Genomic DNA, 144,179 nt, shown 5'->3' with positions numbered 1-144,179 from the left:
ACATTCTGCGTAAATATTTCAGTAGGCCAAATCTGAAAAAGAAATTGTTATTGTATATAGACACTCATTCTTTTCCTTCTGCTCAAATTGATCCTTTCCCGTTATTAATTTACTTCTTATAAAATACAACACATGCATTCTTGTATGTTATATGTATCCTAGAAGGTTCCATACACTTTAAGTGAAGTCAGAAAGTGGAATGGTTTGCATAAGAAACCCAATGTTTGCATTAAAAAAAGGCTACTGGACATGTTTTATATCCAGATCTGTAACAGTTTTTTTAAGTACACTTGTTACAACATATGGCATAACAATGCATAATCTAAAGAGACCTCTACTAGTAGTTTATAGCCAGCTAACAAATCAAATTTAATTCTTCTATCAGTAAATAAAACAATCAGGAAAACAAAAAGGGATAACATTTCTGTGGCCTCAACAAACTTAAATATATAAGTGTATTGAGGCAACAATATTATGAACAAAGACCATTTATGAAAATCAGTGATACTGTTATGTTTATTTGCAATAGTAACTTAAAATGATTAATATGGTAATCCCTTTAAATTGGCCTGGGTCTATATGTAAGTTATAGGATAAAGTATAAATGTGGTATTTTGCCATATTTTCTTCCTTCAATCAGAGAACCAGAAGGAATGTTGCAGTGATACCATGAAGTTGCTGGAGTTGCTAAAATTTACAAACCAGTTTATAGTTTATTGTAGGTTTTAAGAAATGAATGGATTTGTCCCTACTGTTAACTATCTTTTGGGGGCATTTTAAAATATTGTTTTTAAAACTTTGTCATCTATTGAGCTAATGTGTTTGGAGATTCTCAGTCATCCAGGTCATGGTTGACCCAAATGTGCTTTTTCAAGAGGCAACTGGACTTTCTAGTTTTTCTTTGAAGACTTTGAGCTAATGCTTTATTGCAAGAGGGAGAGTGGAGACACACACAGAGAGATGGGAGGAGGGAGGGGGAGAGAGGAAGAGAGATCCAATTTGCAGGAGACTTGCAATTTAGAACTGAAATACAGTATATTTTGATTTAATCTTTCAACTAGAATGGGGAATTAAGGATTATTGGTCCACTTAACTCATTAGGATTAGGAGTAGCAGGCAACTGTGGAGAACTTCAAAGGGGCACTTTGATTCAAAATCAGTTGTTGATCAATATTTTCTAAGTGAAGAACCAAATAGAAACAGTACTATCCTTCAAAGCATTGGAGTGACCATTGTGCTTCAATTCACATGATTACAAGTGTTTCTGTACATTATTTCCATAAAAAAGGACACTACCTAGAAGAGATGATAGCATATAGGAGAGTTAATCATTTCTAAGGAAGTGGGAATGGTTGTTCTCATTGTGTTCCCTTGCAATATTACCAACTCAGAGAATAAAACTTAGATTTCCTCTTCTGTCTAGTCTTCATAGTGTCCATTGATGATAGATGCATTTTCTATATACCTGGTCTCCTGCTCAGAAATGTTTACTAAGTTAGACAGGAATTTTCTAACCAATGACTGGCCTCTGACAGACTGGATCTGGGGGCACTCTTTATTAGTAGTTCTGTTCATAATTTCTGTGGAGTCATCCAGATTTTAGTGCTAAGTAACTTGTTAAGATTATTGTTTGGTACTTGAGTTATGGACTTACACCATTTGCTACTTGACCAAAGCTGCCACTACATTTGCAGCAGGTGGCCCTGATAAGTTATATGATAAAGAGTATCCATAGTGCAAGGCACAAGGATATGTTTAAAAAGATGTACATTTACTCCCAATGCCTACCAGTCACGATTTAAAGTATAAAAAAAATTAGAACTTGGATACCTGAGGAACCATCTTCAGTTACTGAATCTACTCCACCTATTTAGTTCAACAGTAAAAAGCTTTTGAAGAAGCCCCTATAATCAGAACTCTAAATATTTGTTACATGGAGACAGTTTTCTTCTGGATGGTTTGCAGTCTATACACATATTCCCTAGGGATATGTGTTTGGGTTCCATCCAGGGGAGGGATTCAAATTTTTAACAACCGGTTCTATGGCCGTGGCTTAGGTGGTGGGTGTGGCTTGGTGGTCATGTGACTGGGTGGACGTGGCTTGGTGGTCATGTTATTGGCTGGGCATAGCCAACTCAATATCACTCACATCGAGGCATGCATCTCCTCGCCTGGCCTCTCCTGACTGTGGGGATGCTGCAACAGTCGTAAGTGTGAAAAATGGTCATACATCACTTTTTTTCAGTGCCATTGTAATTTTAAATGGTCACTCCACACAAGCAAAGTACCAGCAAAGGAGGTGAAAAAAACTCCAGAGATGTTCCTGAGACAGGAAGTTTAGTCCTGCCAAGAATGTGTCTGTAAGCAACACTAGAATGTTTCCTTCCTGGCTTCCTTACAGAATTAGGCCAGTAATTTCTTCTAACAACCTGTTCTCCAAACTGCTTAGAATGTTAACAATAGCGAATAGGTGTGAACTGGTAGAATCCCACCCCTGGGAACTTGACAGACTTGAACCTTGGGGTGCTGTTTAACAAAATGAAATTCAATGGTGAAAAAAGAAGGCAATTTAGGCAAGAAAAATTAAATGCACAGGTACAGTATATGTGTTACCTTGCTCAATAGTAGTAACTGTGAGAGGGATCTCGGAGTCTTAGTGGACAACCATTGAAATATGAGCCAGCATTGTGCAGCAGCTACCAAAAAAGCCAACATAGTTCTAGGCTGCATTAAACAAAGGGATAGAATCAAGATCACATGATGTGTTAATACCACTTTATGCCTTGGTAAGGCCACCCTTGGAATACTGTATCCAGTTTTGGTCACCATGATGTAAAAAAGATGTTGAGACTCTAGAAAGAGTACAGAGAAGTGCAACAAAGATGATTAGGGGACTGGAGGCTAAAACATGAAGAACGGTTGCAGGAATTGGGTATGTCTAGTTTAATGAAAAGAAAGACTAGGGGAGACATGATAGCAGTGTTCCAATATCTCAGGGGCTGCCACAAAGAACTGGGAGTCAAGCTATTCTCCAAAGCACCTGAGGGCAGGACAAGAAGGAATGGATGGAAACTAATCAAGGAAAGAAGCAGCTTAGAACTAAGGAGAAATGTCCTGACAGTGAGAATAATTAACCAGTGGAACAACTTGCCTCCATAAGTTGTAAATGTCCAACATTGGAAGTTTTTAAAAAGATGTTGGATAACCATTTGTCTGAAGTGGTGTAGGGTTTCCTGTCTAAGCAGGGGGTTGTACTAAAGACCTCCAAAGTCCCTTCCAACTCTGTTATTATATTCTAAATATATTCTATTCTAATCTAAATAAAATTGCCTAATTACATAAACAGAAAAGTGAGATGATGATGATGATGATGATGATGATGATGATGATGATAATGATGATGACGATGATTCCATTATCTTGTGAAATCTCAATTCTTACACTACTTGACAATTTTCATCCTGGCAAAATATAGTTTATTTGAATAATTCTATAACATGCCTGAGATAAGTGAATCTGCTTCTTTCATTTTCTATAGATATCTTTTTTTTCCCAATCCAAAGTTTATTGTGTGCTGTTTCAGCACAAGATGACTAGTTGTTTTAATCTGCATAAAATTTCAGATGCATGTTATACACTGTTTCCCTAATATACACACAAGGGAAAGCTTTTTGTGTACAGTTTCCCAAACCCTTGTATTTCGGTGTTCATTTTTATTCAGAGAAGTGCAAAAAATAAAAGCTAATAGCATTCTGCTTTGTCCCTTGGTTGTAAAGGGAGACTTAAGTCAGTTTATTCAAATGAAAGCTGAATTAATATCATCCCCATATCTAGACTTTTTTTCTATGTAATTTCTACAACTAGATTAGGACAGTAGAAGACCCATCTGTTCTCTTCTATCACTAGAGCTGTTAAGATAAGAACTCCCTGTGGACAGGCAATTCATCATGTCATGGCTACTAAACCAAGCATGTATTTGACATATAGTCTGGATGAATTCCCTCTTTCCTGCTGCTTATTAGAAAGCTTAATGTACAGGGAGTATTGTACATTAAGCTTCTTGAAGCCACTATTCCCACCACCATGCCCATAACAATCACAACAATAAAAATTTTGTGAACAAAGAAAAAAAACACTAATAAATATTTATTTTGGCCGTGATTAATGGTTCAGCACTACAGGGATTGTCTCCTTTCATTTAAAAAAAAAATGTTTTAAATGTTTAAAAGAACAAAGAGATGGCTGATGATAGTACTCTTAATTTTGTACCCTATACGACAAAAAAGAGTGTATTGGTCTTTGACATATATATTTGATTAATTGATTGATTATGTGCCATCAAGTCACATAATCTTGGCAGCTACATAAATAGATTTTCTCCAGGATGAAATGATATCGTCAACTTGGTCCTTCAGGTCTTCCAATGGTGGTAATTTAGTCCATCCAATTATGCCCTTCCTTCCTTCCTTCCTTCCTTCCTTCCTTCCTTCCTTCCTTCCTTCCTTCCTTCCTTCCTTCCTTCCTTCCTTCCTTCCCCCTCCCTCCCTCCCTCTTTCTGGCTGAAAATTGCTGAAAAGTTAATTATTTTGTACAATGTATTCAAAATATTATTATTTAAATATGGTCATGCATGCCTTGAGAGAGAACTATGCATTTATTTGTTATATGCTCCATTTGTTTGCTTGGCTATCTACTGTATGGCATTCTAAGAAGTCTTTTTTAATATCCCAATTCAAAAGTGTGTATATACTTTTTATCCTACTTCTTCAAAGTTACATTTTTACTTCTATAAAGTGTCAAAAGGAAAACCACTTCCCTATAGGTGGTATTCAGCAAGTTCTGACCATTTCTGGAGAACTGGTAGGATAAATTTTGAGTAGTTTGGAGAACCGGCAAATATCACCTCTGACTGGAGATTTTACAGTATCCTTCCCCTGCTACGCCCACCAAGCCATGCCCACAGAACCGGGAGTAAAAAAAAATTGAATCCCACTACTGTACTTCCCACATGATTCTGATATTTATACATATATATTTGGTATGGCACCAGTGGTGGAATCCAAATGTTCCCACCACTGGTTCTATGGGCATGGCTTGTTGGGCGTGGCTTCAGGGGTGGGATCGCGTGCCACACACATGCTTTGTGCACACATTAAACAGTAAAAACTACGCTACTGTGCCTCTCAGCTGTTTAGCACAGCAATCCACTCTGCCACACCAAACAGCTGAAAGGTGAAAAAGGACCTAGGGGCAGGTGGCTGGGCCCAACTGCAGAACATCGGAGAGACTCAGAGCAAACTGGTTCTCTGCCAGCTGATCTTTGGCACTACCGGTACGCCAGAACTGGGACGAACCAGTAGAATACCACCACTGGTGTGGCACATTAATATATTTTCCAAGGTTTTCATTGCTGGTCTACCAAGTTCTAATTTGTGATATATTGCTTGATTACTAGTTCTCTTATTGTTAAGTTAATCTAAAAAGACAGAACTTATCCCTATTTCTTTTAAGACGAGTTGTAGTTATTTTCTTTGGAATGCTCTTTAATCTAAGTCTCATTATTTCATTCTGATGTTTTCCATGTCCCTTATCAATAATAAAATCCATTTCTGAATATTCTATCCTAGTGATTTCCTTGTACATAGGTGTCAAGATGATGTTAACAATGAGAAAATAATTTGATTGGTGTAAATTGATAACTTATTCTTCTCATTCATTTCTGTTTCTTAGGACATACAGTCTAACATTTTCCCCGGTCTTTAATGTTTCCAATTTTGGCATGTCAGTCTCTGGTTTCCATGTTCTATCAACTTTATATTGAGTTTGATCATGAAACTCATCTACATTTTCTTCTTTTGCATCAGTGGTTAGAATATAAACATGGGTAATTATTATATTAAGAGATTTACTCTTAATATAATATTATAATCTAATATTATTTTATCATTGATTGTAAGTCTTTGGTATACCCTACCTATGAACACAATGTCCCTTCTTTATGTTTTCATGTCTCCATAGTAAACAGACTGATCTTTTGACTGAAATTGTCCCAATTCCACTCCACTTCAATTCACCAATGCTCAAGATGTTGATGTAATCTTTTCGTTTCATCGTTCACTGTGTTGAATTTTTTCATGTTCTTTCTTCTGGTGTTCCATTATATCGTTGCAGCTTCAGATATTCTTTTTTACCCCTCCATGGCAACTTTAAAACACCAATGTCACTTTATCTTGTTTATCCATGTGGTACTCCTGGTAAAATACAACAATGATTTAACATTGCTTTTCCAACACATTATGAAATGATGCCTTTGCCTTTGCTGTCATGACTAAAGTGATCATCTGCCTTCAGCATCTTCCTATATCACTGTTGCCAGATATTGGCACCTGCCGAGCTTAACTGGAGAGCTGGAATGATCTTCATACATTTGGTGACCTTGCTGAGATGATATATCATTTGCTCATGCCTCCTAGGAAAATCTCCACCAACACAACCATGATCAGACAGCACACGAGTGCTTGAGGGGGTGAAACTATTTGATACAACTCTATTTCGTCATCATTTAATACATTCTTTTAAAAATAAATAAGACATACCATTCCACTTCAATCTGCTGCCTCCAGATATGCCTGGAACTCCCAAACATCATGATATGTTCGCTTAAAATTTTATGAGAAGATTCACAGATCACATTAAATTGGCCACAAAGTTTGCATGGTGCATTAAAAACTATAAATCCAAATATTAGAAATAAGATGATATAAGTTGACATTATTTAGTCTTATAAGTTGTCCAGAGTTGTATATCTGATATGGGTGATTGTATAAATTAATGAAGTTAATAAATTCAATTGAAAATTACTAACCCAAGTTAACTAATCAAATTACCTGTGTTGCATGCAGGCACCCATTAAATTGATATCTGATCTGTCTAAACATGTTAGATGAACACAGTTGGACAGAAGAGGGAGAGGACTAGTCTGAAAAAGCTGCATAGGCATTACTTACCGTATATACTTGAGTATAAGCTGAGTTTTTCAGCCCATTTTTTGTGCTGAAAAAATCCCCCTCGGCTTATACTCGAGTCAGATTCCCCTCTGAAAAAAAATGGTGTGGAGCTCCAGAGCTGGGCAGGCGCTTCCCTGCTTCCGTGTTTCCTTTGCAACTTTTAAGCATGGGGGTAATCGGAAGCAGAAAAGTTCTTGCATGAGGATATATTTTTTCTTTTTTTAACTGTTTTTAGGGGGGGAAAAGACCCACCGTCATGTGAGAATGCTCAGACACGAAATCTATCCGCCTGAAAATAAGTGTGTGTGTGTGTGGGGGGGGGATTTTAACAGAGGGAAGATGTAGGGAGAAGGCAAAAGCGACGGAAGATCCTTCAGGGGAAACTGAGGGGGAGACTCACCCTTGGTCCAGATGAGCCCCTTCCCGCCCCTAAGGAAGCAGAGGCAGCCAGCAAGGGCAGGCAAGCCCCGCTTCACAGACTCCATCCGTCCTCACTCCCACCCACCCAAAGCCACGAAGTCCCCAATCGCGCAGCCCAGAATCGCCCTCCCTCAGGGGGCAGCAACGATGCCCGGTTTTTCCCGAGACAAGAAGCTCCGCCGTGCAATGAAAGTGCCCTGGCTCTAGGCTCAGAAAAAAACGCGAGCCGAGGTCGCTTTGGGTCCGCTCGGCTTCTCCAACATCCGGCACCACCCTGTTCTATGTGCCGGGCCCGGCAAGTCCGAGCAGCCAGCGCGTGGAGCAGGACGGCGCCGGACATCGTTGGCTGCCTCTTTTGCAGCACGGAGGCTCTCTCCCCGCTGGCCAGCTGCTCTCCTCCTTCTCTGCCTGTTTGTTCTGTGAGACCGAGGAGGAGGAGACCGGCCGGCTGGTTGGGGGAGGCTTTCTGTGCCGAGGAGGTGGCTGCTGGTGTCCGGCTTTTGCTCCGCTTCTCCGATGGTCCGGCACGCCCTGTTCTTTAGCTTGGCGCAGCCGGGCGGCGGCAACAGGCAGTTCCGCCTGGCTTTAGGGGGCTTGGGCACCCACGGCGGCAAGGAGGCAAGTTCCTTCCGGCTCCCGCTCAGGTGTCTGGCTGGGGCTGTCGGGAGTTGCTGCCACTGGTGCGTGCCCCAGTCCCGCCGGAAGCCTCGCTTTTGCCTTTCCCTTCCCGAGGCGATGCGGGACTGGGGCGCACCGGCGGCAGCAACTCCCGACAGCCCCACCGGAAGCGGAAAGGCAAAAGCACTTTGCCTGTTGCCTTCCCGAGGCGGCGGGACGCCGGCCGCCCAAGTAAAGAACAGGGCAGCACCCCATCGCCCAGAAGCGGGAGGGAAAGGACACCAGCAGCCGCCTTCTGCACAGAAACCTCCCCAACCAGCCGACTGGCTCCTCCTCCTCGGTCACACCCAACACAGGCAAGAAGGAGAGAGCAGAGGCCAGCTGGGGAGGCCTCCTGTTGCCGCCGCCAACAATCTCCAGCGCCATCCTGCCCAAGAACACGCTGGCTGCTCGGACCATTGCGGAGGCCGGACATAGAACAGGGCGGTGCCGGATGTTGGAGAAGCTCGAGCCAGGGATCAGTTCCGCCTCTTTGCAGCACAGAAGCCTCCCCAGGCAGAGAAGGAGGAGAGCAGCTGGCCAGCCGGGAGGCCTCCCGTGCTGCGAAAGAGGCAGCCAACGATGTTGGCGCCGTCCTGCTCCACGCGCTGGCTGCTCGGACTTGCCGGGCCCAGCACATAGAACAGGCGGTGCCGGATGTTGGAGAAGCTGAGCGGAGCCGAAGCCACCTTGGCTCGCGTTGTTTTCTGAGCCCGCGAGCCTAGAGCCAGGGCGCTTTCATTGCACTGTGGAGCTTCTTGTCTTGGGAAAAACCGGGCATCGTTGCTGCCCCCTGAGGGGAGGGCGATTCTGGGCTGTGTGATTGGGGGACTTCGTGGCTTTGGGTGGGTGGGAGTGAGGACGGATGGAGTCTGTGAAGCGGGCTTGCCTGCCCTTGCAGCCTGCCTCTGCTTCCTTAGGGGGGGAAGGGGCTCATCTGGACCAAGGGTGAGTCTCCCCTCAGTTTCCCCTGAAGGATCTTCCGTCGCTTTTGCCTTCTCCCCACATCTCTGCTCAGGTGTCCGGCTGGGCCCAGCTGTCGGGAGTTGCTGCCGCCAGTGCAGCGCCGGTCCCGCATTGCCTTGGGAAGGTGGGGCAAAACCAGGAGCCGCTGAGCCTGAGCCTCCGGTGCCGCTGCTGCTGTTGAAAGCGCTGCCACGGCTCTTCCTTTTTGCCTTTCCCTTCCCGAGGCGACGCGGGACTGGGGCCGCGCTGGCGGTAGCGACTCCTGACTCACGGGGCCTCCGAGGGAGGGGAAGAGAGTGACTCCTGCCTCCCGCTGTCATCATCATCTTCTTTTTTTGGGTTAGTGAATCAATTAAACCTTTCATGATAGTGAGATCGTTTCCCAAATTAATTATTTTTATTTTTGAAATTTACCAGTAGCTGCTGCATTTCCCACCCTCAGCTTATACTCGAGTCAATAAGTTTTCTCAGTTTTTTTGTGTAAAATTAGGTGCCTCGGCTTATATTCGAGTCGACTTATACTCGAGTATATACGGTAATTAAAGTAAGAGTATACTGGATTTATATTCACAAATAAATAAGTATACATTAATGAAAGGAAGAGTTTATGAAATCTGTTTCTGACAAGAAATACTGCAGTTTCAACAATACTTTGAGCCTTCTAAATTGAACTTAAGTGTAAAATTATTAAAATGAATTAAAAAACAAACAGAACAAACATAGGAATCTTCAGTTTTCAAGTTACTTTTCTTTGTGGAAAACCATTTTTCTTTGACAGAAAGTAAACAATATTTTGGGAAAAGGAGTTATTTGGAATTTTAAATTTGAATGATATCCCCTTCACAAAATGTAAGAAGGAGATCATGGGGATGATTCTCTCTTTTTTTTTTCAAAATGGCTGTCGTAGTGATTGGCAAATAAGTTTTGCAGATTCTTTCTTCCATCTCAGATGGACTTATAGGCTCAGAAACATTGGCCGTAATAAGCAGCTGAACTTTTTTTTTACAGCATGTCAGTTTCAATTTCCGTTTAAATTAATAAACCTTTTAAAGATATCAGTGTGTTAATAGTATCATTACTGGAATTACTGGGGTGTGGTGCTAATTCACCTCCTCATGGTGCACTCTGGATAGCACAGTAGTGTGAACCAAACAACTAGCAACAATTGGTAGCCAAACTACATTGAACAATTGGCAGTTAATGACAGTTGGCAGTCAGACACTTTTGTAGAACTCCTGGCTCTCTAAATACATGGCAATGGATAAACAAAATGGGCCTTTTCAAGCCCAAAGAACAAGACAGATTGGGGAAAGGTGCCAGGTTTTGACCTTCCATGCCATCATTGGTCAACTCTGAACAGGATCCATACCCAACATGGCGTCTGCCAGCACTCATTGTTTAAGTGAGATCTTGTGTCTACCCCTCAGTGTGACTGTGGTGCTCCTCAACAAAATATCCATCACATTTTGTCCGAATGTCCATCAAGAGCTTACACTGGCCAATGTCTGGTTTTCTCAACATAGACCACCTTGTCCTTGAATGGCTGGGTGGATTGGACATTAACATTTAAACCACTATAAGTCCATGCATTTGCCATACACTAAATAAATAAATAAACTGGAATTGCTGGTGTCTGCATTATGCTTATAGATATCGTGTTGATTATTTTTTCTTTAAGTTATTTGACATCATGATCAAACTCATTTTATATATTTGCTTTATAAATAATGCATCAGAGGTTCATACTATAGTGAGTTCATGAGATGGTTTTAAATTTTAAATCATGACATGGGCCAATGTTGTTCTTTATCTGTCATGTGAAGAAAGTTTTGAATGGACCTTATAACTTAAAAAAAAACACTTGATTAACTCAGGAAAATAGTGAACAACTCTGCATTGAATTGCCAGTAATAACGGTGTTGAATTGCAGCCATTATACAAATATTTAATCAATTTTAGTCACAACTAACTTGTCTTATTATTTTTAATGGAGTGTAACAGTGACTGACACAGGAATTGTAGTCAGGAAACTGACTGACTCAGCAGTATGACATGACTGCAATAAAGTCAAATAATAATTTTAGGCTGCATCAATAGAACAATATTTTCCAAACCAACAAATGCCTTTGTTTATTTACTTGGAAGAGATCCTTCAGATCTACAACCAGAGGTTCAGCTTGTTGTGAAGTTTTGATGGCAAAGAACTGGTGCTGCCCTTCTCCCTCACAGATAGTTGTCAGTCACATCTTAAGCAATGAAAGAGATTGCTTGTCTACCATGTCCACTTCTCAAAATTAGTCTTTAAGAAGTCAGACTAGCTCAAAGCATGTCCAATGAATATTTTATTTATTTATTTATTTATTTATTTATTTATTTATTTATTTATTTATTTATTTATTTGTCAAGCATGTATTAGATAATAGATATAAGTATAAACATGAGTCTATCATCTACACCTCTATAACTGTCTGGTTTTGTGCAGGACAGACACAGACTTCAGAGGATAGTTAGGACTGCAGAAAAAACAATTACTACCTACCTGCTTTCCATCAAAGACCTGTATTCTACACGAGTCAAAAAGAGGGCTGTGAAAATATTTTCAGACTCCCTCACATCATGGACATAAACTGTTTCAAGTCCTACTCTCAAAACAATGCTATAGAGCACTGCACACCAGAACAACTAGACACAAGAACAATTTTTTTTCCTGAAAGCCATCACTCTGCTAAACAAATAATCCCCTCAACACTGTTCAACTATTTACAAAGTCTGCACTACTATTTCTGTTAATCTTCTCATCACTCCTAATCACCCATCCTCTCCCACTTGTGATTGTAGGACTGTAACTTTGTCGCTTGTATCCTTACGATTTATATTGACTGTTTCCTAGTATGATTTGATTGTTGATTGTACCCTATGACTATCATTAAGTGTTGTACGTTATGATTCTTGATTCTTAATGAATGTATCTTTTCTTTATGTATACTGAGAGTATTTACATCAAGACAAATTCCCCGTGTGTCCAATCACACTTGGCCAATAAAGTATTCTATTCTATTCTATTCTATTCTATTCTATTCTGTTCTGTTCTATTCTGTTCTGTTCTATTCTATTCTATTCTATTCTATTCTATTCTATTCTAATCTATTCTAATCTAATCTAATCTAATCTAATCTAATCTAATCTAATTATTAATAGATGAAATGGATAAGAATAAAAGGAAACATTAGGACAGCGATGGTAGGCACATTGGTGCACTTATGCATGCCCCTCTTAGAAATGGGGTGAGGTAGACAGTCTAAGGTTGGAGTTTTTGGGGTTTTGGGAAGAAACCACAGAGTCAGGTAGAGTTTTCCAGGCATTGACCACTCTGTTGCTGAAGTTGTATTTCCTGCAATCAAGTTTGGTGCAGTTTACCTTGAGTTTATATCTATTATGTGCTCGTGTATTGTTGTGGTTGAAGTTGAAGTAGTCATTGATGGGTGGCACATTGCAATGGATAATTTTGTGCACTACGCTTAGGTCGTTCTGAAGTTGGCATAGTTCTAAGTTGTCTAAGCCTAAAATTTAATGTCTAGTGGCATAAGGTATTCTGTTACAAGAATATCTCTGGACTTTCTTGATTATGTTAATGTCTGATATGCAATGTGGGTTTCAGACAGATGAGCTGTATTTGAGAATTGGTCTAGGAAATGTTTTGTATGCTCTAGTACAATATTACCAAAGGAAAAGCTATGTAGGATTAGGTTTACAACTCTTAATGCCTTTTTGGCTATGTTGTTACAGTGAGCTCTAGCATTTAGATCATTAGAGATGAGTAGTCCAAGGTCCTTGACAGAATGGGGGTCATCTACAAGGTCATGTCCATTCAGCTTGTATTTTATTTTCTGATTTTTTGCCAATATGTAAGACAGAGCATTTGTTTGTTGAGATTTGTAGTTACCACTTGTTTGACCATTCTGACCCATAGTCAAGGTCTTTTAGTAGGGTAGTCGTATTGTTTTTAAATTTTAAATCATCAGCGAAAAGAACACAGTTGCTTATAATATGATCACAAAGGTCATTTATATAAAGTATAAAGAGAGTTGGTCCTAGAATGCTGCCTTGGAGGACACCACTGTTGACAGGTACGGGATTTGATAGGGAGCTCCCTATTTTGACTATTTGTTGCCTGTTTGACAGAATGCAGCTATCCAATTATACCGGTGTCTGGAGATGCCATAAGATTTTAATTTTAGCAGTAGTTTGTCATGTACCACTGAATCAAAGGTTTTAGAGAAGTAGTGTCTATTGCTTTTCCCTGATTGAGTTGTGTAGTCTATATGTTTTTGCAGTGTAGGTATTGTAGATTACAGGATGTTTTTTTCTGAAACCAAATTGTTTGTTAGAGATAGGTTGTTTGTCTCTAAGTGGAGGGTAATGGATTGGTTAATAATTGATTCTGTGACCTTGCAGGTGATGCAACATAAAGAGATTGGTCTGTATAGCAACAAAGATAATCAGAGAACTGGAAACTAGATGGAAAGATTGACAAAGATAGATATTTTCAACACTGGGAAGGCAGTTCGTAGGAGAGCTAATAGCAATTCTCAACAAAATAGTATTTACAGCAGAAAGTCACAACATGTTCTCATTTATACATTAAAGTACAATGTTTTAGCCAATGGAAGGCAACATTATGATTTGTTCAACAATGGATCCAATCTGAGATGGTGGGTTCTTTGTTGATAAATATATTCAAACAAATATTTGACAGTTATTTGGCAGGACTGCTTTCATTTTGGATTTCTGATTTGAGCAGAGAAAAAGTTTTAAATGCCTTTTAAGTTATTTATTTGATGAAGAAACAACAGCTAATGATTGCAAGTGGATTTTGTCACAGGTATAAAGTTTGACTAAATTATAGAGTGCACAAGTATAGTATTGTCTCATGTAAAAATAAAAAGAATAATGTTATAGTTTGCTGGATGAAATAGCTACTGATCATGTATCAAAAAGCTAGAATGTGTTATTAGCACATAAATAAAGTTCATCTCACTTAAAAGACTTTGACAGTAATGTCATTAAATCAATATAATATTTTATACAACTGTGTCCTTTTCCTGAAGTATAATCTATACTCCTAACAGTCACAATCTTTTATTTCATCTCTTTCTGGCCTTCCAGGTAATGTTGCCTATTATCTTCCTGTGCTAGTTCTGAGATAATGATAGAAATATCTCACACACAAACATCTGCAGACAAAAATGGTTTTAGAACTCTTGGTGGAATGAAAGGCTTTGTTGCTTGTTGGTTGCTTGTTTTAAAAACATTGTCCAGTACAATGTTGTGCCTATAACTTCTGAAAAACACACAGAGTTAAAAAATAATCAAGGTGTCTATGTAATACAAAGTAAGGACTAGTTAGGATTCAGGTTTATCAATATAGAATTTTCTACTCCTATGTGCACAAATCTGTTTTTTGCTGCTTCTGTTGTTGTCCTGGCCTCATTTGCTACATATAAAATTATCGAGGATTAACATTAATTTTCTAGGTAAATGGAATACAGTTTTTGTACAGTTAATAATTGAAAACATGTTGTCTGGCTAAAGAACTTCAAAAACCATCAAGCATATATATTCAGCACTGTGCTGTCTCTGCATTCCAAATTCCATTTATTTATATTGATTATGGTTAATAAAACTAATAAATTCATCTCCCAAGAATATTTTAATCTCTTTTTCAATGTCACTTAAACTCATGGATTGTGTTGTAATCAAAAGGGCTGATGTAACAAGAAAGATAAAATGAACCAAAAATTCAGCCTATATAGCCTTTTGATATTGTCTACCAAATTTATGGGTGCATAAAGAGGGTGATTTCATGAATTTCTCCTACTGATGAAAATAACAGAAGCCATGGTGGCACAATGGTTAGAATGCAGTATTGCACTCTAACTCTGCTCGTAGCCAGGAGTTTGATCCTTATCAAGTCAAGGTTGACTCAGCCTTCCATCCTTCTAAGGTTGGTAAAATGAGGAGCCAGATTATTGGGGGTTGGCATTTTTATTGATGCTGGCATTTGTAAACATCTCAGAGAGTGCAATAAAGCACTATGGGATAGTATATAAGTCAAAGTGCTGTTGCTATATTTATAAATAGGTCCTTAAGGACATAATTCCATTTTAATGGTGATATTAGAACCATTACTTAAAAATCCTTGCTCAACTGAATCATGGGAAGTCAGAGAAAATAAACTGCTAGAGAAATATTATGCAATGGAAAACTGGATATTTATATACAACTCTTAATTACCTCATCAAGAATAAGTGCAAGAACTCAACTGTCCATTGAGTAGCATTTCTCTGAAATTTTATTCTCTTTAAAAGCAAACTTATTTCATCTATTTTCTATTTTTCTAAAACAAATTATCTTTTATCACATTGGATAAATATATAAGAAATATATTGCCTCTAGATCAAAGAGAGAAGTGGGCATGAAGACAAAGTTGCATTTCCTACATAGTTATTGAGTTCTCTCAACTAGAGAGGTTGACTTCTCTAAGAATCAACCACAGCAGGAAGACAGTAACATATGTCAAAGATGAAATGGAGGCACATGACAATAACAAACAGGTTCATGTTTATCTTTTCCTTACTTAGTTTGACAGAATATGGTTTGGATAGCATAGGCCTACTAGCTCTAGAGTGCTAAATTTAGAAGAATGAATATGTGAATGAGAAGATAATAACACTAAAGATAAGATTCTCACATACATATATACTACATACATACATACATACATACATACATACATACATACATACATACATACATACACCATATGTATGTGTGTTTGAGTGAGAGAGAGAGAGATTTGCATAAGTTTCTTAAAGTAAGATGGCATTTTCAATAAGTACATACTGTATATTAATTTCCAGAAATAATTGTTTACATGTATGAATGTTTTATTTGTATATCTTTAAAAATATAGATGTATGTTGCAATTTCTCAGTCATCTATAATCTTAAAACATTACAAAATGCTATGAGTTTATACTCTTTTCTCATTAAAACATTCTTATTAGAAGAAGCATTTTCAGCTCTTCAGATTAATCCATTTATATTTTTGTTCTCATCATGTAGCAGCATATCCTCTCTTCAAGTTAAGAGTGAGGTTAAGAACAATCCTTTTTCTATTGAGATTTTCTATAGATGATAGTATCCAGAAAATTCAAAAGTATTTCTCTTCATAGTCTTTTAGACATAAGAACTCTTGACCCTAAACAATAGAATCTATTCAAGCATCCTATGAAATTTTCAAAAGATTTTAGCAATACTCCAGAGCTGCTCACTTTATTCAGAGAAATAATGGACTGTTTCTACTCTTCTAGTGTTTCTCAATAATGGGTGGGGGGAATGAAATTCTCTCCAAGTACATTTCTAGGAGAAATCCTCTTTGAAGTGAGAACATTAGATATCTCTTCTACTTATATTGAAAAATAAGGTGGAAGTACCTCACAATCAAGCTAACTAGACTTCATTTCTAGTAGTGGTTTCTATAATGCTGTTACTATCCTTACATTATCCATGCATGTGGTAGTGTGAATGGATTGTTTGTATGAACCTAAATTTTTTTTCCAGAAAAGGTGTTTCAATTGTTCCAGCACCTAATGTTCATATAAGACATCTTGCCCAGTCTTTTTATTCACTGCCAAAATGACCAAGAGTAGTCTATTGGCATATCAACAAACAGGAAACGTTGGCTAAATGCTACAAATAGCTATCTATTTTGCATGTAAAATATGTGCTATCTATTTTTACTTGAAAATGATTGTATTTCAAACAGATGTCTTTCTTAATTTTGAACATCGAAAATAATCTATCATAGTCATCATCATCATCATCATTGTCATCATCATCGTCATCATCATCAATCATCATCATCGCCAACTTCATCATCAGGTATTAGTATACATTGACATCTTCTCCAACCCATAAAGACTTCAACATTCTTTATTTCAGAACTAAGATGTAAACGAGATTTTCTTCAAGGAAAACCTGTAGTGACATTCACTGTAATCCTATTCATAATACTACTACAAAGCCATACTATACTTGAACAAAATCTTGGAAAGTGTAATTGTACACATGTGTGATATACAAAGGGAAGAGAAAAAGAAAACCTCAGTTGCTAAAAATAAACAATATAATATACACTTATAATAAATTCTCTCTCTCTATCTACCTCCCTCCTTCCCTCCCTCCCTCCCTATCTCATCTAGCTAGCTATCATCTATCTTTCCTTTGGTGAATAGGCCAGCCAAACTAAAGAGCTTTAAGCCTCATTTATTTCAGCAGTGTTAAGCATACCCAGCATTTTCCTCTTTACAATAATTTTCTATCCATCTTACTAGTTGTTACCACTGATCGTTTCATATGGAATATGCTTACTTGGAATAAATGGATTATTGCTGTTCAGTGGTCTAGAAAATATGAAGAGCTTTTAGACACTTACTGATAGGACAAATGGGTGGGTGGAGAGGGGGTTAATGCCCTGAAGACTTAAGCATTTATATTTTCTACCCTCAGAATCTGTAGCAATTTCAAAGACATGGAGTTTTAATGCTTTGCATGCAGCCCTTATCTAATGATTGCAATCAACAAAACGGTTGCCTATGCAAAAATAGTTTAATGTATGGAAGAAATCTAGAACACATCTGGATGTATTCCATAGCAGGTTATTTACCCACATCATTGTCTATGTTTATAATTAATGATTCTGAGCAATTTGTCTTTTTTAAAAGGCTGAAATCCAATGCTTAGTGGAAGAATACCCATTTGGTTTTGGTAAAACAGTAAGAGACCACAGTGGTGACAAAATGTCCACATTGTCGTTGTGGTGCCTAAATGCTGGCATTAATTATGTGTATATCTATATCTTGCACAAGTGTGCCACAACTGTGGCATTCACATGATGATATCACATTCATTCAGACATTTCCCATACAAAGAAGACACAAAAAGCTTTTACCTTTTTGCTTTCTCTTAAATGGGTGATGATTTTTTTTAAAATTGATAATAGGTTTGGACTTTCTCATATTAGCTACATTAGTCATGCTATGAGATGTATCTTTCAAATTTTTTCAATCTTTCAAATTCTAAATGTTCATACCCAAGGAAATATTCTGCTTTGGCCACACTGTGTAAAATATAATAACCCAATTTATAAAACATGGGCTTATAGTATTGCCAGATTTATTCTTTTAACTCCCATATAATCCAAGAAATGTGGTTTAATCCACTTTCTTAAGGACTGCCATATCTTCTGGGGGCAAAAATAAAAGGCAGAAAGGAGATGAATAATTCTAGAAATGTTAGTGGTTATCTAGTGGTCAATTGAATTTACAAGCTTTGGGTCTGAATGAGTAAAAATGAGGTCTGAATGATAAATTGCATCTCTTAAATCATCAGGAATGAGATGGAAGGACACAGTTACTTCAACAGGCAAAAAATTACCCAACTGCACCCTCTGACCTTCCAGTGAAAGAAAGGGTGCCTTACCTGGATTGGCCAGGATGTACTGTCAGTCTGCCATAACTTCCAACCACCACAACCATGAAGATGCATTTTCAAATGAACAAATAATCCAAGGCCTCCCTCCCATTAGTTCTGGAGATTAGTGGTAGTATTCTACCAGTTCAGCCCAGTTCAGGCAAATCGGTATTAAAAAAAATGCTACAGTTCGGCCAAACCGGTAGTAGAAAAACAGCTACCGATTTGGCCAAACCGGTATTTCTTTTCCCCCCCCTCCTGATGATCAGCTGCTCCAATGATTAGCTGTGCTGGGATCCTCCTTGCTGTCTTACCGGTTCACCCAGGAGGCTTCCCTCAGGCCCAGGAGGTAAAAGGGGGCATGCAGGGGAGTGCTGCGCAGCCCTCCCATGCTCCATTTTTTGCCTTCTGGGCCTCAGGGAAGCCTCCAGGGAGCACAAATGGCCTCCCAGGAGGCTTCTCTGAGGCCAGGAGACAAAAAAAAATGTAGCGCGGGGGTGCTGCAAAAAAAGAAGAAGCCATGCCCACCCAGTCACATGGCCATGCCCACCTAGCAATGCCCAGAGAACCAATAGTAAAAAATTTGCATCTCACCCCTGCTGGAGATGTATTATTCTATGGAGACCAGTAACAGTGACCAAGGAGAACAAGTATGGCAAATAGGCTTTATTCACTACAGTTAAGTTAATTCCAAGGTTCATCGCATCTGCTTTATTTGGGGGGAGGGGGGAGCAGTCAATCATTTTCTCCAAAGGCGATGGTTGGCCATAACCACAGTATTGCTAATCACACTGTCCTGGCTAGATAGCACTGTTGAATATTTGTGTTATGTATTCCTACTCAGCCAGAACTTGTTGTAACTATTTTTCCAGTGACAAGAAAGAGGTCAACCCTTTAAGGTAGTCCAGACAAAAAAACCATGAATACTAATGCTAAATTTATTGTAAGGTTAGAGTAACAGAGTATTGCAAGTTTTAAAGTAGTTCTCCCCTTCTCTGCCTTTACTTTCCAGAGAAATAAGGAGGGGCCCTTCCAGGGTGTTTTCACTACCCCCATTCCTTCTGTGGGCTAACATAGCTCTTCTCCAACCATTGACTGGGCTGTTGCTCTTCCTTCTATCTCCCAAGGTTATTCTTATATCCCATTACAAAGGGGATCTTCATTTATTTAATTCCATTTCCCAGATGGTTTTCTTTCCTTTCTTCCTCTTACCCACTGGCATTTAATATATTTTTGTAAATACCACTAGAAGAAAGAGACGAAACAACGTTCCCGTCATGACCATAATTATTCCTTTTTGAAATTCACAACTCCTGCCAACTAGATAACTTTGGGTTCAGGAGGCTAAGCATTGGCACAACAGTTAAGTTCATTAGGGAGAATATTTTTAATACAGCTGATCCTGTGTTGCCAGTTCAAATCCAGATCAAACCAAAGAATAAACAATAAACAAGGTCTTGCCTTCAAAAGTTATGGGTGCTCCATCATTGGAGACATTTCAGAACAGACCGGACAGCCATTTGTCTGAAATGATATAGGATCTCCTGCTTGAGCAGTGGGTTGGACTAGAAGATCTCCAAGGTTCCTTCCAACTTTGTTACTCTGTTTAAGGCCATCCATAAAAACAATTAATATATAGCTGTAAAAAAATATGGAACAATTTGAGAAGAATTTCTCCTACTTTTCTAGAAACAGAAGTCATAATCAGAATGGTAGTCCTTAAATGATTTTGCATTGACTTTCAAAAAATAAAAAAGCAAAACATAGCATTTTTTTTTTAAAAAAAAAAACCTACCTTCTGTGACACTATTACAATGCCTGAAAGAGATATCCTGTGAAGAGAAAAGATAGCCTTGGAGCTCAACTCATTTTGCTTCTCTATTAGAGAAAAAAGAAGACAAATGCTAATGCATCTGTTAATGCAGTAGTAAACATTTACATTCTGAGCCATCAAAAACTACCAGGCTAATCAGTGGGCTGGAGAATTAAAGAGCAAGTCTAATCAATCTTACTTTCTCCAAACAATTAACCTATTTGACATCCACCACTGCCCCCAATAATAAAGTTAAGGCTTACGAAGATTGCCCAAAGAAATTCAAAAGAAATTCTCAAGCATCTTGAGATGAAGGTAACCAACAAACACAGATGGCTCTTTGGTGGGCCAGATAACTTTGAGAAAATGCAAGGCTGATTTCAGCAGGAATCCCTTTCAAGATCCTTGTTTGAAAAGGATTAGAAAGTTTCATTCAGCTTTTGTCCTAAAGGTCACCACTTTTGCACTGAATTAAACACATTAAATATGAAATACATCAAAATCCCTTGAATGATTAAAAGGGTTTCACTCTGTCTTTCTCTAAGAAAGATTTTTTTAGATTTATTTCTCTAAGATTTCTCTCCCTAAGGAAATCAACAAGCTCAGGTGGGGACTTGTAATCTTTTTGGAAGATACTTTGTTTGTTTTGTATTCGGAATCTAGTGGTTCCATCCCTCTCATTCCTTATTTTAATATTGTGTTATTCTTTTAGCTTCATTATGACTTTTAGCCCTCTTCCTTTTATTTTCAAGGATTCAACTACATACTACGATGCTTTCAGATTCACAGCATGGATGCGACTTCATCAGAATTTATACCTGGTTCAGGTCTTGCAGAAATGGAAAATGATAAAAATGATGGACTATATCCACTATTGTACAAAGGCCTTCCCTTTTCCTTTTACTGTGCACTGACATTTGACAACATTACATTTGAGAATTTTCTCATGTTCGTTTTATATATACAGAGAGAATTTTTACTGAAAGTTGACAGGAATAATAGGAACTAATACAAACTAAAATAGAATAGAGAAAATGAAAAGAGATAAATGAAAAGAAAAGAGTTAAATAAAAAAGCTAAAAATGCAATAACAAAAAAATAGAAAGATATAAACATTTCCCAACAGTTATAAGAATATTTATATACTGCTCAAAAAAATAAAGGGAACACAAAAATAAGACATCCTAGATCTGAATGAATGAAATATTCTTATTAAATATTTTGTTCATTACATAGTTGAATGTGCTGACAACAAACACACAAAAATTAGCAATGGAAATCAAATTTAGCACCCCATGGAGGTCTTGATTTGGAGTTACACTCAAAATTAAAGTGAAAAAAAAAAAAACATTACAGGCTGATCCAACTTTGATGTAATGTCCTTAAAACAAGTCAAAATGAGGCTCAGTAGTGTGTGTGGCCTCCACATGCCTGTATGACCTCCCTACAATGGGCATGCTCCTGATGAGATGGCAGATGGTCTCCTAAGGGATCTCCTCCCACACCTGGACTAAAGCATCCCCCAACTCCTGGACAGTCTGTGGTGCAATGTGGTGTTGGTGGATGGAGCGAGACATGATGTCCCAGATGTGCTCAATTGGATTCAGGTCTGGGGAACGGGAGGGCAAGTCCATAGCATCAATGCCTTCATTTTGCAGGAACTGCTGACACACTCCAGCCACATGAGGTCTAGCATTGTCTTGCATTAGGAGGAACCCAGGGCCAACCACACCAGCATATGGTCTCACAAGGGGTCTGAGGATCTCATCTCGGTACCTAATGGCAGTCAGGCTATCTCTGGCGAGTACATGGAAGGCTGTGTGGCCCCTTAAAGAAATGCCACCCCACACCATTACTGACCCACTGCCAAGCCGGTCATGCTAGAGGATGGTGCAGGCAGCAGAACGTTCTCCACGGCATCTCCAGACCCTGTCACGTCGGTCACATGTGCTCAGTGTGAACCTGCTTTCATCTGTGAAGAGCACAGGGCACCAGTGGCGAATTTGCCAATCTTGGTGTTCTCTGGCAAATGCCAAACATCCTGCAAAGTGCTGGGCCATAAGCACAACCCCCACCTGTGGACGTCGGGCCCTCATACCACCCTCATGGAGTCTGTCTCTGACCGTTTGAGCAGCCACATGCACATTTGTGGCCCGCTGGAGGTCATTTTGCAGGGCTCTGGCAGTGCTTCTCCTGTCCCTCCTTGCACAAAGGCGGAGGTAGTTGGCCTGATGCTGGGTTGTTGCCCTCCTATGGCCTCTTCCATGTCTCCTGATGTACTGGCCTGTCTCCTGGTAGTGCCTCCATGCTCTGGACACTACGCTGACAGACACAGCAAACCTTCTTGCCACAGCTCGCATTGATGTGCCCTACTGGATGAGCTGTACTACCTGAGCCACTTTTGTGGGTTGTAGACTCTGTCTCATGCTCCCACTAGAGTGAAAGCACCGCCAGCATTCAAAAGTGACCAAACCATCAGCCAGAAAGCATAGGAACTGAGAAGTGGTCTGTGGTCACCACCTGCAAAACCACTCCTTTACTGGGGATGTCTTGCTAATTGCCTATGCTTTCCACCTGTTGTCTGTTCCATTTGCACAACAGCATGTGAAATTGATTGTCAATCAGTGTTACTACCTAAGTGGACAGTTTGATTTCACAGAAATGTGATTGACTTGGAGTTACATTGTGTTCTTTAAGTGTTCCCTTTATTTTTTTGAGCAGTGTATTTTACTTATCCCTCTAAAGTTGCATCATGATTCTCTTTTTGGTAATCTATTCTGTTTAATCAAGATAATGAATCACACTTTCTTTTTTAATTTTAAGCCAAAAGTCCATAAGGGTTTTCATTCAGTCACTAATCAAGTAGAAATTGTCTTTTCTCTAATAAATAAATAAATAAAACAGTTTCTCCATTTAAACAAGTTCTGTCAATTTTACCAACTATTCTTTCATAGAGGGCAATACCAAATATTTCCATTTTTGTACATATAATAGTCTTTCCATAGTATTCATATATTGAAACAATCTTCTATGGCTTTTTGTTATTGTTTATCCATCAATTATAAACATACAGAATAAGGAAAAGTGCTGGCTTCAATTAAATATTAATCTTTAAAGTCCTCTGTATCAATGTACGTATTTGAATTCAATTTTTTAGCTTTTTTACATGTCAATGAAATATGATAAAAGTTTTTTCATATTGTTCACATTTCAATATTCTTTGGAAATGGCTGAATACATTCCAAATAATTTATCTGGCATCATGCATCAATGTTACATTATCTTATTTAAAATTTTCTCCTTCAGATAATGTAATTTTCAACCCTTCAGGCATATATTTTCCCATTGTTCCATCTATATATTACAACCAAAATGTTTGGCACATTTTATCATATGTTCTTTAACCTGTTCTTCTTCTGTTTTAAATTTCACCAAAAAAAAAATAATTTTAGCAACTACGAGTTCGTCATTGTAAAATTGTAATAGTTGTACTATCTGGCATTGATCTATATGATAAATATTTTCATCTATGTATCCATATGACCATCATCATGGCTGAAGACTGTTTGATAAAATTTCAGCTGAACTGGCCTCCTGCCTCTTGCATTCGTATTCATTCATTCACTGAACCTATATCCCGTATTTCTATAAAAATGATCCTCAAAGGGTCTAATGAGAATAAAAATAAATCACAAATAGGATAAATCAAATTAATTAAAATCCCTAGGCAAACTTATCTAAAATCTCTTTTAGATTTTAGAATGAGGTATGCTTTAAATAATAACAAAATAATTAAAACCCCGTTATAAATAATCAATAAAAGAAGAGATGTCACCTATGTAATTAAAGTATACTAAGCAGTTTCTAAACCTTCTGCCTGAAAAAAAACACGTGTTTGCCTTCTCACAGGATGAGCAAGAAAGTAGTCTCTTGAAGACTCGAAATAAGGAGCTTCAAATTTTAGGAGGAGATGTTGGAAAGGGTCCCAGCTGAAATTTCTCAAAGTTAAAGTGGACAGTATTTTCTTAAAACTAGGTAGTGTTAGAAAATGCTGATTCCAATCTGGTCTCAGGCCAACTTTTGACCTGATTTACACACAGAAATGAACAGCGGCATTCAACCTTGAAATGAGAAACAGTTTTCTAGAGTATGCTGTTGAATTATTTAGCTGGAGCAGCTCATCCAGATAAATCTGTGTTAAGGTAATTTTAATCAATCTTTTTTTTTTTTTAAGACAGTATCCTGAGACTTCTTTCTGGCCCAAAAATTTTGATATCAAATTCCATTTTGTTCTCCTTTGATTTTTCAAATAGAATTTTGAGACATGGGATTTATAATATTTTTTTTTAATCATACTCATCTAAGAAAATCTGTGTATACATTCTGTGTATGAAAGCAACTTCTGAAATAAAATGATGTATGTTTTATAAAATGATGTATATTATATATAAAATGATGTATATACATATGCATACACAAACACAGACACACACACACATCATTTTTATTTTTTCTGAGATGGATAAATTTCCTTTCAGTAAGAAAAGTTCTAAAAATAATTATTTATCCACTCCAGTTATGCATAGCGAGTCTGTTTCTTCATTTAATCTATTTTATTATTTTTAAAAAGAGTGATATCTTTTTAATAGCATCCCACAAGTATAATAAAACTAGACCATCTGTTACTCACACGTAAATGAAATTAATCCTAAAATAGAATCCTAAAAACATTCTGGATGTTTCTTTTTCTTTTTGTGATTACCGATTATTAGTAGTATTCTTAGAATTTTCATAATATATCATAATAGACCATTCTACATTTCCCAGCAGTTGGAAAAGAGATTAAATGTATCTAAATGTTGGCACAAATATTTGGTTCATCCTGCAGTTCATTCCACTCCCATTTTTCCAATTTAAGGAAATATTCTCATAAATTATCATTGTGTAGAGTCAATGGAATCCTTAAGCATGAATAAGCAGATACTATAAATCTTCCTTTTCTTTACTGCTTGCTTTAGAACAGATATTTTAATAATTTAAAAAATCCCCTGAGAATTAGTTATATCCTTTAATCTGAATATTAATAAAATGACATAGTATATATTTATTTCCTTCAAAGATTTTGATAAGAGAGAACTATCTTTTCCAGTTTTGTTTAACTTCTATAGAGTCCAGCACGTCTACAGGCCTAGGCATAATTAATATATCTACAACATACAAGTAATTAATTAGATCAAACCAAGCATGGAAATGGCTGGATGGCTCTAATATCCAGTAGGTATTGGATGGCCTGTTCCATTAGTTTCCTATGGGAAGCCTCCTTGGAAATGGTACATAAAATCTGGAGGGTTGTGACCTAAATTCTAGGAAAAGGCCATGTTTAATGGTCTTTAAGACCCAAGTGTAGGATGAAGTAGCCTCCCATTGGGCCACAAATTTGGATAAACTACCCCCAATGGGAAAACTACTGCTGAATTTAGTAGGAGCGCCAGAAAAAATGACTTCATCCGCCACGAAAGGGCTGCTTTCCTGAAAATTGAGGCCTATCTCTGGCCACTCTTTCCTGGGGGTGTTCCTGGTGGTTGAAAAACTACTTCTGAGGCCCTTGAGCCCCAGTGCTGCCCTCAGCTCTGAAAGATGACCTCACCCCATTCCTAAGAAGTCTGTAAGGGTTGTGCAAAAGTGCACAACCATGCCTACCGTCCTTCTCCTTTTGTCCCCATTTATTTGTATCTATTTCCTGTATTCTTACTCATGTTTATACTTATACCTATTATCTTGTAAGCGATTGACAAATCAAATAAATAAATAAATGTACCAGGCAGCTTTTTCACATCAATGCCAATGTATCCCACTATTATTGTTGTTTACAAGCATAACTGTCATATCAGTCACACTTTTCTTACTTAACATTGGTACATTTTGCTGGGTTTGGGTTTGCAAAAATATGCCAAACAATGGCACAGTGGTTCAGAGTGCAGTACTGCATGCTACTTCTGCTGACTGCTGTCCGCCTGAAATTTGGTAGTTCAAATCTCACCAAGCTCAAAGTTAACTCAGCCTTCCATCCTTCCAACGTGGGTAAAATGAAGACCCAAATTGTTTAGAGCAATATACTAGCTCTGTAAAACTGCTTAGAGAGGGTTATAAAGCACTGTAACGCAGTATATAAATCTAAGTGCTATTGCTATTCTCCCCACCTCATCTCACTAAGTTACTTTTTAAATATTTCATATACATTCTGGAAATCTTGCTGCATGACATTAACACTACACTGTCCAAGCAGAAGGAATCAAATCAATCATGTTCCATCTTCTTGTAAGCCCTGTTCTTCCCTTCTGCTATATGTGGAGATAAATAATCATTCTTCTTTCTACCATACTATATTGGCAAAGGTGCACAGAAGGACATTCAAATTATTCCCAGGCTTGTCTTCTTTGAAGATAAAAGGATGTAACTCAGGTTTGTTTAGTTTTATTAATACCAAAACCAAATTTATTTATCTGTATTTATTTACTTATCCAATTTATATAGCTGTCCATCTCACAAGCAAGTGACTCTGGGCAATTACAGATATTTAACAAACTATAACAAAGATGAAATGTTGAAACAATGCATTAAAAGTTCAAATCTATACTGTAATGAAATTAACAAGTCTACTCTGCTATTTACTGTCAAACAGTAGTAGTAGTTCATCAGAATTTTACTACCCTTCTGGTGATTACAGGTGACCTGTCATCTAAGGGAGAAAGAACATTTTCATTCTCTGGGTTGCATATCTATAAGAAGAGTATTATTCGATTAACTTACCAAGCTGCATTAAAAGGGCAGTGGTAAAGCACATGAGAAACAGTCTTTATCTTCCCCAGTGGACAGCACGGAAACGTTACTAAATCTTCCTTCTAGCAGCAAATACAGCAAACTTTAAATCAAAAGGTTGTAAAGGTTCTCCTGTGTGAACCATACCAAGAATATTAACTAGATACTTGGCATAGGAGTACAAATCTAGGTACTGTGAGGGTTGCAGTTTGAATTTTATTGTCAAGTCCCATGGCTTCAGTTCTAAGTAACCTATCTCAGGGTCAAGTGAGGAAAAATATTGAGCTGATAAGCCATAACATTTTAAATCTAGATCAATACCTACCTTCTATGATATCCCATAAGGTCAAGGAAAGTACCAGTGAACATTAATTTGAAGCAAATTTTCAGAAGGCAAAGCCACATTTGAGTTTCAACAGAAATTAGATCAGATTCTATTTACAGCAGACAATTAGATACACATCATGGAACTCACAACAGGGTTCTTAAAATTCAAATTGGAAAGCTTCAATAAAACTGAAATGATAATAGCAAATTTGGACATTGTACCTCTGATGGACAATGACTTTTTCTCTAAATGTTTTATTGCAACTAAGACATAATTATCATTTCTGCAATTTGTGTATCACAGAATAACATTCAAGATTTTGTGTACTCAGGTAATGGATAGCCTTTTGTTCTATTAACCAAGGATTGAAAAGAAACATTAACTTTAATTTCATCAATATAAAAATGGATGATTTTTAGGAGTGGCAATAGATAACAAGATTTTTATCATGGTTAATCATTGGACTTTTCTTGTAGAAGGCAAAAGTGCAGAGATGCCATCACAGGGTTATTTGAACCAAAGACAGAAACAGATTTTGGCTGACAAAATTTAGGTATATTGAAGGCTTGTATTAAAGAATTAATGTAAAAAGTTTAAGAGGGGAAGTGTCAACATGTATCTTAAAATAGTACCCTGACTGACCATTCTGTATGAAGGAGGAACTTGACTAAGTAAATAATAAGTGATTAAGTGATTATTAATTAAATTAATCAATAAATGTAACAGGAGAACAAAAATTCTAAATCCAGTTTAAACATCTGAGTCTGTGACCAACCATAGTAATAATACATGGCAGTATTTGGAGATAGCACAATAGAAGATGAAGAACTGGAGAAGATAACAAAATACAAAGACCTGCAAATAGAAATAGAACAACTGTGGTAAAAGACAACGGAAGTAGTACATAGGTACTTTGGGTGCAGAACAGTAATAGGTACTTTGAGTGCAATACCAAAACAACATCACTTGAAAACCATCAGCGTTGACACATAGACCACAGTCAATTGCAAAAGGTAGATTTACTCAGAACAGCTTACATCCTATGACAATACAGCTAATATAATCAAGCATCAAAATCTGCTTATCACAAATCTTTGCTAAAAACTCAATAGGTAAATAACAATGCCAAATCCAGTCTAAACATCTCTGCCGCAAACTACAATAACCATAATAAATGGTATATTTACATTGTGCAATGAACCACAATAGCTATAATAGTATATTTATATGCAACCATAATAAATAGTACATTATATACTATTTATACTAAAATAGTATATAAATATACTGTAATAGTATACATTATTCTAGTTTAGTTGTATATTTTACAACCAGTTAGATTAGACCCCTTGCTTATATAGTCATTATTCAGGCTCTTTACATGGATTCCTTGACCCTCAGTAGACCCCATGTTTCACTTTATATTTTTTTTAAAAAATATTTTAAACTAATATAGCCTTACTCATATTATTTATATAGCTCACAGGCTGTAAAGATTTGACAAGAACTCAACATATCTTCAAGAACACCCCATGAGCCTGAAAAAGTGTTCCCTAGGTCCCTAGTAGATATTCTACTCCCATGTTATAAACTGAAATGATACAGGGCATCTTCCAAGGTTACAGGGGATGGGAAAAACATTTTATTCTACTAAACAGTTCTTAATGTAGTTAGTCATGCTTCCTTATAGGCATTTTATGTAATGCTTGTTTGTATTCTACCTTGGGGTTGCTTTCAATGAAAAGTAACTGAAAGCAATAAATAATTTGTAAATTTGAACTTGGCAACTGATTTAAAAATGTACAAAAACCAAAACGGAATAGCAAACAAAATTTTTAAAAAATGTTTAGGGCACTTAGTGCCAAGATATTCAAATTTCATTCTGTAAGTCCCATTTAGTTCAATAGGACTAACAGTAAGCACCACTGAGTTCTCAAAATTTTATTGCCAGCTAAGGATTAATAGGATTTCAGCGTAAAAGGAATGACCAGACTCTAGGATTTTGGCTAGGAAGAAGTAAGTAAAATGCAAACCAAATAACAGTTGTTTTTGTTATTTCCAGTTATTTTGTCCAATTGGCTACTAGAAATCTTTTATTTTTAAGGTCACTATACTTACAGAGGAATGATTGAATCTGTCATCTGCACCTCTATAACTGTCTGGTTTGGTTCTGCAACCCAACAAGACAGACACAGACTTCAGAGAGTAATTAGGACTGCAGAAAAAAACAATTACTACCAACCTGCCTTCCATTGAGGACCACCTGTATACTGCATGAGTCAAAAAAAGGGCTGTGAAAATATTTACAGACCCCCTCACATCCTGGACATAAACTGTTTCAACTCCTTCTTTCAAAACGACACTAAAGAGCACTGCACACCAGAACAACTAGACACAATAGCATTTTTTTCCTGAATGCCATCACTCTGCTAAATGAATAATTCCCTCAATACTGTCCAACTATCTACTAACTCTTCATTACTATTACTATTAATCCTTCCATCCTTCCTCTCACCCATCTCCTCCCACTTATGACTGTATGACTGTAACCTTGTTGCTTGTATCTTAATGAATTTAATTGACTGATTTGATCACTTATTGTACCCTATGACTATTATTAAGTGTTGTACCTTATGATTCTTGACTCTTGACGAATGTATCTTTTATGTATACTGAGAGTATTTGCACCAAGACAAATGCATTGTGTGTCCAATCACACTTGGCCAATAAAGAATTCTGTTCATACTATTCATCTTCATAATGCTTTCTTAAAAGAATGCTTACCAAAGGTTTACATTTAAAAAGTGTCAATTGAACCTACCAATTAAACCTATCAGTAAGGACAAAGGGGAAAAAAAAGTAAACTCTTATGACATGAATGAATTAGATTTTCTATGTTTACAGTTGGATCCTTGGAATGTATTTATTTGTCCAGGCATAGAATAAATTCCTCTTAAAATGTAGTGGCAACCCATGCAATAAACACACAAGCTCAAAGACATATTCAACATGACTGAAGATACTTAACTGTTCAAAGATTTTACAGTTTTAAATTTTCTTACATGGCTTCTTAGCAATCTGCATCCAACTTAATGATTACTATAACTCTATTTCTTTTTTAAAAAAGGAAATTGCTGATACCTTCTGAAATACAAATCTCTGATACATAAATGTTCAGTTTGGTCTCAGAAAGCTCCCTACTTTAACTTTGAAAAAAAATCAAACTAAAAAGCTTTGCCTATTTTCAAGAGCTACCTTTCCCATATATCAAACCCCCTTTAAAAATTGTATTTTTTTTCCTGTTTGTTTTCATTCAATATATTGAAAGAAAATTTACTTTCAAATCTCCTTTCAAAGGAGATGACCTGAGGTTTTATTAATGGATGCAATATAGTATTCTTTCACTTGTTATTAAATAAGACAAGAATGTGTGTGTGCAAGAGAAATGGCCTTTAACAATATGAGAAACTCTCCGGTGATATGCAACACATATCACTTCCCAAATTATATGAAAGATCAAGAGATGTCATCATGAAAGAACTCTTTCCATAGAGCATTTCTTGACTGAAAGGTAGAAAGCCTGGTGGTCTTCAGACTCAGATGTGGCAGAATGCAATTCCAACAATACTCCACTGTTTTCTCCAGTAATAAGTACATCGAAAATATATCTATAACAGATTGAAAAGGCCCTCTATACTTTAGCTGGCTTCTTCTACAGTCATTCAATCATCCGTGTATTGTTCCTTTGACTTTAATCATTTTTTTTAATATATATATTTTGTGATTTTTTTTCTAGTTATTATGATCAGATGGATAGCTATATGATTTATTTTGATAATGAGATGTAAATGAAGTGGTACCTTGGTCCTTGTCAATAATTCATTCTGGAAGATTCATGTATTCAGCCTCATCAAGGTCCCAGAGAAACACAAGAGGGAATTCAAGAAACAGAAGGACACCCCTTCAGTATTTTCCTGTCTGGAGCTCTTTCAAATTCGGAAACAATTATGCCAGACATCCCAGAAAGAACATTGCAAAAAACAAATGAGAGATGAACCCAGGCAAGTATCTGCAGACTTATGTTATGTTCTTGTGGCAGGCATTTTGCTACAACTTCAAAAGAATGTTGAAGTTAACTAGCTAGCACAGTGGTCGCCAACCAATTTTGGTGATCCGCAGAGAAATGTCACCCCCACAGCACTCCCCAAAGCAATTAATCCAGGCTGTATGGGAACACAAGGCTGTGCCCCCCACATGGCCCACGGGAACCTTCCCCGCCCACTCATACCTTACATGGCAAACTTGCCTGCTAAATTGCTATTTTTCCTTTTTTTAAAATTAGACTGTTCTGCTGTTCTGCTGTGCTGGGAGATTTAGATTACCTAGAAAGCCGGAAACCATTGGATTTATTTCTTTCTAGCTAATCTTTAGATCTTTGGCTCTGCTTTTAAACAGAGCCAAACCTTCCTTAGGACTGAAGCTTCTATTATTCAGTGCAGGTAGCTGATGGCAGAATCATAGATCTCTAAATGAATCTGTGATTCTGTGAGCAACTCAATTTGCCTGCCTGCTTTGCCTGATTTTGGGTAAAAGTTGCTCTTTTTTAATAAAAAATTCAATATTTACATACATAGTTGTTGTGAGTTAATTTTGTGAGTTTGCTTGCAAGCAAATTTTATGTGACAGACTCAGCTAGCCAATGGCAGAAACACAGATCTCTGAATGAATCTGTGATTCTGTGAGCAACTCAATCTTCCTGCTTGCTTTGCCTGATTTTGGGTGAAAGTTGCTCTGATGGTATCCTTTTCTCCTTCCAAAGTAGTGCATATGAAATCCTTGCAGCTGTTAGTATATGTAATATAATGTACCTATCTTTTTACTATATTTTTGTGTTATTATACCTAATAAAAAATCTGGATTAAATTTAATTTTCTGATTTATGATTTTAGAACTTTCTAATGAAGTCCTCGCAGTATTCTGAAACATCAGAATCACCTTGATTTAAATGTATACTGTTCTTTTCCCATAAATAAAGTTTCCAGATCCAATTTTTAATGAATCTTAAATGTATCCTGCAATAAGAACTTTGGGAATGAATGGATGAATTTAAAACAAGTTTTAATTTGAAATCCAATGATTATAGCAGAGTTCTAAATTTTCTGCTACTTTTAAAATATTCATTTAAATTCAAAACTAAGGTGTGATATAGGGTCAGATTTTCAGAATTTTCAGAATATGTCCATTCTGCTGCTGTACTAAAATAAGATACAAATTTGATTGATGAATAAATAAAATCTATTATGTTCACCCAATCATTTCCATTAAACTTGATCAAAGAAATTTGCTTTGATTTTATTTCCAAAGAGAGAGTTGAAGTTGAAATGATCAGGTAGGAAGAATAGGATTCTTGAATGTTCTTAATTATGGTGTGGTAAATTAGACTAGGGTATTCATATATTAATGGAACAACTCTCTATCCATTCTGTCTTCCAATTCTTTCTGTGAAATCTCAAAGATAGACATTTTGATGAAAATCTTTTCATTAAGCTTAAAAAAAAAAACTTCTGGAAGTCTGGCAACCATAGACAACTGCAGAGTAATGAAGAAATATGAACAACAGCAAACTCTCTTATCTCTCAATCCCAAAGTAAGCTTGTAATGTTTCAGTGAAAAGAAATTCTGAAAAAAATTCCCAAGTATTCTGGGTTTGAAGTTGAAAATTGGACACCTTTTTTTCACAGCAGAGGAAAACTTTCAGAAAACTGAAATACAGATTTTGGCACTGTACTACTTTAAATAATGACCTCCAACCTTTATTTTTTGATTTGCTTATAAGCCTTATCCATTTGCATTTCCACGCATCACTTCAATGCTTGAGAAGACTTTCTGTTTAATCTCTGCTTCACACCTCTTTAAGAAGAGTTCTGTGAGGCACTTCCTGCTAAAAGAAGTTCACCCTATTAAACATTTCACTTTACTTACTTGGTCTTACTTCTTATGTTTAAAGAGGCAGGCCATCACACTTTTATCAGGAAGGCTCAACATCTATTAAATGACAATGAAGAGTACTCTTGAAATTGCTAGATTTCCCATTCCTCACTATGTCTCAATCTAAATGCTAATTTCTACACCCATCCAACTTCCATATCTCTTGGGTGAGCATATCTTTATAAAAAAAAATTCCATTGCAGGACACTTTCGCTGGGTCTCCTTGAAAGGGATATCATTTTAAAGAGATTTAAAATGTTCACTCTTAACTTTTTTCTATTTATATGGAGGATGTCAGTGTCAAATAAAGTTTCTGGTAAAATGAAAATATATAGCTATCTTTCCATGATCTAGAGAGTTTTTGATACCTACGGTGCATCACAATCAGTTTTATCGCTTAATAGCATGCATGGTAAAAATAAACTATATTTTTATATCCAAGCATGCAAAACAAGATTGAGTAAAGCAAAGAGTGACTTAATTCTCATTTCTTTCTGTTTTTCTTTCTCCTTGCTAGTTTTTATCAAACCTTAGCAGTTTGCTTTTCAGTGTAGGAAATATATATTAAGGCAATTTTAATAAGCAACAAGTTATTTATATGTGTATGTGTCTGTGTATCATACTTTAAAACAACCTATGGCAGTCTCCAACTGTCAAACATCTTTTTTGGAAATGCACACAGTGACAACAGCATCTATTACATGTTCCATAAAACAGGAATTTGTTATGCAGATTTGACAGAAAAAAATAATATGCTGGCTAAAAAGGTGGTTTCAATATTCAAAAGAAAACATTTATGTCAAGGGCTGAGAAATATTAGCAATGTTAGATGAGTTACATCCTTTAAATAAAATTATACATAAATATATTGGCCTGAACCGCCCTTAAATAAAGCAGATAGGCTTTATGTGATTAAATAGACATTTTCTAAATAAAATGTAAATAAGAGATAAAATTATTTCTTGTTTTTTTTCCTAAAGCATTATTACGCTAATCTTTAGTAAAACTGACAGTGGTTTCTAAAGAACACTATGATAGTTGTTGCAATCAGACATACCATCTAAAACACATAATATGCAAGTTAGTGGTGCTGTAAATTAGAAAGTTAAACAAAGCACCAAATACAAAATACATTTGATTTTAAAGGGAATGCATGTGAACTGGACTCAACTAGAAAGATCATTTATTTAAGACCTGAAATATTATTAGTGATAAATAGGATATCCATTCATACACAATTTCTTTTGAAGGATAATGCTCTCTAGGCAAGGCAAAGATGTATTAATTACAAGTATTAGAATATGGAAAATATTTCTGGTAACTGAGCAGTATTCCCATTGTTCTGGTCAGAATTTAATCCTTTGATTACAAACCAGTCAAGAGTGCCTGGAATCAATTGGTACACCAACGGAATATGGGAATACTAATACTTGTGAGGTTTTTTTTGTTGACAGTTCATAAAACATTTTAAACCCAGGTTTACAAAACACAGCTGCTATGTTCACATAACATAAAATAGCCAAAGAAACTATAAGGTTTAATCTGATGGTCTTCTTTATGTAACGTGTTAAAAATCATCTAGCCTATAGCCCAGATATATTGTGCAAAACCAGACATTTGAAGTCATTGGGTATCTTCAAATAGCTTTATGAATTTTCTAAAATATACAAAATTGGATGAAAGTTCCCACAAAGAACCACAATGAGATAAAAACAGTCTTCCTTCCTTCCTTCCTCCCTCCCTCCCTCCCTCACTCACTCACTCACTCACTCACTTACTTACTTACTTACTTACTTACTTACTTAATGTAAAATTGAAAGAATGGTTATCAATTACTAAGAAATTGGACAAGTGGGGACATTTTAGAGGCAACATTATCTAGTCTAAATGGATCAAATCTTACAAATAAATATGATTAGGTTCATTTTCTGTACGAAACAAAATGTTACTGTTTCTTCCTCGGAGTTAAAAAAAATTATGTAAAACATGAAAATAGCTTGACATAACAAATCTGAAAAACATCAGAGCAGATGCCTCATTCCCATCTGAAGATGGAATAAAATTTGGAGGGAGCAGGGATGGAGGACAATAAAAAAAGCTGCTAAAATGAAAATAAGCACAGCTTCTTGGGCATTATGATAAATGAAACAATTTATGTCCTTTTGTTTTGTGTAACACTAAAAGTCATAGGAAGTCTGATAAGAAAAAGGTACACTGGGAATGTAGCATTTATTCTTTTGTCTTATCATAACTTACTGCTATGAACCCTCACAGCAAATGGATGTTTTCTCTCAACTTATCACCTCAACTTCAACCTTGAGACACATGGGTGTGTTTGTGAGAGAGAGAGAAATAACAACTGGATCAAACTCAACCAGTCAGTTCTATGGTAACATGGGATGCATTGGTTGCAGCGTAATAGTTTTTTTAAATAATACACTACACTGAATTTCAGGGACAGAACTAAAAAGACTTATACATCCAGCATTCTCTAAGCAAACATATAATGTTATATCTATGGAGATTCTCAGTATCTAGATCATGGTTGTCCCAAAGTTGCTTTTTCAAGAGACAACTGGACATCCTTTGTTTTTCCTGGAAAACATTTCACTTCTCATCCAAGAAGTTCCTTCAGTTCTGAAAAAGCTGAAGTCAGAACTGAAGAAGCTTCTTGGATGAGAAGCAAAATGTCTTCAAGGAAAAACAAAGAAAGTCCAGTTGCCTTTTGAAAAGCACCTTTGGGACACCAAATGTTATAAGATTCTGGATACCTGCAGATTCCATTGAACATATTTAAAGGTGCCTGTTTATGAATACGAATTTTGAAGCTGCAGTTTTCAGATGATTTTACTTAACCATGGCTCTAAGATTAGAGATCCCTCATAAAATGATTGTTGTTATTAGTTAGAAATGGATGCATTTCCTCTTCCTACCTGCTTTTTCCCTCTATATATTTCCTTGTATAGTATACTTAAGGAGGTGTTTTTTTTTTGCAGATAATTGTCTGTGTTTGAAAGAAGCTTACAATCACTTTTGAACTATGAAATTCAGATTCAAATTTAGTCCATATCACTTGGCCTTTGCATCTTTCTGATTCTAACCAGTTTAGTTTGGGAATTTGGCTAAGCCCAAAACACAAAATTATCAGTCACTGATAAAAATGGAATATTTCTACAATAGAACATGCAAGCACTTATCAGCTGCCTAAAGCACTATGAAGACCTCTCATTGTCATAACCTGGATCTTTTATTTACCATGAAAACATTTCCTACCACTAAATGTTAACATTCACAAAAGGAAAAAGCGTTTTTCTGTAATCTTAAAGCAATAATGTTGATCTTTATTAAAATCAGCAATGCAGCAAGATATTCTTTCCGATGCAGACTAAGAGTTTGCTAGAAAAACTCAACGTTTCTGCAACATACACCCACAGAAAGAAAATTGTACATTATTAGTGCTTAAGCACATCTTTTTACAGTGTGAAATTAAAATTTCTCTGAGGTTTCTCCCTCGGCAATTTCAATTTATTTTGCTATCTTTTGCCAACAAATTCCTGGTTGGCATGTTTGTATTGCTCATATAAAAATTAATTTCAAAAGGTTTCAGACTGTCCAGTGAAGCCCTCTATTTTTCCATCTCAAAGGTTCTGATTAATTATTTGGAAAGAAGTTGAGGCAGGAGGGACAATATTAGCAGCAAAGGTTCATATGCACTTATTTGATAAGTGGTTAAACTTAACAGACCTTTAACAATAACAAAAAATACTTGTTAAGAATGAAAACAGCCTAAACTTCTGAGAAGCCAGGCAATTGGAAGAAAATGACACACAGATAGCAATATTTTCATTTCATTCAGTGGTTATTGTGTAGAGCCAACTAGTCAGCTAGACTTTGAATTTCGGTTGCCTTGCCTTAAGCCTGAATTAGAAACCAATCCAAAAAATGAAGGTAAGGTCATGTGCCCTACTAATCATAGATCAAACCTATGCATTCTTTTTTCCCTTTTCCCCTTGTCTTGATGGTTGATCACAACCATTAACAATAGGGACAGTTTAGAATTTACTGTCAGTACTTTTGGAACCTGCAGAATCTTGGAATGCTGCATTGGTATTTATTCTGACTTTCACATAAATACCATTAAAACTGTCCATTTAGCTATGTTCCACAACATCAGAAAGATTTTTAGACTTTTCCCAGCTTGGTAGGAAAGAAGATCCTTTGACTGCATTTGCAGTGAAAGATATACTTTTACTGAAGCCAAGTGATTACAAGATAGAAAAAGTCAGATTTGAGTTTTGTGGTAAAAACTGCCTACTTAGCTGAGCCCTCCCCCCCTCCCTGGTGGGGATTCAAACAAATTGTTTTGGTAACAGTTCTGATGCTTGGCGAGCTCTGAAATGGTCCCTATTTCATTCCCATGCTTATGGCCTTGGAGTGAACTGGCTGATGTTTCTGGCAGGCTCAGAATGGCTCTGGTTTCTGCTCTTCTACCCTCCCCAGGGTTCATAGCAGTGTGACACTAGTGAAGCAGTGATGGGGCAAAGCAGGAGGGCACCTTTGATAAATTCCCAGATAGTCCAGCTGATGTTTGGAGGAATTGGAACAAGAACAATTACAGAATTGAGGATGGAGGCAGATAAAGGAAGAGTGACTGTCCTAGAAAACTAGAGAAGGAGGGCCAGCTAATTAAACTGTTGTTAAGATAGAAAGAGACCAGGGACATGGTGGCTCAGTGGCTAAGACAGTGAGCTTGTTGATCAAAATGTCGGCAGTTCAGCAGTTCAAATTCCTAGCGCCACATAATGGGGTGAGCTCTCATTACTGGTCCCAGCTTCTGCCAACCTACCAGTTTGAAAGCATGTAAAAATGCAAGTAGAAAAATAGGGACCACTTTGGTGGGAAGGTAACAGCATTCCGTGTGCTTTTGGCATTTAGTCATGCTAGCCAGATGACCACGGAGACGTCTTCAGACAGTGTTGGCTCTTCAGTTTTGAAACAGAGATGAGCACCGCGCACCCTTAGAGCCGGAAACAACTAGCATGTATGTGTGAGGGAAACCTTTACCTTTAAGATAGAAAGAGGATGGAGTGGCCATTATTGTATAATTGAAGAGGGAATTAAAAAGCCCAGTATGACTATAGATAGCAATCATATAGTCTAGCAGTAGAAACATCAAGAAAATTAATGAGATTTTTATTTTTAAAAGGATCCTCAAACTTTATGTGAGGCATCAGCATGGATTCACCAATTGATTCCCCAGATTGGGTAGCATTGCCATGAACAGGTGTGTGAATAGGATTATGCTTCTTAGGGTCAGTATGAGTTAGCACTGACCTGAGAAGATACTGACAACCACCTTTGTGTAGATCAGGAGAGTGATACTTTGTAAGGGAAGCAGGGTTCACAGTAACTGGGCTTAAAGTAGACTTGAGAGCAACTTTCAGGTGTCACATTTGGGGGCTTACTTTTGTGTAAGAGGTAGTGCTGTTTTGTGTATCAAAGTTGTTGCTTGTGCCAGGTCTTCTGTTTTTTTAAGAGAATGTTTAGCTTCTTGTCTTGGTCCTGAAGGAATGAATCAGCTCAAAACTATTGGCAGTAGATTCATTAAAGCATGTGAAATATTCAACTATACTCCCTGTTGTCAAGGATGAAGGTGAGGTGGACAGTTCTTGACAGTCAACAATGTCAGGCTCAGTCTTGCTCTGTGGGTATGCAGTTTCAGCATTAAGCAAAATATCCTTTCTGTTGAGATCACTAAATACTCAAAAGCTGAAAGAAAAGTTCTTATTCTCTGAAGCAATGAAGTGCTGAAAAAAGATGATTTTTTTTCTGATCATGATGGCCTGGAACTTGTTCATGACACTTGTTCATAAATGCATGGCATTTATAGGAGAACAAACATATCAGGACTAGATTCAGCAGTCCATCTGCATTTAAAAGACACAGGTCACTCTTTTAAAGACAGCAAAGTCTACATTTTAGACAGAGACAACTGCTGGTTTGAAAGAGGGGTCAAAGAGGCCATCTATGTCAAAACTGAACAGTGTTCTCTCAACAGAGGGGAAGGAATAGGGTATCATCTATCTCCAGTCTACTACATAGTCCTTTCAACAGTTCCAGTAAGGCTCCACACTCATTTGCACCACTCAGGAGACACACTAAAGGTCTAGGTGACCTTAATGACCCACTAGAAGAATGCAAATGACAAGCTGTCTGCAAGGAGTATCAGTCCTTCCATTTCCCACCCTCCAGTGAGAGCTGAAGAAGTTTCTTGGATGGGAAGTTAATGAAAAATGTCTTCAAAGAAAAAAGACAAAACCCAGTTCCTCTTGAAAAAGCACCTTTGGAATTTTGTCTGGGAAAAAATAAACCTAACAAATAAAAAGGCACCCTTTTTCCTCCCTTTTAGTTATGAGTTTAATTAGTGTTGAAACCAAGTTAATCTTTACTGAATCTTCTACTCCCAATTTGATCAGACCCCAAACAATCCCATCTAAACAAAATAACAGAAATCTTATTGCCTCACAGTATAGACCACTGACAACCTACAGAAGCCAACATTTTACTCTCATTCCATCTCCTTCAGCTGTGGGATTCCTCAGCAATGAAAAGTATCATTTTAACACATATCACTTTAACAATGATATCATGCAAAGTGTACTGACAAGGATATTGCCACCTTTCTCAAATTGGTCAGAAAATCAGGGCCCTAAAATTTCTTTCATTCTACTCTCTTATATAAAAATATTTGCTTTGTTCTGGCATAATGGGTTTCCTGTAAAGCAGGAATCCAACAATTATTTCAAAACAACTTTGTTCTTATCAAGATTGTGATCTATGACACTTGATAAGTCTTCCAATTGTATCTGACAGCCAAGAATTTTACATAAGGAGTAGCAACCAAAACTCTTAGAAGCCATCTTCTATCTAGAAAATGGATTCTAGGGGTTCTGATTACTGTAAACTTAGTGCTGTTAGCTAGGACTATTACATTAATTTCTCCAATTATCTAAAAATAATTTTAATATTTTATAAACAAAGAGAAAACCCTCTTTTTACAAAAGGGACATCAGAGTAAACATCTTTTTTTCAGATTGTGCCTTAGAGGACTGATGGCTTGAGTAAAAATGCAGTGTTTTGACAGTGAAATAAAGAACATCTGTAATATTTCCCTCCACTCCTCAATTTTAGTAGAGATATGTTCCAGTTGGTCAAGTAAGGCTATCACAGGTGATAAATGGCAGTATTATGCAAAAAAAAAAAAATGCTTTACATTCAACTGACTTCACATTCAAATAATTGGCTAATGAACTGAATGTGAAAAGAGTTGAATGCAAAGCAATGTAAATAAAAATATAGTAAATATAGTGTATTGGCTAATCAGTCAGTTGAACATAAAGCAATTTTAATATAGTGTATTAGCTTATACACTATACAAAATAGAAAGATATTGTCATGCCCCCATCGGTGTCTGGCAGGGAAGATGAGATTGAACCAGAACTGACAGAGAGCGAGAGGGCGGCTCTGTTGACCTTGGAAGAAACTGGGGAAGGGCAGAGTCAATCCAGCCAAGGCTTTTCAGAATTAGTTAGGCCTATAGGCAGGGAGGACTAGAGCTAAGACAAGGGGCAAGAACCACCCTCTACTGATGCAAGGGCTTGGAGAGTGCAGAAAAGGTGGGGTCAGCTAAGATGGAGCAGGCCACTCACAAGGAGTGTGCTGTACCCACCTGGGGATATAAGACTTAAGGAGACGCTGTGGGAAGGGGCCTTTGTTGGGAACAAATGCTGAGTTCTGGTAATGTTGTGCGCTGGTATTTGAATGTGCCAAGAATCCTTGCATTCCTGTGTGGCGTTCTGAACTGATTATCTGGATATTTTGCTCCCCAAATTCTTTGCTTTGCTCTTGTTTTACCAAATACATTTGGGATTTATTGCCATGCAGCCTTGGTGCAGGCAGTGTTAGGCTGAACTAATTGCAACCAGAGGCTGTTGAGGTTTGTGTGAGGGTTTATTATCACCCTGTTCAGGGACTTGTCAGCAACAGTGGGAGTGTTTGGGGAGAACTTGGAACACAAAACTGCCAGTTTGAACTGCCAGCTGTTCGTTATCTCTGTGACGTGCCCGTCATCAGAGATCTAATGTCATCAGTCCAGTAACATGTAAGAGAGTTTGCTAGTCAAAGTAAGTCCCTGGGAATCACTGTGCTCTTAAGATCCATCAGAGATCTCCCCCCAACTGTTTAGTGAAAGTTACAAGAGCAATTGTATCTGCTGGATTTGAACTGTGGTATCTGCTGATTTCTGAATGAAGTTGTCTCCTTACATATGACTTCAGAGCAGTTGTCTCCTTTGTAAATTCAGATGGGGTTTTTCTTTACTATATAATCATTTTTATATGCTTAGCCAATTTGCACAAATACTTGCAGAATTCTTTATTGCCATACCATCTAGATTGCATTTAAAGCAAGAAACTATATATATATATCAAAGTATGACAATAGTGACTACCTACAAGTCACCATAATTACATGACATTTCATAGTAAGACAGTAGCTTTAATTTATGTTTATTTTTTTTAAGTTGCTTTCTAGCTTGTAGCATGAGCCATTAGACCAATTGACTCTCAGCAAACTAGTTCAATTCATTTCTCAATGTTATAATACAACCTTTTGCCATTGTTAAAATGGGCATCTAACAACTCGTTCATTTGTTGCCTTCTCTGGCATAGGTTTAGCAAACAAATCCCACATCTTATGTTTATAGACCTTATGCCCTCATCCCCTGCTTCCCTTGATAGAAGATTCAAAGATTGTGGTTCCATACAATATTTCTGATTACATTAATAGAGAATAAATTCATACTTACCATTTCCTTTCTGAAAGAATTTTATCCTAAGAAATACAGTGCTGTGAATTTGTGACACAGGAGCCTCTGTGGCAAATCTAATTGCTATTGAAATTATCAAATTTTGAACATCCTGGCTGAATTATCTCTGCTACACAAGAGTTCTTTCATTAGCCAGGTGGAGTGGAATCAGCCAAACAAACATATTGAGAACCACCTGAATTTCACATGCAGCTATTAACTACAAACAGCTGGGGAGTTTATAGAAGTAATTACCATTCAGTAGAATCAACAGACAAGTTGTATAGCAAATAATGCAAAGCCATTCTTCATTCAAAGGAGCAGCATTCAGATCCCCCCTCCAGAAAATTGAGCATTGCGAAGGAAAAGATTCTTGAATACAAGGACCTTTTCTGTTTGCACCTGACAATGTTTAAGAAGGGAATGAAGATATCTATTAGCTGGCATTGTCAGACATTGTTGGCTTCACTTTCCAAGATCAGCATGTGACTTGTACATTTAAGTTTTAGTGAAAGTGAATTACATCACAGATTGGCTACAATGGGATTGGATTTCTGAGAAGATTCTTTCCCAGCTTTATGTTGAGATGCCCACGAATGAATCTGGCATTTTATAAGTGCAAAATGTAGAGCCCCAATTTATGGTAATTATAACCACATCTCCTCCTGATAAATGTCCTATCACTTATCTCAGTTCCCATTCTTCCAAATTAGGTTTTTTTTTTCCCCTCCTTCCTTTTTTGCTTCAGTGACAGATGAAAGTCTATAGATGTCTAACTTTTCATTGGAGAGAGGATATCTATCAATTTCTCAATTGAATGAGATAAGGAATTAATTTAGATTAGATTATATTCCTAGAAAAATCTAGAAATGTTGATTCACTGGGATGAAGTCCTTGCTGATTTTGGTGCTATAAGTAATTTATCCTGTCAAGAAAGCTCATCTGATGCTGACCCAGTGAATAACTTCTCAATGGATTTGCTGAGTAGTTTTCAAAACAATCCTCCTTGAAAGTTTTTGCAAAACTGCCACATAAATATACATAAAATAAATGACTGGTTGCTATGTGGATTGGAGGAAGATTAGAGAAGCTTAATTATTTCTGTGAAGGTATCATCTGTTTACTCATGGAAACTTGAAAGGGTAAATATGATTGGAAAAATTTGAGGTAGAGCATCAAATTTCTTCTAGATCAGGGGGGGTCAAACTCACGTTGTCACAGCAGCGTCACATGATGTATTGGGACTGTCTTCCCCTTTTCTAAACTGCCCATGGGTGTGGCCAGTGCATGATGCATCCAGCCCATGGGCCAGCAGTTTTACACCCCTGTTCTAGACTGATATTGAAACTCAGTCTAGCAGGCAGAGATTCATGATCATAGCTCTTTATAAAGCAGTTTTATTACAGACATTAGAAAAAAGCTCAAAGGAAGAAATCCAGCAACTAGATTTAAATTGCAAGTTTCAAATGTTATGTCTCTTTCTCCTATCCATGTGGCATAGCTTCATCCACTTTTGTGGAAATAGCAGTTGACACTTTGCATTGTTATTGTAATGGACCCCTCTGGGTTCTGACTTTGATCTGAGCTTCTTCAATCAGAGAAAGTAAAAACTGATTAGTTCACACTTTCTGTACTTGATAAGCAGAAAAAAGAATTGCCTGAAGGTGCACACTGCCAGACAACTTTAAGAGGTGTGGACTCCAACAATTCCCAGAATTCCCTAGCCAATGAGGTTTGCTACAGTCATATATAAGGAGACAAGTTCATGCAGAAAGAGTTTCAAATCTATAAAAAGTGATATTGCAGCAGGGAAAATGTGCATTGAGGAAAAAAAGATCTACCAGAGAATTATTTGGAAATCAGACAAATAAAATGTGCTCCACTGCTGAGCTATGGACAGTTCCCTTAATAATAACTTGCACAGATTTCTGAAGATGAAAACCGTGAAGATTATTGGAACAGAGGGAGTTGTCACTTAAATAGAGAAGAAAAGAATACGAGATGACTTGCAGATGCAGTCCAATTGCATTATAATCCTGTCTTACTCCACTTCTAAACTTCTTTTTCACACAATTTAAAATATCTAAGTAAAACAACAAACAAATATTAAGAGCAGCACAACTAGAGTTTTTTTTTTAATTTAAAAAAACAACAACTTTGTTTTATGCCTAAAAGCGGGGGGGGGACGGGACACATTGCTCAGAAGACCTTCTAAAATGAATTTCCTTAGTCTTTCACCTTGTTTCAAGTTATCTGAGCACAAATATTTAAATGATATAGCTATAAATCCTGAGCCTACTGCTTAGCTATATTTTGTATGCATTAATCCTTGGGGAAATAGTGGAAGCTAAAGAAAGATTAAGTCGTCTTTTAGGCAATTTTTAGTGAAAAGATATTCAAAAATCATCAAAGCACTGCGATAGGTAGATAGATAGACAAATATGTGATTAAATATAGGATTAACAGCTGAATTAAACATGACACCAATTGCTGATAACAAAAAAATACTTGCATTTTATTTTATTATTTTTAAATGTTTTGTGGTCAGAGTTTCCATTTTAGATGGGATCTTTGTAAGACAGCAATCTTTCCTTCTGTTGCCATGGTTCCTAATCCAACTCAGGGCTCTCACTTGAATATTTTAAGTCTAAATATTAAACTTAAATCTAAGTGTGTTTCCTCAAAACAGAGGTATACTTTTATTAAGCTATCATCATGCCCAAGATATCTGTTTGAGCCAGGCTTGAAGCATAGAATGTGCCATGATCTAAGAAGCATAATATAATGTAAGCATCTGACTTTTGTAGCTTAGGTTGATTAATATCACATTCCATGTCTTAGGAATCCATGGGGCGACAAGTGGCATCTTCAAGATAGAATGGGTTGACATATAGCATCTGTTGTACATTTAATGTACTTAACACCACTCATGAGATTCCAACTGCTAAACTTGTGACCATGAACAGTCTTCTAAGGAGAACAGATAACTTTTCCATAGTTTTCTTTTTATCTTTTAGATCACAGACGAACACAATACAGAAGCCTGATGATGGCAGATGAGATTCTTCCGAAACGTTGCTACAACTGGTTTTCTCCCACGTAAAATTGGAAGTATTTTGGCAACGTTTCGATGAAATCTCATTCGTCATCTTCAGGCTTGTGTCTTCGGCTTTGTTTTTCTTGGAGTAATGTGAGCTTGCAGCTGCTTCTTCCTTTTAACTGCCAGTGGGAGTGCGACTTGACTGGGTGGGGGCTTGGCTGTGTTCTGATTGGGTGGGGCTGTGTTCTCATTGGTTGGGGGCCTGGTTGTGATCTTATTGATTGGGGGATTGGCTGTGTTTTGATTGGCTGGGGGTGTGTTCTGTTCAGGTGGGAGTTTGGCTGTGCTCAGGTTAGTCTTAGTTGTCAGGGGATTTGAGCTGGTTAGCTGTGATCCTATTGTTTGGCTTTGCATTCATGGTCGTGCCACATCTTCATGTTGGGCGTCAGTTCGCTTCATGTATGGGTCAGAGGGGTTTGAAGCGGGTAGTGATGCAGCTGCAGTACGGCTTCTGGTCCGTGATCATGTCTCATCATCTGTGTGGGTGTGAGTCTGCTTTCTACGTGGAAGTGTGGTGGTAGCATCTTGTGTGGCCATCGTGGGTGTGGGTCTGGTGTCGTTCTTCATGTTAGGTACTCGTTTATTAATGAGGGTGGGTTTCCAAATGGCTGGTAGGCGGGAGGTATCATCTCGTTTATTCATGCTGTGTGGGCGTTTTTCTATCTCTATGGCTTCTCTGATTATTCTGTTGTTGAAGTGTTCAGTTTTGGCGATAGTTCTGGTATTTTTAAAGTCAATCTCGTGTCCTGTGGCTTTGAGGTGCTGGACCAGGGAAGAAGTCGGTTTTTCTTTTTGATTGAGTTCTTGTGTTCTTCAATGCATGCGCTAATTCTTCTGTTGGTTTGTCCGATGTATGTGGTGGGACAGGTGGTGCATGGGATTTCATATACTCCTTGGTTTTCCAACTCGATTCTGTCTTTAGGGTTTCTTAGGATGGTGATATTTTTCTGTTTGTGCAAAATGCTGTCTTACTGTTGTGTTTTTGGAGGATCTTGCTGATTTTTCCTGTAGTGCCTTTTATATATGGGAGGAGGGCTTTGCCGTTCTCTTGTTCTCTGTCTTTGATTTTGGTTGGGATTTGTTTTTGGATTAGGTGGGTAATCTTCTTTCTTTGGAATCCATTGGCTGTTAGTACGTTAGTGAGAGTGTGTAGTTTGGTTTTTAGGTGTTGTTCATTGGCTAAGCATTTTGTTCTGGAGTGTCTCAGCTATGGAATTGATCTGTGCTGGGTGGTGGTGTGAGAGTACATGTAGATAGTGGTTTGTATGTGTTTTCTTCTGGTAGATGGTGTGTCCTAGGGAGCCATTGGATTTTTTGTATACTAAGACATCTAGGAAGGGTAGTTGATTGTTAGCTTCTGTTTCCATGGTGAATTGTATTTTTGGGTGTAGGCTGTTGAGGTGTGTTTGGAAGTTGTTCAGTTTTTCTTTCCCATGTGGCCAGATTATGAAGGTGTCATCTACGTATCTAAGCCAGAGTTTGGATTTGTGATCATATTTTTCTAGAGCTTGTGTTTCAAAGTGTTCCATGTAGAGGTTTGCGATGACAGATGAAAGGGGTGGTCCCATGGGTGCTCCTTCTATTTGTTTGTATTTTTGTCCATTGTAGGTGAAGTATGTATTGGATAGGCAGTGGTTGGTCAGATCTAGGATGTGCTTGGGGGGGTTGTATTTGTTTTGGATGGCTGTCAAGTCTTCTTTTATAGGCACTTGGGTGAAGAGGGATATGACATCAAAGCTCACTAGTAAGTCGCTGGGCTGTAAGTTTTGTTTCTTTATGATCTCAATGAACTGGAATGAGTTTCTTACGTGTGAGTTGATGGATTCTGCATAGGGCTGTAGTTGTTTGGTGAGAAATTTGGCTAGGTTTTGTAGAGGTGAGCCTATGGAGCTGACTATTGGTCTAAGTGGGGTTCCTTCTTTGTGTATCTTGGGGAGACCATAAAGCTTAGGGCATCTGGATGATTTATGATTTATATTTTATATTTATATATTTATAATATTTTTTTATTTATATATATTAAATATAAATAATATATTTATATAAATATTATATAAATTATATTATTATATATATTATATTATATATTATATATTATAATATATGAGACTCACAGACGAACACAATACAGAAGCCTGATGATGGCAGATGAGATTCTTCCGAAACGTTGCTACAACTTTAAAAGCACAACTATAATGACGTGGGAAAATACCCGAACAAAGCTGAATACCATACATATAAATACCCGTGAAAACTTAAGAAAATACACACACACACACACACACACACACACACACATATTAATACACTGAAGGTCACACTAGCGATATATAGAACCTTGGATAAATTTTCTGTTCACAATCATAAAATTTTATTACTATTACTATTATTATTTTATCCTGCCTTTTTATATACTCATATGCTAATTTGGCACTTAAATAGAACAAAAGAAGGACATTATTAACCCAGATTTATCCAACCTACCAAACTTATTAGGAATCTTAATCTCTAAAGATACTTACAAGATGATTTTCTGATCAGAAATGCTCACCCTTTACTCTTTGACAGCATATTTAAGGCAAAATCAATGGTATTCTGCGACATGAGAATACTTACAAGGGGAAAAAAATCAAGATGATAAATTAATATTTTGAATAATCTGGCTTGGTGCCTTCCAGGCAGGTTTGGGTTAAGGAGATCTTAACATTTATCTTGGGCTCTAGATTTCTGAAAGTAATGAATCGGAGCAAAAAACTGAAGTGGGCTACAAATAAACCAGGATATCTGCCATTCCATCCTCAATAAAATGTTTCATATTTACTTCAGACAGATAGGGGTTGGGATTAAGCAGGATGACTTAAAAACTAACAGCTCCATGTTAGAAAATAGATAGAGTTGGTGTAAATTTATCTTTAGATATATTTTAATGCAATTGTGACTTTTGCCCCAAAGGTGCTTTTCTCAAGAAACAACTGGACTTTCTTGTTTCTGAGATAAAGAAGCTTCTTGGATGAGAAGTGAAACATGACAAGTGAAAAAACAAGGAAGTCCAGTTGCCTCTTAAGAAAACCACCTCTGGGACAACCATGACCTGGATGACTGAGAATTTCCATAGACAATGGTGACTTTTGTTTCTAATATGTTGCATATTTGAGAAACGTGTAATTAAAATAATCGTAATAAATACTGCATTTTAGGACTTCACTGGTTTCAGGGCCAGGATCTACTATTTTCTTCCTAAATACTAGTGCAAGTTTGAAGACGATTCTCTAAGTATCAAAACAATGCTAATATTATCTTGGATTTTTTGTATAGTTTTTGTGTGATTCAGGGCTCAAAATGACAAGTTACCAATAAAAGAAGTGAGTCACAGCTTGATGACCCTTTACGGATATGTATTTATTTATCCCTAGAGAAATTATAAAGTCCAAAAGCAGTGTTTCAGCTCTCCAACATTTGATGCTTAAATTTTTTATCCCCCCCATTCCTTCTCAAATATATATTGTAAATATTGTGTGCATGATTTGATCAAACTACAAATTTGCAGTTCACTTACATTATAATTGTGTATTAACCTGTTTTATATCCTCCTTCCTGTTTTACCACAACCTATAGTTCAGTGAGACATTTTTCAACAATATAAGCTTCCATGTGAGTTAGTGTGATTGCTTTCCTGTCAGTGTTTATTACACAATTTATTAAACTTATTCAAAGAAATCAAAATAACTTACTCTTAAATACAAAGCACATACTGCAGTGTTCATAAAGCAACATGGCTGCAAAATCTCTAGCGCACACAGCAACACTCCAAATAATTTCCAAAAGCCAGACTCAAACTAAGAAAGTTATTTCACTGGTTATTTTAGTAGAGTTGTGAGCAAATAATTTGCCCCTTTAGATTTGATGTTTTAAATTGGGAAACAGCAATGATAATTAAAGATTTGCTTTGAGACTGCATCCCTGACTATCTCACCAGAATTATGTTTTGGACCAGTGGTTGCCAACCAGTCAGCCAGGGACCACTGGTGGTCCACAGAGAAATGTCACCCCCAAAGCACCCTCCAAAGCAATTAATCCAGGCTGCTCAGGAACACAAGACTTGCGTTGCTTGCATTGCAAACATGAGGTAGTCGGGTGGGGGGAAGGGCCTCACCTGGCCACCGGGCTGCTTCTTTCCGCTTCTTTCTTTCTTCTGCTTTTGGCTGCATGCAAGGAAACAGCAAAAGTCTTTCTTTCTCTCCCCCAAGAAAAGAGTCTTTGGGCATCCTGCTCCAAGAGGCTGCACCGTTTGTGGGAGAGAAAGAAGGACTTCTGCTGCTTCTGCTGCTTTCTTTGCACGAAGCCAAAAATCTCTTTCTCTCTCTCTCTCTCTCTCCCCCTGAGAACAGAGCTGGAGACAGTATCCTGTGATCTCAAATAAAGAATGATAGATCAGTAGGAAAATGGGGTGGTAAATTTTCCTGCAGTCTTTTTTTTTTTTTTTTTAATTTTCCCAGGGTTTCTGCTGCTTTCTGCAGAGACCCCGGGAAAACGTCAGCAAGCCACTATCAGTCAAAATTCATATTAGTGGTCTGCAGGATTTAAAATTATGAGTTTGGTGATCCCTGAGGTCCAAAATGTTGGCAACCCCTGTTTTGGACAGTTTCTTATCTTTAACATCACAAAAAGCTACAAAGTAATTGCATCAGGACTTCAAGCAGTTTCTCTGTTGATTCAGTTCATTGTGAGTTGAAGGAGGAGAACCAAAGGAGCACTTTATCAAATCATTTGCACAGGCCCAAATTTTAGGCATCATCTCCTCAAAAGATAAAACCTGTTACTATATATGTTGACAGCAGCAAGACTATTTTATGCACCAAAATGGAAGGACACTTCTATTCCTACTATGGAAGAGTGGTTGCAGAAGCTGATGGAATGGCTGAAATGGCAAACTTGACTACTTTGCTTAAAGAAAAGAAGACAAGTACTTTTGTTTCCACATGGAGACCGCTTCTGAACTTCATGCTGGCTGAATTGTGGTCATAAGTTAAAGACTACCTGTATTTGGTATGTTTGCTGCTTTGATTTATAAAAATAATAAGACAATGAATAAATATATTAAATAAAATGGTAGGACTTATCTCCAGTGGGGATGTGTCTGCCTACTGAGATGAGGTGGACCAATTGCTTTCATGGTGTGGAGACAATAACTTGGTCCTCAACACCAATAAGACCAAGGAGCTTATAGTGGATTATAGATTATAGATCAGATATCCAGCCTTTGCTTATCTATGGAGAGCAAGAGGAGCAAGTGGCCAGTTTTAAGTTTCTGGGTGTTACCCTAGGAGTAACTGACATGGGGTGCCCACATTGCAGCCCTGGTCAAAAGGGCCCAGCAGGGATTGTACTACCTGAGACTTCTCAGAAAACAACAACTACATGAAAAACTGCTGGTGACCTTCTACCGCTGCACCATAGAGAGCATTTTAACATACTGCACCTCTGTATGGTTTGCCAATTGCACAGTGGCAGATAGGAAAGCACTCCAGAGGATTAATGTCATTGCCCAGAAGATCATTGGTTGCCCTCTCCACTCTTTGAAAGAGCTTTATAGCTCCCAATGCCTTAAGAAAGTTCAAAACATTCTCAAAGATCCATCTCATCCTGGGAACCCTTTTTTTGACCTATTACTATCTGGCAGATGGTACAGAATAATAAAAACAAGGACAAATAGGCTGAAAAACAGCTTCTATCCTAGAGCAGTAGCTCTTTTGAATTCTGCTGTATAGTGCAGTGTTGGTGTGGTGTCGGGGGTTTCCAGTTCAATGTGTGAAGGGTGAAAGATGTTTGTTTGTGTTTATTTTCATGTTCATGGTCACGATGTGCACTGAAGATGGTGTTTGATTCCGTTGTATGAGGAGCAATGACAATCAAGTAAACTAAACTAAACTAAATTAAATTTGTTTATTTATTTAGCATATGGTGTTGTTACATTAGCCAGGACACTGCAGTATTAATAGAAAACAGTCATTTGGCTGCTGACGATTACTTATCTGCTCATTTTATACTAGCATCCTATCCAGACTGTATCATAGGGGCAAACTAGCTCCATACTCAGAAGGCTTGCTGGCATTTTGCAGCAGCATCTGGAGCTTTTCTCACCATCAAAGTCACTATGCATTCAGGCTTCGCAATCTGGCATATCTGGCACTGGTTGAATTTATGCTGCTCCTTGAAGTGCCATTTTTCCCACCAATGTGGTACCTATTTACTTATTTACATATAGCATGCTTTCTAACTATTAGGTTGGCAGAAACTGAGGCACGTGACAGGTGTTCTCTGCATCATGTCGTGCTAGAACTTGAATCATTGGAATCAGAGGTGGTATTCAGCCAGTTCTGATGGGTTCTGGAGAACTGGTAGTGGAAATTTTGAGTAGTTCGGAGAACCAGTAAATAACACCTCTGGTTGGCCCTGCCCCCATCTATTCGCTGCCTCCTGAGTCCCAGCTGACAGGCTGAGCCTACTTTTGTTGCCCTGCACAGGAGAACAGAGCTGGAAAGCAGGTTAGCGGGGTGGGAAGGGAATGGGGATTTTACAGTATCCTTCCCCTGAAGAGGGGTGGAAATGGGGATTTTACCGTGTTCTTCTCCTACCACACCCACCAAGCCATACCCACCAAGCCACATCACACCCACCAAGCCATGCCCTAGGATCGGTAGTAAAAAAATTGAATACCACCACTGATCGGAATTTAAAGCTTCTCTAGCATTATTAAGCCACTGAGCCACTATGCCTCTGCAAATAAATATAAATAAATAAATTATAATTATTCAGCTAAAAAAGAGAAAAAAATCATTCTATTTCTCCATTACATTTTTTTGTACACTGCAAACACTTATTTCCACTCTCAGTGATTTAATCAAATGATAATGATGATAAATACAGAGTGTAATTTTATTAAAATACACTTATTAGATATTTCTTCCTTGGATTGGATGTAGTTCAGCAACATCTTACAGAGTTAGGTTCCATACCTTTGTGTTTGATGCTTTAGCTTCAAACAGTTTAGGCTTTAATACCCAGTATTAGTGTGTTGGACTGCTCAATATTTCAAATCCTTTGCATTGCATAATTATATTGCCTAACTGTAGTCAAGAATCTTGTAATTCTGAAACTAATTGAATTTTCAGAAATATTTTCAGTGGTCAAGAGTATGGACAACATATCTGTTAGATATGATCAACCAGGCCCACACATGTAGAATTCAAACCATCTACTTTATTGTTCTCTGCCTATAGTACAGTTATTTTGTCAGATTGGCAACTGGGAAAGATAAGGCTCTAAGGGATTGGGGTGGGGGGCTGTCAGCCTTTGTTGTCTTATGTGAAGGGAATCCAAGCTTATTCCTCATTTGAGAACTCTCTCAACCTGGATGGCTGCTCTCTAACAACATTAGCATGATGGTATTAGAGATGATAATCACATAGTCTTTGTGATATATGTTGCTGGATTATGAAACATAATGACCCCTGGTGGTACAGTAGTTAGAATACATTACTACGGGTTACTTTTGCTGATTGCTGGCTGTCTGCAATTTGACAATTCGAATCTCATCAGGGTCAACCTTCCATCCTTCCAAGGTCAGTAAAATGAGGACCCAGATTGTTGTGGCAATATGCCAAAATTGTGAACCATTTAGATAGGGTTGTAAAGCACTGTGAAGCAGTATATAAGTCTAAGGGATATTGCTATTGCTGTAATTCTTGTAAATACCTGGGTTCTATTTTCATTGTGATAACCTTTAAAACCTTGCTTTGCAGTCTGATTTACTAACATGCAATTGTTCTAAATAGTTCCAATACGTTTTTGTTAATTTTAATCTATTATTTTGTTTTAATATAGTTAAATAATTTAAATTCCAATGTAAACAGCCCTTGGGAAGAGAAATGTAGAAACAATAAGAACAACAATAAACCCCACAATCCACTTGTTTATTTTAAAAGCTACATTACACATTTCACTAGAGTTTGAACATGTTTTCTTTTCTTTTTCTTTTTTCTTGCTTTAAACAGAACTCTATCATACTTGTAATTCTGCTTACTTTTTAAACAGCTACAGTTGAAAGAATAAACAAAGTTACTTCTTTGGCATAAAATATATAAATTACAGAATACAGAAAGAACAAGTAAACAATAAATATTCTATTCTTCTTCGAAAATTACACAGGATAATGTAGTGGAACTCTATTAACCAAAACAAATCTGCTGAATAAGAGTGATATACTGGTCCTCATAAACTCTCAGAAGGAAAATAACATATGCAGCTTTAATAGCAGGGTGTTTATGTTAAAATTAAGAAACAATCCACCCACACTTGCATTATGTCAGTTCAGAGAAGGAAATAAGAATTAAAAGCCATTATGGGAATAAAATTTAAACTTATGTGAATATATTTGACAATAAGTATTTATTTTTAAAAGGCACAGTGTAACAAAAATGATATAGTTTACCTCCCTAAGTAATTTGAATCTTCTCTGAGATAGATCAGTTATATGATCAGAATACATTAATAGGAATGGACGTTTGTTGATGTCTAAACCAGATTGATAAATCTATGATGACTAGGAATGGACATAAAGGTTCAGGGAAAATGGAAGCCCATGTAAGGAATTAGAAAATTGTGGAAAATGGGTGAAACCTTATTAAGATATGAATATGGTCAGAATACTCTAATTTGCCATTCTGGAAATTTATTTTTTCCAACTCAACAGAATTTTACAAAGAAATTATGTTACAAGTCTTGGCTTTCTGTGGTCAAAAGAACAATTAATTAAACATTGATCTGAACAGGACCAATTTTGGTGTAGGGAAAGAAACCAGCAAAAAAAATCAATTTTAAAAAATAGACAAATTTGCTTGGGCACTACAGAGGGTGGGAAATGCCAGATGGAAGAGGCATTTGGATAGTTATTCCAATTCCATTCTAAGCTTTCCAGTCCAGTGTTCCACAGAAAGAATATTATTAAAGACTAGGAAAGAATTTCAGAAGACATGTTCTTTGCTTACCTTGTTTAAAAATTATATTAAATCCAATTTATGTTTTCACTCAGAGGCATAGTGGTGCAGCAGCTTTCTGCTGAACAGAAATGGTTGACACTGCAAGTCCTGGTAATACCATGGGATGGGGTAAGCTCCTGTCAATCCCTCTATCTCCTGGCCTGCCCACCTAGCAGTTCAAAACATTATTGCAAGTAGATAAATGGGTACCATTTTGGTGGGAAAGGCTAGCTGCACAAGGAGAATGGAAGCCAGTGCTGGACTTGCCAGATATGAGATGAGATCAGTGGAAGATGGCACAGAAGGTGACATTGATCCGAACACTATTATTCAGATTGTGCAAGCTAGTTCACTCTTTCTCCCCTCCCTCCCCGTGGTGCATCATGGATAAGCACACAGGCATGAAATCAAACAAACAGCAATTATGCTGTTAGGACAAATCTGTAGATTTCCCTGATAAATGTATGCCATGTAAAATAAATAGTCATACTTCTACTCTTACACCCTAATATTTTGCAATGATAGTTGGCTGATGCAGTTTAGAGCTTCAAGTGGCCTTGCAGTCCCAAGGCCTGGATATAAACTAAATACTGGTATGTGCTCTTTTATTTCTTGGAAGAGAATAAACATTCAGCTCTCTTTCTTTTCTACCTCAAAGCTATATGGGACCTTGCCTGTGAGATATTTCCAAAATGAACAAAAAACGGGTGTTCACCTATCAGTGTTTTAGAAGAAACGTATCAACTTCATCACTCACAGATTAATAATTCAAAAAATAGAACATGGTAAATTATTTGATACAGATCAGGATTTTCTGCAATGTTTTATTAAAATGAAGAAAAAGGAAAGAAATTGCTTCAAGCAAAAAGTCTCATATATTCAACTACGTCCCAATTTTGAGTCAAGATGCAACATCTACTGTATAAGGCAAAGTATGTTGAACTTTCTTGAAGAACTTTAAGGAAGAAATACAATAAACATATTCAATATAGTTGTTAGCGTTCCAGCAAACCTCCATTCCAATCAGTAACTCTGAGACAAACATATCTCAAAAGTACCTTTATTAGAATAGCACCTGGCACATCTGCGGAAATCCAAATCTAAAAGATTTTTTGGCTTTCCACAATTTTTCAAATTACAAATCCATTCCCCCTTGGTTGTCATCACATCACATGGCCCAATCACGATCCATCCAAAAGTAAGATCCTTATTTCATTCTGTGCCATACTAAATGACCTTGAACTAACAAAGAATTTTATTTTGCCTACTTAGAGCTACTTAATTGAAGTAGCTTCCACTCTCCCAGGCTATGTGGAGCATGGAATATGGCTTCCAAAGCTGACAATAGTACCATATATGTATTTATCAGAGTCGGATAGTTGATAGATCAAACTTGTCTTCCTCAAATTGAGGGTCATTGGATAGTTCCAATTTTAGTTTCCAGAATGTTTACCGTGTTGAATGGGAATTTAGAGTTCTATTTCAGCATATCTTCAGGGCTCTGGTTTGAAAAATGTTACAGTATTCAAATACACCAAGAACATATTAAAGCAAATGAAACAACAGGCAAGTACAGATAATTGCACTTATACCAAATGGAGGGAAATGTGTTCTTACTGAAGTTAGAAAAAATGACCCAGATCAGTAAAATATATTACAATGAATAATGCATTATGATTTTGACAAATTATATTATACTTTCCCCTTGTGGCTGACATACTAAGATGTATAGCTCTGGCTTTGCCCTTACAGCATTCCATGAAACAGCAATATTTTATTTTATTTTTAATCCCATTGCTTAATGTAAATTGCATTATTCCTGTTTAAATATGCAAATATATGCTAAAATGCAAGTTATAAAGTAAAACTGTAACTTTTTAGTGACATTACAATAGAATTGGACATGTTATACATCTTCTATACTGAAGAACCACATAGGAAGAAGTGTTTATGGTAAGGAATTTTTTGGCATATCAGTGACATTTGAAGGCAATGCATTAGGCTTGGCTAGGACAAGTACCTTGTGATGTTTATAATTTATTATAGATTACCAAAACCAGCTAATATAATATTGAGTATAAGCTTCCAAGACTTATATTGGCTTCGTGTCATATTAATAACTTACCGTCATCCTCTTCTTAAGTTTTCTTAATTTTTTGCCTAACCCTGGCCTATTCTCTGCAATATCTCACAATATATAACCTTATGTAGAGGATTTTTCTCTCAAATGTATCTTGTATATCGATTTTAAATTAGCCTTGATTATCAGAGGAGTTAGCTCTGTAGGGGTTACAGGTAGTTGTTGATTTACAACCACAATGGAGCCTGCAAGTTTAGTTGTAAGTCTTAATATTATATTAAGGGCCTTAATATTATATTATAATATGAAATATTATTATAATATGAAATATTATATTATAATATGAAATATTATTAAGTTATGTTATGTTATGTTATGTTATATTATTATATTATATTATATTATATTATATTATATTATATTATATTATATTATATTAATTATATATATATTATATTATATTATATTATATTATATATTATATTATATTATATTATATTATATTATATTATATTATATTATATTATATTATATTATATTATATTATATTATATTATATTATATTATATTATATTATATTATATTATTATTACATTACATTATATTTATTATGTTATATTATATTATATATATTATCTCACTGTCCATTTTGAATACATAGCAGAAAGAGGAAACTTGAGAGTTCGCAAAGTTGATACTATAGGGAACAAAACTGTGACTGAATTTAAATGTTCTACTTTGGATAATATGAAGCCTCCTTCCAGAAAATAACAAGGAAAACAGGTCATGAAGGTCATGAAGAGGATGTGTAGCTGTGGACGCTGCTCAAGCAACTCTTATATGCTATGTCCTGGATAGAAGGAAATGAACTACCAATAATCTTTTTTTGCCATCCTCACCACTTCCTATCAGAAGCAGTAATGCTTCTAAACCAGACAGTGATGCAATACAACAGGATGCTTTTGATTGTCCCTCTACAGAAAGTGGTGAGGACAGGAAAAGGAAGATGAGGAAGCCACAAGACACAGTGGCTTGGGGTTTCAGGGCCAAAGATACTGGTTAGGGTTACCAAGACCTAGACAGACCTCCTAGAGTCTTCCTGGATTCAAAACTCCTGCTCAAAAAGCAGGTGGCAGTCATGGCTAGGAGAGGCTTTGCACAGCTTTATGTGGTGTGCCAATTGTGTGCCAGTTAATGCCTATTCTTGGCCCAGTTCATGCCTACACCTGATTATTGTAATGAGAATATGAATGTAGGGGGAAATATAAGTTTCTTCTTTAGTAAATTTATTTGACAAAACAATACGTAATAGCATAAAAAGGAAATGTACCTTGGTGAAAGCATTAGACTACATTACAAGAAATTATAATCTTATCAGTCATGGAAAAATAAGACATTTATATCTTGAAAAGTTTACCTTCATCTTTTCTAGACAAACTAGTACTAGTAAGGGCATGGTCTGAACAGATATTATTTCTGAAATAAACAAAGAGTTATTTCAAAAATAGCAGGACTAGTTTTATTCCATATCCAATTTCCAAATTTATAACTTTGTTGCAAGGAAACTATTTTTTAAATGTACAATCCAGATGGTGTATTAGTATCTCTGTAATTGTGGTAAAATGGAATAGCACTGAAATGTTATCAAATCTTCCTCTAATTTAGCAATCTTATTCCCTTTGGAGTCCTTCTTATCACAGAGAGATTTAAAAAAAAAAAAACAGTTGGTCCATTACAGACAACTGGTTTATTATCTCTGCTTTATTACTTAGATCATCTGGAAGAGGGAGAAAAATGTAAAAACAAACAAACAAACAAACCCTCACAGCTATAACAAGTATCTCTTCATCAGAACTAATCCCATACTTTGAAATAATCGAAATCCCAGATGTGAGAGAGGTAAGAGTTACTATGGCAACTTAATGTACCAAAGTTTGGGCCAAGAGTGGTTCAACCAACTATAAACCATCACCCCAGATGGGCAAAAGAAACTGATATAATAAAATCTAACAGAACCACTAAATGTTTAACTTCCTCTCCTCTGACAAAAAAGCCATGATGCTTCTAAATAGGGTGCCTATACTTCACTATCATTACTCAGAAAACAGATAAATGGGGGCTCATGGTCTCCAATAGACCTGCGGCAAAATCATCTAGTGATACTTTTGAGTTGCAGATTCTTGAAATAATACCCACCATCAAACCTTCATTTTCTTTCCTAGACTTCCAGGCATATAGTCCTGGTGTCAACTATAAAACGTGTACACAAAATGTACACATAGAATTGGCATTGGCCATAGACATAGAATGTTAACTTCAAATAAATCTTTTTTTTAGTTTTGGGAGTGTGGCTCAAGGCTCATGATTTAATTGGAGTAACTGCTGGAATCCTGACACCTAGATCACTTGTCTCTCCTTTCCTTCCCAACTATCTATTACATGTCTGAACCAGATGGAATATTTTTTTGATTCTAGATTTCTTTTCTTTTTCTAAAGAAAATATGCAGAAACTCATGATAATTTTCCTGAAAAATTATTTACTTAAGAATTAATTGGCAATTGCCTAGACAAGTCTCTGCAGTTTTCTTGGCAAGATTCAGGTTGAACCTTTTCTCCTCATTTTTAAAGGTAAATCTAAATCTAATTCATCATAGTGTTGATATCATTTGGTTAATATTGCATAAATACCAGTGTACTCAGCTATATGTGTATTTATAAGGTATTATTGGCATCTGATAATGCAATAAAACAATTGGAGATGAAAAAAAGAAATGACCTTCCATAGTCACTTTGGGGCAATATTCTGTACCCAGCTACTCCAGAATCTTTGAAAAACACTACTATCATCTTTATTCTTGGATTGGTGGAATTATAGACATGTTATCTGGCTCTTGGTTGCTTAAGATTATTCATGATTACAAATCTAGAAATCCTCTCACTTTTGTTTGTCATCTTTATTTTTATTTTTATTTATTTTATTTTGTCAAGCAATTATAAGGTAACAGGTATTATTGCTCTTGCTCATATCTCTCTTCTGTATATTCTTGCTTCTGCTCCTTTTTTCTCAGTGCTAATTCTCAATCCTTTTTATTCTCTCTGTCAGGCATGATAGATCAAGACCACATATGAAATTCCAAATAAACTCATGCCAATGCACAGGAATCTGCTCAAGTAATGGTTAACACTATTTTCACACTAGATAAGGGTCAATGGAATTCAAGAGGAGTAGACTTGGTCCATTTGTGGCTATGTAGTGACTCTAGACTTGTTTCTCTTTTAACTCTATGCCTTCTCCTACAAACTCTGTCTAATTTTTCTCTAGGATTTGCTTAAATAGTCTTCCTGCTGTTTTAATCTCTCCATACTTTTTCATCCTTCCAGCTTCCCCTTGCTTGTTATCAGTTCCTTCTGTTCAGCACTCACAGGTCTATTAATGACATATTCCTCTTCCACCAGTAGAGTTTTATTCTATTACTTTACATTCTTGAAGTACTGCAAACACTCACAGGTCTATTAATGACATATTCCTCTTCCACCAGTAGAGTTTTATTCTATTACTTTACATTCTTGAAGTACTGCAAACTATCCACAAATGCTGTGAAATCCTATTACCTAAGAATATTGATTCAACCACACTGGATATGTATCAAGGTGTTCAATGTTTTTGTCAAAGTTACTAATTTCAATGTTCATTAAAAATCAAGCAAAGAGGTCTAATTACAATGTAAATCCAAATATCCTGCAGCCATTCAGAACGGTGTATTGCTTACTTCACATTTTACATAATCCTAATATGAGGTCATATCTCAATAAATGAATTCAATCTGCTTTAATAAAATGCAACAGTCCCTGATCTGCCATGTGTTCTTCGTTCTTCCATTGTCTATCCACACTCTCTTTCTCTGCACAGCTCTTTAAACAACTGTGTTTAGTCATTGAGAATCCTACTTCCTCAACAGTGTTCTCAGGAGATCATTTATTTATTGTTGATAAAGAACTACATTTTATATTAGATTATCTGAATAAGTTTGCATCATTTTCTCCCTGCAATGGTAATTCCTCATTCAAACGTCCCTACATCTTACTTCATTTTCTCTATTCCTAGGATAAACTGTAGTTTAATTTTCAGAAATACGATGCCTTTAGTAAAATCTCTGAAACTGCAAGAGTTCCATGCTTGTAGGGAACAGTTTTCATTGAAATATTGCAGTATGATAAAGAAAGGCATCTTTTCTCATTCAAATAACATATGTATATCAAAATAGCCTTTTCAATCAAAAACTTGTCAGTTTAACTGGTTGCATAAGAGAAATCAGAATATTTCTGTGGAAGAAAATATTCAGCAAACAACAGTTACATAAAGTATAGCTCTTCTTATTTTCTTCAGTAACATTTAATCTGTCTTGTATCCTTTGATGCAATCCATCTCTCATCTCATTTTCTTCAACTTGTTTATTTTCTTCAACTTGTTCATTGTTGTGACATTATGGGACATTAGCAATATATTTCTCTCTCTCTCTCTCTCTCTCTGTGTGTGTGTGTGTGTGTGTGTGTGTGTAAATTAACATCTCCAATTGGGTTCTCATTGCCCAAAGAGTTTCATAAGAGATTCCCAATGATCACAAGACTCATTTAGGATCCAGAAAACAGCCTGATTTATCTAAGATTGATTTGTAGCCTATCAGATTTAACTTTAATCCAAACCTTGAAAAAAAAAAAACCCTCAGAAATCTGAAGGTTTGTGATTCTCATTGACAGCAACTAAAAAGCTATAAATGAAGTTTTATTTGTCATGACTAGGTAAAAATCATGTGTTTGTCTGTATGTACATAAGATTATGTATATATAATAAAACAGTAAAAACAGAAGAAGATGAATGAAAATGAGACTCTGGGTGACACAGAAAAGAGGTGGAAGAAAATCTGTAGACACTGGTGTGCAGATATATTTTTCACTCATTTGTGACAAATATATCTGCAAGAAGATTTTAGAGGTTTGGGGTTTAAAATTGTTTAGCATACATTTACACTAGCTTTTTGAGAAAATAAAACCAGTTTTTATGTATTATACAATTATAAATGGAATATTATCAGCCATCATTCCATTCACTTTTCCCCAGTCCCTTCCATTCCCTTCCCTTTTCCTCCTCCCTCTCCCCTTCTTTTTCTGTTTAGGAGCTGTGGTGGTGCAGTGTGTAGAATGCAGTATTTCAGGTTAATTCAGCTCACTGCCAGAAGTTCAATCCTCATCAGTTTAAGATTGATTCAGCTTTCCATATTCCCAAGGTCAATAAACAGATTGTTGAGGACAATATGATGACTTTCTAAATAACTTAGAGGGGGCTGTGAAGCACTATGAAATGGTATATAAGTCTAAGTGCTATTGATGTTGCCATTGATACTTATTCTGCATTATTTTTTATGTTTTGATTACTTTTATTTATTTTTAACTGTAATGTTTTTTAATTCTGTTGAAAAACTTCTTAAGCAAAAATTATTTTTAGCAAAGGATGATCCATGGATGATCCTATTCAAATGTGGACCATTTTGACGTAATAATGATATTTTACTTCAAGCTATATCAGAGAATTATTGTAGGCTGAAAAAAAATATTAAGAGATACATTGATATACCATCACAAGTTTCTGGAGAAAATATAAAACTTAAGTACAGTTCATTTTATTTGTATTGAGAAGATGGGGGATGGGATATTTTGTTTGGATAGAAACAATCAAATAGATAACTACAGCATAGAGGAGATCATGCTGGCAGCAATACATAATGAGTCAGAACAGTGATGACATGACAGAGTGGTTCAACACAAAAAAGTAAATCCAATCCCTATTTACATCAATAGGAGTATAGCATCAAGATCAAGGGAAATCATTGTTCCCTTATTCTAAAATGGTCAGATTGTACATAGGAAAAAAATTGTGCAGTTCTGGACACCATGTAGTGTATTGCATATGAAAGAGAATAACCCAGTGACAAAGAGCCTGGAAGAAGTCATAAGGTATGTTTAGTATGGAGAAGAGAAGACTGCAGGGAGGAAATGTAGCTGTCTTTAAGAATTTGAAAGGAAGTCAGTGAAGGATGTCAATGTTGTTACAGAAAGATAAGAAAAGAAATATGGGGTTCAAAATTACAAAGAATCAGATTTTGTTTGGCCATCAGGAAGAATTTCCAGTTTTTTTTTTTCCTTTTTCTTCAACAATGGAATGGACTGCCTTGGGAGATGATGGAATCTCCTTTATTGCATATCTTGAAAGAGACAATTTGTGGCTATCTGTCAGTGACACTTCTTGGTCTAGGTAAGGAATTACATGATACTATCTCCAAAAGTCCTTTCTAATCTTCACGTTCTACAATTCTGTTATGTAAACTAATAAGTTCTAAAGAATTGCCTATATTATTAAAGTGGAATAATAAATAAATTAGCTCAGTAAAAGCTTCGACTGTCTGTTAAGCTAACCTTTTTCTGTCTTTTACTTTTGACCAAAAACAAAAGCCAACAAGTGACCAGCAGATAAAGCTAAACTTTAATCTGAAAATACAATCCTTTTATGTCTTGCACAACAACGATCAGTTCACAAGAAGAAGAAAAAAGCTGTACTCGAATGATAAAGAATCCAGTTTGAATCCAATCTGATTCCAGCATTAAGGTAGCTTCTTCTGAACCCAAAGAATCATTGCAGAACTACATGTATGATTAACAAGTTAATTGCAAATTGCAGTAATTAAAAATGTGCCTCTTTCATGACCAAGGGAGCCAGATGTTGTGGAACAATTTTTTTTAAATGGAAATGTATAGACCTGTAAAAATATAATTGTACACTAAAAGTAACTTACATTAAATTGTTTATCCTCCATCTTACTGCTCAATCTACATTTTGATGGAGGTAAATGGTCATTTGTAAATTATACTGCATTTTTGGATATCTCCCCCCCCCAAAAAAAATCACCAACTAGTCTGGGCGCACATGCGTGCGTATATGCACGCACACACACATACACACACGCACAGATTGTTCTTGTTTAATGTCAGTTTCCTAGTTCTGCCTTCTCTGTACTAAATAGGTTGAAAAGAATTGGTTGTCAAAGATGCAAGAGCTTTAAAAAGTTTTTATTGCTTCTAACAGTGTAGACAGGGCAATAAGTATGAGTCACTGGTAAATATCCAGGGGTTATACAAACAAACAAATAAACAGAGGTTTCCCATTATTTATCTTCTAAATTTTGACAACTTGAGGCATGGAAAAGAATTTCTCTGAGAGTTAGGTTCTTTGAGGATTCCAAGAAACAAAGTTCAAAAAAGCGTTTTCGCAAATATTATTCTTTTTTAAAAAAAACAGAGTCAATGGTTAGGACTCGCGTACATTTTTTTCTAATTTCTTTATTTCTCCAAATAGGACATCAGGTTAGAACAGCAGGCTGTTTCCAAAATGATACTCAATTATTGTAGAAGCTCAGCAATCAAATGGCAGAGGCCCAAAGATGAGAAATAAAGGGACAAATGTGAGAAACATTTTAGACAAGGGTAATCATGAAGTTAATGTTGTTTTTGCAACAATGAACTGAGAATTACATTGGCAGACAAGCTGGTGGTTGGTTTCAGAGTTGAGAATTGTTTTACAACATTGGAAGGATAGTTTTACACCTGATTGGCAGCAGTAGATTGCCTTTATGACCTATTTTTCAGTATTTCTCAAACAGACATATTTCAAACCAGCTTTTTGGAAGTTATTTTATCTATGGGAAAGTGGACACTTCTCTTGTTTTTCTCCTCCACCTCCCCTTTTTTTTCTAAAAATAATTAAGCTCAAGTATGGAGTGCTTATACAGATAGGTAATTTAGACCATATAATGTGTCAATCATTTTACAGCACTGATGACTAAATGTTATATTTGTGGGTTTTTTTTTAATTTTCATCTTGATGTCATCATTATTTTCTTTATGTGTGTGTCCTTCATAAACCAGAAAAGGGAGCAGAGGAAAGCCAGAGCTGTGATACTTGCTAAAAGAATAGTGGTTGTACAACATGGTCAGCTGGCAAAATAGGATTTTAGCACCTGGTACAAATACATCATATAGGGTAACACTTCAGGTAGAACACTTGTCAAGTCAGCAGGAAGAAAATGTCTGGTCTTCTAGGGAAAGATCTGGCAGTGGGGAATGTAGGAAGAAAATTGAAAAAAGCATCATAAATGATGCTGATAATTAGTTAGCCTTCAATTGAAAGAGTTGGAAAAAATAAGGATATTAATGGGAATTATATTTTTAACATACTACCCTTAGATAACATAGTCCTAATTTAATAGTATGTCAAGTGAAAGGGGTTATAATGAGAGAAAGTTCTTTCTTGCCAATTGAATCCAAGATCTGCTGGCAATGAGATCTGTTGGCAGAACAGAGAAAGATATTGACAAAACATACAGAAGAAGTGAAAGAAGAGTTAAATTACTCTGGCCCTGCTCCACAACATGCAAAATTTTGTCAATAGGCTGGCTAGCATGTTGTGGAAATAGGAATCAATAAACCCTGCCAAATAATTCCAAGGAAGTTAATTTAGTTTAGATTTAGTCCCTAACAGAACCAGTATGGTTAATTCCATCCAACCAATTATGCTGGGGGAATGTGAAAACCCACTCAATTGACCTCTGATACATAAGAAAAAGAGAGAGAAAAGTGGATGAATAATTAATCCTTTCTGTAATAGAATTCACCACCAGGACTAGAAGCAGCATGTCTCCCAAATATTGAAATTTGCAACAGCAAAGTCTGTACCTGCTTGTTTAAGGAGAGAAAGGGTTGGTGATGTAAGATACTCTGCTGCCATGAGAACTGATGCAGTATCAGGTACTTCTTGAAGAAAGTGGGCAGGAATTTTGTATGACCAAAATAATGACTTTCTCATCTGATCGAAAAAAAGAAGTGTTATTGGGACAAGGGCACACCTAGTCCTGCACAAAACCATTCTTGGTCTTGACAGGAACCGTGGTGGTGCAGTGGTTAGAATGTAGTATTGCAGGCTGACTCTGCCAGAGCAGGAATTAGATCTTGACTCGATCAAGATTACTCATCTTTCCTTCCTTCCAAGGTCATTAAAATGAGGACTCAAACTGTTAAAGGGAATATGTTGATTCTGTAAACTGCTTAGAGAGTGCTATAAAACACTATAAAGTGGTATATACATTTTAGTGCTATTGCTAAATGCTATAGTTGTAGGAAATTTACAACCTATGAGATTTAATGTGACCTCCAAAAGAAGTCACTCTCCTCCTTTATGAAAGGGAAAATATTTAAATTCCAATAGCTTTTGGCCATTTTAGCTAGAGAAGAATTGGTCACCAGTTTTAAATGTGCTAATATGAGACTTCCTTCTGAGTCCACCATTATAAATTTGTCCTGCAAATATGTACAATTGCTCTTGAATTAAAAACTCTCTGCATTATGCATTGAGATTGATAGAAGTATTAAATAATAAAGAGACCATAGAGTGACAGGGCAGGCACACTAATTCATTAAAAGGGTACTGTGTGTTCCCAAATTATTTTTAGCCAGAAGCTTTTTGGGTTTTTTTTCTCTCTCTCTTCAGAATATGCCACAAGAGCATTATCTGATTTTTGTTTTTTATTGACAGCCCCTCAATTTAATATATTCTGCTGTGGAGGTCTGAAGCAGACTACAATATTCCTGCAGTTCTATTAGATGCTACAAGCCTTTTATAAAGAAAACCAAATCTCCCAGGTGATCTTAAATTTTGAGGAGGACTTGAGTCAGCAGAATGAAAAGGCATATCAGAAAGCTTTCGTTCCTTTTGCTGTTAGACAGTCAACAGGACAGTTCTCACTGATAGGGCAACTGCATGCTAATATTCACTTAAAGCAGGCAAACTCCTCCACATTGTTCAGTATTTAAAAAAAACATGAATGATAGAACTTGGAGAAAGAAATACTAATGTTATAAATGTTATAAACAGTAAATGGCATAGTCATTCAATTTAGATAACTTTAGTGAGAGATGAAAGGGTCCTGGATAATCAACTAAAGGATAGTGAAAGAAAATATCCTGTAAAGCTGTCAAGAAGTAACCAGAGAAGGGGGGGGGGCGGGGGGGGGGGGGGGGGGGGGGGGGGGGGGGCGGGGGGGGGGGGGGGGGGGGGGGGGGGGGGGGGGGGGGGGTTTTAAATGTCCTTTTATGGTTGACAAATTTATCATATATATATATATATATATATATATATATATATATATATATATATGTATGTATGTATGTATGTATGTATGTATGTATGTGTATGTATGTATGTATGTATATATGTATATGTATATGTATATGTATATGTATATGTATATGTGTATGTGTATGTATATGTATATGTTGTGACTGAAAGGATCGATCCTGCTATAAGTTTTGATTCTGATGACCCTGAGGATGGAAGGCTGGAGCCTGCTGAGAATTTGGAGTCTGAATTGTTAGAAGACACAGATGTGAGCCAGGGGGATGAGAGGTTATCACACAGACATTCTTCGCCTGAACCCTCAACCTCATTCATGCCTGAAATTGAAGCACAACATGAGTCAGAAGAATCGAGCGAAGAAACGGACAGATCGTGGCTTGATGCCAGAACTAGAAGGAGGCTAAAACGTCAAGCTGTGGGGAGGCATCAAGCCAGACGTTGATTTAGGGAGATTGACACGCCCATCTAGGTGTTTTACGGAGGCAAACTTAGTTAGGAGAAGGGCGAGTCAATAATTAGTACGTTGCCTCAAGGACTATAAAAGGACACAGCTGTGTGGGGGAATATTGTCAGGAACAAAGTGTCTGTTTGCGTCACGAGGTTTACAGCAGAGGCTCGGAGCTTTGAGGATTTGTGCCAGAACTGTTTTTGCTGAACAGGGCGTGTAAATAATTGATGACAGTCGTTATCTTGTTAAACTCCTTTCTTTTGGACTTAAGTTTTGGAACGGCTGCTTTTGGTTTTGTGTTGTTTGAACTTTGAAGGGGGAGCCATAACATACATACATACATACATACATACATACATACATATATATATATATATATATATATATATATATATATATATATATATATATATATATGGTGTTCGGCTTGGTTCGGATTTTTCCACGTCATTGTAGTTCTTTTTAAAGTTGTAGCAACGCTTCAGCAGAATCTCATCTGCCATCATCAGGCTTCTGCTGAAACGTTGCTACAACTTTAAAAGAACTACAATGACGTGGGAAAATACCCAACCAAGCCGAACACCATACATGTAAGTACCGCGAAAACTTAAGAAAACAAATATATATATATATATATATATATATATATATATATATATATATATATATATATATATATATATATATATATATATATATACTTAGAATCAGTCTGGATTCACCTTGCTCCACACCAGGGATCAGACCAGTTGATGCCTATGCTTCTCTAAAGTTATATATTTTTATCTTTTATCTATTACAGAAATAAATATTAATATAAAGTTATTTCTCCCCTAATCCGAACAATTATTCCTTGGGTTGATTTGAGTGTTCATTGTTTTCCAAAATTAAATGTTGACAAGAAAATAGTATGGAATATTCTACAGACTTTGCATATGAAGAACAGTTGCAGGAATTGGGTATGTCTAATCTAGTGAAAAGAAGGACTAGGGTTGATATGATAGCACTATTCCAATACTTGAAGGTTGCCACAAAGAAGGAGTCAATTTATTTTCCAAAGCACCAGAAGGCAAGACAAGAAACAATGGATGGAAACTAATCAAGGAGAGAAGCAATCTAGAAAAGAAGAAATTTCCTGACAATAACAATAACCAGTGTAACGGCTTGCCATAAGAAGTCGTTGGTGCTTCATCACTGGAAGCTTTTAACAAGAGACTGGACAACCATTTGTCTGAAATGGCATAGGATCTCTTGCTTGAGCAGGGGGTTGGACTAGAAGACCTTCAAAGTCCCTTCCAACTCTGTTTTTCTGATATTCTGTGTGCATATCTGCACATTAGAACCAGCTATAAAATCACTTATCAAATTGTATGAATGACTGTGTGATGAAAAATATGTTAAGATCATCTTTGATTACACAGAGGCTGGGAATAGGCAGAGTGTTCTTGATCTTTTTACCTCATTGAGTGTTTCATATACTCAGATAAATGACTGACTGATGCTTTAATAAATTATAATTATAAGCATATACTATAATGGCATACATTGCATTAAAAAGTGCAACATAATTGTGTGGATACCATTTCTTTCTCATGCAGTAGGAGAAATTTCAGACACAGCTAGGCACTTGATAAAATACTGCATACTAAGACTGGGAGGGGGGAAATCAATGAACATCAAGATTCTTTCTAAGATCAGCCAGCTTAATACCAATGTCAAGCTGACCTTAATATGGCCATCTATTGACATTTTGCTTCCATTAGTTGGGACTTTGTGGCAGCCAAAATTCTATCATGATTGAATGATTCATCACCAATTCTTCTATTGCTGTTCTTTGTAATCTTTAAAAAATAGCCTGATTCATCTGCAAAATTTCTTTCATTGAATAATTCCTATTCTTTCTCAATCCAAAGTAACATAAGGTTCTTTACAAAATGTGATTCTTTTGTACAAACTGTGTACCTAGAAATATCACCAAAACAACTGGTCTGTCAATACATCTACATCAGAAATAGCCACTGTTACTCTGGTAGCATTGCAAACAATATTTATGCCTACGTTTTCTTCAAAGTTCTAAGAATAACATCACTATCCCTTTTGCATTCATAACAAATCTCTAAGGCTTAGAGACAGTGAGTTTCATGGTTAGGCAAGCATTTGAAATCTGGTTTCTTCAGTCTCTGTCTGATGATTTTTTACATTATTCTATCAGTCACAAAATTGATATTAATGGGATATAGTGGATGCAGAAGGACCATGTGTACATAAGGCAGATTTGGAAAATGAGCAGTGCACATTGTAAAAGTTATGTTTGATTTATAACATTTTTTTGTTCCTACAAGTTTCCATGGCTTCTACTAAAAACATCACTCTGAGATCTCAGCCACTTCATGTAGTTATGATGATGAGAGAAAAACAATGATCCATCATTATAATATTAGGATGAGTTTATATAAAATCTATGAAAAAATCAAGAAGGATGTTCAAATTAACTCTATGTCACATTCTATATCATCATTTCTATGGGTATTTAATTTTACTTTTCTGCAAAATCAACCCTCAATCTCAACATACAAAAGTAGGAAGAATCATTCTGTACTTTTCCTAAATGTGTTAGTAAAACATGGGACCTTTCTGCAGGTGCAGAAAAATGAAAGCTCGTAGAATATTGAAAAACAAGGTTTAATCTGTCTTTAAGAAACCCTCGAAGCGTACCTTCCCCCTCGAAGATGCTAGTGGATGGCAAGGGGCACAAAGATCCCCCCGATCTCCCTTTGAAACCAGTTGATTAATTGAGCAAACTGCGAGTTCCCTTGGTTGGCAGCCTAAGCGGAGTGGCCTGGAACTGCCCATTGCAGGTGATAGGTGGAATCAGCTTCTTTAGTGACCTTCCTGCAACCCATTCTGTCCAAGTGGTTGCAGTGGGAAATCAGGGGTGGGGGGGAAATAGGGCTATCAGAGGGGACGAAGAAGAGCAGCTGGCTTGGGAAGCAGAAATGCAGAGGGAATCTTGAGATCATCTGATATTTACTCTAACAACGGTATACATATGTGATTGAGTTTGCAGATGGGAAACCGATGCATAGCCATGCCTCGCAATGAGGCCGCTTCTATCAGCCAATAGAAGTGGCTGGTGACTCTGCCCTTGGGGTGCTTCTATCAGCTGATAGAAGCAGCCTTGTGGCAAGGCATGGCTGCCCACGGGGTGCTCCATGAGGCCACTTCTATCGGCCGATAAAAGCGGCTGTGACTCTGCCCTTGGGGCCCTTCTATCGGCCAATAGAAGTGGCCTTGTGGCAAGGTGAGTGCATGGGGTGCTCTAGGTGGGGGTGCGTGTGTGGGAGGAAATTAAGTCACCCCTGAAAAGACATCCCAGCCATCTTTTCTGGGCTAAAAAAAAAATAAGGCCTGGCCTTATTTTGTGAGAAATACGGTATATATACAGAAAGACAGACAGACAGACAGACAGACAGACAGACAGACAGACAGACAGATACAGATACAGATACAGATACAGATACAGATACAGATAGATACAGATACAGATAGATAGATAGATAGATAGATAGATAGATAGATAGATAGATAGATAGATAGATAGATAGATAGATAGATATGTAGGTCTAGGTGTGTTCGGGTCTTTTCCCTTGTAAGATTAAGAGTATCCTGGCAATGTTTCGGCAAGGTCCCACTCGCCATCCTCAGGTGGGTGCTTTCGGCTTCATGCCAGTGCAAGCAGTGTGTGATCGGAGCTGCCATCTCTCTATAAATACTAGTGGTGGGGGCTGGTGTGCTGGGCTGGTAGGCTGTGCTACGCCTCTTGATTGGTTGATGGAGTTGATGTTGGTATAATGGGCTGTGTGATGGCCTTGTGAGTTTTGTTGTGGAGATATCCTGGATCTTGTGCTGTAATCTCCTGGGTTGTTTGTTTTGTAGTGATATTTTTTCCCTTAGCCTCTCGTGTTTTAACGGCTTGGGTAATGGGTTGTGTGATGGGCTTGCGAGTTCTTTTGTTGTCGTATCCTGGGTCCTGCGTTGTAATCTCCTGGGTCGTTTGTGTTTTGATCTCTTTTCCATTAGCCTCCTGTGTAGTAACGTCTTGGGCAATGGGTTGTGTGATGACCTTGTGAGATTTATTGCTGTGGTATCCTTAGTCTTGTGCTGTGATATCCTGAGTCATTTTCTGTATTGCAACTTCTTGAGTTCTTGTGGTGTAATTTCCTGAGTTTTCTGATGTGATGTCCTGAGCGGGTGGCTGTGATGTAGCATTCTGGGTTTTAGTCTGGCTTCGAGTTTGGGGTCTGGGTCTGTGTTCTTGGCGTGTGTCAGCTTGTTTGGTTTTGGGGTCGGGGGGTGCGATAGCTGGCGAAGCAGCCGTGGTCTGTTTTCTGGATGGTGGTTGTCCTTCGTTTATAGGATGGGCTTGGGCCTGGATCTGATGAGGGGGATTGGCGGTGGTGTTCCGTGTTGTTTTGGGTCTGGTGTTGGTTTTCGTGGCTGGGACTCGTTTGTTGGCTAGCTTCCAGATGTCTGGTAGGCGGAAGGTATAATCCCGTATATTCATGTTATGGGGATGTTTCTCTATCTCGATGGCTTCCCTGATTATTCTCTTGCTGGAGTGTTCAGTGTTGGATATTAATTTGGTTTAATAGACCTACATACCTGTACCTGTGAAAATCTATGAAAACATATATAGATACACACACACACACACACACACATGTATGTGTATGTGTGTGTGTGTGTGTGTGTGTGTGTGTGTGTGTGTGTGTGTATAAAGTTCATCAAAATGGAGATTGAATTGGTAGACCTTTTTACAGATGTGAATGGCAATAATACAGTTTATGTAAACTTGAATAAGACTCTGAAAATATTGCTTATAAGAACAGTGTTAATTGAACTGGGAATTGTGGATGAAAAGGGTGAATTTAAATCTATGCAAAAATTAGAGGAACAAGGTATAAAGATGAATTGGTTTCTATGATAATTTGATAGATTTAGATAAGATTTTGACAGGCACTGATGAAAAGGTGATTAAAAAACTGTATGGATAATTATTAGAAATTAAACTAGAAGAAGAAAAAGTTAAAGAAACAATGATTGCTTGGGGGAAGAATTTTGGATATGGGATTGATCTAAAGAAATGGCAAAAATTGTGGTCTCAAAATTATAAAATGACAATGTCAACAGCATATAAAGAAAATGTGTATAAGATGTTTTACAGGTGGCATTTTCCCCCAACAAGAATAGCTAGAATGTTCAAGAACAAATCTGAAAAATGTTGGAAATGTCATCAGATACCTGGCTCATATTACTGTTAGGAATAACATGGTTACCTAACTTAGTTTGGGTAAAATAATATATATAGACTATGATTGTGTGTGTCACTTTAAATGCAGACTATGTATTTTGGGTGCGGTTGTAAAATCACCATAAGAGGAAGCAAGAGAGATCACTGTTTGCTGGCTTTTACTGGATTGCTGACAATGATGGATTGATGGTGATAACTGCGTGTTTTCCCTGCTATTGCTGAACGAAGAAAAGAGGTTTGATTTTCTTCATATCTCTACTGCAAAAAGAGATATATTACTGGACTGATTATTTGTAAGTTTCCTGACCTCTTTTTCGACACTGGACTTTGCTAATGGATAATCCCCGGACGGACTGAACTTAGTGTATGATATATGGACTGTTTGACTATGCTATAACTCTTACTGGAATAAAAACTATTTAACTGGCACAGTGTATCTGTCTTACTGAGTGTAAGCTACAACAACGTTTATCTCATATATCTGCCTGCCTGCCTGACTACCGTTGCACATTCTGCTAGGGTGTATATCCCTAACACTGGTTATGGGCCCAGCTGCACAGTCAGACTAACCAGGATATAACAGGCTTATATAAAGTGAGAGTTTGTGTAGTTACACAATACTGTAAACAGACAGCTGTGTTTTATTAATTATAGTTTAATATCCAGAAAAAGATGGCACAAGTCAATTTACATAGTTTGTCCCTAATATCCAAACTGGATGGAACAAACTATGTTTCATGGTCTATGAAATGCAGCCTACTTCTACACAGAGAAGGTTTGTGGAGTATAATTCAAAACCCACCAGAGGTAGATGCATGGGATCTGGAGGATGAGAATGATGCCCAGAAAATACAAGAATATCAACTGAAGAATGAGCAAGCTCTCTGTATAATAGGACTGACACTCTCTGACCAGCAGCTTGTCCATATTCATGGAGAAGAAACAGCTGCAAAATGTTGGGAGAATTTAAAGAAGATTTATGTTCGAGACAGAGTAGGAGCACATATAAATCTTACACGAAAACTGTTCAGAACACATCTTCAAAAGAATGGAGACATGCTGAGTCATATAAACACTATGAAGAGAATTTTTCAGGAACTGCATGAAAAAGAACTTATCTTCACAGAACTACATCAAGTTTATATAATTTTGTCTTCTTTAGATGAGAGCTACGATGACTATGTAACTTCACTAGAAGTTCTGCCAAAAGATAACCTCACATTAACTGACATTACTGGCAGATTAAAAGGGATCAACTCAGAAGGGAACCACAAGAAGATAAAATATCTTCGTCAGCCTATACAATTAGAAAATGTTTTAATTGTGGAAGAAAAGGACATTTGGCTAGATTCTGCAAGAAAGCAAAAAGCCAAAATGCCAGCCAGAATACTAAAAGGCATCAAAAGGATAAAAAATGCATAGAGTTAGCCATGTATAGCAACGAAACTGTGAATAATAATTTATGGGTTGTAGATAGCGGAACATCGCACTGCATAACGAAAGATAAGAAAAGATTTGTTAAGATGTCCACAAGTTCACAGCAGATATCGTTAGCTAATGGCTGGAAACTGAAAGCTAAAGGTGAAGGTATAGCATATTGTTCTTGCATAAAAGAAAATGTAAAAATGTTATATGTACCACAACTTAAGTTTAATTTGCTTTCGGTTAAAGTTTTGGTTAAACTAGGTTATGTAATTACCTTTAGGGGAGAAAATTGCATAATAGAAAAGGAAGGTAAAAAAATGACTGCAACTTTAAAAGGTGAATTGTATGTGTTAAATGATAATTCATTAGAGGTAGCTAACACAGTTTATAATAATGTTAAACCTCATGATGAATGCATACATTTGTTACACAGACGTTTAGGGCATATAAATTTTAAAATGCTTAAACAAATGGTAGAACTATCTAAAGGTATAAAACTGAAGCCTTGCAGTAAGTATTTGCACTGCAATGCTTGTAGTCAAGAAAAAAGTAAGGTAATGCCAGCAAATAGAATAAATGGATTTAAGACAAAGGGACCTCTAGAGGTCGTATTTGCTGATATTATAGGTCCTAAAAAACCAAGTGTGGGAGGTGCTCGTTATATACTAAGTATAATGGACCATTATTCCAGATATGGTTTCTGTTATCTAATGAAGAACAAAACAGAAACATATCAAAATTTCTTTAATTGGCTTAAATTTGCAGAGAGAAAAACTAAAAGGAAATTAGTAACTCTTGTCACTGATAATGGTACGGAATTTATAAACAATAAATTCCAAAATAGACTGAAGATGGCAGGTGTTGAACATAAAAAGTCTGCACCATATAGGCCACAACATAATGCCTTTATAGAGAGATGAGGCCAAACAATACAAGCAATGGCTCGTACTATGCTGTCAGATTCAGGATTACCTGAAACTTTGTGGGGAGAAGCAATAATGTGTGGTAATCATATATTGAATAATGTTGTTAACTCAACAACTGGTGAATTACCATTCACACGGTGGCATGGTAGAAAACCTGACCTAAGCTACATGCACACATTTGGAGCACCAGCATGGGTGCATATCCCTACACAACTGAGACAAAAGGGGCAGCATAGGGCTAAAAGGTTATTCTTTGTAGGTTATGAATCTAATCACAAATCATACAGATTCTGGGAAAAAGGTACATCTAGAGTTTACTGTAGTGCTAGTGCACAATTCCTGGAACATGTAGGATGGGAAAAACTGGAGCAAGATTCAAGTAAGGAAGTAATTATAGAAACCTACAAAAGACCAAAAGAACAAATCAGTAATAAGAAGAGCGCAATTAAAGAGGAAGTACATGAAGAGCATATAGGACCAGAACAGGAAGAAATACCAGAAGAGGAAGAAATAGATAACCAGGAACAGGTAGAACATGAAAGTCCACCTGTAAGCCCTGTAATACCTAGACGTTCTACACGTGTAACCAGACCACCTGACAGGTACCAAGCAAGTGTAGTTTGCCAAGTTAGTAAAGTTCCAACTACTGTTGAAGAACTTAGGATGTATCCTGCAAAGGAACAGGAAAATTGGCATAAGGCAATGGAGAAGGAACTAAATTCATTAAAGGAAATGAAAGTTTATGAAAATGCCAAATTACCTCCAAGTGAAAAGTCCATTGGCTGCAAATGGATATTTAAATTAAAAACTGGTAAAAATGGGACTGTTACCCATAAGGCTAGATTGGTAGCTCAAGGATTTAATCAAACTGCATATGATTATGATGAAGTATTTGCACCAAATTTAAAGGCAACAACCTTGAGAGCAGCTTTAGTGTGGGCAGCTAAGAAAAACTATATCATAAATCATTTAGATGTAGAAACTGCCTATCTGCATGCACCATTGCAGCACACTATATATTTAAGGAAACCAGTAGGTATTAAGGATAATAAAACTAATAATGACTGTTGGAAACTTAAAAAGAGTCTCTATGGATTAAAAGCAATCTGGTTACTGAATGGAACCAATATATTGTTAAAGAGTTAAACAATATAGGGTTTAAAGCAGGTTTAGCTGATCCATGTTTATTTAAGAGAGAGACTAATGGAACAGTGTCATTATTATTGTTGTTTACAGATGATATTGCTTTAATTACAAAGACTAATAATGAAGCTACTGAAATAATATCATTATTAGGTAAGAGGATAAAATTAAAGCAATTAGGAGAGATAAGACAGTATTTAGGATTGACAATAAACAAAACCAAGAGTGGCTTTAAGATATCTCAAGAAGATAAAATTTACCAATTGCTAAAAACGTATAAAATGGAACTTTGTAAGCTGGCAAAAACTCCAATAAGTCAGGAATTTTGCCGAACTGATGCTCAAAGTTCAAAATTCGATAAGACTATTTATCAGTCATTAATTGGTAGTTTATCGTATATTAGCAATTGTTCAAGGCCAGACATTGCATATGGCGTTAATCAATTGGCAAAATTCAACGCTGAACCCACTGAACAACACTGGCAAGCGCTAAAGCGTATATTAAGGTATCTTAAAAGGACAATGCACTATGCATTGTATTTGGAGCCAAAAGATGATTTGATTTTAAGTGCATATGCTGATGCAAGTTTTGCAACAGACATAAACACTAGGAAATCAACTTCAGGTATGGCTATACTTTTAGGAAAAGCACTGATTGGTTGGAGGTCAATTAGACAGCAACACATAAGTATGTCCACAATGGAAGCAGAATTTTCATGTCTATCTTTGTTATGTACTGATTTAATTCTGTATAAACAGTTGTTATTGGATATGGGAATAACTGTTAATGATGCCATTTTAGTGTATGAGGACAATCAAGCAGCCATACGGTTGGCTACAAATATTGCTGTAAAAACGAGATCTAAGCATACTGATCTTAGATATTTGAATGTAAGACAATCTGTAAAAAATGGTTTAATAAGACTGGAATATTGCATGACTGAAGAAAATTTTGCTGATCAGTTTACAAAAGCCCAAGGTGCAGTAAAGCACAAGGAAAGTTGTGAAAACTATGGGTTAAAGTTGTAAATAGATATATATGTTATTATATTACCCAAAAGGGGAGAATGTTAGGAATAACATGGTTACCTAACTTAGTTTGGGTAAAATAATATATATAGACTATGATTGTGTGTGTCACTTTAAATGCAGACTATGTATTTTGGGTGCGGTTGTAAAATCACCATAAGAGGGAGCAAGAGAGATCACTGTTTGCTGGCTTTTACTGGATTGCTGACAATGATGGATTGATGGTGATAACTGCGTGTTTTCCCTGCTATTGCTGAATGAAGAAAAGAGGTTTGATTTTGTTCATATCTCTACTGCAAAAAGAGATATATTACTGGACTGATTATTTGTAAGTTTCCTGACCTCTTTTTCGACACTGGACTTTGCTAATGGATAATCCCCGGACGGACTGAACTTAGTGTATGATATATGGACTGTTTGACTATGCTATAACTCTTACTGGAATAAAAACTATTTAACTGGCACAGTGTATCTGTCTTACTGAGTGTAAGCTACAACAACGTTTATCTCATATATCTGCCTGCCTGACTGACTACCATTGCATGTTCTGCTAGGGTGTATATCCCTAACAATTACCATATGTGGTGGACGTGTACAGATGTCAAAAAATACTGGACTAAAATCCACACATGGTTGGAAAAAATGACAAAAAAGCATATAGACTTGAAATCAGAGATATTTTTACTGGGAATTTTACCTGAAATATATAGTAAAGAATTGAAATATTTGATTGTAAATGTATTAACAGAGGCTAGGATCATATTTGCTAAAAACTGGAAAATGAGAAAATACCAACACAGGAGGAAGTTATTAAGAAAATAATGGAATGTGCTGAAATGAGTAGATTGACATTTGAAATCAGAGAACAAGAAGCTAAACAATTTTATAAAATTTGGGATCTATTTTATCAATGGTCAGACAATAAAATATGGTAATGAAATATGTAGATTTTTAGAACATAATGAATATATAAAGATGTATTTCTTTTTTATTATATCTACAATACGATTATAGGATAGATTTGAGATGGAAATATGAACTGTCATAAAATAAATTAAGTAAAATATTTTATAAAACATGAATGGATAATAGTATAGTCAAATGATGGATTAGCAATGATATTAATCTATTTAGGAATATTTGATTAACAATATGAGAACATATACAGTGTAATTATAATTGAAGACTACCAAGTGGAAGCACAAAACAATTTGTAAACCAACCGACACACTGTATGTACATATATGGAAGATAGTTTGATGTTTTTATGTTGTTTTTGTTTATGTTTTGTCTTAAAAAAAACAATAAAACTTTTTTTAAAAAAAAGAAACATAAATCTACAAAGAACTAAGCAGCAATTTTAAAGTGGAATGAACAAAACGTATGGCAGAAATAACATAAGTAAAATTTATATGAGATAGGAAACATCTTCGATAGACTATTGGTCTTTGAATTCTAGCATAGAGAAAGTGTTATTTTGTTATTGATCATGAACTTCATATGTTATATTTTCATATAGCATATACAAGTTTGATTCTATTGCCTTTGAGGCATTCATGACCTCTAGAAAAAAAATCCATTCAGTAATATTGATTTGATATTAATATTGATATTAGAATGTCATAAATTGGCAATAAACCCTAGAGCTGTAAATTGCAAAATAGGGTTAATACTCTGAATTCCTTTCAGAGTATTAATTTCCTTACTTGATGTTTATACCAATCATCCAAAGATTTGGAAGTTCATACTGCTGTGATCACAAAGAAATAATTGCTTGAAAATGCAATGACGAGCCACTGAATTAAAACTTGACAGCTAATTGCTATCCCAGATAAATTGAGAGAAAAGTACAATTTACAATACATAATTGATAACATACCCAGAATTAGAAAGGTAGCTACCTTGATAGAAAATAAAAGTTTGTTTGGAAGTAACAAAGAGGTTCAAAATAAACAATACAAAGTAATGACAATGAACAGGTATAAACCTGGAGCTATCTTGCTTGGTTATAACTTCTGTGAAAAGGATTTTGGAATCTTTATCAGCCATAAATTGAACATAAGCTGGCAGCAGGATATCACTGCAAAAAGTCAGTAATCTCATTAGCTTTGCACATGTTATTTTATGGACATGTTGCCTAATATATTTGTTGTTCTGGAAGACTGCAATTGGTAATATGCAAGTTACTGTATGTCTTTAGGTTCATGACTTGTACTTCTATTATGCCCAAATTAATGAGTGTTGTCATGCTGAAAATATACAGGGTCATTGGATATAGAAACCATATGCAAATGTCTTCCTGACTTTCAAGGAATCTTTACAGTTGAACAACTATGAGATTAACTTAAATTAGCCAGCCTAAAGTCATGGTGGGGAAAAAAGAAAACATCCTCATCTACATAACCATCAAAAGATAAGTAAAATTGTTATAATATTTAATCTGCTGTTCTTCATTCCATGATTTCAAAATAGAAGTTCTTTATAGAACCTGATTCTGTCAAAAGGGTAGAAATCAAATTTAGCCCCCCCTTTTTTGAGGGAGGGGTCTCGTGCAGTGGTGGGCTGTGAGAAAATTTTGGTGGGCTGCAGAGAAATCTCACCCCCAGAGCACCCCCACAAATCAATTAATCCAGGCTATGCAGAAACATAAGGCTGCACTGCCCACATGGCCCGCGGTAACCCTCACCGTCCACTCACTCCTTACCCCATAAACTTGCCTTCTAAAATTGGTATTTTTCCTTTTTCAGACCATCATCTGTTCTCTGTGCCAGGAGATTTAGATTAGCTAGGAAGCAGGAAATGTCTGGATTTCTTGCTTTCTAGCTAGTCTTTAGATCTTCAGCTCAGCACAGCCGAACCTCCCTTAGGACTGAAGGATTGCTTGCAAGCAAATTCAGTGCAGACTCACGGCAAGCAATTTTGAGAGACTGAGCTAGCCAATGGCAGATAGATAGATCACTGAATGATTCTGTAAGCAACTCAATCTGCCTGCTTTGCCTGATTTTGGGTAAAAGTTGCTCTTTTTTAAATAAAAAAATCAATATTTACATGCATTGTGTGTTGTGAGTTAATTTTATGAGTTTGCTTGCAAGCAAATTTTATGTGAGAGACTCAGGTAGCCAATGGCAGATAGGTAGATCTCTGAATAAATCTGTGATTCCGTAAGCAACTCAATCTGCCTCCTTTGCCTGATTTTGGGTAAAACTTGCTCTTTTTTTTATAAAAAATTCAATATTTATGTAAATATTTATAATATTTACATACAAGCCATGCCCAGCCAGCCACATGACCACCAAGCCACACCCACAAATTAGGCCATGCCCACGGTTAGTGGTCCAAAAGGTAGGCGACCCCTGGTCTAGTGTACATGAATGTACAGTTCTGCATCATGAAAATCCAGGGTTTAGGTAAAATGAAATTGTTAGCAAGACCCTCCAACAAAAACAAGTTGATTGTTCTAGACAGTTATACTTCACTGCATCTGAAAGTCCATGGATGTTTACCCGTGTTCTGGATTTGCTTGAAGCTTTTTCTATTTGTTCTTTTTAAAACTGCTCCTACCATAATTCCTACTTAGAGATTGGACCTACACTTGTTACACCAAAATTTGTTCTGTGTTTCTTTTTATTTCTTTCATTGCTCTCCATTTCAATTTTTATTTTGGAATTCATGAAGTTGTTAGGACCTCATAAAGAGTCCTAATAACTCTTTAGTATTCTTTTAATCTGTCATCAGAAAGAGCAGTCTCTTTTTTTCCTGAAGCTGAAATGAGTATTTTAAAATTATGGCTATAAACTCAAAGAAGCATAAACATTTGTTTTTCTTACTTTACTTTTCTATACTGCAGTTATCTATTATTTGTGGTAGTAATGGATTAGGTGCTCAGGAGATTAAAATCTCAGATTAAAAAATTGAGTTTAGCTATCAGAAGCAATCAGTGGCTGAAAAAGGCTTCAGTTCTGATGTTCTGCTAACAATTCATTTGAGTTGTCTTATATCAAATTTCAAATTTGGTCGAATTTCAACCAAATTCAAACTTGATGAGAAGGACTTAACACTCTTTGTATTGCTGTAGAACCATTAAAAATTATTCCTTGGATACAAATTCATGGGACGTATAAAGTTTGTCTAATTTGTCTTCAAGGATATCACAAAAAAAACTTCGTTAACACTTTATTAGATCAATATATACAACTTTCATAGTGTTTCCTTGGTTGATCACACTTATTGTTATGTAACAAAAAGAGATAAAGACAATCTGTTCTGACTTATTCTTGACAAATCCACCCTGATTTCTGGTAATAGTAGCATTCTTTTCAAGTACTCGTATATGCTGTTTGGCAATGTCTTGTAGTATCTCACCCAGAACTTATATTAAACTATCTCAATTATCATTTCCTGGGTCCTCCTTCCTCTCCTTTGAGAATACCATATTTGCTATTTTGTAATATACCGGCACCTTACCAATCCTCTGGGATTTTGCAAAAATTAGTCAGCAATTCTGAGATCACTTTCTTCAGCTTCTTCAAAATTCTGGGATATATTTCCTTGGCACTGGTGCCTTGAAATGATTTAAGGTACCAAGATGGGTTTTTACTATATCATTATCCATCCTGAACTGCACATAACTTTTTCTCAACCAAGTTAGGAAAGACTGTTGTAAAAAGAAATGAAAAGAAAGTATTTGATAGTACTACCTTCTCCCTCTTTCCAACTATACTTTACATGAAAAACTGAAAGCCTCCTCAATTCTTACTTCATTTGAACAAGCTCCAAAACCCATTATTGCTTTTTCTGTTTCTTACCAACCCCAATTCATTCTTAATGTCAGTCTCCCTGACACCATTCTATTACTTCAGTGCTACTAGTTGAACTTTAATTGCACCCCATCCATCCACCCATCCATCCTTCCACCCATCCACCCATCCCACAAACTTTAGTTCCAGACTTATTCAAATAATGAATAATGTATAGTTTTGTTTTTAGAATGTACTTATTTATTATTCCAATTTATACACACACATACATACACATATATACATCATATACATATACAGAGAGAGAGAGAGAGAAAGAGAGAGAGAGAGAGAGGTAATCAGATCAAACGATAACATTCAATATGCATGGGCTGTTTCACATATCACTTCATGAAATGTGTACCTGGAGATGAGTGGAGTAGAAGTTCCAGTAATAGCACCATGGCTTTCTAGGAAGGAGGCAGCACATTCCAGACAAAAGTCCTAAACAAAAGCCTGCACAATCCTGACTTAGATGGTGGAGGGAAGAAAAGGTAGCCTCACCTTAGAATTGCCCAGGGTATATTTATTAAATTGAAGTATCACATCTTTAGCCAGGCAAGATTTTGTCTAATAGGTGTAAGCAATAAAGAAGGATATTTTTTTTAAGAGATTGGAAGGAGGTTTTTAAAAAGAAATTGGAGAACTATTTGTCTAAAATTGTATTTCCTGCTTAAACAGCTGATTGGACCAGTATACCTCCAAGGTCCCTTTAACTCTGTTAAGACTCAGTTGGATTTCGCAGTGTCATCTTGGATCTGACAATCACAAATCTCATCATACGAAGTATAAAGACCAGTTGGCTATAATAACAACAGGAAATGTACTACAAACTACTAAATTTAATACTTACATGTACTATTGGTTAATTTGTGTTAATAGGCAATAATATTTATTTCCAAGTTCACAATTTTATCCATTAATGTTTATTTAGAAATATATTTTAATAAGGTAAAATTTAATTTTATTGTTTACCTTTCTTCCTCCATGAATCATATTGAATATTATTTCTTCAGTATCTTACCAAGCTTTAATTCACAATTCTCAATTACTAAGGAAATGGCTTAACTAATTAGCATTGAATTACAACAGGGAATACTTGCATTAGTAATATTATTCATATCCATATTAAACTGAAATTATGGTTCATACACATAGACATACATACACACACAGTGTCTGAATCTGTGACAGTATCAACATTTTAGATTGTTCTGATGATTCTGCAAGTTACAAATATATATAGCCACCCAAAACAGAGATAAATGATCCTAAAATAACTCTCTCTCTCTCCCTCTTCCTCTCCCTCTCCCTCTCCCCCCCCTCTCTCTCTCACACACACACACAAATTAAAATAGTCTAGGATTACTGTATATTCATAATAAACTATAGCTAAAGGCCAACAATCTGGGCAAAAGAGGAAACATCAGCTTAAAATATCATTCCATTAGCTCCATACATGTTTTGGTTTATGGCAAGGGAGTTTTACTTTAGGAATCTTGTAGCAATCTTAATTTTGAAAATTGAAGTGCCAATGTCACTTTCTCTCCATAAATGTAAGCATCTTTAAAAAAAGAGAACCATTTATTCTTTAGCAACTTTTTCTCCAATAATCTTCTTCCTTTTGAAATGTACCTTTATTTCTCCCACCTTCTCAGCTAAAGCAGTGAGAACCAAAAAGAGATAAGGACCAGTTAAGAAAAGTCTCTTTGACAATTAAAAACATGGGCTTCAAGTCCATGGTAGCATACCTATTTTATATCAGTGCAAAGTATTTCCAATCATTCCCTACCCACTTTCCAGCATTTATAGCTGAAATCCTTCACTGACAAAATTGAATCAGACTGACACAGTTGACCTTTTGTAACTAAGGAGAATATTAAATATACTGAACTCCCATTTTGATCTTGCACTTTCTGCATTTAGTGACATATTCAATAAAGTCATGGACTACATCAAATGGGCTGTCAAAGGACCATTTCATTGTGCTATCAGGATAAGTTTCTAGTTACGCTTGGTGATAATCAGTTTTACATACAAACTTGCAATTGTGTGTTAATGGATTAATGTAAGTTAATACTCATAACTGATTGGACAATTTTCACAGTCCAGGTGGTGAAATATGCATGTGAGTTCCAATATAAATTTTTAAGGTAAATGCTACAAATAGTTACACTGCAAAATTTAAAAGGGACTAGAATTGATCACTTTGTCCTTAGTAACTAAAAAGCAATTCCACGCAGTTTCAGAGTAATTTGAAAACATGGGTTAATATAATATTGCAAACTGTAGAACATTATGCAAATGACCACGTTAAAATGCTGGACACATAGCTTTGGGCAGATGCATTAATATTCTGAGTAAGGATGTTACAAACAGTCCTGCACATTAATAACATTAATAATTTTCACACAGCAATCTGTAACCATGTGATATAGTTCATTGTTCAGTTTTAATTTGCATCATCATCTTTCTAAACTTAAACTGACTAGTATTAGGTCCAATTTATGTGAGAACTGTGTAAGCCATTCGGAAATATTCTTTGAAATGAGTTGAGAATATTTTTTGTGCAAGAATGTGTTAGATTGGGCTTGTACAATCAATGGTTTGCCATTCCTCAGTTACTTCCTATTAATCCTTTTTTTTTTAAAGACAGGGAAATCTTTTATCTTGCTTCATTTCACTTTAATATAAGTTGATATTATTCCAGTTTTACCAATGCATTATAGTTCACCTCTACAAGTAGAGATACACAGAAGGCCAGTCTTATTTTATTGTTCTTCAGTGGTATGGTGATTTGCCTTGCGTCCCTGATGTTCCTTGGGGTTGATTTTATTCAATTTATTTTTTGTTGGAGAATATTGATATCTGGCTTTTCAGAAATAATGCATCTGATGGTCAGAGGGAATAAGATATGATTGAATTATAAATATTTTCAAATATGTGACCAGTCTACAAAAAACAATAGTAAAATTGACAGGCTGTTGAAACTAATTAGAACGTTTGTTCTATAAATAAGGGGCTCCTCTGCACATGTTGCAGAAATAGAAGGAAAGATTGGATTCTCTTGGTCCTTACTATACTGTAATGTTATGTGGAAGTAACCTTGGGAGACTGAGCTCAGAGGCCCTATTTAGGGAGCAGTCAGATAAGAGACAGCATAAACCACAGCTGGATAGTGGGCAGGACTAGAATCTCAGAAAAAATCCTCCCTAATTTCTTGGATTATAAATGAAACAGGGACAATTGTACTATTAGACTTGTCAAGATTCTGTTAATGTAGCCTTACAATAGAGTAGAATTACCACATTTGGTTGTGTTTCGTATTTGATAAGATTGACCTACACAGAAGTCATACAGATAGGAAAATAATATCTTTTCTGATAGCATGACTTCCAATCAGTTAAACTGATCTACTGATTTTTCATTGCACTTGTATATGTGTTTGTGTATGTGAATCAAGTCCCTATTTCAGCTACGGAAACTGAATGAGATTGGGCTATTCAATATTTCTCAGTGAAATTAATCTTCAAGTGTTTTTTGGGAAAATAAATTGTATAGGAAGATATTCCACTCTAAATATGCTATGGAGGAAAGCTGGACTGGACTTAGCAAATACATGGAAACAGATACTGGATTAAGCAGTTCGTTTTTTTATCAGCAAATTTCAGATTTTGGCTTAGTATTTCTGGGCTTCTGTTCTTGTTAGGGAAATCAAGTCAATGTATATCAGGTATCCTCAAATACTTCAGCTTATTAACCTCTTAATAAAATTTCAGATTGTTCATAAAACATTATATGAAAATGATTTAATAAATATTACCTTAATTAGTAGTACTATAAGTAACAATAATAGAGAAAACTCAAAGCTCTAGCCTTCTTATCTTCAGGCCTAGAAACTGGCCTGGAAGTCTACAGAAACCTCAAAATATTCATGGACCCTTTGCATCATTTATTGACCACTTAGACCCCCAGCCATTTACCGATCCCCATTTTGACCACTAGCTATTTACTGATCTTCTTGAATGGTCTCATCAGCTCCTGGGGATTGATATTGACCACTTTGGAAACAATGATGTACATTCTAAGCGTTTCTTTATTTAGGAATTAAACAGTCCCAGGACTGCTTTACTTTGACTACTAAGTGTTGGATTGTATAGCAAATTTATGCTGAGAGCTTGTTACCTTATGACTCTGCATATAAGGCCATAAATTAGATGCTATGAAATACTTTAGAAATATGAGTTTAATTGTTTGTTGTTGTCAGGTTTGTTTCATGAGACAGCCAGAAGAAGAAGGCAAGCAATCTCAGCTCTTATTTAATGATGCACTGGAAGAAGGAAGTGGCAGCACTTCTATTAGTGGCTGTAAGTATGCTGAATCAATATGCAAATGGCAGTAGTGTCTAAGCAAAGGCAACAGCTTCTTAAAGCACACCCAGGTAATGAGGTTTTCCATTATCCAAGTGATCCAATTTCACATTTTAAATGGAGCAAGACTTGAGCAGACTGTTTTCATTATGAAAGCCAACATGGTACTATGAGCACTTATGTAGCACTTGCTCATTAAAATGACCAAGAAATGAGCAGAGATGATTAAGCTAAACAATAATCATCTATTGATCTGTAACTGAGGTAAAAGGGAAGTCCAGATACTTTAGTCACCAACTGTTGTTTGTAGCTGAGAGTTCCCTATTTTAGGACTGGGGGTATGTGTACGTGTCTTAAAGTATTTGGGCAGGAGAAAGAAATGATTTGATACTTTCAAAGATAGTTGAGTCACTCATTACATGGCTGAGTTGGATCCTGATCTGGAACCCTTTAGACAAATATTTCATACCTTTGAATGTTTTGATTTTCAAGTTCTATCTCATTGTCAGTTTCATATCTCAGGTGGCTGCTGTAACTGGAATTAATACTCATCTGCTGTCCAAAGAACTCTAAGCTAACGTTGGAAGACTGAAAATAAGCACTGTAAACAGTAAATACAGATTGTTATATTATCCTCCATGCCAAGTATAACCTTATAATGCTCTTGCTAATTTATTGCCCAGATTAATTGAATATATTGTTTCCTGCTAGTGGATTTTCCACAGGATTTTCCACAGATGAAGTAGGAAGCTGCCAATTGAGTTCAGTTATAATTGTATAATAGGGAATATGGGATACATTTGAGTAGTTATTTGATGTATTTATTTTGTTATTTATTATGTTTTTCATCTTTTTGCTGCTTTTATTATTTTATTCAAATTAGTATGCTTGATTGGGGAAAGATCTTTGGTCATAAATAAAAACAATACAAAACCTTCTAATAATGCTAATGCTAATGCTAATGCTTATTATTATTATTATTATTATTATTATTATTATTATTATTATTATTATTATTATTATTCTGATAATCTCGCATTATCCACCTGTCAGGATTCCGGCACTTAACCCCATTTAAATCATGATTCTCAAGGCAAATTTCCAAAACTTCCAAAGGATTTATTGGCAGTTAAAAGATCCTGCGCTGCCTGGGTGTAGCCGACTCTGAGACACATCATTCATTGTCACCCTTGACCCTGATTTTCCCCCAACCCCTGGGTGTATCATAATTCATATTCTCCAATGGGACACATCCATAGCCAAGAGTCATCAATCATGCTCTTCAGTTAGAATTTTACGCGGCAGAAACTTTGGTTGCCTAATTACTATCTTTGAAAACATTTATGGAATGCAATTTTAGTTTGCAAGCTGCCCCACTGCTCCCCCCTCCTTTTCTGTTGGAACTTTTTTGAAGATGGTTTTTTTTAAGGTTTTCAAGATGGCTGTGCACATGTGTGCTGCGGCTAACCGCTCCTTCTTTCAATGTATGGTGTGTATGATTCTGTGTGTGTTTTGGATCCTTTCCTTGATTGAATCCTGTGGAGCAAGGAGCATCTCTCGTCAGCAAGCCTTGTTACAAATTGGTCTGAAATGTGATAAGGCTATTACGGATGATTTTATACTTTCTCATAACATACTAAAGAAGGCAGATAGGCCCCTGGGGGAGCCATGGATCACTATCCCTGTAGGAAGGAGGAAGAGGCGGAGAAAGAAGAACAGGAAGAGGAAGAGAGGTTGCCATGCTGGGGTTTTCTTTAGGCTGAGTAAGTTTCTACACAAGCCTTCAATTCCAAGTATATTTATTACCAATGCAAGATCTCTGACTAGCAAAATGGATGAATTAAGGCTACAGATTGCAAAGACTAAATTCATCAAGAACGGCTGTGTTTGGCTAATCAAGAAACTTGGCTTCATTCACTCATTCCAGATGCAGCTGTTGAGCTGGAAGGCTACACAGCTCACTGGCAGAACAGGAGTAGAGATTCTAGCAAGATCAAAGGAGGAGGTTTAAGCCTTTATGTGAACAAAAGCTGGTGTATCAATACAAAGACTGTAGACAGCCACTGCTCCATGGATCTGGAGTATATGACTCTTAAATGTAGAGCTATATATCTTCCGCAGGCATTCAGCATGGTTTTGATTACTGCAGTCTATGTCCCACCTGATGCCAATACTACCATAGTTTTGGGATTCTTGTATAACATTGTTAGTAATCGCATAATAAGTATCCTAATGCTGTGCACATCATAGCAGAGGACTTTAATCAAGCTGATTTAAAAGAAGTGCTCCCTAAATTCTATCAGCATGTTAAGTGTGCTACTAGAGGAGCAAACATATTGGACAAAGTATATACCAACATCAAACATTGCTATAAGGTTATATAATTACCACATTTGGGACAATCAGACCATATGTCACTGCTTTTAGCACCAACGTACATCCCTCTTAGGAGGCGGGCTCTGCCTATAATAAAGACAGTGAAATCTTGGCCAGAAGATACATCCCAACAACTTCAGGATTGTTTTGAGAACACAAATTGGGACATCTTTTACCACCCTGACTTAGAGGTGCACACTGCAACTATTTTGTGCTATATCAAACACTGCACAGATATGATCACTGTGGATAAACGTATTAAGATCTATCCCAATCAGAAACCCTGGATGACCAAGGAAGTCTAGCACCTCTTGTGTGACAGGACCAAGGCCTTTAGGTCCGGTGATACAGTATTGCCAGAGCTAATCTGAAGAAAGGTATTCGGAAGGCCAAGACTGATTATAAGAGGAAGATTGAAGATAATTTTTATAATTTTTATAGCAATAACATGAGGTAAGTGTGGCGAGGGATTCAACCAATTACAAACCATCAACCAACCAATGTCATCCCTGCTGAGGCAGATGCTTCATTGGCAGAGGAACTGAATCATTACTTTGCTAACTTTGAAGTGGAGACATCAGAGACATATAAAATACAACTACCAGCCAATTGTAGCCCCCACCTCATTGTAGAGGAACAGGAGGTGAGGAGCATTCTGAGGGCTGTGGATTCTAGAAAGGCTGATGGTATATCTGGCCAAGTACTTAAAGACTGTGCTGATCAGTTGGCTGGAGTCTTTACCAGGATCTTCAATCGGTCTTTATCCCAGTCCACTATTCCATCTTGTTTGAAGGCTTCCACCAAAGAAGTTTCCTATCAATAACGTCAACAATTACAGACCAGTGGCACTCACTCCTATCATCATGAAGTGCTTTGAGAAATTGGTCTGCTAACACATCATTTCTGGTCTTCCACATACATTTGATAAACACCAGTTTGCATACAGAAAAATAGATCTACAGAGGACGCTATTGTCATCACTCTTCACACTGCTCTGACTCATCTAGAACAGCAGGAGGGCTATGTGAGGATGCTTTTTGTGGATTTTAGTTCTGCATTTAACACAATTCTTCCACACAGACTAGTGTCTAAACTTCTGGGCCTTGGGCCTTCTAATTCAATCTGCCTTTGGATTATGGATTTCCTATCTGGCCGCTCACAGTGGGTCAGATTAGGTAATCATATGTCTTCAGCCCTTATTCTTAACACTGGTACACCACAGGGTTGCGTGTTGAGTCCCTTACTCTATACTCTTTATGCGCATGACTGCATTCTCACTCACGTTAGTAATATTATTGCTAAATTTGCAGATGATACAACAGTGGTGGGACTTATCTCTGGGGGGGGAATGAGTCTGCCTACCGAGATGAGGTGGACCAGTTGCTTTCATGGTGTGGAGACAGTAACTTGGTCCTCAACACCAATAAGACCAAGGAGCTTATAGTGGACTATAGAAGGAACAGATCAGACATCCAGCCTTTGCTTATCAATGGAGACCGAGTGCAGCAAGTGGCCAGTTTTAAGTTTTTGGGTTTTACTTTAAAAGAGGACCTAACCTGAGGTGCCCATATTGCAGCCCTGGTCAAAAGGGCCCAGCAGGGATTATACTACCTGAGAGTTCTCAGAAAACAACAATTGAATGAAAAACTGCTGGTGACCTTCTACTGCTGTAGCATAGAGAGCATTTTAATATACTGCACCTCTTTATGGTTTGCCAATTGCACAGTGGCAGATAGGAAAGCACTCAGAGGGTTAATGTCATTGCCCAGAAGATCATTGGTTGCCCTCTCCCCTCTTTGGAAGAGCTTGAAAGCTTCCATTGCCTTAAGAAAGTTCAAAACATTCTCAAAGATCCATCTCATCCTGGGAACCCTTTTTTTGAACTATTACCATCTGGCAGACGGTACAGGATAATAAATACAAGGACAAATAGGCCGCAAAACAGCTTCTATACCAGGACAGTAGCTTTTTTGAATTCTGCTGTATAGTGCAGTGTTGGTGTGGTGTCAGGGTTTTTTGGTTCAATGTGAAGGATGTGCATTTGTGTTTATTTTCATAGTCATGGTCATGATGTGCATTGAAGATGGTGTTTGATTTCATTGTACAAGATGCAATGACAATAACCTAACCTAACCTAACCTAAACCTAACCTAACCTAACCTAACCTAACCTAACCTAAACTAAACTAAACTAAACTAAACTCTAAAAGACCATAGAGATATTTTATGAGTTGACAGGTAATGTCCCATAGATGGAATAGGATCCATCCAGTATATGATTCAGCATTGAAACAATCAAGTGAATTGATATTTCTCATTCAAGATATTACATCCAAACATTTAAATATGTGATTTGAGAGGGTTTTTTTTAGCTTTTGCTTATGCTCCTATTTACATCAGGGTGGCAGAAGAAAATAGAGAACAAAATTTACACTGACAGAGGACTGGGAGAGGGGCAAAGGAAAGAAATTGCAGAAAATTTCTATTGATCTTAATGGTTGTCATATTATCACATGGAGGCCTTTGAAGACAAATCACCTTGTTAATACATACATGGGTACTAAACTTTTAACCATGCTTTTTTTTCTTTGAATTATTCTTTTTCATTTTTTCTGCTGTGGGAAAACATGAACAGAAACTGTTGCATTAAGTTACAACATCATCCTTAAAATCAAAAGAGTGAGTAGGCTATATACTGTGCCATTCTTTCCCACAGTATCTTAATGTTGCTATGCCATCAAAGTGTTTCCTCTTCTCAAGAAAGTCCAAAAACAAAAAAAAAAAACCTGTCCATTCTCATGTGCCTTTGGCTTAAACAGTAACTGTTTGTATTGCTTAAAAAAAAGAAGTAGTATTCATTTCTTCTGAAGGGGAAAAAAACAACAATAACAACATGGGCCTGAATATTTTATTTTGATAGTTCAGAAGTCATGCTTCACTGCAGCATTGTTGAAGATGGTAATTAGGTGTCATAATAATGGTTTTAATGAATGCTTTCATTATATGTGATGAGCTAATCAATAATTTGTCTCCAATCCATTATAAAGTCATTCAACAATAAAGGCTCTCAATGTCTTCCAGCTCATACCTCAGCTAGAAAACCTCCAGTTAAGTATTCGTGATATAGTTTTAATCATCTGTGGAACATTATGTACATTTCACAATTCAAATGAATAACTGTTCCTCTCACCTCCTTTCCCCAATGAAATTATACATTTTTTATGTCTCATTTCTCTCCCGGTTCTGCTATGGGGTTACCTCTGTCAAGGGACATCTGAATGCCAATCATTTCCAAGAAACAGATCATTACAGTGGAGGAGTTGGCATTAATCCCATTAGGTAAGATTGCTTAATATCTTGCATTAAAATGCAGCCAGGTGAGGTGGATCAGGAGAGAGGAAAAATGGCACAGGAAGGAGTTCAGAGTCTTCTATTCCTTCATCTTGATTCGACATAAGCCATTTAGTCTTTCAAATACAAATACAGATTAATAATAATAATAATAATAATAATAATAATAATAATAATATACTTGTAGGAATCATCACAAGACAAATTAGAAAGACCTGAACAATGGGTGCACATGGATTAGAGAACAAACAAAAATATACAATGCCATCAAAAGAGTAAAATAATTGAAATGGAAATTGGTTGGTCACATAGCAAGAACTGATAACAGGTGGATTAAGAAAGTTACAGAATGGATTCTACTTGATAAAAAGTGTCCACAAAAGAGACCTAAAACAAGATGGAGTGATGACAGCAGCAAGTATTGCAAACAGGCCCAACTGGCAAAAGAAAGCTCAAGACAATATTGGTTGGAAATATGGAGAAGAAGCCTTTAATGGCGAGCAGGAGGAGGACGAGGAGGACGAGGAGGACTATAGTAAAAGATCCATATTCACAAAGTCAGGAGCAGATTATAGTAGCTGCTGTGCCATTTGCTCACATATACATAGGTAAAGGTAAAGGTTCCTCTCGCACATATGTGCTAGTCATTCCCCGCTCTAGGGGGCAGTGCTCATCTCCATTACAAAGCCAAAGAGCCAGGACTTTCCAGAGATGTCTCTGTGGTCATGTGGCCGGCATGACTAAATGCCAAGGGTGCACAGAACACTGTTACCTTCCCACCAAAGTGGTCCCTATTTTTCCACTTGCATTTTTACATGCTTTCGAACTGCTAGGTTGGCAGAAGCTGGGACAAGTAACGGGAGCTCCCTCCATTACGCGGTGCTAGGGATTCGAACTGCTGAACTGCCAAGCAGTTCAGATGCTGAACTGCTCAGCATCTTAGCCACTGAGCCACCTTTATACATATATATAAACACCCAGAAAAAATGGTCAATGTGATATAGTGGTTAAAGTGGTTACATGCACGGATATTGAGTTTTCAGTCCTCTTTCGGCTTGGAATTCCAACTGGATAACTTTGGGCCAGTTATTTATCCTCTGTCTTAGACTGAGAAGTCAAAAACATCTCTCTATCATCTCATACTTCACCAGCATGGTAGGTTTCAGCAGATTGATTTCTGTCAATAATATTAATATACATCCATGCATGGGGGGAGAAAATCAAATCAAATGTTTATTGTCGATGCACAACATGTGTACAATGAAATTGAAATTAGCCTCCCTTGGTGCAGCTCCCAAAACACAAAATACATCTCAATAATTCAATAAATGAAAGAAATAGAATCCCTAAACCCAAATAAGTAATAACTAACACAAAATTCCCATATACCTATATGTATGTTAACTTTATAAGTCATCGGTTTTTATTCCACCTGATATTTCCACAAGACCTTAAGGAAATGGAGTCTCTGTTGAGCCTTCCTGACCACCTGGATCACGTTATCTTAAATGACAGTGTTCTTATGTTTTATCAATCAATCTTAACAAAATTAAATAGGGCTAAATCGAAACATACTCAAAAGCATTTCAATATCATATAAATCATATGGCTTTGCATTTCCACTGATAGATCCTCATTTTCTTTATTCTGGCATACATATAAACACCACTCTTTGCTTCAGCTCTTTCTTTCTTTTTTTGTTCCTCCAACATATTCTAATGTATAAGGAGTCCTGTGGTCTAAAGAGTCAGAAAGCAACATACATGTGCAACAGTGGTGGGATTCAATTTTTTTTACTACTGATTCCATGGGTGTGGCTTGGTGGACATGGCAGGGGTAGGATACTGTAAAATCTTCAGTCAAAGGTGATATTTGCCGGTTCTCCAATCTACTCAAAATTTCCACTACCGGTTCTACAGAACTGGTCGGAACCTGCTGAATACCTCCTCTGATGTGCAACCACCCTCCATATTTACTTTTGATCTCTGTTCAGAACGCACCAGATAGAGTCAGGATTTCCTCGTAGTGGGAAAAATCCTCATTCAAGTCCTCCTGACTTCTGTTTATTTTAAAATTAGTGCTGTATTTTCAGGCATACTTGAAAATAAAGAAAAGACTATTTCCATTCCTTAAGATTTCTTCCCAAATTTGCATATTGGTATATTGGGATGATGAATTTCTTGCTAATTCTCTCACCTTTTCAAAATGTATTCTTGTAAAGAAGATAATCAACAGGAAAAGATGACAGAAGAACCAAGGGTCCATACTAGCCTGTACAGTTTGAATAGTGGCTCTGATATCTACTATTGTTGGGAATCTATGAAATGGAATCATAGTTTCAAAGCACCTTCACATCTAGGATCCTAGAATCGCCTGACCTGGATTCTACAACACTGACTGGTTTTCAGAAAGGAAAAAAAGATTTCTCAAGATTATGCGACTGTGTGCTGCTGCCACCTTGAGGATAATATCGTACCAGGCTCTGCATTTGTCATTTACACAAACTGGTTGAAAACCACAGCAGGCCACAGTGACAATCTGTTCTGGTGTCGAAGATGAAAACTTCTGCATAAAGCACATAGCTAGCAAAGGTGTCTGTATTACAATGGGTAGAGGATTATTTCAAGGTTTTCTCATATCAAACCTGCAGAGTTAGAGAAAAAGATATCATTAAAAGAAGATACCAAATTTTTGACTTGTAAAAATCAAATCTGAATCACTCATTCAGTATATTGATCAAATTCAATTTGACACTGTTAACTGTTGTGGAAAATTAATATGATTCTGGATGGACAATAAATTAAATCACTAAATGGTATTGATTCCTGTGATATTTATTTTAATTGACTCAGAAAAAAAGTCCAAAATTTTTGTTCATGCACAAAGAAATCCAGGATATATAATTCAGTACATAAAATTACTTTCATCAGATATTTGCTGAACTCTGAATCTAATTTTTACATAAACATAAAGAAAAAAACCCAAAATGCATTTACATGCTGGAATAGGCACTGTTCATAATTCTGCAAGGCAACTGGCAACTGAGAAATATGCACATTCAGTGGATACCTTAAGGGTGCATATATTAAAGAATGATATGCACAAAACTGCAATTTCCTATGGAAATATGCTTGCAAAAAGAGTGCATGGAATGTACAAAATATGTACCCTTGAAAGAAATTCATACAAAAAAGTATATGAGTACTCATGCAAATTGTATTCAATTTATAAACAGCGGGGATTAACAAAGTGAGCTGGTTGGTAAGAAATTTAGAAAGTACATAACTAACATAATTACTTCTTCCTACCTTTTATATATTGACACCTTCAACATTCAAAGCCTGCCAACCATGCCAGATCAGAGCTAGGCAGATACTATGCTTTGTAGGACTTTATAGGTAGCAAGTATCAGCTATTTGAATTGCACCCAGAAGTCAACTGGAAACCAGTAAAGCTCTTGAAGCAGCAGTGTTACATGGGCACACTAAGACAAAGCCATCACTGCATTTTAGATCAGTTGTAGCTCATAGTTCGTCTTCAAGGGCAGCCCAATGTAAAGTGCATTGCAGTAGTTAAGCCAAGAGGTGAACAGGATGTGAATGATTGCTATAAGGGCCACTTGATCTAGGAAAGGGGACAGCTGGTGACCCAAATGAAGCTGGACAAGGGCTAGAAGTTGTAAGTCCAGAAAGACCCCCCAATACCAGAGCACTCTTCAATGGGGAAGGGTGTAAATGTACATTTCCCCTCAAATATATAAATGTTGTGATGTTGTCAAATGTACTGTGCCAAGAATAGTATAAGAATTTCAGGAGACATGTGGAATACAATTGACTGCTTTGTTTTCATTGTGCATATTTCAAGAGATTCAGATCTGATTATTTTTTTATGGCCTTACAAAGGTCAAGTGACTTAAGCATTCTTTTATTTTTCTTCTAGTTTTCCCTTTAAATGTGCCAGTAGATCTTCATTCTGTCCTCTCCCATTTATAAAATTTATTTATTTATTTATTTATTTATTTATTTTTGTCAATTGCTTACAAGATAATAGGTATAAGTAAAAACATAGTTATGAATACATGTATACATATAAGAAAAATAAAAAATAAATAAAAGAAACAATAGGACAGGGATGGTAGGCACGTTGGTGCACTTATGCACGCCCCCTACAGACCTCTTAGGAAAGGCGTGAGGTCAATAGTAGACAGTCTAAGGTTAAAGTTTTTGGGTTTGGGGAAAGAAATCACAGAGTCAGGTAGAGTATTCCAGACATTGACCACTCTGTTGCTTAAGTCATATTTCCTGCAATCAAGTTTGGTGCGATTAACCTTGAGTTTGTATCTCTTGTTTGCTCTTGTGTTGTTATGGTTGAAGCTGAAGTATTCATTGACAGGTAGGACATTGCAATGTATGATTTTATATACTATACTTAGATTGGACCAAAGGCAGCATAGTTCTAGGTTTTCTAGGTCTAGAATTTCGAGTCTGGTGGCATAAAGTATTCTGCAACAAGTAGAGGAGTGGAGAACTCTTGTGAAATATTTCTGGACTTTCTCAACTGTGTTAATATCAGATACGTAATGTGGGATCCAGACTGATGAGCTGTATTCGAATATTGGTATAGCAAATGTTTTGTATGCTCTAGTTATTAGTATAATATTACCAGAGAAAAAGCTACGTAAGATTAGGTTAACAACTCTTAACGCTTTTTTGGCTATGTAGTTACAGTGGACTCTAGCGCTTAGATAATTAGAGATGAGTACTCCAAGATCCTTGACAGAGTTTGGATCAACAACAAGGTCTTGACTATTCAGCCTGTATTTTATTTTCTGATTTTTGTATTTTTGCCAATATGTAGGACAGAGCATTTATTTGTTGAGATTTGAAGTTGCCATTTGTTTGACCATTCTGATACATAGTCGAGGTCTTTTTGAAGGGTAGCAGTATTGCCTGTGGTGTTGAATAGCTTTACATCATCAGTGAAGAGAACTCAGTTGCTCTTAATATGATCACAGAGGTCATTTATGTAGAGTACGAAAAGAGTTGGTCCTAGAACACTGCCTTGGGGGACACCACTGTTGACAGGTACTCTATGATGAGATGAGGGTGTTGACCAGGTAGTCCTTGATTTACAACCATTTGTTTAATGATTATTCACTAAATTAGAACAGCACTGAAAAAAGTGATTTATGATGATTTTTCACATAGCTATGTGAATAAAATTTGGATGCTTGGTGACTGGTTTGTATTTATGGCAGTTGTAGTTTCCTGGGATCATGTTCTAACAAACAAAGTATTCTGAACCAGCTCCCCAAACATGACAAACACTCTGATGTGAACTCAAAAGATTCCTTTATTAGGAATGCCAGCAGTCCCAGCAAAAAGTTTATATAACAGGTTAACAAGTCCATCTGGCCAGAAGATCCAATAACTATTGGTGTCTGACACACCTGTTATATCTCTGCCCCTGCCTTTTATCCCCAGAGCTAGGATGGGTCCTCACTAGCAGTGGCTCTTCCTTCCCCAGGATTGGCCCACAGCTTTCTACTGCTCTCCTCTTCTTTGCCTTCTGTACAGCCACATGTCAGGCACTGGACCCAACTGTTCTTCCTTTTCTTCATCGGCCACCTCCAGATCTGGGGTCTGTTGACTTTCCATCTGAGGGCTGACAGATGGCTCAGGCTCTGACTCTGTCTGTCTCTCTCTCTGCCAGTCCATTCCCTCTTCCCACTCAGAGCTCTTAGGTTGTCCTGATACTGACCCTGACTCCCACGCCTCCTTCTCCTCTGATTCAGCTGGAGGGATGGTGGCCAACAGGCCAGAACACAAAGTTAGTGGGAAAGCCATATTCACTTAACAATGATATTACTAACTTAACAAGTACAGTGATTCGCTTTAAAACTGTGGCAAGGAAGTTTGTAAAATGAGGCAGAACTCAATAACTTTCTTGCTTAGAAACAGAATTTTTGAACTCAATTATAGCCTTAAGTCAAGAACTGCCTGCATGTCTAATATCCATACAGTTGACGCATTAAAAGATATCTGGTATATGAGCAACAAAGTATCTTCCACTTTTGTTGATGAATATGAGATAATTTTTAATACAACACCTTGAAATATATTGTGACTACAGTTTTAAAATATTCCAGCCAACATCTGGAATCATTAAAGTTTTAATTGCAATATAATTTAATTGCAATACTGAAATTTCAAGTATTCTGCAGTTTCAGTTACAAGAAAATACTTTATGATTACCTGTACTGACTTCACATTTTGAATCAATGTACTACATGACTAGAGAAAAGGTTTTAAGCAGGTGTCTCATAAACTACTGATAGTCTACCAGGTGGTTTCAGATAGCTTGCCAAGATTTCATCAGGGAATGATACTTATTTTTCCTAAAGTAACATGGAAGGGGGAGAAGGAGTCTGACAACTGGAGATCACCCCTCAGGGCCTGGTTGCATGTCAGATTGCTTAATGCAAAAGTAAAGAAGCTGAATGTGAAGAAGAAGCTTTCTAGCCAAAACAGGTACAGTTAATCTCAGTTCTCTTGTGCAAAGATGGATATAAGATCACATTTGTCCAGAATTTCTATTTCAAGCTTTTTTTGGTGTGACTTCAAAGTAACCCATCTTTTTCTATAATGCAGAGGCAAAGACTGTCCATTAAAAGCAAAAGCAAAAACATTGATGAACACAATCTTACAATAGTTGCATATGCAAATAGAGATAAACAATATCTGTCATTAGTTTCTTAATTTGTAATTCACTTAACAAATGACATTGTTCAGGGAAAAAAACAATGGTTGCCTAAAAAAATCTTGCTCGAGGTATTCAGCATGCTCAAGATACTTTTCATTAATCGGAAATAACTATATGAGTTAAATTCTTGGAGTAGGGCTGGTAAAACCCCAATTAAATTCTCCACTCTACTGTCAAGTTTTCCTAGTAATTTCAGGGCAGTCTTTAACTGGACTGTTGTATTAACAAATATCAATTAATTGGGGACATTCCACACTACAGGCAATTACCAAGGTTTACAAATCACAATGGCCAGAATCATACAAAATACTAAACCAAGCACAATCAAACCATATTAGGGTTTTGCCTGACATGTGAACCTCACCAAAAGCTCTCAGGTTCATCTTGAACATAGAAGATGGGTTGCTGTGAAGAAAAAAGAAATAAACAGTTGGGCAGGACCACCATATATACCCTCTTTTTGTTCTGGAAGAATGATATAATAAGAGAAACAAACATGTTCTGACCAAGCTTTAGCAGAAGCAAGAAACAGACTCCTTGTCACAAAAAAACCTCTTTATTTATCTCTTGTGAATTAATTGCATTCACCCACTGAAAAGTCCAGGCAATAGTCCTTCAAAGAGTAAACTGTAGTAACAGACCTTATCAGTTCCTTGTGATAATTCCAAGGAGGTGAGCTCCCAGCTGAAAGGTTGCAAATTAAATTCTGGCAAGCAGTCTCTGTGGCACAAAATGCAATGAGCAAAGTCTTCCAAATTATGAACTGTTGTCTCCTATGACAACCACTCCCCTTTCCTTCTATTTATTTCTCAGCCAGGGTGGGGCCATTCAGCATCCATGTGTGCTTTGCTTCCCAAGTCAACTCCTTCTCCTTCATTGTTCCCATCTCCTAACAGCTCTGCACATATGTGCATCTGGAACAGGCCCCAGATGTTCTTCCTCCTCACTCATATCAACCTTCAAAGACAGCTGCCTCTCCGGTGGCTGGGAAATGTCGAACGGCCCTGGTTCTAACTCTATGTCCAATACACAGCATCCATCAGAGCCTTCCCCAGACTCCAGACCTGGCCCAAATTCCTCCCCAAACTCCTCATCGTCCGAGTCTGCCACCTCCTCCTCTGGCAGCTAGTGGGCCACAACACATTGCTTATATTGCCAAATAGACCAACTCATTGAGAATATAAAAACTTATAAATTTTATTAATTTGGGACTTAAAAACTGACTCCTGTTATAGAGCTTTTATTTTTCTCCTTGGTCCTGAATGCAATATTTGAATGGACATAAATCTGAGTTGACTCTTTCATGGTATACTTTGCGACATTTCATCTTAGTTTTGCTTAAGTGCTGCCTTCTATTAGCATTTGTATACTTTTGCATTCAGTGCAGTCCATTAAAATGTGCCCTTTGCTGCTTTTTTTAATTAACTATTATAGATGCTAATACTTTTATAATGTTAACAGTTTATTGTTAATAATAGAGCTCAAAAAATGAACTGCCATTTTGTAGCATCCAAGCATGTTACCAGGGGGGAAAGAGCAACTGTTAAGTGAACTTTCATTTCTAATGCCTGCTGTAAATATATCTTTATGAAGAGAATATGTGAGACCCAGAGGCATTATCAATTTACCTAGAAGACGAGGGTTTTTTTTTTCCCATTGGAGCAGAATTATCAATTTTGGTGACATTCACACAAAGATAAAACATTAACTACAATCACCTTTTCACCGCTAATGTAATCTAATGGAATTGCAATTATTCCACTACAATATTACCTTAACGAGTTTCTAAAACAACTTGCTTTGTCCCATAATTCCATCATTCTAAATTCCTAGCTCCCGATCTCTCAATATTCTTGTCCTCAAGCATGTCTTAGTTGACTCACATTCTTTGTTCTCTGGCTCAACATCAAGTTAATTAGAACAAACAAAACACACTGACTTCTGGCCCTGTAGTTTGGCTTCTATCCAGGAAACTGTATAAGCTCTTGGAGATCAGTAATATTGTTGGCTTGAAAAGCTGAGTCCTGCCATATTTGTAGCAACTGTTTTAAAGAAGCTCTATTGAGTTTTAAAAGCTGGCATTCCAAAAACTAACCTAGGTTCCACAAAGCTAACAGGAATCTTAGCTCCCTTTAAATGTATTTCATACAAATTGTGTTATTAGGTCTTCCATATCTTCTTGGAGTACAATATATTAATTCTCTAGTTGTAATAGCATCTTAGACTTATATATCATCCCACAATGCTTTACAGCACTATCTGAATGGTTTACAAATGTTAACATATTGCTCCCAACAATTTGGGTCCTCATTTTATCAACCTCAGAAGGATGGAAAACTGAATCAACCATGAGGCCCATCAGGATCGAATTTCTGGCTGTGGGCAGAGTTAGCCTGCAATAATGCATTCTAACCAGTGTGCCACCACAGTAAAGAACCAAGAATAGCTGTGCTTCTTGGCATAAAGAAGTAGCTGTCCTGTAGCTATTTGAATGGCATCACATAAATATAAAAATAATTTTAAAAAATATTGCAATCAATATCAGTAGAATTAGGTCCCCTGTACTCATGAAGCATGGCACAAAATGCTTCAGACTAACAGACAGAGTATATAACACTGCCTGTTCCTCTCAACTTCCTTTTAGATTGCATCCCTTCTATCCATCTAATCTAGTTTGTCTCTTTCTTCACTGCTGCCCTCTTGGATTCTTCTTCATCCTTCTTCAGTAGATGTAAGGGGTATTCCAACTGTGAATCTTGGTAGCCTTTTTCTCCTCTGTTGGACAAATATTGCCTATTAAGACTCCTTATTCTTTTGTACCTCAACATTTCTGTTCAATACCACAGACAATACTGCTACCCTTCAAAAAGATCTTGACAATGTATCAGAATGGTCAAACAAATGGCAACTTCAAATCTCAACAAATAAATGCTCTGTCTTACATATTGGCAAAAAAATCAGAAAATAAAATACAAGCTGAATAGTCAAGATCTTGTTGATGATCCAAGCTCTGTAAAGGACCTTGGAATACTCATCTCTAATGATCTAAGTGCTAGAGCCCACTGTAACTACATAGCCAAAAAGGCATTAAGTGTTGTTAACCTAATCCTACATAGCTTTTTCTCTGGTAATATCACACTACTAAGTAGAGCATATAAAACATTTGCTAGACCAATACTCGAATACAGCTCATCAGTCTGGAACCCACATTATGTATCTGATATTAGCACAGTTGAGAAAGTCCAGAAATATTTCACAAGAAGAGTTCTCCACTCCTCTACTCATTGTAGAATACCTTATGCCAGAAGACTTGAAATTCTAGACCTAGAAAACCTTGAATTACGCCGTCTTCGGTCTGACTTAAGCATGGTATATAAAATCATGCATTGCAATGTCCTACCTGTCAGTGAATACTTCAGCTTCAACCATAACAACACAAGAGCACACAGTAGATACAAACTCAAGGTTAACTGCACCAAACTTGATTGCAGGAAATATGACTTCAGCAACAGAGGGGTCTATGTCTGGAATACTCTACCTGACTCTGTAGTTTCTTCCCCAAACCCAAAAAACTTTAACCTTAGACTGTCTACTATTGACCTCACGCCTTTCCTAAGAGGTCTGTAGGGGGCATGCATAAGCGCACCAGCGTGCCCACCGTTCTTGCCCTATTGTTTCTTTTATTTTTCTTATATGTACCCATTTCATGTATTCATAACTATGTATATACTTATACCTATTATCTTTTAAGCAATTGACAAATCAAATAAATCAAATAAAATAAATTTCCTTCCTCCTTGTTAGCTACAGGAGTGAATTCATGGCTGGACAGAGTGCTGCAAAGACAAAAACTTCATATTTTATTCCTTTTTACTTCTTGTAGACTTTCTGTCTACAAGACTTTCTGTCTACAAGAAAAAGAAAAAAAACCTGGCCAATAGTTTTTTATTCTTTTATTTAGAATGTCTAGCTTAAGGCTATTTTCTTCCTTTTCTAAGGATACCAGACAAACTTGTGTTCCATCCTTTTCTCCTCTGCCCAGTGTATGCATTCTACAGCCACAGGAACTTGCCTGCTTTGAAGATCGCTATTACATTGACTCCATCAAGACATACATCTCACTACTTTACTTAATCTCTTTCATTTATTTGCAGTAACCTGACTGATTCTTGTTCAACAGCAAGACAGCTTTCTACAACAGAGTGAATGCACGGAGAAAAACACTAAAGTTGGGAGTGTAATTTTCATAAGAAAGTATTCTTGAGTTTGGTCCTTATGTGAAAGAAAACAAGGAATTAATTTAAACTAAGAATTACTTAATTCTATCTACAGGTGAGATCCTATAGTGCCTACATTATGAAGGTAGAACAAGTCATGTAAATGTCTAACATTTCAGGTCAGAATCAGAAAGAAAAAGAAATTGAATTGAGAGAGGTAACCAACAAGTAAACTATGGAGTCCTTGATAGTCTCTGATCTTAGAAAGCCCTAAAGACTCCAAAGTTCAACCCTGAGCTACAGATATTGTCTTCTGTTGGTACACAAATGACATGATACACAAAAGTATGAAAAATAAATTAGGAAAATGTATACAGAGTCCTTCTGCTAGTGGTGAATACCAAAGAAAAAATTCCAGTTCTTTGTTCAATTATTAATATTTGGTGATCCCAAACAAAGAAAAGTGTAGACAGACAGACAGACAGACAGACAGACAGACAGACAGACAGACAGAAGATACAGTAGATGATATAGTTCATGAGGCTGAGTTCTGTTTTCAGACAAGATAAACTTTTCTGGAAGGCAACTTTGTTGAAGAAACCCATTGTTGAAGAAAATGGAATATTGACAATGAAATGTTAGGTTTTTTTTGGCTACAATTCTCTTGTAAGGGAATTGGCCTTGTATTGTAGCATGAACAATAAGGAAGTTTCTAATCTTTGGTTTAGTGGATTTGGAAGGCATTTTGTCTGGGGACAGTTAGGATCAATTTGGATCTGATAGGAGTAAGCAAAGAGATGAATTAAGTTAGATCCTGGTAACATCCAAAAGACAGGAAGGAGATAAGGTACAGTTTCTGTTTTGCTTTTTAGATTTATTTTCTCCAATACATGTGTAAGGTTAAATTCCACTCTTCCTATCCTCTATCATAATATTTTTTTCCTATTAGACTCAAGGGTGTGATGGGGAGAGAAATATAAACACTGCAATTCAACTTTCCACGCACTGGCCCTATTAACTTATAAACCTATTAACCTTTGAAACCAGAATTTCCTTTATTATGCACCCTCCAAAGAAACCTCTACCAGTTTAATTCCTTTAATTATTTCTCAGGAATAATGCTTTGTGTGTGTATGCATATTTATGAAGAAAGTACTACATCAAAAGAGTTGCAGTGTCTAGAGTATACAATGTTAAGGTATCACTTTATTCTGCTCTGTTAATCACAAAAGAGTTCTGAGCACCAAAGGTTAAGAAAAGGAGATACAAAGATAGTGAACAATCTAAAATATGTATCTTTTTAGCAAAGTGACAACGTGAACTGACAATGTATTTTTCGTTCAAAGTAACAACCTCCAAATTAAAAGGCTCCAAGACTCTCATCTTCTCAAAGGTCCATTTTATTAGAGATATCATATTGGTACATCTGAGGAAAACCCAAATCTGAGATTTCTGAGTTTTTCTTAGCCTAAAATCCAACCCCTGAATACAATAGTTCATCACATCCAATCATTACTTCATTTCAACAGGCGATTATTCCCAGTCACTCCCCTCCACGTACAGAGTACATGTCCTTGACTCTCTGAGAAAGTAATGTTGTTGTGGTTAATTTTCCACCACTCTTTGAAGATTCCCCTCCCAAATTCCCAGGTACTGAATTTGTCAGCCCAGAAGCCTCAAAGAAAAATGCTGACCCAAAGCTTGAAGAATCTTGAAGAAATTGGATATCCAGAAATATTTGAAGGATTGTTGCATAAGTGATAAAAAAAACATGTTGCTGCAAAAGACAAAATTGCTTCACTTGTTCTAAGAAAAAGGATTCTATCTAATAATTAAAAATAAACCAAAGCAAGTTTTGTCTAAATTGGCAATCACTTTGACTATTTTGAAATATTAGCATATTTGTGTTCTAAACAAAACTTCATTTACATATTTTCCCAAACATGTTCATTTAGTTTTACAATGACTAAAGAATACCCCGCCCCCCATTTTAATCAAATCCCAAAGAAAAAACATTATACTGTTGGGCTTTTTCAAATTAAACCGGGTGGCAGTTAGGAGGGCTTTTATATGCTAGAAGGATGGATAACATTTTTTAATGAATCCCAGTATTAAGAGAGTTGTGTGTCCACTTGATTATTGAAATCCCTGTTCAGTGTGGTAATAGATGTATCCCAAAGTTAAATGTCCTAACACACAGCCAACCAGTTTGTCAACAAGCAAAACAGAGACAGGATATTTTTATAAAATGGGGGGGGGGGGGGGGGGGGGGGGGGGGGGGGGGGGGGGGGGGGGGGGGGGGGGGGGGGGGGGGGGGGGGGGGGGGGGGGGGGGGGGGGGGGGGGGGGGGGGGGGGGGGGGGGGCAGGCATGAAACCTAACTTCTGGTCATATAACATTATTATTATTATTATTATTATTATTATTATTATTATTATTATTAATATTATTATTATTATTATTATATTAGCTATGTTGTAATTACTAAATGATGGTAGGGCTATAAGATAAAGCATACAAAATCAACAGAGGAAAATAATATCTATACACATTTTCAAGGAAAAAAAATCATTTTTACCACTAAAGGCCATGGTAATTCTTGGGGATTCAAAAACATTAACCAAGTCTGTACTGTACTTGAGATGCACTTCAAGTACTTGGTCCTACATTTTCTGACTCCAGGTATTTTGATTTTAAGTCTTCCTGCTTCATTAAGCAAATTGCCATAGACTTAACATTTGTTAAGAATAGAAAAAGCTGCAGGTTGCAGTTGCTATAAAAATAACTGCTTTTGCCATTGTTGCAAGTATAGAATCTTGAAATGTTTTTTGATGTATTTTTGGAAGGAAAAAAAGCTGTTATCAGTGTTGTTAAATGTTTAACAGCAAAAAGTTTTTGCCACAAGGTAGATTAGGTTGTAAGTAAAAGGAAGCCATAGAATTCGCAATTAACTGAAAACATTTGTATTTCTTCTTAGGTATTAATGCTTTTCCCAATAACAAGATTTTATAAGAATTTGGCTCCCTTTTCTTTCTTCTTAAAAAAGAATTGCATAGCAATGAAAACTGGAAAGATATAAACTTTTTCTGCCAGCACAAATTCACAAGCCTAAGTAATTGAGAAATGGCAATTCATCATCTTCAAAAGAGATCCAAGATCTTCCAGTTGGATTGAGTGCTGAAGATGAGGTTCCTGTAAATGTTAAGACATATAACTTTCATGAAGGTAGGAATAGTGTGCATATAAAGACAAGAAAGAACACTTCTAGACATTGCTAAAGTTTTATTTGGTTCAGAGTTTGCCTCCCACAGGGATGTAGGGAAATTAGAAACAGATTATCAGTACAATAGTCTTTTTCTGGTCTTACTTCAAGAAGGTAATAATACAGATAGTTCTCAATTTACAATCTCATTTATTAACTGTTCAAAGTTACAATGGCACTGAAAAAGTGGCTAATGAGTCAGTGGTGCAATTCAAAAAAAAAATTGCTACTAGTTATGTGGGCTTGACTTGGTGAGTGTGGCATGGCTTGGTGGGCATGGCAAAGGCTTGGTGGGCATGGCAGGAGAAGGATACTGCAAAATCCCCATTCCCTCCCCACCCCACTAACCTGCTTTCCAGCTCCGTTCTCCTGTGCAGGGCAACGAAAGAAGACCCAGGCAATCCGCTGGGACTCGGGAGGCAGAGAATAGATGGGGATGGGGCCAGTCAAAGGTGGTATTTGCCAGTTCTCTGAACTACTCAAAATTTCTGCTACCGGTTCTCCAGAACTGGTCAGAACCTGCTGAATATTACCTCTGTTATGACTATTTTTGCAGCATTTTCCATGGAACTGGCTCTTAGTCAAATTCATTAACAACCATCTTACTAACTCAACAACTGCAGTGATTGACTTAACAGCTGTGGTAAGAAAAGTTGTCAAATGGGACAACGCTCAATTAACAACTGTCTTGCTTAGCAACAAAAATGTTGGGCTTAATTGTGGTTGAGGACTGCCTGTATGAGGAAATGATCTTGGGAGACAGGAAAAAGGAAAGCAGCCTAAGGAATGGTCAGATAATAGGCAACTTAGCTGCAGCAGGAATGTAGGTAAAGGAAGAAGAAACCCTCCCTAGTTTCTTGGGCTGTAAAGGAGATGTGGGGAGCGGGTGTACTTTCAGACTTGCAAGAGTCTATTAAATGTAATTATATAGTTAAGTAGAATTAGGTCATGCTTCCTGTATGGTATTCCTTGCAAGGCTGTCAAAGAAAGAAGTTGAAAGAGACATATTATAATCATTATAATCATTTGTCTGTGATGCATTTCATACTAGAAAGTTTAACTACAAACAATTAAATCTTAAGTATTTGGGTGATTAGGAACAATATTAGAAAGCAGTGCACATTTGGAAGGTAGTAGTAAATCCAACTACATTTCAGAAGAAGATGTACAGTTCAGAAGCTAGCATCCCCAGAAAAAGAGGTAAGGGAACCTGGGGTAAAGTATTGCAGTCTTTCTTTCAAATTCAAGAAGTACTCTGCTCCTTTTTTATTTTCCCCAGGCTTTGAAGGTTGATTGTGAAACCTACTTGTCTAAAAACATTTAAATTACAGGAAGAAAACTAAGGAGTGTTTTTGATTTCACTTTTTTTCATCTAAATCTCTAAAAAAGCCTTCTCCAGATCTGAAGATCAATTCCTACAATTGCTCTGCTACTCTGGATATTGCTGAAAGTTATGAGATTTGAAGTCCTTACCTTTTGTAGGTTCCAAGACTGAAGAAAGCTGCTTTAACCTTCCCTCTGTTTTGCAATCTGCAATCTATAACTAAAAAAAGAAGATAAAATCCCAAAAGGAAATCAAAGAAAAGGCAGGAAATATGCAATCTAAAGCAAGAATTCTAAAGATGAAACATGTCAGTATGAATTTCAGTAGCATACAGCCTATTTCATTTTATGTTTTTAAATATCTGTTTGGACTCAGGAGGCCCTTATTTCTTGCAGACAACATGTCCTTTGAGCATATCTTGGAAGGCTTTCAGAGTTTTATCACAAAATGCTCAAAAGATTGTCACCAAATGCCACAAATTTTTTAAACTTTCTTTTTCTTTTCTTGAAGATATGACTCACCAAAGCCTTTCAAAATCTTTCAACTCTTCTTTCCTTGTTTTTGTTTTCCACCGGGACATGGAAATAACAACACTGAAGCTTGCAGCAACAGTAAAATTCATGTATGATTTTCAAGCTATAAAAATACTGAGAACTTCATGGAGCATTTGGGGGAAAATAAAATTTGTTTGGACAAAAAAAAACTATAAAGGTCAGATACGAGGCATGTTTTATGTAACTAACTTTTACTAAGGAAAACATAACCTTCCTCCCCACTTTTTTGATGCTGGAATGTCAAATGCTTTTATAAAGTAGTCTTCTCAAGATCATTAATGGATTACAGATAGAAATATCTTTTAAGATTAAATTAAAACATATTTTGTGTAGGTTTTCATCCAAAACATCCTATATGGTTTGGCTTCCAGGTTCTTTTAGTATTGACTTCTGCAAGCAGAATTGATCCATGAAGTGCATACTTCCAAGCAGAAATTATTACTATTAATGACAGTTGTAAATTTTCCCATTTCGCCAAATCTAGCGCTATCTGCTGCTTAAGTTTGATATAATTATTCTCTTTTAGTGTACTGCATCTTGCTGTCAGATGTATCCCCAAGTACTTGATCTTATTTGTGACCTGAATTTTCAATAGATCTGCCAGTTCTTCCTTTTGTCTTGATAGCATATTCTTTGTCAAGATCTTTGCTTTATCTTTATTTATTTTCAAACCAGCCACCTTTCCATATGTCTCTATCTTTTCTATCAATTTTGATGCTGTTTCTAGTGGGTCTTCTAAAATGAAAACCAGATCATCTGCGAATGCTTGCAACTTAAATTCTTCCTTTTTAATTTTCATCCCTTTTATATCATTTTCTTCTCTAATATTTCTGTTTAGCACTTCCAAGGTTAACACAAACGACAGAGGTGATAGTGGGCACCCTTGTCTTGTTCCTTTTCTTATATCAATAGAGTCTGTCAGTTCTCCCTCTATCATTACCTTTGCCGTTTGCTTATGATATATAGCTTCTATTGCTTAAATAATTTTTTTAGCAAAGCCCATCTGTTCCAGCTGTAATAACATGAATGCCAATTCACATTATGAAATGCTTTTTGTGCATCTAGAAATATCAAAGCCATTTGTTTTTCAGGGTGTGCCTCATAGTATTCCAAAGTGTCCAAGATTACTCTCATATTATCTTTAGTTTGTCTCTTTGGCAGAAATCCATTTTGATCAGGATGGATAAAATTGTTTAAGTATTTTTTAAGTCTTTCTGCCAATATTGAAGCAAAAATTTTATAATCTGCATTTAGTAAGGAAATAGGTCTATAGTTCTTGATTTGTAATGGATCAGCCTCTGCATTTGGGACAAGTGTAATATAAGCTTCTGACCATGATTTAGGTATCTTCTTCTTTAACATAACTTCATTCATAGCTTCTAGCAACTATTCTTGTAGTGTTTTATAAAATTCTGCCGGAAGTCCATCTGGGCCTGGTGCCTTTCCATTATTTTGCTTCTTGAGTGCTTCAGTTAACTCCATCATCGTTATATTGCTTTCTAACATTGTTTCAATCTCTTTAGGTATCTGGGGTAAATTAGCATTCTGTAAATACTGTTTAACTCTTTCCTCATCAATATTCTCTTGTGTGTATAGTTTCCCAAAATAGTCTCGTATGATTTCCTTCTTCTCTTTACTACCATTGCAAACTTGGCCCTGGTCATCTATTAATTGCAATATTTTCCTTGATTCTTTCTCCTTTCTCAATTTATATGTTAACCATCTACCTGGTTTATTTGCATCTTCAAAGTAGTTCTGTTTAGCACCTCTGATTTTCTGTGTTAATTCTTCTTTTTCTATTAGACCCATTTTATCTTTAATTATATCCATTTTTAACTTAATGTCCCTTTTCTGTGGCATTTTCTGTAGCTCTTTTTCAAGTCCTTTATACTCATCCTCTAATGCCTTAGAGGCTAGTCTTTTCATGGTATTTTTTTTCCTTCTATTATCAAGTCTATTATCAAGCCTCTGGCATATGCCTTCACTGTATCCCATACATTCTGAATTGATGTATCTTCTTGTTTGTTTTCTCTAAAGAAGAAAGTCAGTTCTTTCTCCATCCACTGTGTGAAGTCTTTTTCCTTTAATATAGTATTATTTAATGTCCATCTAGATCTTCTTTTTTGTCCTTTCCATTTAATTGTCATTGGATTGTGATCTGCCCAAGTACTTGTTTCAATATTTATTTCTTAAATATTAGCTAACAATTCTGTTGACATCCATATCATATCTATTCTGGACCATGACAAATGTCTATTTGAGTAGAAGGTGTATTGTTTAGTTTTAGCATTTCTTTCTCTCCATGTATCTTTTCAGTTTATTTCATCTACCATTTTAAAAAAAGACTTAGGGAGAGTCTTTCTGTTTTGCTTTGTTGTTTTCTGTGCTGTATAGTCCAATTTATTGTCTACAATTCCATTAAAATCTCCCATCATAACTATATTAGCATAGTCCAATTCAATTATTTTCATATGTAATTTTTATAGAATTCTTCTTGATTGTCATTTGGGGCATAGATGGCGATCAGGAGTGTTTTCATATTATTGTCCATTATTTCCACCATTAGTATTCTTCCATCATCATCAGTATAGATCAATTTCACTGGGATAATATCTTTAATGTATAAAACCACTCCTCTTTTCTTGCATAGTGTCAAAGAAGTAAATATTTTCCCTAATTTTGGCTGTATCAACAATCGTTCATATTGCTTTTTGATATGTACTTCTTGTAGGCAGATTATATCAAATTTTAATTTCTCTAATTTATGGAAAGTTTTCCTTCTTTTAACAGCTGAGTTAAGTCCATTTATATTAATTGTAATCAGTTTTTTCTCTTCCATGGTTATATTTTGTAGTTAGGTTTAGCAGCTCTCGTAGATCTTGGTTCACGTTGTTCTTTGGCTTCTACCTTTCCACCTACTGCACCTTCTGCTTTTTCAGTCGCCATTTGGCAGTCCTCTTGAAATTCAATTAGTGAGATTTCTTTTTCTGCCTCTTCTTCTTTCCCTCCCAAAAAATTCTGTGTAAAATGATTCAACTTTCTCAATTGAGTCGATTCTATGTCTCTGTTCTTCCCATGTGAACATTAAGCCTTCTGGAATCAGCCATCTATAATTCACCTCTTTTTTAAGTAGCATTTTGGTCAGAAATCGGTATTCTCTTCTCATCTCTCTCACTCTTCTGGGTCCTTGTTTCAGGACCACAATCTCCTTGTCTTTATATTTCAATGTTTTCTCTCTTGCCACTTGCAATATTTGTGTTTTAATGGCTTTCTTTGTAAATCTGATGTGAACTTCTCTTGGTAAGCTATTTCTCATTGCATATCTTGTGAAGACTCGATAAACCTCATCTATTCCATCCATCATCTTCTCTTTAGTTATTTCCAAAGCTTCAGCCAAAATTTCTATCATTATCTCAGCTAGGTTTTGTCCCTTTTCTTCCTCTATGTTTTGGAATCTGAGATAAAATTCTGATCTGTCCATCTTCCATCTCAGCATCCCACTTTCATCTTGTTCAACCACAGTTAATCTGCTATCAATATCTCCAATCTTCTTATCTCTTTGTTTATCTTCTTCAATTTTTTGGAATCTCTCATCATACTTCATCATCATTTGTTGAATGTTCTCCACCTTTTCATCAGTTTTCCCTGTTCTTTGTTCAATGTTCTCTGTTCTCTTTTCAATGTTCTCTGTTCTTGTTTGTATATTTTGAATTCCTTGCATAATCATCTGCAGGGTCACCTTTTCCTGTTCTTTTTCTTGCTGTAACATCGTCTGTATTGAGCGTTGTCCTCCAGATGGTGAAGAGGAAGAAGTAGAAGTTGAAGGACCAGTCGCTGTTAGTTTCCTACTCATTTCGGACAATTCAGAATCTTCAGGTTCTTCTAAACTTTAATCCACTTGTGAAATAACCAATTGCAATTCCAAATAAAAATAGTAGGAGAAAAGAAACCAAATAGTGGCAATAATAATAATAATAATAATAATAATAATAATAATAATAATAATAATAATAATAATAATAATAATAATAATAATTTCTTCAGGTTCTTGTATACCTTAATCCAATCAATTGACTAGATAGCAGTAAAAACTCAAAAATGGAAGAAAAGACCATAAACACACACAAAAAAGAAAAAATTGTTAAATCCTGAAAAAGGCAGAAAAGTAAAAAAACTAAAAAAGAGAAAAGAAAAAATCTTCAGGTTCTTCAACACCTTAATTCAATTAAGAGGTCTCAGGTATAAAAGGATGCATAAGAAAAAAAAGAAAGCCATAAAAATAAAAAAAACAAAAAAACAATATGGAAGGTAAATAGAGAAAAAAACAAGGGAGGGAGAGAGAAAAAAGAAAAGAGACTACTCTCTTAAAAAGAAAAGGAAGGAAATCATTAATACTAAAGCTTTTCCTTTAAAATAAAATGCAAACATAAAAATTTAACTTCAAAAGACAAAAAGAAAGACAAAAACAAGTTCCAAAAGGCCAAAAATCCAAATAGCTATTATAAAAAGTAAACTAGTAAAGAGAGGGTTTGTTAAAGTAAGAAATAGCACAGCTTAAAAAAAAAGAGCACACTGCACCTTGTTTGATTATCCAAGGCTTTTGTTAAAATTTATAACTCTCTTCTCCAGAGTCTTATCACCATTTTTTCCCTATAAGCTTCAACACCAGACTCCAGCTGTTGATAGAAACCCAGAAAAGCACCTGCAACAATACTCTCCCATGCTCTTCCCTCTATCTTATCAAATAGCAATGTCCTTGAAAAGAAGTCTCAGTTTTTTGTCTGGTCAAGAAAAAGAAATAGAATATTTCCAAGCCTCTAGTTGGCAGTGTTACAAAGTTTCTTTTGCTTTTCACTTTCCCTCTCCTTTTCCAAACAAAATATAATAAAAATTAATTAAAAATGGAAAAAGATATTTAAAAAGATGACTAAAAGGGAGTCTCTAGCCTAGAATATTATAAAGTCAAAAAGGAGAGAAAGAATAGGTAAAAGAAAAAAAAAACATCCAGTTTCAAAATATGAAATCATGTGTAGAAAATCCAGCAATAAGAAAAAAAAATTACTTTGACATTCCTGTTTAAAATCGCTGCTTAATCACTTCTGTCAAAACTTTTACAGATTCTTTCTTTTCCTTAGGGTGTCCTTTCAAATCTTAAAATAAAGAAAAAGTTCTCACCAAACCGGCACACTTTCTCCTTCCATTCTCTTTCATTTCGGAGCTGTCCCAACTTCAGCAGCTTTAATGGCTGCCTCTTTGCTGCTGGCAAAAAGAGCTTCTCCTGGATCTACCAGGGACTTTGCGATATCCCTGGGATCGACAGGATGCGCTCTTTACATTCACCGTCTCTTTGGGATGGTTTAGATCCAATTGGACTGTCCAGGAGCAAAGATATCGGCAGCGATCTCAGACCTCCAAGATCGCATGCCATTTGGTCGCGACACCAGCTCCGCCCTCCCAATCATATCAATATTGTGTGTGTGTTTGTGTAACACATATTCACACAAGTGTTAGCAGAAGCAAAGTGTATGACTTTCAAAAGTCAGGTCTGATTGTGGTGCCCTATCAGTCCAGGGTATATTTTAAAAAGACGAAGGGAGGGAGGGAGGGAGGGAGGGAGGGAGGGAGGGAGGTTGGAGAGAATGTGGAATTTGTATAAATGTTTCCAAAAACCTTTCAGCTTTCAGCCTTTCATTGGATAATGAGAATTATAAAGATGTCTTAAAAGGATGGAAAATAGCAGACAAACTGCTGTCCATTTAACCATCTGGCTTCATGTCTACGTCATGGTCTCTTGGTTTGTAGCTCAGTGTTCTAAACCAACAGTCTTCAACCTTTCCAGCTTTGCAGACTGGCAGTGGTGGCAGTCATTGAGTTGGGTGGCTTTTTTTACAGATGTTTCATTACCCAAACCAAGAAACATCATTGGTGTTAGCTACATGTTACCTAGTTTAGGTAATGAAACATCTGTAAGAAAGCAACAAAGCTCAGAGAGCACCAAGGACCCCTCACAGACAACTCACTTAACTAGTTCAAATAATTAACTGAATGCAAATAAAATGTTAAGTTTGGTTCATGCTAACAATTTCTTTGTGATGAGTGACGTTATTTCTTTGTATCCCACTTTTATTATTTTTTACAAATAACTCAAGGCAGAGAGACACCAAGTTCAGAGAGCACCAGTTCAACCCTGAGCCACAAATATTCTTCTTTATTGGTGGGTTCTTTTTATGTAGCCAATATTAAACATAATAAAGATTTTCCAGAAGATTCTAAACCAACCCTCTGTGGATTATTTCATATTTTAGATCTAAGATAGTATTCAGTTTTTTTTAAAGGTTTTTTTAAAAAACCCAGTAAATCTCATGAGACTTTTTTTTTTTCTGGCTATATACATTGCTCAAAAAAATAAAGGGAGCACTTAAACAACACAATGTAACTCCAAGTCAATCACACTTCTGTGAAATCAAACTGTCCACTTAGGTAGCAACACTGATTGACAATCAATTTCACATGCTGTTGTGCAAATGGAATAGACAACAGGTGGAAAGCATAGGCAGTGAACAAGACATCCCCAGTAAAGGACTGGTTCTGCAGGTGGTGACCACAGACCACTTCTCAGTTTCTATGCTTTCTGGCTGATGGTTTGGTCACTTTTGAATGCTGGCAGTGCTTTCACTCTAGTGGTAGCTTGAGACGGGAGTCTACAACCCACACAAGTGGCTCAGGTAGTGCAGCTCATCCAGGATGGCACATTAATGCGAGCTGTGGCAAGAAGGTTTGTTGTGTCTGTCAGCGTAGTGTCCAAAGTATGGAGGCACTACCAGGAGACAGGCCAGTACATCAGGAGACGTGGAGGAGGCTGTAGGAGGGCAACAACCCAGCATCAAGACCGCTACCTCCGCCTTTGTGCAAGGAGGGACAGGAGGAGCACTGCCAGAGCCCTGCAAAATGATCTCCAGCAGGCCACAAATGTGCATGTGGCTGTTCAAACGGTCAGAAACAGACTCCATGATGGTGGTTTGAGGGCCTGACGTCCACAGGTAGGGGTTGTGCTTACAGCCCAACACCGTGCAGGACGTTTGGCATTTGGCAGAGAACACCAAGATTGGCAAATTCACCACTGGCGCCCTGTGCTCTTCACAGATGAAAGCAGGTTCACACTGAGCACATGTGACAGATGTGACAGGGTCTGGAGACGCCGTGGAGAACATTCTGCTGCCTGCAACATCCTCCAGCATGACCAGTTTGGCAGTGGGTCAGTAATGGTGTGGGGTGGCATTTCTTTAGGGAGCCGCACAGCCCTCCATGTGCTCACCAGAGGTAGCCTGACTACTATTAGGTACCGAGATGAGATCCTCAGACCCCTTGTGAGAGCATATGCTGGTGTGGTTGGCCCTGGGTTCGTCCTAATGCAAGACAATGCTAGACCTCATGTGACTGGAGTGTGTCAGCAGTTCCTGCAAGACGAAGGCATTGATGCTATGGACTGGCCCTCCCGTTCCCCAGACCTGAATCCAATTGAGCACATCTGGGACATCATGTCTCACTCCATCCACCAACGCCACATTGCACCACAGACTGTCCAGGAGTTGGGGGATGCTTTAGTCCAGGTGTGGGAGGAGATCCCTCAGGAAACCATCTGCCACCTCATCAGGAGCATGCCCAGGCATTGTAGGGAGGTCATACAGGCACGTGGTGGCCACACACACTACTGAGCCTCATTTTGACTTGTTTGAAGGACATTACATCAAAGTTGGATCAGCCTGTAGTGTTTTTTTCCATTTTAATTTTGAGTGTAACTCCAAATCCAGAGCTCCATGGGTTGCTAAATTTGATTTCCATTGATAATTTTTGTGTGATTTTATTGTCAGTGCATTCAACTATGTAATGAACAAAGTATTTAATAAGAATATTTCATTCATTCAGATCTTGGATGTCTTATTTTTGTGTTCCCTTTATTTTTTTTTGATCAGTGTATATACATTCTAGTGTGGGTGAAATAAGTTGGTTTTCTATTTTTACCATGTTTTTATTTACCAATTATGTATAGCAGCAAAGCTGACCTTTCTACTGGCCCATAGGTTACCAAAAATTACTGAACTGGTTGCCATTTATGCTAATTTAGCTAAATTATCTGCCAACAACAATGAAAGTTCTATAGAGTTTTAATGTATATTTATTGTTTTTCATGATGGTGGTTTGTGATGGTGGTTTCATGATGGTAAATTCTGTTGGAATTTAATTGAAGCATAGAAAGTACTCTCTATAGTGTCATTTTTATATTGCTTTTGTATTTCATTATTTTTAACCACATTTTATGGCTGCAAAAGCTTTTTTTTTTTAAGGAACTGCATTGCAATATAATTGCACTGTAGTTTCTGTCATCCCAAATGTCATATCTATCAAACACAAGAAGAGATATTAGTCATTAGCACATGCACAACTGGTTCATGTGCACCAAGCTTCCCATCTCTTGCATTGTTGTTGTTGAATCAGAGGCACCAACATTTAGACATTAGAATTGAAATTTTAGAAGTTATTAATTCCCTGCTTCTCTGTCCTTCTTAAAACCCACCTTCAGCTGAGCTTCTAGTGGTTTTTAAATTTCTCCATCAAATTACACAGCAATTCCTCAAGAGCAGGAGTCCTCTTTATTACCCTGTTTCTCCAACAATATGGCCTCCCCCAATAGGAAGTCCCAGCATGTTTTATAGGCATGAAATGAAATTAAGCCCCTCCCCCCAAATTAAGGCCTATATTAAAACATGCGAAATGGTGGGGGGGCTTGCCGTTAGGAAGTACTTTTGTTGCACACCCGGATATGGTGCTGCCTGCATTGACCCCGATACGAAGTGCCCCACCAATGCCGAGGTCAACATCCAAGCCATCGCCGCCCGCCCACCTGAAGATGCAAGGGGGGGAATTAAGTCACCCCCCAAAAAGATGGCCTAGCCATTTTTTCGGGGCTCAAAAAAAAATAAGACCTGGCCTTATTATATGAGAAACACGGTAGTAACCAACAAACTGCCTTCTGTTGGAATTTAATTGAAGCATAGAAAGTCAGAGAAGTTGCACAATGCTCGGAAAATGCTTGCATAATAAAATTCTCCTTTTAAAATATGGTCTGAAACAAATTTCCTTTCATTATATAGAATTAAAGAAAAAAATCTAAAGGTTTGGGCCCAGGATTAAATCTGTTCAAGTCTTTCAATCCTACTCAAACACATTTTCAAACTATGGGCTTTAGTTTATGTTCCATATTAGCAGGCTTGAAACCCTGCATTCCTATTGGTCCAGAAAAGCCGGACCGTGATTGGACGGTTTAAACACTCCTGATTGGCTCGTATAGGGTTTGCCTCGATTGGGTTAAACCAAGCGCGGCAAACTCAAAGAGTTGTCATTGGCTGCCTAGCCGCGGCCAGCTCTATAAGAAGAGCTGCCGCACGCTAGGTTTTTTGTCTCAGAAATCTTCCTGTTAAATAAAGAGTTGTTGTTCACTACCCAAGCCTCGTCTTTTATGGGACCCACCAACCATACATAACACTGGCGACGAGGATGGGGTTCTGAGACAACAAGACTAACCAGCACGTGGCAAACAGCGCAGAGACAACCAGCAAAATGGCCAGCAGCGCCACGCCGCCCGCACCATTTAACCCAGCCAGTGAGGACTGGGAGTCCTACATTGATCGTTTCCAAATGTTTTTGGAATCCAACAACTTGAAAGATGCCACCGGCAGCAAGAAGCGGGCGATATTTCTAACGCACTGCAGGCCCACCATTTTCAAAATGGCCAAGGCGCTAGCAAAGCCCGCAGATGTCAAAACAATGGATTGGGACAACCTAGCTCCCATCCTCCGGAACCACTACGCTCTGGCTGTACCAACACTTATCCGAAGGCATGATTTTTATCAACGAGACCAGCGCGAGGGCGAGAGCATCGGTGAATTCGTAACCGACTTGAGGGACCTTGGAGGTTTGTGTGGATTCGCTAACTTGGATGAGGCCATGCGAGACCGGGTCGTCCTTGGCCTGAAAGACCCAGTGCTCCAAAGCAGACTAATGGCCAAGGGTGATATCTCCCTCACGGACGCCATAGCCGAAGCGACCACAGCCGAAGCTACCCGCAAATCAGCGGCCCAAATGTGGCGTTCAAACGGAACCAATCGCCAATCAGCCAGCGAGACAACTACCACACCAGAAAAACTCGCAGCCACCACCCACCATGGCGACATCGAATCCCCTTCTGACAGCGAAGAAGAAGAGATTCACAGACTTCAGTCAGAATGCGAGCGGCGAGACCGGCGAGGTCGTAAGTCAGGGTACCAGTTTGCCGGCTGCGGAGGAAATCACCCGCATTCCGAATTCAATTTCCTGGATGCTGTTTGCCGATATTGCAAGAAGCGGGGGCATATCGCTAAAGTATGCCGTAATAACAGAAATTTCAGCCCCCGGCGTCGGGGAAACAGCCCGAGAAGACAAGATGGCACCCCCACCAAAAACCGGGACCACCAGAGTGACAGCCGATGGAGCCAGGACGGCCGAAACAAAAGATTCAACGAGGCACTGCGAAGAGAAGAAACACACCAAACAGTCATCATCGCTCACTCTTCACCAATAGATGCATGGAAGATACGCATTGAGGTCGGTATCGAAAACCAACCATGCACCATGGAGGTAGATTCTGGCTCCTACCTCTCCATGGTCTCCTGGCGCACCATAAAGCGTTTAATACCCAGCATACGCCGCCAGGAACTAAGCGACCAGAAATTGATTCTGAGGGACTACCAAGGGAACCGTATCCCAGTGGCTGGCATCGGACATTTCAAGATCTCCTTTAAAAACCGCACCCATATTTTACCACTTACAATTGTAGATAAAGACCGCCCCAGCCTACTCAGATTACAATGGTTCACACCGCTAGGGATCGAGATGGGAGGCATCAATCACACAGATGAAGAAGATTGGGAATCGACGCTCATACGAGACTTCCAAGAGGTCTTCAATGACACTTTAGGCAAGTACAAGGGGTCCCCAATCTCCTTCAATCTTAGCCCAGACATCGCTCCCATCCACCTCAAGCCACGCCGAGTGCCATTTGCACTCAAGCCTAAGATAGACGAGCAATTAAATAAGCTCATAGCGCAAGGCGTATTAGAACCTATCGACCATGCCCAATGGGAAACACCCATTGTCACCCCCATCAAACCAGATGGCTCCCTGAGAATCTGTGGAGACTACAAGGCCACCCTCAACCATGCCCTGCAGCAGAGTGCCTACCCTGTGCCAGTAATCCAGCATCTCCTACACTCACTGGGGGGTGGCAGAATGTTTGCAAAGCTCGACCTGGCACAAGCCTATCAACAACTGCCGGTCGATGCTGAAACTGCCGAGGCACAAACAATTGTGACACATCAAGGGGCATTTAAATGCAACCGACTCCAATTTGGAGTCAGCGTCGCACCTGGGGTTTTCCAAAGCCTAATGGAAAGACTGCTGCAGGGAATTAAAGGAGTCATACCCTATTTCGATGACGTGTTAGTAGCAGCCCCCAATAAGAAACAATTGGAGAAATGACTAAGAGCAGTCTTACAAAAATTTAAAGACTCCGGCCTCAAAGTAAAGAAAGAGAAGTGCCATCGACGCAGTCCTCATTCAGTATAACAAAACCCTGCCGCTGACTGTCACTTGCGACGCATCACCCTTTGGTGTTGGGGCAATCCTAAGCCACACCTTGCCGAATGGGACAGAGGCTCCCATTGCATTCTTCTCCAGAACCCTGTCCAAGCTGGAGAGGAACTACAGCCAGCTGGACAAAGAAGCCCTAGCCATCGTCTCCGCAGTGAAAAGATTCCACGAATACATTTATGGTAGGACATTTTCAATTATTACGGACCACAAACCCCTACTTGGCATTTTGGCTGGGAACAAATCCACTCCAAACATCCTGTCACCTAGGATGACGAGATGGTCTGAATTTCTTGCCGCTTATAATTACCATTTAGTCCATCGACCCGGCAAGACCATCTCGCACGCTGATGCTTTAAGCCGATCCCCCCTACCTGACATGCAGGACGACCCAGCACCCACATTATCAATTTTACAAATAGAAACAGTAACCACGCCACCATTAACTGCGCAAGACATTGCCCACGAAACAAGAAGGGACAAATGCTTGGTGCGAGTCCTCAGCTGGGTGGAGAGGGGTTGGCCAGAAAGCGAAAAAAATGAACTCTTTAAACCGTTTAAAAATCAGCAAACTGAACTTTTTTCACAAAGGGGGTGCATTCTTTGGGGAGACCGGGTGGTCATACCGGAAAAATTACAGAAAAATGTTCTAGACATGCTGCACAATGGGCACCCGGGCATTGTACAAATGAAAGCCCTGGCCAGAAGTTACGCTTGGTGGCCAGGCATGGACAAACAAATTGAAACTTGGGTCGCCGCTTGCAGCAGATGCCAAGAGACTCGCTCAACTCCCCCGGCAGCTCCACCGCTAGAATGGGAAACCCCCAGAGGCCCCTGGTCGCGTATCCATATTGACTTTGCAGGGCCAACCAAAGGGCATACCTTTTTAATCACTGTTGATGTTTACTCAAATTGGCTCGAAGTAAGCAAAATGAAAACAACCACCACAGAAGCTGTCATCAAAAAATTAAACAAATTTTTCACCACGCATGGTCTGCCAGATGTGATAGTATCTGACAATGGACCTCAATTTACCGCATTGGCATTCGAGCAATACTTGGCAGACTGTGGCATCCGACATGCATTGACATCGCCCGCTCACCCGGCGGCGAACGGGCGAGCTGAACGCATGGTTCAGTTCACCAAAAAAACAATCCAAAAGATTGAACACGGCAACATCGATGAGAAAATAAAAAAAATGCTTTTAATACAACACATCACACCCAACACCACCACAAACAAAAGCCCAGCGGAATTACTCATGGGCAGAAGACTCCGGTCACCTCTAGATCGTTTGCACCCTACTTACGCTCCAGAAAAACCCTTGGTTCCAGCAGCTTCCGGTATCTGCGCAAGCAGAACACCCCCCACACACATTAAATAAAAATCAAACATTAAACCAACAATACTTACCTGCAAACAGGGAACCATGGCAGACGGGTGCTTCACCTGGAAGTAGCAGCCAGACAAGCTCAACCAGCCCAGAGAATCCAGACGGGAACGACAGAGCAAACGACTCGACTGACCCGGATGCACCAGGCGGGAGTCGCAGCTATAGGCCCGGCTCACCCTTCCAGGCGGTTCTATCGAGGAGCTTGAGAGCGACGCGGAGCCCGTCTGAACCTGATGACGACCAGAGACATTATGAACTGGGCAAGTCAAGTAGGCAGGTCCGAAGACCCGCCTACTTACGTGACTACGTTTCCCCGCCCCTTGGACGGAACCAAGAGGGGAGGGGTGTTCCATATTAGCAGGCTTGAAACCCTGCGTTCCTATTGGTCCAGAAAAGCCGGACCATGATTGGACGGTTTAAACACTCCTGATTGGCTCGTATAGGGTTTGCCTCGATTGGGTTAAACCAAGCGCGGCAAACTCAAAGAGTTGTCATTGGCTGCCTAGCCGTGGCCAGCTCTATAAGAAGAGCTGCCGCACGCTAGGGTTTTTGTCTCAGAAATCTTCCTGTTAAATAAAGAGCTGTTGTTCACTACCCAAGCCTCGTCCTTTATGGCTGGGGTCCTCAACCACCGGGCCGCAGACCGGTACTGGTCCGTGGAGCACTCTGTACCGGGCTGCAAAGAAAAAAAAATTAAAAAAATGGCGGCTTTCTTCGCCTCCGGTGAATGCTGCTGGGATCGGGGATCAAGGACACAAATGAAAGAAGGGGAGGGAGGAAGCAACCGAAGCCTGTCCTGCTCTCTGGCTCAGCGGCCCGGTTTCCTCCCACCTCGTTCCTCTCAGTCGCTCTCTCGCTGCTCCACCAGCCCAGGAAGAAACTGCTTCAAAGAAGCTGGGGGGGTGGGTTTTCCTGTCGCCACAGCTCCTCCGAAGCGCCCGTTTACCCCCACCCCGCCCACCCGCGCACGGTTCAATTCAGTGCCCCGTTCTGCCTGCCTGCCTTCTTCGTTTCGGAGCAGCTTCGGCTGAGAATAATAACTATTCGCCTTTTTTATCAGCCGAAGCTGCTCCGAAACGAAGAAGGCAGGCAGGCAGGCAGGCAGAACGGAGCACTGTGGATTGAACCGCGCGCGGGTGGGGTGGGGGTAAATGGGCGCTTCAGAGGAGCTGCGGCGACAGGAAAAGCCACTCCCCCGGCTTCTGTGAAGCAGTTTCTTCCTGGGCTGGTGGAGCAGCGAGAGAGCAACTGAGAGAGGAACGAGGCAGACACCTGAGGGAGGGAGGGAGACACCTGAGGGATGGGGCTGAGGGAGGCAGGGCCGAGGCGCTCCCTGAACTTGGTGGTTTGCTCCCTGAACTTGGTGGTTTGCTTGGTGGTTTGTTTTATTACCCAACTAGGTAACAACATCAGATGTTACCTAGTCAGGTAAAGAAACGTCTGCAAGCAAACCACCAAACTCGGATTCTCCCCGGTCCTTGAAAAAGTGTTTGTGCTTGAAACTGGTCCCTGGTACAAAAAAGGTTGGGGACCCACCAACCATACATAACAGTTTTATGGGACCCACCAACCATACATAACAGTTTACATTAGTGTTGACAGATGCATAACTTTTTGTTGTAACCAGGACACCTGGGCTGCACAAATTCAGAGCATCAACAGTGGTTTTTGCACTGTTGATAAGAATATACAAAGATGTCAAACAGTGTGGACCAATTAGGAGTACAGCATGTGTTTTGTCGATATTATGAATATCCTGTATGCATAGCAAAGTATTTTGATGTTTAAAATAAAGCAGGGTGCAATCATCTTTCTTTTTACTTTTCTAAATACCATATGTATTTAGTCTATATTCTTTACTCACTTAGAGGAGAAGACTACAAACATCTCTGGTGGTATTTGTTTCTAAAGACATTTGTGGTGGACTACTAATTGATACATTAAAAAAAAAACTCTGGATGCAGGCTAGCTGTTTAAGCCTGTTTTTGCAGATTTTCTTTGTCATAAGCTTATTACCATGGTGATAGAGCTAAAGATAGCAGCAGTCATGAATGTTTTTTTTTAATGTGCTGTGTTTTCTATTTCCCAGCTGTGGGATGTAATGGAGAAGGAATCAATGAAAGATTGGTTTTTTTACCATAGTATAGAGGTTAGTCAGCAATAAAATGTGACAATGAAAGTGCTTCATTCCAGAGTTGAAGGAATGTTCCTGGAAGCTTAGGGGATTCTAGAGTTCTTCACAAAGTTAAAGGGAAGTTTATTTCACATAAAAAAGGAAGAGATTTGCTATAGCTAGATAAAAATATATGGCTTGTAATCACTAATTATTTGTGCCTGAGTGCAGAGATTGACCCCCAACACTATTATTCAAGATGGGAGATGACACTTCATTTGACTTTTATTATTATTTCATGTGGCATAACAGAATATAGTATTAATGCATAACACTCACTAAAAAAAGCATGTAAAATGTATATATGAAACACCAGAACAATAAAATTATTTTAGAAATGTACAATATGAAGAATGAATAAAATTGTGAATAAAATTAAATTATGCATAAGCATGTTATTAGAGTGACTAAGCCTATGGTCAGATATATAGATTGTTTAGCCATTGGACAGCATCCCAATTCACTGCTTGATACAATTAGCATTGTCCAATGTGACAAATCCAATATGAGAAGTAGGAATTAACACAATGGGATTCTATTCTTTTCTTCAGCATCTTGAATTACATGAATGGAAAGGGAATGAATTTTACTTTTGGACAGGTGGATGAACTCCAGAAAAGGGTATAAATGCACTTATAGGAATCTTCTGAAATATACATTTCAGTTGCTGATTACCTCAGCATTCAAAGAAGAATTTCATCTGAGGGAGTAAGGGCCTGGTGGCATATAGTGTGGTCTTTTATGTTAGCCACAAAACATATAATATCAGTTTCATTCATACTTGAGCACCTTTGAATTTCCTTAGATTTGTTTGGATCGAACAGCCTAGCAAATATGGCACGTTCTTCCTATTCTTTTGAAGTATGACACAACTAACTCCTTCAGGGTTGTTGTTTTTTGTACACCTGAAAACCATAATATAGGATTTTTCATAAACATTAGATTCACATTAGATTCAGAATAGAGCTGGAAAGGATCTCTAGTTCAACCCCCAGCTCAATCAGGAGACCCAATACCATTTTAGACGAGTTGTTGTCCAGTCTCGTCTTAAAAACCTCCAGTGATAAAGCATCCACAACTTCTGAAGGCAAGCTGTTCCAATGGTTGATTGTTCTCATTGTTAGGAAGTTTCTCCTTAATTCCAGATTGCTTATATGTTATGGTTATAGTGGACTCTTATATATTTATGAATTATTATGTTAAAAGTGAGACTGTTGTGCTCATTTATATTTTAATATCAACGTTCATCTTACATTATAGCTAATAGTTATATAAAACTATCTGCCATAACTCTTTCTTTTAGCTGCACTGTACATTGAAATACAGATATAGGTAGGGTTTTTAAAAGCTCTGGATTTGCATCAGATTTTTTTTTCTAACCAGATAGCGTTATTTAATTACCACAATTATCAGATTAGTGAAACATAACCAAATGTTTTCCTTATTACCTAATGCTCATAGGACACTTTAATTGCTGGTATATTTACATATTTGGGAGCTGCAGTATGAATTATTTACGCTCAGACTGGCTCTTGATGAACTCACCACTGGCACTGATTGAGATAATTTCAAAATTCAGTGTGAGACGTTTACAGTGAAAAATGAAAACCCAACAGAATATGGAAGATGGGAATAAAGTTATTAATTATGGATTTTGAATGCAATGTAAAACAAAAATAACAATGTTGATTCTAAACTCTTTAAACTGAGCAAAAGGGAATAAACTCCTGTTATGTGCCTCAGTTTGCTAGTGCAAAAAGTGACCATATTTTCTGGCACTGAAAGTGATTTGAGCAGCAAGCAGTTGTGGCTTATTTGCAAATAGTGAACTTGAGTTTAGCTATAGATATTACCAAGCAGGCAAAAACCTAATTAGCTGGTTATAAAAGAAGAATGGACAGGTTCATGACTATTAAGTGGTTTAGGGGTACTTGATGACTTATGATTGGTCACTTAATGACCATTCAAAATTATACCTGAACTAGTGCCTTTTAGCACCTCTGGTCATCATAAAATGTTGTGCCTCAGACACACACACACACACAGTCACATGACCACACATTGTGTGCTTGGCAACTGGTTTACCTTCGCAGGTTGTTGCAGCATTCCATTGTCACAGTACATAGTGGGGGTTTTCTGTTTCTGGCATTTTTTGCTGGTTTTTGGCAAAAAGAAAATTCTGTTCAGAAGAATGAGCTTTGACTTACAACCATAACTATTGTTTAATGTCCGTAGATTCACTTTATAACCACTGTAAAAACATCATAAAATCAGGTGCAATCAGGTAGCTACCTTGACTCAGACTGTAATAAGAGCAAGAGAGAAGTTCTCTGAGGATGAGCTCCAGCACAAGTCCAAAAGCTTGGAAGACTAAACCAACTTAATCTGGTCCCATTTGTAGTCACAAGTTGAGGACTTCATATACTGCTTCCTGAATTATAGACAGCATTCTTTTGATGTCTATTTCTGGGGAATAAAAGAGGAAGGGGGCATATGTGAGATTTTCTCATATATTCAGATGCCACTCGATACAGAATTATGGACTATATGGTCTACTGGTCAGATTTAGCAAGGATCTGTTTCAGCTTTATATTCTTACACTTCTACCTGCCTCTTGTTTTCTTCTGTTGTCCAGCTAGCTCAGAAGAACACAGACAGATTATACAATGGACAGGTTGCCTATATGGGAATAGTTCTGTTCTGGTGAATCCGACACACACGGACACACACAAAAGTTTGATAAATTCTTCTCCTCCATAGGTTATGATGAAGATCCACTCTCCATTGATGCAACATAGTTGTCTGTAATGAAGAGCTTTTCTGTACTTTCACATGAGCTGAAGAAATTGTAGAAATGTAGAAAAAGGCTTGTGTGACCTGGGAAAGGAGTCTTCATCCTTCTGAAAGGTAGGACAGACTACCAGACCCAAGAAATTAGACCTAAATGTTATAGTGCACAGAACAGGGCTATCAAACTTGAGGCCTGAGGACTGGATGTGCCATGTGCTGGCCATGCCCACACCCAGTTTAGCGAAGGGAAAAATGTCATGATACGTCATGTGATGCCACCATGATGACACAAGTCATCCCCTGGCATAGACTCTTTTACAGAAATCCCCTTCCCATCTTTGTAAGATCCAGGTGAGAATATCAGTCTGACATATGGGTAAAACCTTTCCCTAAGTTTGGCAGAAAGGTTTGCTTCTATTTCTCATTAAGTTGAAATAACACCCTTTTAGTTTTCCCTAAGCAAAGTGACAATTTCAACAAAAAGCCTTATCAGAATGTTTAGATTTTTTTTTACAAATATTCTGTTTAGCTTTGGTGAAAAAAGATCACACAAGAGTTAACTATAAACATAGGGCAGGAAAAAAAAAATCCTTTCACCTATAATCACACCAGAGCAGTCTTAAACATGCCCGCCCCACCATAGGAAATTTTTTTGTAGGTTTTAAAAAATGACAGGCCTTTGCAGCATCCATTGCTGTTCCAGAAAATAAATAAGTACCATTTTATAAGTGATTAGTGCCATGAGATGTGCCTTTTGTTTCAAGCATATTTCAATTGAAAAATGAGACTGCCTTTGTGGCAGGTTCCTTATACTTATCTGCATCCCTTCTGTAGAGAAATAATCTATTGCCCCATGCTTGTAACTGATTTATAACTGGTTTATTTTTATTTAATCTGCATCTTGACCTTCCTCTATTGAAAAGAATAGACAAAAATATGTTCTGATGTTCTAAGAGAATAATATACGTTCCCCTTTGGGTGTGAATTTTAAACAACCTTTTCATTTGCATAATGGATATATTAATCTAATTAAGATGCAGTTGATTAGATTTTGAGTCTATAAATGCTCCAGAAAAAAGAGTGAGTTTTTGTTGGAATAGGAAGGATACAAATTCTCATAACTTTCTGGTCTTCCATAATTTCACATTTAGAATTTATAACTTCCAGATCCAGGACTGTATCTGCTCAGTTATTTGCAGCAGATCCACAAGAAAATAAAGAAGAATGCATGCTCCACAAGTACAAATTGGGACATTCCTGCATTTTATCATAACTCATGTTATATAATAATACTGCCCTTGTGCAGTGCCCTAGAGATGGAGCTCTCACCTCACAATCAGAAGGCTGTGAGTTCAACCCTAGGTAGAGGCTAATATTTGGAATAGACTTTCCTGGGGGGGTTGGATTAGATGACCCCCAAGATCCCTTCCAACACTGTTATTCTATGTCTTCTGTGATTAAGAGATGATTGAAATATTGTTTGTACAACCTCATGTATATTTTCCTTTGCTTTCCAACCTTCCTTCTACCATTTTGCTACCTCCTGTTACATGATGAAAATCAGAAAGCCTTGGGAGCAGATAGGTTGCCTCTGTGTTTCTTTTCCAAAAGCACAATATCACTTTTCTCTCCAAAATATGTGTGGCTCAGGCAGTCATTTTGAAATGTCAGCATTCTAAGCAGATAATTAGTTTTCCTCTGTTGTTGAATCATCCCTAAATAACTGGTTTCCCCTCTGTGACCCCTCAAAAAGTACAGTTTGTCCAAAATATTTGCATAACTGAGCAACTATACATGGACTCCTGGCACTTGAGAAAAACTGCTTAGGTTCTTTTTATTACTTTACAGCTGCTGAGGCACCAGCACCATGACTCTTAGCTGCAACCTGTACCTAAAGTATTTTGTGCTGGTAAATTTGTTAAACCCAAAAACTTTAACCTTAGACTGTCTACTATTGACCTCACCCCTTTCCTAAGAGGTCTGTAGGGGCGTGCATAAGCGCACCAACGTGCCTACCGTCCCTGTCCTATTGTTTCTCTTATTCTTTTATTTTTCTTATATGTACCCATTTCATATATTCACAACTATGTATACACTTGTACTTATTATCTTGTAAACAATTGACAAATCAAATAAATAAATAAAATAAAATAAATAAATTCTTCTTCATCTTAGTTTCTAGGTTCACCAAATCCCAGTTTGTTTCTTTTGTAGCTCATTTAGTTTAGTTTTATTGTGCTAGCATTCTGGGTTATCACTTGCAAAGACATTATAGTAGAACCTAATAGTATTTAGTTTGCAAATTACTTTTATGCCACTTTCTACTTAAGTAAGGCAGATATTACAATGTCATATTATTTATATGTCTATTACAATTATTAACTGCAATATATGTTGCATGATTAGTAACACACAACCATTCTAATGTAGTAGATACATACATGATATCCTATAGGAATCTGATCCTGGTTGTACAATTGATTTTTGGTATTCCTTCAGATTTTATTATTTCGGTGCATCCCTTTTCATACATTCCAGGCCTTGAATTAGGGTAGGATAGGGTAGAGTAGGGTAGGGTAGGGTAGGGCAGGGCAGAATAGAATAGAATAGAATAGAATAGAATAGAATAGAATAGAATAGAATAGAGTAGAGTAGAGTAGAGTAGGGTAGGGTAGGGTAGGGTAGGGTAGGGTAGGGTAGGGTAGGGTAGGGTAGGGTAGAATAGAATAGAATAGAATAGAATAGAATAGAATAGAATAGAATAGAATAGAATAGAATAGAATAGAATAGAATAGTTCTTTATTGGTCAACTGTGATTGGATATATAAGGAATTTGACTGGTACATAAGCTCTCAGTGTACATTATATGTGCAAACATACGATTTATACAACTAATTGCACAGAACTAGAGAAAGACTGAGGCTTGCAGAAATAATGGCTTTACAGAAGTCATCATGTTATATTGATTTTAATAAGGATATTAGAAATGTTCTAAATCAGTCAACATCAAATCTGGTCTATTCCTTAGTAGCATAATTTTTCTCCCAGACTTGTAGGAGGGCAAATAGTAGGTGAGGACCTTGAACACTTGGAAAAATAGTGCATTTAGAGAATAAAAAAAAAATCACAATCTTATTTAGGATTATTTATCATAAATAAATGAAATTAAGACCTTTCTCTCTTTTCTCTTTTCCATTTTATGTGTTTTGTTTGTTATAAATAAACAAACAAAAAACTTGATTCCAAAAAGACCTCATGTTTAGCTTATACACATTTTAAATGAAAATGGTTGCATTTCCTTTTCCCATATGTATTAGAGCAGTGGGAAAAAAAGTGTTATTTTTGTTGTTCTTTCAGATAAGGCACAGTGATATATTATGGATCATCCCTCCTGTCTTTAATAGAAAGTATTATTTTTTTTATTCTTTTTGGGGTAGGGGAGGCTATTTTCATTTGTTTCCAGTTTCAAATTGAGTTCATTCTGGAACAAGTTTTTTGATGAGCTATTGATTAATACTTGATTTACCACAGTTCTGTGAGAAACATGATCAAAGCCAAACCGCTTTTATTTGACAGCAGTCATGACTCAGAGATTTTTTTCTCCTAGAGTACTCTTTCTAACTTGTAGTGATTAGTTAACTACCTGTTCCACTGGACCCATGTGTACCAAGAATCCATCTTTTTTTTTCTTGCCTAGCATTTTGAGATGTCTCTGAAGAGACACGGAAAGAGAATGCCAGTTAGGAAGATACAGAATAAAACTTAGGAATGAGTGAATCAAACATATATCTTTTCTCTTCATCTGTTTGCCTTGGGGATCTTGTAGACTTCCCCAATCCATTATCTTTAGATATATTTGCAGAGCAGACAAAGGGGGTATTCCCTTTAAAAAGAAGTGTATATGGTTACCAAGAAGTCCCTTAAAGCTATTTATAACCTTTAAAAATCTTAGCAGTGTAGCCCCAATAGTTTGCTCTCTCTAGAGTTTCCCAGAAGGAACATGTTACTAAGCAATGTCTTATATTGCCTTGGCCAATCAGGAAATATCAGAGGGAAAACATTCTGTATTATTTGAAAGTGGGGGGAAATGGCTAATTTTTACGTGGGGATGGATTTTTTAAAAAATATAACTTAATTGAAGAAAGGATATTGTATGCTGCATCCTATATACTTCATTAAAGAAGGAAGCACTTTTAAACTTCACTGAAGAAAAAAAGACCAAATTGGAGGCAAAAAGAAAGCAAATATAAAGACAGAGCTTCCAATTTTCTTCATATCATTTGAAGGTATAATGTGGAGGTGGGAGACAATGAGTAATAGAATCAGAGTAAGATGTACTTCATGCAAAAATCAACATTTGTAAATATTTTAAAACCAGGTTCTGTGCATCAGTACTATTAATAAAAAGAGAAAATATGTGAATCCAAACTCTCCACAGAATAGGATAAGAATAAATAATGTTATCATGTTTTGTTATACAACATCTGAGCTACTGAAGGAAATCAGCAGTGGAATAGCTAATGTATATCTGAACTTTCTAACTATGTGTAGAAGAACAATAATCAATGTTAATCAAATAACCTGATCTGCGAGCTGTTTCAAAATTGTATCTACTCCAAGGCTACTGCCTGAAGATGAGCCAAGAATTAGCACTGTTTGGAGTCAGACTAAATATTATGTTTTCTCATTTAATAGAATATCTGATATTCAATTATACAATTGGGAAATATAAACACAGACCTGACAGCTATTGACCTTGATAGCTAGCTGGCAGAGGAAGAGGTCCAAACATGTGTTGTCAGGTAGGTCACTAATAGTGATAAAGTTTTAATACCTGTTGTAGCAAGAAAAAAATATGTGGCTTTCTAAGGGCTTCTCCATTTGTTGAGGTTTTACCTAAAGAATGAGCAATGCTTCCTTGCTCCCATGGCTGCCTATCTCATTAGACAAAGTGAGGCAGTTGCCTTAAGCAACAAATTCTGGATGGTATATAAACTATTGGCAGTCCACCAAGGCATTCTTCTTCTTTGCATAAATCAGAATGATTTCCCATTGTATATTTTTGTGTGTATCAACTTCTCTACCAGTCCATATTACTGATCTATCTAGACTAGATCACCACAGAGAGCAGTTGTTAAATATTTGAAGCTGGATTGTTTCAGCCTTATCTTGGCAATGCCAAGAAATAAATCTGACTTTCTACTGTCTAGTGATACATTTGAACAACACATTTTCAGAACTTTTGTCACATCTTTTAAGGTTATTTAGCGAGAATATTACTGTAAATTAACCTTCTTTGGGCAAATCAATGACACGTTCAAGCTTTACTCCCTATTTAGAATAGATGACTGTATAGGATGTCAAATCACAGGATTATCTTTTTTTTTTCATCAAAATCCAAAGGTTTTGCACTGCAGTTCTCTGAAATTGAAGTACCTTCCTCATGTTGAAGTATCAATTGTTTTAAACATGGAACTGATGCCTCTAGAAGTAAACACTAAGTAACTCTGCAGCATGGGATAATCATACTGATAGGACTGAACCACATATTATAGCCTATACTGCTGTTAATCTGTCTCTGAAGGAATGCTGCATGTAATTATTTATTACCATAACATGAGGTGAGATAGAGGACAGAAATCGTAACACCAGTAACAGTTACCAGTTAGTCCAGCTTCTGTATATAAATAATAATTTGATTTAGGACCAGATTTTATTGTGTTCAGTTCTGTTCTGCTCTAAAATGAAACAAAATCACTAGATAAACTATAGCTTTTCGAGCTATGGTTGCTAACTTTAATCTTGCCTCTTTCTGTACTATGGTCTTCAGTACAGTCATTATTTGCTTCAGATTTTTTATACCTGCCTTTTCAAATCTTTTTGCTTCTTTAGCTGATAGACATTCAATGATGAGATACCCCGGGATGGGCAAGTCTTAATTAGGGCTAATTTTGTGGATGGAGCTTAATTTAATTGCATGAGCTCAAAAACATGTTAGGGCTTCTTTTCAAAGTGGGTCATCTTTTTAGAGAAACATAGTATAACAGGTAGTTTCCACACAGAATAGCACAATGATTATATTGATGCAATATAAAATTCACATTTCAGAATAGAATACAATAGAATAGAATGGAATGTAATGGAATGGAATGGAATAGAATAGAATAGAATAGAATAGAATAGAATAGAATAGAATAGAATAGAATAGAATAGAATAGAACTCTTTATTGACCAAGTGTGATTGGACACAAGGAATTTGTCTTGGTGCAATAATTTCAACAGTAATTATTAAGATTTCAGATAACATTAGACATATTCATAAACCCCAATTGTCAGTCCAATTGTCACACTCTCTGGTTAATGACATAGGATTATGGTGAAGGAAGGCCATTAACAGTCCCATTAGTATGAAATGTTAGAAATGATCCAGCTGTTTAACACATCACTCTCACTCTCAAAAATGAAAATGGTGTGACTACATTAAATATGAGGTCAGGGTAGTTGTAATGTCTTTACAGATTCCAGAACATTAACTGCTGTTTTTTGTTTTTTTTAAAAAAAACCTGATCAACTGTCATGCTTGATAGCCATTTGCACTCAGGCAGAAAACTTGGAATAAATTGGTAACTACAGAATGTGCTTCTCAACCTCAGAGACAGCTAATGGCTGACCTTTAGAATGTACTGCCAATTACTAACTTAACTTATGGTACTTTCTTTTCTCCCAGATACAATTTATCTCCAATAAAGATTTATATTCTGTATACATTTTTTTGAAAAAGAACACTTTTTTATCATAAAAAGTCAGACTCCAAATGGTATTGCATATCAAGGACTATGGCTTATTAAATCAATAAGATTTGGCTTCTGATTAATGACATAAACAATCCCACATTACAGATATTGCACGGATTTAAGAAAGGGGATGGAATGAATTTCAGAATGACCTCTTCTTTTGTATTCAGTGCGAGTTCTAATACATTACCATGTGTACATATGAATGTTATCCATATTGTCAGATTGTCTTGAATAACCATGAACAGCTACTCTCAAAAAAAAACAGAGTTGTTGGAGGAATTAACATTGGAACTACTTTATTTCTTCTGGGAACTTTGTTTTCTTGTATTATATCATTGTTTTGCATCACTTAACAGGATCAATTTGCTTTATAAATGATTTCACCACATGGTAATGTTCACTTATCAGCAACAATGCCTATTTTTTCCATAATCTTCTATAACCTGGTCATTTCATGGAGACCAGAAGGCCATCAATTATAGTCTTTAAAATCCCAATGAAATCTAAGTTCCTTTTCCAAAAATATAACAACCTCTTCAAAGCATGGATACAACTTAGGGAAATGTTTCTAGAATATTAGCATTTTAAATAGCTGCTTCTCTGAGCTCCTCAAAAAGCTCAACAACCTAACTTTCTGTCCATGACATTTGCATATCAGAGGCAAGCACCGGGGTGGGCTGCTGGGGGTTTGCAGGGGTTCAGAAGAGCCCCTAAGATTCTGTGCAGTTTGGAGAACTCCCAAATCCCACTCCTAACTGGATTGGGTAAGCATATTGTGGGAATTCAACTATCCGCTTAAAGCATATTGTGTAAACCAGGTTATCATGTTAACTGACAATATGACTTACAGGTATATTGTATCGACCTATAGCCACAATAAGGGGTGGGCTGCTGGGGGTACACAGGGTTTGAGAGATCCTCTAACTAAGATTCTGCACAGTTTGAAGAATCCCCAAATCCCACTCCTGGCTGTCCCCACCTGCCCCTCCCCTCCCTTCCAGGAGTCCCCATGTGGCCCATTTTGGATGCAGGTAAGTAAAGGGCACGCATGGAAGGTTGAGGAGAGTTAAAAATGGACCTCCCAGAAATTCAGGAAGGCCAGTAATGGGCCCATTTCCAGCTTCCAGAGAGCCTCTGTAGCCCGGGGAGGCTGTTTTTGCCTTCCTGGAGGTGCAAGGAAAGCCACTGGAGCCCAGGGAGGGCAAAAATGCCCCGTTGCTGTGCTGCAAGAAGCCAACTAGGCCACGCCCACCATGTCCAGGCCCACCCAGCAACCAGAGAACCCTTTGCTAAAAATTTTGAAGCCCACACCAGTCAAGCACTCTTGTAACTGTTGACACGTCAAATATTTACTAAAATTGTCTTTATTGCAGGGCAAGTGCTATGTCAACAGCTCATTCATGGATTCCTCACCTGCTTCATGAACATATTTGTATTATGGTTCAGACTACTGGCTTTATTTATCTTCTGTCCCACAATCTGTATTTTGTGTGAATCCCACTTAGTCTGTTGGTTATCCCTAATTTTTCTTACTCAGACTTGTTTCCCTGACATTCTGGCCTGATTCCTGGCAGAAACATTACTGAAGAATATGACACCATAGAATACGAAAAATAGTGCATTTCTTCTTTCACCATAAGTTAGGCAGAGTTTACAATCCCAGGACATTTACAACTTTATTATGATGCCAAATGAATTTCTATCCAGTAATCCTCATCTAGCAAGGTAGATCTGAATTTTGAAACCTTGCAGGATTTAGGGCAGAGATGTAGCATGAATATATCTCTGGATGCACACTGAATTACAATATTTATGTTGGATTTATTTGCTCTACACATTTATTTATTTTCCTTTGACTGTGGAAGAGTGAAATGACCACAATTTTACAATTACATTGGAATTTAAAGGAATTAAATTTTCCACCCTTAGTTATGATTGTAAAATTTCACATAAATACCTCTAGATAATTCATTTGTTCATTTATTCATTCATTTATTCAGTATGATGCTTTTCTTAAAAGAGTCCTGCTATCATGACCATTCTTTTTTTCAGAATGTTAAATCTTCCATCTCTTGTTTTAAAGCTATAATGATTTGTTGAATTGGAGAAATAAAAGATTCTCTAGAAAAAAAAAGTATTGTTTTGGGTGTACTAGACTCATACCTATAAATGATTGCACTCTGGCCAAATACTAACTGATCTACAGTAGTTTTTTAAATTATTATTATTATTAATTTAAAATGTATATACATCATATATTTGATTACCTAAAAAGAAGCAAAGCTTACCGAATGTAGTGTGACTTGAAAATGAGAGAGAATTGCACTTTAAGTTTATATAACTGTATTTCTACATCACTCTGTGGTTTGTACTAATTTTTGTGTGTATCTCTCTATCTAAATATATTTTAAATTAAAAAACAGTGTACAAAAATATGAAATGTGCCAAATATGAATTAAATAAAATTGTGATATAATGTATCTCAATTGGGATTTGATTCAGAAATAAAAATCTTAATTGAATAACTTTCTAAAGATGGAGACATCCAAAAAGTACCACAGACCAACCAATTCATAGCTAATCTTCATGATACCTTTTACTAATATTTTGTATAATATATAGTACAGGAGTCAAAACTGACAAATTAGGTCCTATCCACCTTTTTAAATTATTATTATGATATTTGAAAATGATCATATTTCATTGGTATTGTTCTTTAAAACAATACACATTTATACTTTTTTAAAAAAATACTTGGATAGAAGCACCATGGAACAACAGAGCTGGAATCTAGACTGATAATTAAAAAATACGTTCTACTAGAAAGCGTTTATTTATTAGCTGAACTGCCATAGATAAAAGGAACATCAAAATCAGTATACATCAATATAAATCACTTATTTATAATTAAGAAAAAGAAAGGAATCCAAATAGTTCACTTTTGTAGCTGAGAAGAAACAGAAAAAAATCAGTTAAAGATTATAATAATAAATAGAAGCACAGATTCCCAGGCTTAGTTAATTATAAACAAAAACTCACAGGCTTCTGACAACCACTGCTGTAGCTTAAAAAATTGGCACAAAATTCATTTGACAGAATTGATTTGGCTAATCTGATGTGCTTTTCCTCCCTTAGCATTCCATATGAATTGCTGCACAGTAAGTGAAAAGGATGCCTATCCAAGATAGGATAGGACTGTACCATTCTTAAGAGGAGAAAGCAAAGGCAATCTACCACCTCCCAAAAGGAAGTGAAGAGAACTATAGGGTCAGCTATGCTGAAATTAACTCTTATGTCAGAAAATATTTATTTTGTTTTTTTATTTATTTTGATTTGTCAATCGCTTACAAGATAATAGGTATAAGTATAAACATAATTATGAATACATGAAATGGATATATATAAGAAAAATAAAAAGAAACAATAGGACAGGGATGGTAGGCACTTGGTGCGCTTACGCACATCCACTACAGACCTCTTAGGAAAGGAGTGAGGTCAATAGTAGACAGTCTAGGGTTAAAGTTTTTGGGGTTTGGGGAAGAAACCACAGAGTCAGGTAGAGTATTCCAGACATTGGCCACTCTGTTGCTGAAGTTGTATTTCCTGCAATCAAGTTTGGTGTGGTTTACCTTGAGTTTGTATCTATTGTGTGCTCTTGTATTGTTATGGTTGAAGCTGAAGTATTCATTGACATGTAGGATATTGCAATGTATGATTTTATATACTATACTTAGATCGGATCGAAGGTGGCATATTTCTAGGTTTTCTAGGTCTAGAATTTCAAGTCTGGCGGCATAAGGTGGCAAAACGTATTCTGCAACAAGTAGCATAGGAAATGCAAACATGCAACCTCATTTTGCTTTGAATCAAAAGTTTTTTATTTCATGAGCAATTTGGAACATGAAAGTCATCAAAGTACAAACAACAATTCAGTAAGATAATACTTACATCAACAACTCATTGCAATGAGGCTCACCAATAATAGCTAAATCCAGCAAGGAGAAGCTATAATCCATGGCCATGATCTGAAACAAGACCCCTTATATAGTCTTTCATACACATCTCTTTTGTTCCTCTGGAAGAATACTGGGGTAACTTCCTCATTTACTATGCCATCCGGTCACTTGGCACTTATTTGAAAAACTCTTGTCATCTGCATTCTTTGGTTCCATATTCCCGTAATGTTCCACACAGTTATATCAAAAATAGCCCCAAAACTGATTAAATTGCAACTATTAGTTTTACACAATTGCAGATTACATTTTTCCTTAGGATGCGTCTTTTATCAAACTAATGCTTTAATATACTATCATATAAGAAACAGTATGAGCCATGAAGCATAAACACAGGTTTTCTCTTTTTTTCTCTTACACTTACTAACAGACATGAAATGATAGAAGGTGTTGAAGCACTTGAGGAAAGACAAGAAGTAATAGATGGAAACATATTAAACAGAGATTCAACCTAGAACCAAGAAGAAATTACCTGACAGGTGAGAACAATTAATTCATGCAATGGGATGACTTTAGGGGTTGTAGGTTCAACATCACTGGGGATTTTAAATAAAAGATTGGATAGCTATGAGTTCAGAATGGTATAGGCTTGAGCAGAGGGTTGGACTAGAAGACCTCTAAGATTCCTTTCAACTTTGTTACTCTGTTATCTCCTCCCCCTGCCATCTTCTCTTGATGAATATTACCATTCAAGCATTTTTCTTTTGTTATTCTTATATTCTACTAAGCCTCACAAACATGCCAAACCCTTCCATTGTGATTGCGAACATAAAGGGGAAAAGGATTTAAATAAGCAACTAGGAAGAAGTCGGGCACTGTTAGATATCTATTATCTTTTTTGTCTTGCTTGTATTACAAATAAACAGCACACGCCAAACATCAAATATTCCAACTGAAGGTAAAGAATGATTTAGTCTTTTATTCTTAAGAATGGGAGACTATTTATGGAAGCAAGGAGGTTGATAGACGTTTCAGAGCTGAGAAACATAATATAGGAGATTCATGGCCTGCAGTGTTTTTGATTGAAATTAAGACTGCTAAATGCAATTGGTGCAGAAACACCTTTTTTTTTTCTAGGTTCCTAACCTAAGCCTTTTGCTCTTCATAGCTGGGGCAAGTCTATAATTTCTCTCTTTCTCTCTGCATAATTGTAATTAATTAATTTATTTAAAACATGTATTTCAAAGGTTCTGAAAATATGTTTTATATTGCATTGTATATAGTTGCATTGAATCTGTTTCTGCTAAACTATTTAATGATTTATTGGCAACTAAAGCTTAAGATCCTGAATAATAGGAGTCACATATCCCCACACATATCTGTCGTGTCCGTCGCAAGGAATGAGACTCGGAGCCAGTGACTTGGTTCAGCTCATTTATTTGATCTCCGAGATCGGCTCGGCTTCCGAAAGAAAGCGGCGACTTTTATTCTTTGGCCGCGGCGGCCGCGGCCAATGGCACCGCTTTAAATCTCCCGCGATTAGTTTCCACCAATCGCGGGAGATTCGCGGCGGGCCAATCCAGGCGGCTCACTCGGCCAATCAGTTCGCCGCGCGTCTTGTCCAATCGCTGCGTGGTCCTACAAGAATGGTAATGACCGTACAGAACATCCCTCCCCTCTTGATAGGGTCCTACGTAATGTAGTCCCATAAGTAGGCGGGGCTACGTACTTGTCTACTTGACCTGAGCAGATTAGTTGGTGCTTGGCTCCCGGCCGGTTCGGTCGGGTTCTGTGTTGCTCCTTGTCCTGTTGATGGAACCGTCTGGAAGGCTGGGCTGGGCCTTTCGTCGCAGCTCCCTCCCGGTCTACCCGGGCTGGTTGAGTTGCGGTTTCCGCTCCCACCTGGTCTTTCCGGGCTGGTTGAGCTGGCCTGGCTGCTTCTTCCTGGTGAGGTGTCGAGCTGGCTGTATGCTGGTGAGTATTCCTGGTTTCTTTCTAGTGGGGTTTGGTCTTTTGGGCTTTCCCTCCCCTCTTGGTTTGTGTTGGGGGGGTTCCCTTCTGTGTTTGTTTCTGTTTGTGTGTCGGTTGTGTTTCCCGTGGCTGTTCTAGACCTTAACTAGTCAATGTGTCGTTTCCATGCTCGTCCGTCGGTTGTCTGTAAACGGTACGAGCGGGGGCCTGTCACTTGGGTTACGGTTGCTGGTACCCAGAGTGGGTCTCCGGTGAGGTTTTTCGCGTATACCGCGTCGCCTTTTTTAAAGGTTCAGTCTTTGCTTGAGGAGTTTGGGGGTTTTTCAGGGTTGTATGTGGGGTGCAGTCTGTCGAGTGGGGACCTTAATTTTCTCCCCATCAGTAATTCTGCCGGGCTTTTATTGGTTGTTGTATTCGGCGTTATGTGTTGTATAAAGAGCATTTTGTTTATTTTCTCTTGGATTTCCCCGTTTTCTATTTTTTGGATAGTTTTTTTTGGTTAATTGAACCATCCGTTCCACCCTCCCGTTCGCCGCCGGATGTGCCGGCACTGTCAACGCGTGTCGTATCCCCCGCTCCGCTAGGAATTTTTCGAATTCCAGCAAGGTAAATTGGGGCCTGTTGTCGGATACGAGGACGTCTGGGAGGCCGTGGGTTGCGAATAATTTGCTGAGTTCTTTGGTGACGGCCTCCGTGGTGGTAGTTCTCATGTTGCTTACCTCCAACCAGTTGGAGTAAGCGTCTACCGTGATGAGGAAGGTGTGGCCTTTTGTGGGCCTGGCAAAATCTATGTGGATCCTGGACCATGGTCCCCTAGGGGTTTCCCATTCCAGGATTGGGGCGGCGGGAGGGCTGGGTCTGGTTTCCTGGCACCTGCTGCACGCTGCCACCCAGGCCTCGATTTGTTTGTCCATCCCTGGCCACCAGGCGTAACTTCTGGCCAAGGCCTTTGTCCTAGCGATGCCTGGGTGTCCCTCATGCAATAATTCCAAAACCTTTCCCTGTAATTTTTCCGGAATAACAACCCGGTCCCCCCAAAGTAAACAACCTTTTTGCAATGACAGTTCTGTTTGTCGGTTTCGGAATGTTCTGAAGTTTTCGTCGTCGTCCCTTTTGGGCCACCCCTTCTCTACCCAATGCAATACCCGCGCCAGACGTTTGTCTTTATTAGTTTCCTGGGCAATGTCTGACGCGGTTATGGGTAGATTGGGCAGAGTCTCTATGCTGAGGGTGGTCGTCGTGGGTGCTGGGTCAGTGTCGAAGTCTGGTAGCGGCATGCGACTCAGGGCGTCTGCGTGGGTGATTGTCTTACCGGGTCGGTGCGTGAGCCGGTAGCTGTAGGCGGCAAGGAATTCGGACCACCTTGTCATTCTAGGGGACAGAATGTTCGGGGTGGCCCTGTTCCCTGCTAGGATTCCCAGCAGCGGCTTGTGGTCAGTGACGATGGTGAAGGTTCGGCCGTAGATGTACTCGTGGAACCTCTTGACGGCGGCAACGATGGCCAGGGCCTCTTTGTCCAGCTGACTGTAGTTCCTTTCCGGTTTGGTGAGGGTTCGTGAGAAGAATGCGATGGGTGCTTCTTTTCCATCGGGGAGAGTGTGGCTGAGGACGGTGCCGACGCCGAAGGGTGATGCGTTGCATGTGACAGCTAGCGGTAGGGTCTCGTTGTATTGGATGAGGATGGCATCCGAGGTGAGCAGGTCCTTGGTTTTGTTGAAGGCGGCTTCCTCGCGTTTCCCCCAAGTCCACAGAGCCGTCTTGTCCAGGAGCCTATGAAAAGGCTCCGCCGCGGTCGCCTTCTGGGGCAGGAAAACATTGTAAAAATTAAGCAGTCCTAGAAATGCCTGTAGCTCCATTTTATTCTTCGGCTTGGGGGCTTCCTTGATTGCTCTGATTTTTTCCTTGGTTGGGTGAATTCCGTGCCGATCTAGGAGGTACCCCAGGAACTCGACCCTTTCGGTGTGTAATTGGCATTTTTCTTTTTTAACCTTCAGCCCCGCATTTTTGAATTTTGTTAGGACCTCCCTCAGGCGACCCTCTAGCTCTTTTTGGTTGGTTGCCGACACCAGTACATCGTCGAAGTAGGGCACCACCCCCTTGATTCCTTGCAGGAGTCTCTCCATGAGGCTCTGGAATATCCCTGGGGCCACGCTGACTCCAAAGTGGAGTCTCTTACAACGGAAAGCCCCCCGGTGGGTTACTATGGTTTGCGCCTCGGCCGTTTCTGCGTCGACCGGTAGCTGCTGATAGGCTTGTGCCAGGTCGAGCTTCGCAAAGACCTTGCCTCCCCCCAGTGAGTGCAGGAGATGCTGCACTACTGGGACGGGGTAGGCGCTTTGCTGCAAGGCGCAATTGAGGGTGGCCTTATAGTCCCCACAGATCCTCACCGACCCATCGGGCTTGACGGGGGTGACTATGGGGGTCTCCCACCGGGCATGGTCGATTGGCTCGAGGACCCCTTGTCTGATGAGCTTGTCTATTTGCTCATCAATCTTTGGCCGGAGTGTGAATGGTACTCGCCGCGGTTTCAAGCGAATTGGGGGAACGCTGGGGTCTAGGCTGAACGAAATAGGGGGTCCTCGGTACTTGCCTAGGCTGCCGTCGAACACTTCCTGGAATTCCCTCGCGAGTTGTTCCTCCCAGTCGGCCTTCCCGATGTGGTCGATGCCCGTCACCTCGATTCCGAGCGGCGCGAACCACTGAAGTCCCAAAAGGCTAGGGCGGTCTCGGTCCACGATCGTCAGGGGAAGCCTTGCTGTACGCCCCTTGAAGGTTACCTCGAACTGGCCTGTCCCGACTACCGGTATGCGATTCCCTTGGTAGTCCTTGATGATTAGGCTTTGGCTTTCCAGCCCTCCTCTGTGGATGGCAGGCACCAGGCACTTGATTTCCCGCCATGCAACCATGGAGAGGTAGGACCCGGAGTCCACTTCCATCTTGCATGGCTCGCCCTCGATGCCCACCTCCACATATACTTTCCGGGTGTCTGTGCTGGAGGAGTGGCCGATGACGACCGTCTGGTGGGTTTCCTCTCTCCGCCTGTTCCCACCGTCTCGTCGGCCCCGTCCTTCTTGGCTCCATCGGCTTTCGGCTTGGCGGTCTCTGGGCCTGGGGGGGGTGCCATCTCGTCTCCGGTCGTTGTTGTCCCGCCGCCGGGGACTGTAGTTCTTTTTGAGTCGGCAGACTCGGGCGATGTGGCCTCTCTTGTCGCAGTGCCAGCATATTGCATCGAAGAATCGGCACTCCGATCGAGGGTGGTCGCCTCCGCACCCGGCGCACGGTTGCCCCGACTTACGACCCCGTCGATCGTGCCGATCTCGGTCCGTCTGGAGCCGATGCACGTCCTCTTCTCCGTCGGTGGTGTCGGAGGCGGAGTCGAGGTCACCATGGTGTGTGGTGGTCTCTTGGCGGCTTGCTTCGGAGCGCGTCTCGGTTGCCGTGCCTGCCTCGGTGGTCGTATTTCGGTCCCTGGTGTTGGGTCTCCGCATCCGGGCCGCTGACTTCCGGGTGGCCTTGGCTGCGGTGGCGTCTGCGAGAACGTCGGCGAGGGCGATGTCGCCTTTTGCCATCAATCGGCTCTGGAGGACTGGATCTCTGAGTCCCAGGACGACGCGGTCTCGGAGTGCCTCGTCCATATCCGTGAAGCCACACATGCCTCCGAGATTCCGTAGATCGGCCACGAAGTCGCCGATGCTCTCGCCTGCTTGCTGGTCTCGTCGGTAGAAGTCGTGCCACCGGATAAGGGTGGGCACGTCGGGGGCATAGTGGTTCCGGCGCAATGGTTCGAGATCGGTTTTGCGAGGGCTTTTGCCATTTTAAACACTGCGGGCCTGCAGTGCGTGAGGAAAACCGCTCTTTTCTTCTGCCCGGTTGCATCCTTTAGATTGCCACTTTCGAGGAACATCAGGAATCAGTCGGTGTACGATTCCCAATCCTCAGTAGCCGGGTTAAAAGGTGCGGGCGGTGCGATGCTGGCCATCTCGTCGGTCTCGTTTCCTCTGGACACGTGTACGATGGGGATCAGTTTTGGGATTCCACCTTCGTCGCCAGTGTCGTGTCCGTCGCAAGGAATCTTGGAGCCAGTGACTTGGTTCAGCTCATTTATTTGATCTCCGAGATCGGCTCGGCTTCTGAAAGAAAGCGGCAGCTTTTATTCTTTGGCCGCGGCGGCCGCGGCCAATGGCACCGCTTTGAATCTCCCGCGATTAGTTTCCACCAATCGCGGGAGATTCGCGGCGGGCCAATCCAGGCGGCTCACTCGGCCAATCAGTTCGCCGCACGTCTTGTCCAATCGCTGCGCGGTCCTACAAGAATGGTAATGACCGTACAGAACAATATCAATATGTAAGCTAGTGCTTTTCTATCATGTAATATTATTGGCATACTATTAGCAGGGTTAGACCCAGTATTGATTTAAGACAATCAAATGTGTACCAAAAGTTAATGTAGTTTTAAGGTTGAAATCTCTCAGTATTGCTTGCCTCCCTGTGTCTTAGAAATCTTTACTTTCATTTTAAATTGAAAATTGCAGTTGTCCCTACAGTCATCGCTTTAATTCATTTTAAATGATTTATTGGAATTCTGTGCTTTTTCCTCTCTCTGACTTTGCTGTATTTTGATCAAATTAAAAACACCAATGCTTCAAGCTGGAAAAAAAAAATCAGCATGTCACAAGCTAATATATTTTTAATAAAGAATACTTTGAAAAGTTTTTGGGAGAAAACCTTGAGTTCCACTTCACTTTTGTAAACTTTCCCAGATACTAATATACTTCCTCCTTAGGAAATTCATTCTCATATGTGCTATTTAGGTCTATACATACACATTAGTTCTTATTAGTGTATTCTGTCAAATATTTTTCTTCCTTTATGTCCCTGAGTGGCCAGTGATGTAGTAAATGTGAAAAAAATATCAAAATTCTAAAATAACATTCAGGATTGTAATTTAATTAATTTTATTTTTAATGATTTTTTTTAAAAAAATAGGTTTGGTTGCCATGATATAAAAAAGATGCTGAGATTCTAGAAAGAGCACAGCGAAGAGCACAAAGAGGCTCAGCGGGCTGGAGGCTAAAACCTAAAATGTATGCACAAAGGTTGTAGGAATTAGGTATGTCTAGTAGAATGGAAAAAAATCTATGGCTTACATGATAGCAGTGTGCCAATATCTAAGAGGCTAGTAGAATGGAAAAAAGACTATGGCTGACATGATAGCAGTGTGCCAATATCTAAGAGGTGGCCAGAAAGAAGAAGGGATCAACCTATTCTCCAA

Source organism: Notechis scutatus, chromosome 4 (genome assembly GCF_049901735.1).
Source record: "Notechis scutatus isolate UNSWTSFEM ecotype Mainland chromosome 4, rNotScu1.2, whole genome shotgun sequence".
NCBI classification, from domain to species: domain Eukaryota; kingdom Metazoa; phylum Chordata; class Lepidosauria; order Squamata; family Elapidae; genus Notechis; species Notechis scutatus.
Note: the sequence above shows the minus strand (reverse complement) of the source record.